At 43.8% G+C, this 135,862-nt stretch overlaps 2 protein-coding genes and 1 long non-coding RNA gene across 5 annotated transcripts; 1 reads left to right on the top strand and 2 right to left on the bottom strand.

Annotated features, from left to right (window-relative positions):
* Positions 1-16,918: 16,918 nt before the first annotated feature.
* LOC109895236 (furin-1-like) lies at positions 16,919-108,019 on the bottom strand. The gene is made up of 16 exons (XM_031831016.1): positions 107,184-108,019; positions 101,877-102,171; positions 57,225-57,323; positions 50,192-50,287; positions 47,280-47,408; positions 47,005-47,081; positions 36,683-36,771; positions 32,497-32,669; positions 30,585-30,797; positions 29,194-29,294; positions 28,250-28,353; positions 27,824-27,941; positions 26,240-26,419; positions 26,041-26,163; positions 24,928-25,079; positions 16,919-20,797 (listed from the first exon to the last, which is right to left on the bottom strand). Exons 2-16 carry the CDS (start codon positions 102,078-102,080, stop codon positions 20,184-20,186), a joined length of 2,472 nt encoding a protein of 823 aa, XP_031686876.1. The 5' UTR covers positions 102,081-102,171; positions 107,184-108,019; the 3' UTR covers positions 16,919-20,183.
* Positions 108,020-116,529: 8,510 nt separating this feature from the next.
* Positions 116,530-120,946, top strand: LOC109882453 (uncharacterized). 3 transcript variants are annotated; one of them, XR_004210888.1, is made up of 7 exons: positions 116,530-117,642; positions 118,479-118,964; positions 119,355-119,442; positions 119,512-120,115; positions 120,236-120,357; positions 120,517-120,627; positions 120,756-120,946. It is a non-coding gene; the product is annotated as an uncharacterized LOC109882453 (long non-coding RNA). The 3 variants fall into 3 exon arrangements; XR_004210889.1 differs by having other exon boundaries at positions 118,479-119,442; positions 119,512-119,694; positions 119,992-120,115; XR_004210887.1 differs by having other exon boundaries at positions 118,479-119,442.
* A 1,956-nt stretch (positions 120,947-122,902) lies between these two features.
* On the bottom strand, positions 122,903-129,234 carry LOC109882459 (stereocilin). Its single transcript, XM_031829448.1, has 17 exons — positions 129,229-129,234; positions 129,007-129,173; positions 128,740-128,926; positions 127,894-128,055; positions 127,478-127,654; positions 126,009-126,091; positions 125,776-125,911; positions 125,366-125,574; positions 125,126-125,303; positions 124,815-124,986; positions 124,526-124,695; positions 124,282-124,437; positions 124,032-124,174; positions 123,697-123,845; positions 123,432-123,529; positions 123,163-123,310; positions 122,903-123,086 (listed from the first exon to the last, which is right to left on the bottom strand). Exons 1-17 carry the CDS (start codon positions 129,232-129,234, stop codon positions 122,998-123,000), a joined length of 2,430 nt encoding a protein of 809 aa, XP_031685308.1. The 3' UTR covers positions 122,903-122,997.
* Between the last annotated feature and the right edge of the window lie 6,628 nt (positions 129,235-135,862).

Genomic DNA, 135,862 nt, shown 5'->3' with positions numbered 1-135,862 from the left:
ACTTTACACGGTTATTGCTCTATTTAGTTATTAATACTTATTTCCAAAAAAGGTCTTAGGAACGTTTATATGTAAAAAAAATAAGAAATTCAATTATTTTATGATCAGTTTTCATATGTACTTAAAATAGTAGGTACCATTTTATTAAAATGGTTCCTTATCATTTACGTTCACTGCTCCTACTACAGTTTATACTTTTATATAATCTTTGTTGTTTTGTCTTTGTCTATATTATCTCTTAATGCCAGGGGGTTACGATACAATGTGAAGCGCAAGGCCTTATTTTTATTTGCTAAACAATTTCAAACATATTTTAGCTTTTTTCAAGAGTCTCGCTCAATTTTGGCTGATGCCAATTTCTGGAGGTCACAGTGGGGTGACGACATTTGGCTTTCCCATGGATCTGAATGCTCGGTTGGTATCACTACAATGAAAAATACCGTTGGTGGTAATATTCTACACCCGGAATGTGACCCCTTTGGTCACTTTATTTGTCTTGTGATCAGTTACAATGTCTTTACGCTCATTACTGTAAACTTCTACGGGTACAACACCAAACATGAGAATGATGAGTTGCTTGAATCTATAGAGAAACATATACTTCATTGGTTATCTAAATTTCCCAAGGGGACTTTAACATTACAATAGATAATTCAACTGATAGATGGCCCCCAGGTAGGCCAACCAATCAGAATTTGGGTCTAATACTTTTTACGGAAAAGTTTGATCTTACTGATATATGGAGAGAGAGGTTTCCGGCCGAAAGATCATTCACTTGGAGTAACAAAACAGGTTCCAGACAATCCAGAATAGATTTGTGGCTTATATCCAAATGTATTGATAGTGAGTGTATTACTAGAAATATTTGTACTACTCCACTCACAGACCATAGGGCTATTTACATTGATATCAAAATATTTACCCCTGATACGAACCTTCGTAGAGCATCCTACTGGAAGCTAAATAGCTCATTATTAAATAATGATATAGTTCAATTTGAGGTTAAAGATCTGCTCTCACACTTTTGGGAAAGGGCTTGTGAAGAAAAATCTTAATGCAAGAACTGGGAGCTCTTTAAATTTGAGGTGTCCAAATACCTTAGAAAATATGGTAGTAATCTTGCTAAGACCAGAAGAGCTGAGGAGGAAAGGTGATCATTAAGATAACTTCCCTTTCTCAGAGGTCCCCAGCCGACCTCTTGGGGGAGGAGAAGATGGAACTAATTGAGTTACAAAATAAACTGGATAATATATATAAATTAAAAGCAGAAGGAGCCTTTATTAGATCTAGGAAAGAATGGATTGAGGGAGAACAGAATTCATCCTATTTCTTTAGACTTGAGAAATTTCACTCTAAAAATAACACTATCCATAAGTTAAACATTGATGGTGTTATTACAGATCACCAAAAATTAATCGCTAAATACTGTAGCAATTTTTACAGAAAATTATATAGCTCTACGTACTGTCAGTAATCCACAGATATGTTTTTTAACTCACTAAATAATGTTCACTCTATCAGTGATATAGAATCTAAACAGTGTGATGAACCCATCAAAGTTGAAGAGATTATAGAGTCTATCAAACATCTAAAGAACAATAAATCACCAGGTGTTGATGGAATTACATCATAATTTTACAAATTATTTTCTGAACAAGTAGCTCCCTTCCTTTTTAGAGAGTATTAAAAACAATGTTCTCCCTCCTACAATGAGTCAGGGGTTAATAACACTGATACTTAAGCCTAAAAAAAGAAGTGCTGCTCATCGATAACTGGCGTCCAATTTGTCTTCTTAATAATGACTATAAGATATTAACCTTACTACTTGCAAAAATAATTAAAGAAGTCCTGGATGCAATCATTGATGAAACACAGTCTGGCTTCATGAGGAACAGACATATTTCTAACAATGTCAGACTAGTATTAGACATACTTGACTACTCAGACCTAATAACTGAGGATAGCTTCATATTATTTTTAGATTTTTATAAAGCATTTGACACAGTAGAGCATCAGTTTCTCTTCCACTCCCTTGAGAGACTTGGCTTTGGGGATTTTTTCTGTAAGGCTATTAAGACTCTCTATGCAAATGGTAACAGCTCTATCAAATTGAAATATGGCACCTCACCTAGATTTGAGTTAAAGAGAGGAATTAGGCAAGGTTGTCCTATCTCTCCATACCTGTTTTTATTAATCACCCAACTCCTTGCAAATTCTTTAAATAATAGTCCTGTACAAGGTATTTCCATAGCTGGTAAAGAAATTATTATAAGCCAGCTGGCTGACGATACTACACTTTTTCTGAAAGACTCTAACCAAATTCCCATATCGATACAATCCTTTTCCAAAGCGTCTGGTCTATATCTTAACATTAATAAGTGTGAACTCATAGCTGTCAAAGATTGTGTGACACCTTCATATTATGATATTCCAGTAAAAGAAGAACTTACATATTTAGGCATAACCATTACCAAGGATCAGAAGTCTAGAGGCTTACTAAATTTGAACCATCTTATTAAAAAAAACAGAAGAAACTAAATCAATGGCTACAGAGGGACTTATCTTTAAAAGGTAGAGTCCTAATAACCAAGGCTGAAGGTATCTCTAGACTAACATATGGTGCTCTATCTTTATATCTTGACAGTAAAATAAGCAAGGAGATAGACAAGATGCTTTTCAACTTTCTTTGGAGAAACTGTACCCATTATATTAGGAAAACTGTTGTAATGAACACTTATGAGAATGGTGGACTGAATTTTCTGGGTTTTACTACTTTAAATAATACTTTTAAGATCAATTGGATAAAACGATTCCTAAGAAGACCCACTTCTATCTTGAATTTTATTCCTCATCATGTCTTCTCTACTTTTGGTGGCCTTAACTTCATGTTGTTTTGCAATTATAATATTGACAAAGTTCCAGTGAAACTTTCTGCTTTTCATCGGCAGGTTTTCTTGTCATGGTCCTTAATTTATAAACACAATTTTTCTCCACACAGATATTATATATGGAATAATCGGGATATATTGTATAAAAATACCTCTTTGTTTTTAGAATATTGGTTCCGAAATAATATCCTATTGGTGAGACAACTGGTAAATGCAGAGGGTCTTTTACTCAGTTATAAAGAATTCTTATCACTTTACAAGGTCCCTGTAACACCTAAAGATTTTGCAATTGTTTTAGATGCCATTCCCTCAGATGTTGCAATGTTATTCAGGAACGTGTCAAGACCTGACCCTCAGAGCCTACCTTCTATTGACCCTGTTGACTCATCAGTAGGAAAGATTTGTTTCTCTTTTGGTCCATTCAACAACAGAGCGATACGATCCTTGTTTCAGCAGGATGTTGTGTCTATACCTTATGTCATGCCTTATTGGAATGGATTTATTGATAATATCTGTTGGAAAAAAGTTTGGATGTTGCCACACACATACCTACTTGTTAACAAAATTAAGGAAGTTTCCTTTAAAATGATTCATAAATATTATCCTGCCAACCACTATATGAAGAAGTTTAAGGAAAACATCAACTCAAATAGCTCCTTTTATAATGACCACCCAGAAACAGTGTTGCATCTTTTTTGGCATTGTTTGCATGTAAGAAAACTGTGGCAAGACATCAGTAGGTTTATAATTGAACACATTTATGAAGATTTTACACTATTGTTGTCACGACTTCCGCCGAAGTTGGCTCCCCTGCCTGTTCGGGTGGTGCTCGGCGGTCGTCGTCACCGTCCTACTAACCACTACCGATCCCTTTTTCGTTTGTCTGTTGGTTTTGTCTTATTAGTTTCACCTGTGTGTATTTTAGTTTAATTAGTGTCCTTATATATAGTAGGTTGTGCCGCCCTTGTTTTGTGCGGGATTGTTTTTGTTACTCTGTTGTATGGTGGTTTTCGTGTGGTTATTCTCCGGACTATTTTGGTCCTGTGTTTGGGCTGGTCTATTGTATGCGCCCTGTGTGTTGGCGTGACCATTTTTGTGCACCGGAGAATAAATTGACAATCTACTGAACCCTGCTCTCTGCACCTGATTCCACCCACCACTCCTAGTAAATCGTGACAATTGTGGAGAGATGTACTGTTTGGATTCTTTACATACAATAGAAATAAGCTGAAACATTTTTATGTAATTCATTTTATTATTATTTTGGCCAAATGTAATATACACAAATGTAAATTTACAAACAGAAAACCACATGTTCGTACCCTACAAAAACAATTTGAACTGTATTTTAAGACGGTTAAATGCTCTACTCAGTTTGTTATATCTGGAGTACTTCTCCTGTCCTATTCGGTGTCCTGTGTGAATCTAAGTGTGCGTTCTCTAATTCTCTCCTTCTCTCTTTCTTTCTCTCTCTCGGAGGACCTGAGCCCTAGGACCAAATCAAATCAAATCAAATTTATTTATATAGCCCTTCGTACATCAGCTGATATCTCAAAGTGCTGTACAGAAACCCAGCCTAAAACCCCAAACAGCAAGCAATGCAGGTGGAGAAGCACAGTGGCTAGGAAAAACTCCCTAGAAAGGCCAATACCTAGGAAGAAACCTAGAGAGGAACCAGGCTATGTGGGGTGGCCAGTCCTCTTCTGGCTGTGCCGGGTGGAGATTATAACAGAACATGGTCAAGATGTTCAATGCCCCAGGACTACCTGACATGATGACTCCTTGCTGTCCCCAGTCCATCTGACCGTGCTGCTGCTCCAGTTTCAACTGTTCTGCCTTATTATTATACGACCATGCTGGTCATTTATGAACATTTGAACATCTTGGCCATGTTCTGTTATAATCTCCACCCGGCACAGCCAGAAGAGGACTGGCCACCCCACATAGCCTGGTTCCTCTCTAGGTTTCTTCCTAGGTTTTGGCCTTTCTAGGGAGTTTTTCCTAGCCAACGTGCTTCTACACCTGCATTGCTTGCTGTTTGGGGTTTTAGGCTGGGTTTCTGTACAGCACTTTGAGATATCAGCTGATGTACAAAGGGCTATATAAATACATTTGATTTGATTTGCTGTGACATGGACCTGGATGGTGACATCTTCAAGCTGCCTGGCTGAAAACTGTGACCTTCAATGGTACCAAAAGCAGGGGCCTTATGTGGGAGTACAGCAACAGTCTCTCTCTCTCTCTCCATGCTGTTAACATGTATTGTATTTAAATTCATACAACAGTTACGGACGCAATCACTGACTTGCAGTTGAAGTCGAAAGTTTACATACACTTAGGTTGGAGTCATTAACTCGTTTTGCATGACAAATAATTTTCCCAACAATTGTTTACAGACAGAGTTTTAATGACTCCAACCTAAGTGTATGTAAACTTCCGACTTCAACTGTATATATTGCACACTGTTGTTTGTGTACTGTAAAATCACATGGAGTAACGTACATTTTTCATAGTTTGAAATTTCAGTAGCTCCTTGGTCACGTCAATTACACACTTAAGAAGCGTGCAATGGATATACACCCATATTGCATAACCTCTAGTTAATATTACATTAATATTAGTTTGACAATTAGGAGGTTCAGTCCCTTTTCTTTAATATTTATCTATAATAATTGGTAGTTCTAAGTACTTATTTTCCCAGCCCCCCCCCCCACAGTATTTAACAGCGGTACACAAAAAGAGACAAATAATATCTATTTTCATCATTAATATCAACCATAAAGGAAAAGGCCAAAGTACGAGAGTCATGCTATTAAATGTCCAAAGCAGGGATGGAGAGTGAGGTAGGCTGCATTGGGTTTGCTGGTCAAGACATATACTGATCATTTAACCACAGTAATGGTGGCCAGTAAATCAATGAATAAAAATGTAATAACAAATTGTAGACCTTTAATACTTTCCAACATGCCAACAGAAACTTTACTTAAGTACAAAACATTTCAGTGTTAACTTTCTCTTTATCCCTAGTTGATGTACATTTCAGAGCCTCTTCTGTGTGGATGGGGTATAGCATACATTTTCAACAACAGACTGCACTTCCAGAATGTGTTCCTTACTCTGTTGAACTCTTGTCTTCATTCCTCCGCACAGCACATGAAACCACCGTTGACATGCAAAACATTCAATCTAAAACAAAACAAAGCGGAACACGTTATAAATAATATCAAATATCAAAGCAGTATGACGAATTAGCCATCCATTGTGTTATATCATAAATTGTCTTACAGCCTAAATTACAGGCACTGAACCATTTACAGGAGAATAATAAAAGTAGCATATAGGATCCAACCCTATCACAGAGTGAATAAATGTAGAGCATTTGTAGACTTTAAGATTTTAAAAAATTAAGTGACAGTTTCATCAGTACGTGCTTAAAGAAAGAAATATCACAAAGATCACAGATGACAGTGCCCACCAAGTCCATGACAATAGAGAATGAATTGTAAGCACCAAAGTGTCTTGGAACTCCCTCTCCCGGATCCGGGAGAATTGTCATCAACTGACACTAATTAGCATAATGCAACGGACAAAAAATATCACTAGAAAATATTAATATTCATGAAATCACAAGTGAAATATATTGAAACACTGCTTAGCCTTTTGTTAATCACCCTGTCATCTCAAATTTTGAAATTATGCTTTACAGCCAAAGCAAGACAAGCATTTGTGTAAGTTTATCGATAGCATAGCATTATGCCTAGCTAGCAGCAGGCAGCTTGGTCACGAAAATCAGAAAAGCAATCAAATTAAATCGTTTACCTTTGATGAGCTTTGGATGTCTTCACTCACGAGACTCCCAGTTAGACAGCAAATGTTCATTTTGTCCCATAAAGATTATTTTTATAGCCGAAACACCTCCGTTTGTACTTCACGTTTGGTTGAGAAATCCACCAGAAACTGCGGTCACGACAACGCCGGAAAATATTCCAAATTAGATCCATAATATCGACAGAAACATTGCAAAGGTTTTTATAATCAATCCTCAAGGTGTTTTTCAAATATCTATTCGATAATATATCAACCGGGACAGGTGGCTTCTTAGTAGGAAAGAGAGAAACAATGGCCGCATTTGTCTTTTACACACAAACACTCTTGAGAGCCTCCAGCTGACCACTGACGTAATGTTGTCGTTCAGGCTCATTTTTCAAAATAAAAGCCTGAAACTATGTATTGTGACAGACACATTAGGGAAGCCATAGAAAAAGGAATCTGGTTTATCTCATTCACTGCTCAATAAGGGATGCATAGGAACGAAAAACTTTCTAAATAAGAGTCCCTTCCTGATTGGATTTTTCTCAGGCTTTCACCTGCAATATCAGTTCTGTTATACTCACAGACAATATTTTTACAGTTTTGGAAACTTTAGAGTGTTTTCTATCCTAAGCTGTCAATTATATGCATATTCTAGCACCTTGTCCTGACAAAATAGCCTGTTTACTTTGGGAACGTTATTTTTCCAAAAATGGAAATAGTGCCCCCTAGTTTCAACAGTGTGTTTGTCAAAATAATATCTGAAAATGTCAGTTGTTGAACATAATAAGTATATTTGCAATAGCAATTTATGATATATGCAGTTGAGGAATATTCCATGTACCAACACTACATGTAGGACAAACATAAGACATTCCCACATACAGTATACACATAGAGGCATTTTTCAGCTCTGATTTTACCACTCAGAATCCAGAATGGATATGACAATGGGGCCAGCACAGGATGTAATACACCCTTACAACAATCTACTTCTTGATCTTCTTATCTGGTAAACTGCTACTATGTGTCAAGAAAAGAGCCCTAATTAGGGGTTTGTGTACTCCAGTAAAAAAGGGCTGGTTTAGATTAAAAACTATTGCTCTGTGTCCCTGTTCATAGGGGCATGAGAGACTCGTCAGTGGTAGAATTGAGTTGGCACTTTATTGGCCCAAACACCCACAAGCTTGAGGTTACTCATGGACAGTAATTAGTATTTGTATTTTGTTGCATTGACGCATTGCGTCCAAGAATAGAATCCAAACTGTTAGGAAATAATTGTTCCCATAAATACAAAGGAGGATGTCTCTCCTCATACCTCTGGCACTTTAGTCAGACTGCCAGACTGTGTAAAAACTTAATGATGGGGCCGGCCAAGGAGTTCCCATTGACTAAACCCCACAGAGCCAATCAGGAGAGAATACATACAGGTCAACGGTGCCAATTGAAAGTCAAGGGGTGTGTCTGTGCCTTTTGGATTACTCTCTCTTTACAGAGAACCCCTGTGGTTCAAGTCTGCTCTGCGCTTGTCTGAAAGTGACAGCCAGCAGCCAAGAGAGTTTTTCACAGTATGTCATAACAAAGTATTACACTTATGAATGTATGTAAAATGCTAATATGTATTACATCCAGTACAATGGAATAACTACGACCTGAATTTGAATGCAGCGTGTTTCAGATTCCTCCTTCTCTTTCTGTCCAACAGGGTCAAGCAAAAACACTTGGCCTGATGGTTCATGCAGATACTGGGGAAGCAATATAGAAATGTATTGATCCCTTAAATGATTTTACTATTAAATCACCCATATCACAACCCTCATACCTCTTCACAAAAATGTACCTAAATCAATTTTGGAAAAAGGATTTGACTCACAATGAACTTCCAGTAGTTCTGGTTCACATTCAAGAAACTCATGACAGCATTGTAGTTACCGAAGTTCACCTGAAATAAATAATTTCACATGCTTGCCACTAAGCCCCCCAAAAATGTATCAATAGTTAATCCTTTAAAATTCCACAAATAATTAAGAATAAACTAAAAATACATAGACATTTCAGAGAATATTGGTTGGTTAGAAGGATTGTTAATCAAGATTTAAAACAAACATCATTAATTTGCCTTTGTTTTTATTTGTCTAATATATTCTGGCTACATGCAATTTAATGGGTCAAAAAAGTGTGTTATTGCTGACAATACTGTATTTAGGTGATGACACATCTTCACTATTTACTTTAAAGTGACAGAATAAGGGCCATAAATATTCAAGTGTACGTCATCAGAAACATTCAACTCCAATTCCAGTTTCCTGCCTTGTTCAGGGGCAGAACGACTGATTTTTACCTTGTCAGCTTGGGGATTCGATCTTGCAACCTTTCGGTTACTAATCCAACGCTCTAACCACTAGGCTACCTGCCGCCCCTAATCTAATGTACTTCTATGTTCATCCTTCATACTGTATGATTTTTTTCCCCAAGATATGTTTAGAATTGTGATTGAAAAAATGCTTATTGTCATGTTATGACTAGTATTTATTACCTCACCCACAATCCATTTATGGGGCTGCAGAGTTTTAAACTGAGAATGATGAAGAAGGAAAGAGGACTTTGTAGACCTCACAACAGCAACCACCACCTCGCAATTGTTTCTTCGCCACAGAGCTGTGACCTGCAATATGCAAATTAAACACATTTAGAAGAGTTAGAGTCCGCTTAAACAAGAACTGAAAACAAACTATCACAATCCTTTAACATTTGGGGGAAAAAAACATACCTGACCTGCAGCCTCGTTGTCTTGGAGTGATGTTGCCTCATCCCTGCTTTCATATTTCTTGTGGTGTGCCTTCCCTGCTGGTTTCTTTTTACCCTTCTTCTTTGGCTCAGGTAATTGTCTGGGAGGCTGGAAATACTTTGACCTGGACTTGTGAGGTGAGTATTTTCTTTGTCTCTTGGCCCACTGCTCTTCTTCCTGGTCCAACAACTTGTTGCGGTAGGGGGATTTAGTGAACAGTGATTCTGGCAGGTCAGGTTTTATTATGTGCTCCCTATACCTTCCTTAGAGGGTGGCATGCATTTTCAAAATGAATTCAGCTGGACGGAGGAATTTCTTATTTTGCTAAATGGAATGCTTCAGGATCCAAAACCACTGTTCCACATAGCAGTTGGTGTCCCGTGACTTCACTGATTGCAATGTTGTGTTGGTCACATTACAATATCTTGTAAGGTCACCCAGCAGTATCCCACTCCATATGGGGGAAAATGGCCATGTAAGTGTCCATTAGAACATTTATTATCCCAGGGCAGAAAAAAAATATTTTCAGGCCCTGTCTGTGTCTCCTGCAGAAGACTCTGCGAATGTTTAAGAACTGACATAAGTTCACGTGTGAAGGGAGATTGTCCACATAGTTTTATTTTTTGCTGACATGACAGTTAATGAAAAAGTGCAATCTCTCATCACGTCCTCCACTTTCACCTTCTCTGATACTCTCATCTAAATGCTTTTGTGATTCATCCACAAGATTACTTTTATGTTGTGGTTTGAAAAGCACATACTTGTCTAAAGGCATTGAGTGCCTTGAAGAAAGAGGTGCTGTTGAGCAACAAGGCAAACCAAAAAGTTTCATACTCGTTGAGCCCATTGTCATTTGTTTTCTTCCCAAATCCCTGGGCGACAGCCTTAAGGATCTGGGCAGAGCACAGATGGAGCACTGTGAAGTCTTCGCAATCTTCTTTTTCCTCCAAGGAGACTCTGCTGTGGGCTCTGTTTAGATAACAAGTGATGCTCTCTTTGTTAAATGAGAGCAATACACTTCCAATCAGCGCCCAGCTGAAATCAGCCTCCACCTGTCTCATCTTGCAGCTTGTCATTTGTGAGACCTTGCATACTGTTTCCATTAACCAAAAGGTTATTGTTGGGATGGAGTGCTGAACACTAATCATCTCAGATACGGGGAGGGGGGGTTTATCCTTGCCCATTCCGGGCAGAACCAGAGCATAGTACAGAACTCTTTTACTTTGATTGCTAATCTTAGACACAATCTCACCAGTGGCATCAAGATGAAGAGACACTGGACTGCGCTTTCTCAGATGTTCAACTAGGATCTTCAAACCCTCTTCTGTGAACAAGTGAATGCCAAAACGGCTCAACTTGGAGGTGCTGCATGTATCCAGATGTAGTAGCTGAAGTTGTGGCACACTCCTTCAAAACCTTTTGTGCTCTTTTTGATTTCAGCCCCAATCACTTTGAGAATATCTTTTGAAGGGCTTCTTGTAATGTTGCCTGCCAAAATCTCTTCTGTATGTGTGTTTTTTAACTGTCTGTAGTGCTAGCTGCAGACACCTTTTTGTGCTGCCTTTGCTACTGCACTTCTGATATATCTTACAGGCCTACATCTTCTCTCACTTCGTTAGTGTGTCACCTCACCAAATCTGAATACCATGAGGTTGACATATTTTCTATATTTTCTAGGCCTTTTTTGTCGTTTAAACATGTATTATGCTTTACACGACTGAAAGGTGCAGGTGGCCGAGGTACATAAGTAAGGTGAGGCTTTTTTCCGGATGTGACTAGCTTTGATTTGCTGGTATTTGAATGCCAAGGTGCAGCATGGATTGACCTTATTAAATTCAGAATAAAGCACATCTGTCCATGGCTGAAGCCTGGTAAAGGCTTTATTTTCTTCCACCTGTCCATCTTAATAGAAATATAAAATGACTTTGCCCCCTGGTCTGGTCATTCTTTTAGCATCACTCACTTATTCTGTCCCCGTCTCTGGAGTACTCTTCGTCACGTTGTGCTTGTATGTCATCTTCCCTGTCCTCCAGAGCCTCTGCCTCACCTTCTGTCTCTGGAGTAATGATCTAGTTGCTGTTGACTGAATTTCTGGCCATCATCAATATTTCCCTTTCCATTGTCATCTTTATTTGCCAATTTCATGACATGCTCTGTTTCTAATGTGTTGTTAACTCCATCATTTTCTTTTTGTGGTATGTTTTCTGTAAAGACATTAACTGAATTCATCACTATGTCGATAGCTTTTTGTATTTCTGAGTGACGTAATGGTATCAAAATATAAGTTGATCACTGCACAGGAAAAAAACTAGTTACAACGTGTAATTGTGGTGTGAATGTTATACATTTTGGTGTTACACAAAAGATGTGGGAATTTATTTTTCCAGCTAGAAATAGTAGGCCATGCATCAAATAACTATTTTCATCAGAGAAAGGAACCCTCAAATGTACTATTGCATTTTGTAAGTTGTCTGCAGGTGGCTTGTTGTGAATGCACTCAAATATCAAGTCATTATCAGGTTATGTAAACTGCATTCTAATACTCAACATAGAAGGATTTGTTTTAATGTACAGTATATGAAAGTGATGCTATGAAAATGATTCTTTCACGTTATCAAGCTCAATGTGACTGACAAATCACTGCCTATTACTGTGAAAGAGCATATGAAACGTTGTTTTTCATGAGGCCTACCTGTGCGACTTCCTTTAAGTACCTCTGTTCGAACACCAAATGAATTACAATGTCGTCTTTTCAATAAGGGCTGTGAAAGGCAGACTGGACTTGAGGCAAAGAGCTGGGTGACAAATGAAAATCTTAAACAAACTTTAAAGTATGCTTTAGACTAACAACAACCAGCTTAGTGACAACTAATATCACAGTACCATGCAGCTGTATGCGCCAACGACAAAGGACAGTTACACGTATTTCCAAACAAATGTGGACAAAAACATGACAATAACTATTACAAACAACAGCAAGTATTGCATGCAGTGCCTAAGGTTGACCAGTGTACAAGCAAACATAACTGTATTCACTATTTTAGAGGCCACCCTCAGGCAAATGAGTCCGGTACATCTGGATCAGAACCAGGTTATTCTCCAGTGCTGTGACCCTCATAAAAAATAAAGTCCTGAAAATAGTGATGACTCTACTGTCACTACAACAGCATCCTCCTCTACTGTCCATATCCCACAGCTGACTTAACATTTACCATTGCACTGAGCTGTAGGATTTCTTCATTAACATACATCTGTGAAAGTGTTTTTACAGCTCCCAACAAGATTTTTATGTTGCAAAGTCCAAATAAACAGAACTAGTTAGTAGTATACGTTTATGTACCAGGGAAAACAAGGCTTTGACTTGAAATGACTTTCCAGAGTCACACAAAAAGCTTAGTCTTTGATATTTCAACATAGTATGGACAAAAACGCTTTTAGACCTACAAGCTAAGAAGTCTATGGATATGGGAATCTCAGTTGTCATGGATCTGGGGGCGTCTACAGCTAGAGGGCTCTCATGGTTCTTGAAGTGTAGACAAATGGTAGAAGGTGAGGGGGGTGTTATGAAACGGGAGTGGTGCTTATAACATAATGACACCTAACTGGAGCTAGACTGAAAAGGCATCAATACCGTCCACTCAGCAGGACCTGAGAAAGCAAGAAACTGGAGACAACATTTTATGCTAAAATGATAACATTGACTCTGAATTTCAAGTTACACAGTCATTGACTATCCTATTGAAGCTTGAGGACTGTTAGAAAGGAATGTAGGGACCATTGAATATCCTGCATTGTGAGATTGTAATATCCTGGGAGGGTTTGAGGATACAAGGGGGTCAGACAGATAATAGTAATCACTGTTAACTACTCTATCAGTCAGATACGTGTGATATGAAGGCAGAGTCTGTAGACATTCTTAACCTTGTTTGAGGTCAGTAGGTCACATGACCAAGGAGCTATTGACATTTTAGAATTCATGTAAAATCGAGTGAGATGAAAATGGACAAACTCAAGGGTGTGCAATATATAAGGGTAGTCAGCGTACATTCTGAACCTTGTTTAAAGTCAGGTCACATGACCAAGGAGCTATTGAAATGTTAAAGTTTGATAAATTCATGTAAAATCAAGTGAAATGAAAATGAACAAACCAAAGGGTGTGCAAGGTGTAGGCCCACTGAGTGGACATTCTGAACCTTGTTTAAAGTCAGGTCACATGACCAAGGCACTATTGATATTTTAAAGTTTGAAAAATTAATGTAAAAACATGTGAGATGAAAATGAACAAACCAAAGTGTGTGCAATATAGAAGGGTAGACAGTGGACATTCTGAACCTTGAGTCAAGTAGGTCACAACCAGGAAGCTATTGAATTTCGAATGTATAAATAGTTTGTACTTTGTTTTACGCTCCCTAACTAATTCAACTAGGAATACAAAATGCTGCTCACATTTCCACATGTTAATTCGCATTCCAAAGCGAATAAATGTCCAAATCGTGAAAATAAGACCTGTGCAAAGTTGTAGTTTGAAAGCTCAAGTGGTTTGAAAGCGTTGAATATCCAATTTGAAACTCTTTACCTCGGTTCCAGTTTTCACATGCAAAAAAGCGCTTTTCGGGAGTGTTCAAAGCATGCCATTCCCGAGAGCAGCATTTACTTTTTCAACTCAAAGCAATGAGCCTAATCAATCCTCCATAACATCAAAATAAATCATAAACAGAGTAGGCTAATTAGTCCTTAGTTTTGGGGTTATGCTGAGGTAAAACAATTCGGCTAATCTATATATCCAAATCCTATTCTTGAAGATCTAGGGGTATTAAATTAATTGGAATGACCGGAAATCTGACAGACTGGTGTATTTTTTTTTTTTTTTTTTTTTTTTTTTTAATTTTATGTAAAGACATAGCGTAATAGTATTATCTGTAGTAGAAAGCAATTGGTTAGAAGAAGCCTACGTAACCAACCCATCAAGTAAAATGCAACATCCATTTATGGCCAACTCTGTAATTTATCCTGTAATGGTTGTTGTTCAATTGGTAATATTCATTTTAGTTTTTTTTTCTAATGCATCTTAACAGGTTGACGTTTAATGAGATAAGGCTTGTCCTCGACGCCGAGCTGAGCGATTTCCGCTGGGTCAGCTGCAGTCAATATACTTGTTAACAAAATTAAGGAAATTTCCTTTAAAATTATTCATAAATATTATCCTGCCAACCACTATATGAAGAAGTTTAAGGAAAACATCAACTCAAATTGCTCCTTTTGTAATGACCACCCAGAAACAGTTGTGCATCTTTTTTGGCATTGTATGCATGTAAGAAAACTGTGGCAAGACATCAGTAGGTTTATAATTGAACACATTTATGAAGATTTTACACTATTGTGGAGAGATGTACTGTTTGGATTCTTTACATACAATAGAAATAAGCGGAATCATTTTTATGTAATTAATTTCATTATTCTTTTGGCCAAATTTCATATACACAAATGTAAATTTACAAACAGAAAACCACATTTTCGTACCCTACAAAAAGAAATTGAACTGTATTTTAAGACGGTTAAATGCTCTACTAACAAAAAAGCTGTTAGAATTGTAAGTATATGCATGTCCCTTAAGGTCCTTGTGTAATTGTAATGTGATATTGTACCCCCTAGCTCGATTGTCTATTATTTGTAATCTATGTATGCTTGTGTTCCCTCATGTGCTTTATGTATTGATTTGTTGTTAATTAAAAAAAATAAAAAAATAAAAATAAAAAAATAAAAAATAAAAAAAAGCTGCAGTCAATATTGTACAAATTAACAGTGTGGTTAATGTTAGGTTTAAAATCATATTTTATGACTGTGGCAATTAGTGACCACTCTGCATAGCTGCCCCCAGAACAAGATTCATGACGAAAAACGTTAACCTGTGCCTCTTAAGGGGAAAGTATTCCAGAAGTAACTGAATGTACGTTACTGAGTTTGGGTAACTTTGGCCAAAAGTTACGTTACTGATTACAATTTGTACAACCAAAAAAAGAAACGTCCTCTCACTGTCAACTGCGTTTATTTTCAGCAAACTTAACATGTGTAAATATTTGTATGAACATAAGATTCAACAACAGACAAACTGAACAAAGTTCCACAGACGTGACTAACAGAAATGGAATTATGTGTCCCTGAACAAAGGGGTGGTCAAAATCAAAAGTAACAGTATCTGGCATTGTCATGCTGGAGGACCATGTCAGAATGAGCCTGCAGGAAGGGTACCACATGAGGGATGAGGATGTTTTCCCTGTAACGCACAGCGTTGAGATTGACACACCGCCCCAGACCATGACGGATCCTCCACCTCCAAATCGATCCCGTTCCAGAGTACAGGCTTCAGTGTAACACTCATTCCTTCGACGATAAACGCAAATCCGACCATCACTCCTGGTGAGACAAAACCGCAACTCGTCAATGAACAGCAATTTTTGACAGTCCTGTCTGGTCCAGCGACGGTGGGTTTGTGCCCATAGGCGACATTGTTGCCGGTGATGTCTGGTGAGGACCTGCCTTACAACAGGCCTACAAGCCCTCAGTCAAGCCTCTCTCAGCCTATTGCGCACAGTCTGAGCACTGATGGGAATGATTGTGCGTTCCTGGTGTAACTCGGGCAGTTGTTGTCATCCTGTACCCGTCCTACAGGTGTGATGTTCAGATATACCGATCCTGTGCAGGTGTTGTTACACGTGGTCTGCCACTGCGAGGACGATCAGCTGTCCGTCCTGTCTCCCTGTAGCACTGTCTTAGGCGTCTCACAGTACCGACATTGCAATTTATTGCCCTAGCCACACCTGCAGTCCTCATGCCTCCTTGCAGCATGCCTAATGCACGTTCACGCAGATGAGTAGGGACCCTGGGCATCTTTCTTTTGGTGTTTTTCCCCCCAGAGTCAGTAGAAAGGCCTCTTCAGTGTCCTAAGTTCACAACTGTGACCTTAATGGCCTACCGTCTGTAAACTGTTAGTGTCTTAACGTTCCACAGGTGCATGTTCATTACTTGTTTATGGTTCATTGAAGCATGGGAAACCGTGTTTAAACCCTTTACAATGAAGATCTATGAAGTTATTTGGATTTTTACAAATTATAGACAGCAAAAATAGAAACGTCTCTTCAGGACCCTGAGTTTAGTAATTAACGGATTATGTTAAGAAAGTAACCTACCCAACCCTGGTGTGATACACAGTACTGCGGATGTAAGAAACAGTTATACTTTTACTTTCATTTACCACAATTGTCCAACTCCTGTAGAGCTATCCTTTGACTCTATATATGAACTGTCATTGTACTGGAGCACAGCACTCAGGTGAAATAAAGTACTCTACTCAATTAAATCTAGCTGGACAGAAGATATTGATTCTTGAAATACAGCCAACCATTAATCACATAGAAAAGCACATGACAAATCCTCAAGTTTGCATAGATCTTTATTTTTTTATAGAATCTATCAATTAAATAAAAAGGACAAATTTAACAAGAGCAAAAAAAAAATCTTTAAATTACATGAAAATTACACTGCACCATATATAGTACAAAAATAGGCCTTATTTTAGAGTTCTGTCCCATCTAAGGTAGTCATTCTTTTACATTATTCATAGGTCACTGTTTCTGTAAGGTATAATATGTAGCCCCAGGCCAAAGACTTGATAAGGAGAGGTGGACAGAGCTGGATGGTCCGTATGTCCAGAGCTCTGTTTAACTCTCATGAGTGTGTTTCTTCTGTAGTTATTACACACACACACACACACACACACCACACACAGCCTCATTCAGCCCTTTAGTGTATGGGGATGGGATACATTCTTAATCTGCCCTCTCCACATCCAACCCTGCATCTCAGCATACAGAATGTCTCTGCTCCACCACCGTCACCAAGCAGGGGGTGGAGAGGGAAAGGTCTCTGCATTAAAAAGCAGGAATAACAGAAAGAGTTTAAAAAAAAAAGATTTAAAAGAAAAGACAGTCATCTGAATTGAATCAATGCATATAGAAAACCTCAGATTGCGTCATCTCCCTAACTCAGGCTCAGCAATCTGAAGCAGAACTGTACACAACTCTAAATTGCCCTGTCTTTGGTAATGCCAGAAACTCTGCTGCAGTCAGATGTAGTATTGAGGCTGCAATGCAAAGGGCGCAACCTCCTCCCCAGCAGCTGTCCGTTTCCTTAGACATACTGTTATAATGCAATAGAGATTTCCACATTCAGGAGTGACCAACTTAGATGAAACGAATGTAAGTGGGGGGGAAGTACGTTGGGACATACAAATGATTGCCTCAGCCAACTATAATTCTGGTAGGAAGAAAAATCTCTTAGGATTTATCCGTTACTTCTTAATTTTAAGGGAAAAAACTATCATTAATGACAGCATTACTGCACCTTACATCAGCCAGGGCTAAATGGCATACTATTCCACACTATTGTAATAATTACATATTTTGCTCAAAGTTGGCCGTCATTACTTTGCATTCAGAGGATAGCAACTCCCCAATCTGTGTATTGAAGATTAAGTCTTCCTCAGCAATGTTTATAATTACATAAGATTTAAAGCACAGGGATCCCCCCCTACCACCTTAAAAATAATCCTGAAAACAATATATTCAGAGGGCATAAATCAGGATATATTAATTTACATTTAAATTGTGCCAAGACAGAGTAGGGGAGGAGAGAGAGAAATAACAGAGTGAGAATGCAGCCCTACAGCCCTGGTACTGTAGATAAAGATATTTCAGTCTTATTATTACTGTAGAAGTGTAAATCAGTGAAAGCAAAACTCCTACGGTTCAAAAGAAATATCCTTCTCTGAAAAGCTTTCACCTTTGACCTATATAATCCTTCATCATTGCTATGGAACACATATACTCTGCTGCCGTTGCTGTGTGATCCGAGTGAGGACGGGATGAGCAGCTGCATCAATCTTTTATGCATGTTGTCACTATGACAACTCCTCTCAGCGAAGCCCCCTATTATCTGCTGGAAATGAAAAATAACTTCAACATAAAAGAAGAAAAAAAGATGGATGGATCCAATATTTGTCCAATGGATGAATTAATGAGGTACAGAAGATTGTAGAAGGAAGATATGCAGCCAAAAATTCACTTAAGTTTTTCAATAAATACACAGTTTGAATAGAAAAAAAATACTTCCTTGGAACACATCTGAGCTGTAGTGTCATTCAGGATATAATTCATTGGCAAGTATATGAAACAGATTATCTGTAGTTTGCATCGACACCCCTGATGACGACTGGAGGGCGAGTGGAGAGAAGCAGTGATAAGTCTTATAGAGAGATAAGATGTTAAAAGAAGTTTGCTTATTATAGCCAACCTCAGTTCTTTGAAATAGGCAGTTCTTTAAAGAACAGCAGACAGGGAAACTACATAGGCCAACCAGTATCATAACTCAGCTGACAAACACAACCACATCCTTAGTATTCCTAATGTGGTCATTCCTTCCTTTTGCTCAACTGGACAGCTGCTCACACACTTGGCCGGCACACACTCAGACACACAAAAACACATAAGACCAACATAGTGCAAAGTGTGTGTGATGAACAGCATTAAAAGAGCAGCAGAGTAGAGAGAGTAGAGTGCCCTGTCTGGTAATCATGGCCAGACTGTGTTATTCTCTCTCTCTCTCCTCTGCAGTGAGTAAAACCCTTCTCTCTACCACACACTCCTCTCACTACCTGTATAGCTGCTCAGAGAAACCCTTGTGTTAAAAGTCACTTCTACTGTACTGAGCCCCATCCACAATACATCTCACTAACACGCTCACACTCAGAAGCTGAGCAATTAAAAGAGTTAAGTGGAAAGCCAATTTTATTAGTCCTAGGTACTTCTTTCCTTGGGAATGGGGTTTTAATCATAGAGGCAATATTATTTTGGTCAAAATTCTGAGGCCCAGTAAAGTGTGGCGGCCTAGCTAGGTGAACTGCTGACCTATCTTTGGAGATCTGGCAGCGAGCGAGCAAGCGAGCACTCGCGCGCCCCCCCATATGCTGGGGGTAGAGTGAGCGTTGCTAGTCTCATGGACTCAAAGCCTTGTATCCAGCCAGAGCTGAGAGAGAGAGAGAGTCATACTGCAGCATGGACACTCCGCAGCTCTGGGAGGGCCTGGGGCTGATTCACCAAAACCGTGGGACTTTGACGACTCCACTGTGGCTTCTCAGAACCTGACCCTACCCCGATCTTACTGTCCACTCAACACACACAGTGTACCCCCAATTTACAATCTCATCTGGCTACTGCACTGGAACCGAAGAAGGAAAAAAAGGGAGAGAGCAAACAATAATGGTTTGTTTCTTGTGACAGGGAAACCCTGGAGCCGTCCGGGAAATGGGCTGTGTTCAGAAAACACTCTGTCTGATGGTGATTGAGGGCGAAAGGGCACAGAGAGACAGTTTAATAGAAAAGCACCCGAGTGTGAAGCGAGCGCCGAGCGCGCCCAGGCCATCCCTGTTCCACGTGACTCCAGTCTCCCATCACGTCACCCACTACAGAGTGGAACACTAAACCTGGGGAATGAAACCCGATGAGAGGAAGAACGAGGGAGTGAAACAGGGAAAGAGAAACCAGAGGAGGGGAACATGAGGAGGACAGGGAGCCCGGAATTAGACGACTCAGAGTGATTGGGGGAGAGGCTGTAGAAAGAAGGAATTTGAAGACAGGAGGGGGTTAAAGAGCACTTTGTGTTTTGATAAAGGCAGTCTTCTCATTGTGGACGTCAAACTCATCATTGTCGGAGTCAGTGTTCACCCCCTCGTCGCCCCACACTGTAGGGATACCGCGGTACGACACCATTCTGCTGCTGCCCCCCAGGCCGAAGCCCCCCCTCAGGCCTGAGCCGGCCTCCTCCAGTGAGGGCAGTTTGGCCAGGACTCCAGATCTCAACTGCAGCAGAACGAACACCCCAGCGAAGGTGGCCATGATGATCATGCAGCTGAGCACGGCGATGGTGACGGGCAGGCGGGAGCTGAGCTCTGGGCGGGGACCGGTGTTGCCCTGGCCCACCATGAAGTTCCCGGGGGACTCCCTCTGGATCTGGTTGAGGTGCAGGCAGGTGCTGGACACAGGGTCCAGGTGGCTGTGAGGGGGGCAGGAGAGGCAGGCGCTGGGGCTGAGGCCGCTGCAGGTCAGGCAGGGGGGTTGGCAGGGCAGGCAGGAGGGGACTGAGGCTGGATCCACAGAGTTCCCCATGGTGTAACTGAGGAGCTGGGAGCCTGCGGTGTAGCCGGCTGGACAGCCCCTCACACAGCCCTGCTGGAAGAGGTAGTAGCCACCATTGCACTCTACATACAAGGAGACAAGAGGAGAAAGACATATTTTAGTACTGCTGGTGTTCAAATTCTTCATTTAACGCGGTTAGTGCACAACCACCGGTAATAAATGGATATAGTTCACACAAAGCTTCAAATATGTGAACTGTATTTGAATAGTCTGCCACGACAATCATGCAGCACATTACGCATCGCCTCATTCTGGGGCATTAAAATCATGAGCCTGTGAATGTGCCCTCAACTTAAGCTGCATAATGTTGATGTAGCTTCTGCTAGAATGAACAGTTTCCTGCCGCAAACTGTTTGGAGTGTGAATGTGTTGATGAGCTGTGCAGATTGTGTGCCGAGACAAATGCAACGCGTGTAAATCCCTCATCTATCTGAGGAGAAATGCACTGTAGCATATCTATGCCCTGAGCCGTGCTTTGCCAACCCAGTTGGAAATAATATCGCAGATATATGGACTTTCTAATAAGCTCTGAAGCATCTATCTGTACTAAGTCTGCACATCCATGTGAACAGTTTGGCAGTGGCATTAGTGTGTTATCACTGCAGCACCCTGTAACTCCTTATCTCCCCCAATGATTTGGAAAGCTAATCTCACACACACAGCTACTGAGGCTCCACACCTCCCCTCCGCATCCACCCAAGGCGCATTCCCTCCAGCCTACACGGTCAGACAGGCCATTACCCCAATCTAATTACTAGGTTCATAATCAGTTGTCATTCCCTCCCTGTTGAAAGAGTTGAAGTGGGTGGGAGAGAAAGGAAGGATCAAATGAAAGGGGACAGCAGGAAGGAAGAGAGAGGAAGAGGGTGGGAGTAGTGACAGAGTTTTGAGGGAGAAGGGGTTGATGACAGAGGAAGGAAGAGAGAGGAAGGGGGTGGGAGTAGTGACAGAGTGTTGAGGGAGAAGGGGTTGATGACAGAGGAAGGAAGAGAGGAAGGGGGTGGGAGTAGTGACAGAGTGTTGAGGGAGAAGAGGTTGATGACAGAGGCAAGAGGAAGGAAGAGTGTTGAGGGAGAAGGGGTTGATGACAGAGGCAAGAGGAAGGAAGGGGGTGGGAGTAGTGACAGAGTGTTGAGGGAGAAGGGGTTGATGACAGAGGCAAGAGGAAGGAAGAGAGAGGAAGGGGGTGGGAGTAGTGACAGAGTGTTGAGGGAGGAGGGGTTGATGACAGAGGAAGGAGAGGAAGGAAGAGAGGAAGAGGGTGGGAGTAGTGACAGAGTGTTGAGGGAGAAGGGGTTGATGACAGAGGCAAGAGGGAGGAAGAGGGTGGGAGTAGTGACAGAGTGTTGAGGGAGGAGGGGTTGATGACAGAGGACAGAGGGAGAAGGGGTTGATGACAGAGGCAAGAGGGAGGAAGAGAGAGGAAGAGGGTGGGAGTAGTGACAGAGTGTTGAGGGAGAAGGGGTTGATGACAGAGGAAGGAGAGGGAGGAAGAGGAAGGGAGTAGTGACAGAGTGTTATGGGAGAAGGGGTTGATGACAGAGGCAAGAGGGAACAGTAGGGACTAAATTCCAACAAATGATACAGTATGTCTACAGGGCTGGTCTGGCTGCACTAATAAGAGTTGTCATCTACTAACTGGCTGAATGTGTTGATCACAGCCAGGCCCGGTCCTGGCCGTTCTGCTTTCCCACCCTCCTCCTATACCCCCACAAAACTAGAATAGTCTTATTAATTAAGTATTTTCCAGACGTTGAAGTGAGGCTCATTTTAGGTTCTGAATGAAAGGTGAAAATACATATTTTCCAGACGTTTAAAATACAAATTTTCCAGATGTTGAAATCAGGTATAATTTCAGTTCTTAATGAAAGGTAAAAAATACTTAATTTATAGCCAGCCGTCTATGTTTGGACCAAATTTTTACATTTGTTAGGACCCCCCCCCCCGTTTTTCTCCCCAATTTCGTGGTATCCAATTGGTAGTTAGTCTTGTCTCATCGCTGAAAATCCCGTACGGACTCGGGAGAGGCGAATTTCGAGAGCCGTGCGCCCTGCGAAACACAACCCAACCAAGCCACACTGCTTCTTGACACAATGCCCATTTAACCCGGAAGCCAGACGCACCAATGTGTCAGAGGAAACACTGTGCACCATGTCAACGTGCACTACGCCCGGCCCGCCACAGGTGTCGCTAGTACGCGTTGAGACAAGGACATCCATGCCGGCCAAACCCTCCCTAACCCGGACGACGCTGGGGCAATTATGGGTCTCCCAGTCACGGCCGGCTGCGACAGAGCCTGGATTCAAACCCCGAATCTTTAGTGGCACAACTAGCACTGCGATGCCGTGCCATAGACCACTGCACCACTCGGGAGGCCCAAACCAAATATAGACGTCTATAATTGGTTCAGATTTGGTCCGGACCAAAAATCTACATCCGTGGGCGTGGAAATCAACAAAAAAAAAGACTGGTCCGGACAGGACCAAAAAAAGACACCCAATTGATGTCGGTGTCAGTCGGTGGGGTGTAGCCTACAGTGTCGGCCTGTGGTAGCACTACTGTTCCTAAAACAGGCCGTTGCATTTGCTTTATTAGTCCTGATTCCCATGACTAAGTTACCCAACTTTATCAGGAGTTATCCTGGGCCTATTTCCAATGAGAGTCAATGTGTTAACACAACGGCAAATGCAGAAGTATTTTATTTTTCACTATGATCAGCTCGTCAAATGTACGGATACAAACTTGAAACCAATGTAACCCACTGGTTGTCCATTCCATAATGTCATTTTTATTGTTTTACCTGTCCTGTTTTTAGGATTGTTTTCGGGCAGAAGTGTGTGTTGGAGGTGTGTCTTAGTTTAGCTCGGAAAATGCAGTCCTCGCTAATCTGCCCCCATGTTTACTTTATCGCAGTAGATGTCTCTGAGGACGAGCTGATCAACAAACTCAACCATCCAGAGTTCTTGCTTCACAAACTACACCTATGCCATTACGCCACTCACTATCTGATACAGTATACCAACAAGTGTTAAATTGTGATACCCAGGGGATCCTGCAGGGGTCAGACTGTTCCTGTCTCTCCCAGTCTTATTCTAGGGCAGTGGTCTCCAAACTCTAGCATGAATGCTACTTTAAAAAAATGTAAACATGTCACAACCTACTCTTTTTTTTATAGCTTTCAAATAGGCACATTATTTTATTCTCCTCTACCATGGAACTCTTCCCCGGATCCTTAGTGAACAAGATTTGTGCTTTCTGTCAATATACCCAGGTAATATAATGGTTAATGAGCAGTATTTGTCATGACAGGCCCATCAAATTTCATTTTGTATTTTCTGAATTCACTTCTCGCAGTTTAAATTGTATTTTTTACTCTCAATATAACAATTATTCATAATGAAAACAACTAAAATGGTGTCCATGTCAATGCTTAAACCACATCAGAAGACAAGTATTGATGTCTATAGAACATGGCAGAGTTTGCAAAGCAATGGCCACCCAATTGATACAAATAATCATGATATAGCCTAGTTCTGTGAGGTTAAATGTTTGTTCACATTTAATTGAGAAGGTTTATGGGGAAAGTCCTGTCTACCCACAAGATGCCGGCTATCATCAGACAAACACGCGCAAAAAAAACATTGCCGGAATTTAATTGCCAGATATTGTGTTACAGTCGGATTTTTAAGTCAGTGGCTAACCAGGGGTGGGATAATGTCAATGTGCCTTTGATTAGATAGTAGCCGGGAGGGAGCCTTATGTTTACAACAGTTTGTGATGGAACACATGAAAAAATGCATGTACTTTCAGAATTCATTGGCAAGCTTATCATAGGTGGGCTGTGAGCTGCTGGTAGCTCACGATCTACCTGTTGGAGACTCCTGCTCTAGGGTTTAACCTATACAAGCCATACACTTTTGATATGAGAGCCAGTGTTTAATCTCTCCGGTCTTACCTGTACAGTGTGCAGTGTAAATGTACCTGTTCATTAAATTTAGGCTTAGGGTAGGGGTAGGCAACTGAAGCCTGCAGAGCCACAGTGGGGCAGACTTTTGATCCATTAGAAATGAGGTGCATTTGTGGTGTGCCGGAACAAAAGCCTGGGCACACCACAGCTCTTCGAGACCCTAGTTGCCTAACCCTAGGTACAGAATGTACATTCTCTTACAGTAACCAACAGTAACATTCTTACCAATGCAGATCTGCTGTAGGTCAAAAGTCTTACAGCTGCCGTTACTGGACTGAGAGAGGTCCTTGGCTGTGGAGCTGGGAGAGTCTGAGCCTGTACCATACAGCACCAGGGTGAACTGAGTCAGAGTGCCTAGAGAGAGGGAGGGAGAGAGAGTGTTACACATAAGCAACAACAGCACAGATCTCCAAGCCACCGTCTAGGCCAGCAAGGCTTTGGCACTCTTCAGGGTGGGTTCTGTAATTGCAGCTCTTCTATCCTGCTCTTTTTATATTCTTGGATTTCCTGGATGGAATGACAGGAAAATATTCCTAGAAGTAAAGCATTAAATGTATAAGTATACATAAGTATACATTCTGGTGTTTCTCTATAGACCTGTTAGTTCAGAACAACACTTCCCGGGAGAGCCATTTATATGACGAGCCCTTTGAGAGGGTCTACAGCCAGAGGGAGGGAGGGAGGGAAAGCGACAAAAAGAAAACAAAATGAAAGAGCAAGAGAGGACTACAAATAAACCCCAAAAAGATTGTCTGAGAGGGCCTGGATGGGCCTTAGGTCATAGTTATTCTGGATCAGCCTGGGCCAGACAGCAGGGCCCTCCACTCCCCTGCTTGATTTACTCTCCCTGGTTTAATGAAGCTGATTTAGAGGTGGGTGTGTGGAGCGAGAGAGAGACTGCCTGACAGTTTGTATAAAGGGGATCAAAAGGAAAGCTCTCCAGGCACAGACACTGCTGCCCTGCGTATAAAACACTCCCTGTTAACAGTCTGGAAGCATCTCACACACACACACAATCATCAACACATGAATGACGTAGATGCACACATGCACTGACGCACACTATGAAATTAACAAATTCATTAACACATAAATCAAGCACTTACTGCACATACACGCACTCTCTCACACGCAGTACATCAATGAATCAAACACATATGATGCACAGATAAATGCAAATACAAGCATACATCCCGTCACACACACATTCTTTCAGTGACACTGCTAGTCAGATATGGCTGCACTAACAGAAACCCTGTCACACTCTTTCTCTGAGCTCCCAGACAATGTTCCAGACATCACAATAGCTAATAAGGTAGTAAATGAGAGGTGTCTTATTAGTCACTGGCCCCTGCCACGTTTACCATCTCCAGGGTCCACTCCCCCCGTGGGTCCTCGTCCCAGGAGTGTGTGGTCATGAAAGCCCAGTCATTAAAGCCCTCTGATGAGTAGTCATGAGGCCTGCAGAGGAGAGACAGTAAGTATGTAATACACTGTGTGTGTGTGTGTGTATGTGTGTGTGTGTGTGTGTGTGTACCTGGGAGCGAGCAGTGTGGAGCGGGTGCCCTGTGGGCTGGTCAGGTAGATGCCCAGGTTGCCCCTGCGGTTGTAGGAGAGGGTGAGCTGGGCCTGGGCATGTTCTAGGGAGCTCACATGGTTGGCTGTCCCAACACAGCCGTCCACTGTCTTTGTGATCAGCAGGTGGCTCCCAATGTTCCTGACACACAGATAAACAGCACATCAGCATATATGACCAAATACATACATTACACAAAGACAGCATAGTGATTGAAGAGGCTCGTGTTCTCATGTTGCTGGCTTTTGGTGTCTGAGGAAGATGTCACAGCTGGGAGTGAGCATGTGACAGCATCTGTGTACGTGGATATAATTGTTCTGAGTGTGTGAGTGATGCTGCATGAGTGTGTGACTGTCGCTCTGGACTAGTGTGTGAGAGAAGTATGTGTGTGAGTGAGAGTCTGCTGAAGGCACAGGGTTTGCGGCCTTGAAACAGGATTAGCAGCTCAGGTCCTGCAGCAGCCCTGTCCTCTACAGGAGAAAAGTACCAGGCTCCCCCGACTCCCCCCAATCCGCTTAGCAGCTTACACACATCCACTACAACTGAACCCAGAGGAGGAGAGAGAGGAGGGCATGAGGCTTTAGAAAAGCCGTGGCGTCCAGCTAATAGAAAATACGGGCCGTAATCGATGAACTGGGTGTAAAAACATACCGCTTCCTCCTAATTAAATCCCTTAAAATGTTAGGATCTAATCCGCAGAAGTCAGAGAGAGTGAAGGAGAAGCAACACCTCTTGCACTGTACAATGCACACTGCACAAACACCATGCCACAGGCTCCAGTGGTAGGCTGTGATCTGGGGACCAGTACAGAGACGATACAACAGGGCTGGGAACCTGTCAGCTACAGTATGTAGCAGAGGCAGGGTTAAATTGGGAGAGAGAAAGTGTGAAGGGAATAGATAGAGAGAGGAAGAGATAGAAGGAGCACAAGACAGAGGGAAAGAGAATGAGAGAGGAAAAGAGAGCAAGAGCAAAGGAGTGAGAGAGTGAAAGAGTAAAATATCGACAGAGGTTTAGAGACAGCCAGGACAGCGTGGAGAACATGGAAGCAGAGAGAGACTCATCTGTAAGTGATTATTTCCCTTATTAAACATGCTCCCTCAGGTTCAAAATATCATCACCCTAGCACACACACACAAGAACCCAGCAGAGCCTATCAATGGGCCCCCGGTGCCATGCTCAGAATCTAAACATGACGTGCAGTCACACTGAGGTATGACAGTTTGGTCCCACATGTGCACCTCTCACACCTACAGGCCATCACACAGCAGCGCTCATCACCTCCACAGCCGACCCACCCCAAGATGTGAGACACTCTCACACACACAATCTGAAGCATCCTATTCTAATAAGGATCACATAGGTTTATTATATGTTAATCACCAGGTAGGTTAACTGTACTATACCCAAAACCAATGTAATCCCTATGAAGCTAGTACTGATGCTCCTGCCAGCCAAACAGTGGTATTACAGGTAGAGTTGGTAGAGCTGTGTGTGTGTGTGTGTGTGTGTGTGTGTGTGTGTGTGTGTGTGTGTGTAGCTCACCTGGGCTCTGCCACCATGGACAGCACACATTTTTTCTGGGGCCCAACGTTGGTCCAGTTCTCAGCCAGAGCCACGATCGCACTGGCATCAAGCAGACCATACCCATATGAGTGGCTCACTGAGAGAGATCGACAGAGAGAGAGAAGGAAAGAGAGAAATCGATAGACTGCTGAAAGGCTACTTCATCACGATTCCAGTTCCAACTCAATAAGGGCCTCTTCACTATTAGATTATTGCATGTACCCTGCTGTGTGCCCAGTAAAACCTCTCCCTGAACTTTGGAGCCATGGCCTTCTGTAATTTCTTAATGTAGGCAACTTTAAATCAATTGATGTAAATACAATATAGATCAGTCTCCATTGTGTAACTGGCAGGGCACGGGAGTGATGGTCAACCGAGCTCAGCTAATGGGACGCCTCGCTGTACCTTTTCGGCCGACCCCATTGGTATTCCAGTCGTTGGTGAGGAGGTGAGCGGGATGAGAGGTCCTCACAACCAAGTGCTGCATGTCCCGCCATGTCAGGTTTTTACTGCACACACACACAACAACCATACCTTTCATCAATATAGAAGATTCCAGATCTGAAATACACTTAACATGATTATGAAGACAGTAAAACATGCAACAACATATCCTACTGTACCACAATGCATAGCAACAAATTGCAAAGGAAATGGCATTAGGTGCCCAAGTGCACTAGAAGAGTTGAACATCAGGCTTAATGTTACTGCATTGAAAAGATAAAAAGAGACCAGAGATCCCTCTGTCCCACTCTCCTCTGTTCTCCGTATAAAACCCTGTGTTACTGCAGTACCACCCAACAGAGCAACAGTAAAAGCCTACAGTAAAACAGAGTTCGATAGTGTATAGTACCCCAGCGAAACATTGAGTTTAAACCTCATCAGTTCTCTTTTACTGAAAGGTCAGCTTTGACTGAAGGGAAAGTCAAAGTCCTGCAGTACAGTCAGACACTTTTAATGGACAGGGAACTACAGAGGTTTTGGTCACAAGTGCCCTGTTCCCAAATCAGACTACAGTACTGAGCTGATGACACGTTCATAGCAGAATGATAGGAGATAAGACTCATCTATTCTGATCCACAATACATTATTACAAGACAGTTGCCTTCCCCCAAGAGTTTGTTGTTCTTCTGAGACATCTGTGTGTGTGTGTGTGTGTGTGTGTGTGTGTGTGTGTGTGTGCGTGCGTGCGTGTGTGCTCAGACAGCAAATATTTGTGAACAGGCAATAAAAAACACAAAGGCGGGAGAGAAGCAGACAGAGAGAAAAATAGGAACAAGCAAGGGGACATTGAGACAAACAGTCAGAGACACAGATCGAGAGACAGACAGGTGATAAGAGTTGCTCACTTGGCTTCCAGTGCAAGGGCGATGATCCCAGCAGCCAGTGGAGCCGAGGCGGAGGTTCCCGTGTGGGTGTCAGTACACTTCTGTCTGAGGTCCGTTGTCACCTGACAGGAAGAGAGTTTGTAGTTAGATATGGTGCTGCACATACCGGGCCGAAATGTTAACAACTATTATATGGGCAAATAAAGAACTTTCTATTGAAACAATCAGTAGGAGTGTAAGTTATACACTAAAAAAATCATATTCTACTCAGCCCCATCTACTTATGTATCAACACATGGTTAACATGATTAATCATGAATGTGGAAACACACCAATTCATTAATCATGTGTGTACAGCATGCCTCATAGCAAGAGGTTGGGATGAACATCCATTATACAGTATTGTACTGTAATCTCTCCTAGTGAAAGGCTCTCCATCCTCCACCTCGTGTGTGTGTGTGTGTGTGTGTGTGTGTGTGTGTGTGTGTGTGTGTGTGTGTGTGTGTGTGTGTGTAAGGGTGAGACATGGAGATGGGATTTTAACGTTTTACAGTTCTTCATTCAAATGGGCCTCAGAGGGCGGGTGGGAAAGAGTGCAAAGAGCAAGAGTTTATGAAGAGAGAGAAAAGAAGGAAAGCGGGAAAGAGAGTGTCACTGCAGGCCATGGCTGTCTGAGGCAGGCCAGTGAGAACTGACTCAGTTATTCCTCCAGACTGAACACACACAACCTGCTTTGAAGAACCAAACAGTCCAATAAGCATTTGGCTTAGATTCTATATGACTGGAAGAAGGAGCACTAAAACCAATAGGAACACCGACGAATAAGTGCAACAGCATACAGGCTAACTAGGACATCCAGAAACGCTCAAACCTCTAGAGTACAGCTAGATAGTATGTACTAGTGCTTTGGCTCCGGATTCAACCATCTGAGATACTCTAAGGATCCCAGGAGCCAAGTCAACCTGGTTCTATACATCAACACCCTGGCTATACATCAAAAGTTTCCATCCATTCTTACATCTCACTGAAGCACACACATACACATCATTCCCCTGACTAATATGCTGTAAAATAGACTTCCTCCTCTTCAAAGCTCAGTGGAAGCTGTGTGATCTCCCATTGCAGTTAGCAACATAATACCACTGAGGCCCTGGAACCACAGAGCACAAGACTCTCACAGGACAGGAGCCCCGACTCACACACTCCTCCACACACACCACCACTCAGTTTAATGTTTTCTGACATGCCCATATTCAGACTGTACAGACAAACGTTTCCCTCACTCCTCATGATGCTCACACTGGGAGTGAATGAGTGTGTTCAGTATGTTAATTAATCAAAATCAGTGTTCCCCGCTCCGTTTGCCACTGTAAGTGTATGTGTGTACGTGAGCACGTGTCTACTGAACTCACTATCTGTTTCTCGTTGAGGTTGCCAGAGCTGTAGGTTGTGGCAAGGGTGGAGGAGCAGGCCTCGCTGTACCAGGGCACGTTGCCGTTCTGGGTGGAGCTGCTGATGGACAGGGTGTAGATGCTGTTGGTGTAGCCGTCACAGTTACAGCTGTCCTTCTCACGCCCGCCGTTCCCTGATGCCCACACAAAGATGGAGCCCAGGCCCCCACGACCCTAGAGGGAGAGGGACAGACAGAACAGACCAATAACAAACTTAGACAACCACTTCTAGACAGGCCTTTCTGACGTACATGACCACATGCATATGTATCTTGGTGTGGCGCAGCTAATGAAAGAGGGGAACACAGTGTCATTCAATCTAAATTAGATTCCCATTGATCCTACAGCACAACTATTTCCAGGGTCCATCTTTGAAAGGCCTGCCACAGCTCATCCATACATCACAGGACCGTGTGATCACTCAGACGCTTTGAATCCAAAGACCTTTAATGTACCACGGCCGCAATACAAGACAACAGGGACCGGACCGTATGTCAACAAACCCTGAGCAATAAATCATCTGTGCTATTCAGCATTCAAAGTGAATAAATATCAAAGTCCCACAGAATGCTCCATTGTGCTGGGTGGTGCAGCCTCCACTGACCATCACACGCAACCATCATGAACAGTGTAAACAACAGACTGGAGCTACTGATGATGCCATGGCTCCCTATAGAATAGTGTGTTTACATGCCATTTGCTTTTTATTTGACAGGCCTGTAATAAATGGAGGCAGGGCACCAGTAATGGCCCTCAGATGGGGTTTGCCCCATAAGGTCTGATGGTTCATTGTCTGAATGGCCGGTTGGCCCTGGCTCGGCTCTATGCTTTATGACTGGCTCTCTCACACCCTCTTACACTTAGAACTGGGATCAGATGGATGCAGGCTCCCATGTGTACACTAAAGAGAGCCTGGCATATGGCCCCTATACGTCTGCAGTCGGGATGCTTACTGTTCCCTCCACTCACACATCCAAATACTAAACACACCCCCTTGTGCCTTATTGCTTAACTATAGTATAAGCGTTTGTAATCACATTTTTTTTGGTGGAGGCTGTATACAGTAAGAAGCCCATTAAAGACAGAGCCTTCAGCAAACCAGCTACTGTTTCCTATGGACACTAAAGACCAGGACCAGTAATCATCCTGCTCTTTAAGTAGTTATCAAAATGCCTAAAAGCAATAGTCTCTCTCTCACACACACAGATAACGTCTCAGGGTTGGCAGTATGTCACTGTCTCGGGGTTGGCAGTATGCCAATGCTTTGCCCGGATGCCCATGTGAGACGGAGGAGCTGGAGCTAAGACTTGGGTCTCTCTGAATCCTGCCACACTAACGTTAAAGCCGCATGAACTATTTACATCTGTTAGCATTTCACATGCAAAAGAAAATGTGCACGTGACCTGAGCTCAATGGCATTTTATTGAGATAAATCTCATAACACAAATATCCTCCCACTCAGATTCTGAAATCACTTCCACAATTGTGGTACGGTAGTGATGTGAAGAGAGTTGATTGTGTAAAGTGCACTTCAGGTGGTTATGAATGTACAATATTTTCAGTGCTTTGTATTGAGGATTCTTTTTCCTACAGTATTTGTTCAGGCCATTTATTATTTTATCCTTAGTGGAGTTTAGAAAGCCTGATACTTCCACTGTGACCAAATCAAATTTCCCCATTCATAATCGTCTGGGTCGTGAAGTGCGCTTGCGTTGTTCAAGCTGCCTTTGTCCTTCAAAATGGTTGAATAGTTTACTACATAATTACTGGCGGTGTGTAGAGGAAGTCATACAAACTATTGATGGTAAGGCAGGCATTGGGAACGCGGCACACAACTGAGGCCCAGAACACACAGATATTTACAAACACACACCTCGGTCACTCCACGCAGGAAGGCCTCCTTGGCGAGCTTGGCGGGCCCATCCACCGTCTTCCCATCATCCTCGGGGCCCCAGCTGGCACTGTAGATGTGGATGTGCTGTGGGTTCAAACTGAGAGACTGGGCCTCCACCACGTCGGTCACCTCGCCGTCCAGCATACGCACTCCTACACACACACACACACACAATCTAATAACCATCTACTCCTTGAAGAGAAATGCAGGTGAGGTTAAACTCAAATACCAAAGCCACTGGTAGGAAGTGTTCCACAGAAAAACAAAGTCAGCAGCAGAGTTGGTGATAAATAAGTCTTAGATCTGAAGAAGCGCTGATACTGAAGGTTCGTTTACAGGTCATAAATGAGAACATTCTGTTTCCCTCCAAAGAAAACGGATGAAAAGTTTGAATCCGGGTGGACTTTGCTTTGCACAAAACCCCTCTGCAGAAGAGGGACACTTGAAATGGGATATGCCATCACTTTTTGTATATTAAAGCCATCGATTCAGAATTTAATTTAGAACGTTTTCTAGCGCCAGCCTCTAGGGCGGTTTTCGGAGCCTCCTCATCCTCTTCGCACCCCCATCCCAGCCCAGCAGATAGAAATCGGAGAAATCGAAGGCAGACATCTTCAAAACAAACGCGTTGGCTGCTTTGATGCATGGAGGGTCAAGCTATCCATACTGCCCTCATACCGGTTAAAGTAAACAAACAGAGTTCGTCCCTTTGAAGTTCTCCAAAGGCATCCAGCGGCGAGGGCACTGACTCAGGGTCCCCGTAGAGCTCAGAACGAAACGAGCAAATAGTTTTATAGGAGGAGATAGCCCATTATCTGGGGAGCGCTGCGCCCATCTCTGCGCCCATCTCTGCTACCCCTTACCTCCACCAACACACAGGGATTCTTCTGTAGGTGGGTTGAAGCCAATACAGCTTTCTAAATCTTAAGGTCAAAGCTTGAGCTTACAGTTTGTGCTCTGGAATAGTGATGGATTTCTGGTAGGATGTCAAATACCTGCCTTTCATTGGTAGTCACTGCCATAGAGTGATAGGATATTAGATTGATCTTTCTCTGTGTGTGTGTGTGTGTGTGTGTGTGTGTGTGTGTGTGTGTGTGTGTGTGTGTGTGTGTGTGTGTGTGTGTGTGTGTGTGTGTGTGTACACGTTTTACAATACTTGTGAGTACCAGAATGACACACAAGAATAATAAACCAATACAATTCAAAGAAGTGAGGAAATTTCTCTGTTCCTCACTTGTGAAAAAAGGTATTTTAGGGGTTAGGTTTAGAATTAGGGTAAGGTGTAAAATAGGATTTTGAATGGGAATCAATTGTTGGGCCGCAAAAAGTCCTCACGTGTATAGTAAGACATAGTTGTGTTTGTTGAGGTGTGTATGGTATGAGAGCTGGTGGAGGGGCAGTGCAATAGGCCCTCCACAGTATGGCCTTTCTAGAAATCTCCTTCACCCAAATCCAGATAGCTGATATTCTGAAAGAGCTGCAAAATCTGGACCCCAACAAATCAGCCGGGCTAGACCATCTGGACCCTCTCTTTCTAAAAATTATCCGCCAAAATTGTTGAAACCCCTATCACTAGCCTTTTCAACCTCTTTCGTATCGTCTGAGATCCCCAAAGATTGGAAAGCTGCCACGGTCATCCCCCTCTTCAAAGGGGGAGGCACTCTAGACCCAAACTGCTACAGACCTATATCTATCCTACCCTGCCTTTCCAAGGTCTTCGAAAGCCAAGTTAACAAATAGATGACCGACCATTTCAAATCCCACCGTACCTTCTCCGCTATGCAATCTGGTTTCCGGGCTGGTCATGGGTGCACCTCAGCCACGCTCAAGGTCCTAAACGATATCATAACCGCCATCAATAAGAGACAATACTGTGCAGCCGTATTCATCGACCTGGCCAAGGCTTTCGACACCGCCAATCACCACATTCTTATCGGCAGACTCAACAGCCTTGGTTTCTCAAATGACTGCCTCGCCTGGTTCACCAACTACTTCTCAAACAAACAGAGTTTAGTGTGTCAAAACGGAGGGCCTATTGTCCGGACCTCTGCCAGTCTCTATGGGGGTGCCACAGGGTTCAATCCTCGGGCCGACTCCTTTCTCAGTATACATCAATGATGTCGCTCTTGCTGCTGGTGATTCTCTGATCCACCTCTACGCAGACGATACCATTCTGTATACTTCTGGCCCTTCTTTGAATACTGTATTAACTAATCTCCAGACAAGCTTCAATGCCATACAACTCCCCTTCAGTGGCCCTTCAGTAAAACTAAATGCATGCTCTTCAAACGATCACTGCCCAGCATCACTACTCTGGACGGTTCTGACTTAGAATATGTGGACAACTACAAATACCTAGGTGTCTGGCTATACTGTAAACTCTACTTCCAGACTCACATTAAGCATCTCCAATCCAAAATAAAATCTAGAATCAGCGTCCTATTTCGCAACAAAGCATCCTTCACTCATGCTGTCCAACATACCCTCGTAAAACTGACTATCCTATTGATCCTTGACTTCGGCGATGTCATTTACAAAATAGCCTCCAACACTCTACTCAGCAAATTGGATGCAGTCTATCACAGCGCCATCCGTTTTGTCACCAAAGCCCCATATACTACCCACCACTGCGACCTGTATGCTCTCGTTGGCTGGCCCTCGCTTCATATTCGTCGCCAAACCCACTGGCTCCAGGTCATCTATACGTCTTTGCTAGGTAAAGCCCCGCCTTATCTCAGCACGTAGCACGTGCTCCAGCAAGTATATTTCATTGGTCACACCCAAAGCCAATTCCTCCTTCGGCCGCCTTTCCTTCCAGTTCTCTGCTGCCAATGACTGGAACGAACTGCAAAAATCACTTAAGCTGGAGACTCATATCTCCCTCACTAGCTTTAAGCACCAGCTGTCAGAGCAGCTCACAGATCACTGCACATAGCCTAACTACCTCACCCCATATTATTTATTTTAATGCTCCTTTGCACCCCAGTATCTCTACTTGTACACATCAATCACGCCAGTGTTTAATTGCTATATTGTAATTATTTCACCACTATGGCCTATTTATTGCCTTACCTCCGTTATCCTACCTCATTTGCGCACACTGTATATAGACTTTCTCTACTGTACTATATGTTTGTTTATTCCATGTGTAACTCTGTTGTTGTTTGTGTTGCACTGCTTTGCTTTATCTTGGCCAGGTCGCAGTTGTAAATGAGAACTTGTTCTCAACTGGCTTACCTGGTGAAATAAAAAATATTTATTTCTAGAAGTGGGTATTTCTACTCACTTATTAACAGGCAGCTGCCGGACTGGGCCAAGCCTGCAGGTAGGTCACACACACACACACACACACACACAACTGCTGTTCCTCTGCTTCACTCTCCTTTACGCCTGACAGGGCACCCTTGCTGCAGTCTTGGAAGTACTGTGGTTGGTCAGAAAGTTTCTGTCCTCTGAGTGGGGAAGGTGAGCAGAAGCTGCTGCTCATTAACCATCTCATTAACACGCAGGTTCCAAGGCAGACACGGTTAATCACTGCCCAGTGTGGAGTCTACCTTTATAAAGGAAGTAGTCGTGCTGAAGAGGCTGAATGCAGGAGGCATACAATGTGAAACTTCTACAGAATTAATTTTTCGACTAACTGAATAAGACTTGTGTGTATGTTCATCGTTTAAATGAGACCGTACTACTCCAGACAGTAGAGAAGCGGCAGCAGGCAGATATTGGATGTGACCAATAAGGACTAAAACTATGCGTTGGATTTAGCCGGGCTGTGACAGCTGGAAACATGCAGCGGCATGGAGAGATAAAACATGCAGAGGGGTAATGAGATGAGAGCATGAACTGACTGGATAAAAGAGATGGCTCTAATTAAAGGGATTACACACGCTTACACTGAGGCATGGGCTCAGAGGAGCCCCGCTGCACGCAGATTATCACACACACCTAATGTTCATAGAGCCTCACTGTCATCTCGGGCGACAAGTGGAGGAGGAAGAGGTACCCTTGAGCAACTCCTGCTCAAACTGAGCTCAGAATAGTACGGATGCAGCACACATGTTTTAGCAGATGTCTTAGCAGTCAGAAATGTGAAGAATTTAAAGATAAAATGGAGGAGAAACAGAGAGAGATGACATGAATCGCCCTCTGTTCTACGGTACTGTACCTCCAATCTTGGCGTTGTAGGCCACTCCGACTCCACAGATCCCATTGTTGGCCATCGCTGCCACCTCGCCTGCACAACGAGTCCCATGCCTGGAGGGAGAAAGAGGCAGAGAGAAAGAGGCAGAGAGAGAGAGAGAGAAAGAGAGAGAAAGAGAAAGAGAGAGAGAGAGAGAGAGAAGAGAGAGAGAGAGAGAGAAGAGAGAGAAGAGAGAGAAGAGAGAGAGAAAACGAGCAAGAGTGAGCAAATGAACGAGAGAGAGAACGGAGGGAGGGGGGGGGGAGAGAATATATGTCCTCATCTTGATGTGATTTCCCCGTATAAACACAGTGTACATTAGCTACAAACGACATAATTGTCTCCAGGCAGTGTGCATTATCTATGAATGGAGCTCTTGGAGAGAGTAAATTAACAGATACAGGAGGTTGTGTAGGAATGCACTCCCTGCGATACTGTGGCCATCGACAAAAAACAAACTCATGTAGACAAGTCCTTGGCTCTGGCTGCCTCTCAGCTGTTCCGACTCAGCTGTAGCCCAGAGAAAAACAGTCAGTCAGTCAGTGAGCGAGGGTCATGAAACACTAGACTGTTCCCTTCCAGCAGGCCTGACCATGAGTCTGGGGCCGCGGGGCCTACCGGCAGCAAGGAAAGGCAAAGTGAGCTGACATGCTACCATCTTACGGTGGGGGAAACAAATTGGATTTGCCATTTCCACAAAAGTGCTTTTCATTGGGTCTGTGCCTCTCCGGTTTGATCTCTCCCTCTCAGCGCTGTAGGGGATCGGTGGGAGAATGTGGACCACCACATTCCAGTCAGGTTCATTCCTCCGCTCGCTTTGCACCACCGGATGGACACGGACACTAAACGTCCTCCAAACCACCAGCTCCCCAGGACAATCAGTGGGAGCGGATAGTGCCAGGGGTAGGATACACCAGATCAGCTCCACTGCCAAGGAAAGCAGCCCAGCCAGCAGGCTCCCATTCAGGGTGAGTAAATAAACCAGTACTATGGTGTTCTATCATAGCTGAGAGAGACTGACACCCTTCATTGATAACTTGCATGTGGTCTCAGCATGTGGCTCTATGGAGCACTGTGACTGAGCCACCAAGCTGTTAGCCATGGCCCTCGATGAGCAATTAAAGAATATGAAAGGGACTTAATGCCTCCAGTACCTCTCTTATAGTGGGACATCTAACTGCCATTTAATTCTGGGGGGGGTCAGCTGTACTCAAACAACCTCCGCAACACTTTAACCTCATTTATCCAGGCCTGACTGATGGGCGTTAGGCTAGGCTAATGTACTCCATTAAACCCACAGGACGAAGACCAGGCCCCGTTAAACAAGAGGATCAGAGAGCGCTGCACTGTGGATCAACCAATCCATCTGAGATCTCTTTAGACGCGGCTATGAGCTGTGAGTCAAAGATTAATGTCAGAGTTACCCGAGTGCTCAATGTCCCACTAACAAGTGTCATGGAACCTCGATTAACTGCAGGACCAGAGGGCCTTTTAACGACATGCTTGAATGGTGAAGGGTAGAAGGTGTAGAAGTAATTCAAAGAACACATCTAAAGAATGACACATTTTTCAGAGTCATATCTGCCTCTGACAAATACATATCCACGTAGGTCTATCTGACACGTTCTTCTGGCATGTGATGTTGCTAGGGTAAAATCAAAGGATGCGGAAAATATCCCAATCTGAACATCTTCCAGAATCCAAGACGTGCGATCCTTTTGATGCAAAATGTTCTTTCCACGAGACAAGGGCATTTTGATCCATTTGCACCACTAAAGGCATTTGAACATATCTAAAAAGGTTGAAAATGATCCAGGAGAGGACTTGGAGTTACTAGTCTCTCGTGGTGCAAGACATCCCAGGGTCAGGAATCCCACAATAGTGGGAAGTCGACTGGCCAGCAACGCAGCACAGCAGCAGTCCATCTCAGAGCCACACAATGTGCTTATCTTTTTTTTTCTTCTTTTTTTTCTTCTTTTTTTAACCTTTATTTAACTAGGCAAGTCAGTTAAGAACAAATTCTTATTTTCAATGACGGCCTAGGAACAGTGGGTTAACTGCCTGTTCAGGGGCAGAACAACAGATTTTGTACCTTGTCAGCTCGGGTTTGCAACCTTCCGGTTACTAGTCCAACGCTCTAACCACTAGGCTACGCTGCCGCCCGCTGCTGACCTCCTCATTCAGAGAATGTGGAGGACATAACTGGTTGGGTCAGCAGCCCAGACAATCACATCCTCCGAGTGAGTGGGCCTTTACAGACTGTGGGTTGCTGCTCCAATGGAGAGGGAAAAAAGCAAACATGCCACGGTCATCCAGTCTGGTCTAGGGTGAAAGTGGGCTTTTGGAGGTGCTGGAACTGCTGTAGAAATGGTTTGTGAAGTCTTCTTTAATGAGGAATGTACACTGACAGACTGGCCAGGTGAATTCAGCTGAAAGCTATGATGCTTTATTAATGAAATGTGTTAAATCCACTTCAACCAGTGTAGATGAAGTGGAGACAGGTTAATTCAGGCTAAGGTCTATTTTTCTCCATTTCCGCCTGACTGACGTGCCCAAAGTAAACTGCCTGTTACTCAGGCCCTGAAGCCAGGATTTGCATATAATTGGTACCATTGGAAAGAAAACTCTGAAGTTTGTAGAAATCTTAAAATAATGTAGGAGACTAACACAATAGATATGGTAGGAGAGAATACAAATCAAAACCAACCAGATTTTGTTTTGGAGAGCCCATGCTCTTCCAATCGAACATATAGGGAAGAAATGTAATCTAGCTACCAGTATGCAATTCCTATGGTTTCCACTGGATGTCAGTAGTCTTTGACAAGGTTTCAGGCTTGTTTCTTCGCAAATAAGGAAGAATTATGAGTTTTAGTACTGGGATACAGACTTTGAAATTAGTCTATGCGCGGGACAAAGAGGATGCATGACGAAGAGGATGCGCACCTGCTAATATCGTTTTCCTATTGAACATACTTCTTTCCTTGTGAAATATTATAGTTTAATTACATTTTAGGGTATATGAGGATTAGATAGAAACGTATTTTGACTCATTTTAACCAAGTTTAGCGGTAGCTTTTTGGATCCCTTTCTCTGCATGTTGAACGAGTGGATTACTCAAATCGATGGCGCCAACTAAACAGACTTTTTGGGATATAAAGAAGGATTTGATCTAACAAAACACTACATGTAGCTGGGACCCGTTGGATGACAAATCAGAGCAAGATTTTTTTAAAGTAGGCAAATATTTAATCGCTATTTGTGAATTTATGAAACCTGTGCTGGTGTAAAAATATTTTAATGTGGGGCGTCGTCCTCAAACAATCGCATGGCATGCTTTCGCTGTAATTATTGTATATCGGACAGTGCAGTTAGATTAACAAGAATTGAAGCTTTTAACCGATATAAGACACTTATGTTTCTTAATGTTTAATATCCATCATTTTTATGATTATTTATTTGAATTGCGCATTTCCCTCCAGTTTCACCGAAAGTTGTCCCGCTAGCGGAACGCTTATCCCTGAGAGCTAAAGATTTTTAAGCCATGAGACAATTGAGACATGGATTGTGCATGTGTGCCATTCAGAGGGTGAATGGGCAAGACAAAATATTTAAGTGGCTTTGAATGGGTTATGGCAGTAGGTGCCAGGCATACCGGTTTGTGTCAAGAACTGCAAAACTGCTGGGTTTTTCACACAGTTTCCTGTGTGTATCAAGAATGGTCCACCACCCAAAGGACATCCAGCCAAAAACTGAACTTTTGCTATCTAACAGAGTCTCCTCATTGAAAACATCCGAAGTTCTTCAAAGGTAAATGATTTTATTTGAATGCTTTTCTTGTTTTTGTGAAAATGTTGCCTGCTGAATGCCAGGGTTAATGCTATGCTAGGCTATCAATACTCTTACACAAATGCTTGTTCTGCTATGGTTGAAAAGCATATTTTGAAAATCTGAGATGACAGTGTTATTAACAAAAGGCTAAGCTAAGCATTTGCGATTTTCATGAACAGTTAACGTTGCGTTATGGTAATGAGCTTGAGGCTATAATTACGATCCCGGATACGGGATTGCTCGTCGCAACAGGTTAACACAATTGTGGGAAGCAGTGTCAACATGGGCCAGCATTGCTGTGGAAAGCTTTCGGTACCTTGTAGAGTCCCTGCTCCGATGTAACTGCCCCCTTACACTCGAACTGGTTGTTCCACCACTGAACACAAATGCTTCCTGTAGTTGTTGATCAGTCTCTCACATCGCTGTAGAGGAATTTAGGCACACTTTTGCATGCAGAACTACTTTAACTCAGCGACATCTATGGGTTTTCAAGCATGACCTGCTTGTTTCAAGTCCTGTCATATTGGGATTAGGTCTGCACTTTGACTAGGCCAATACAAAACTTCAAATTTGATTGTGTGTTTTAGATGATTGCCTTAGGTTAATATTATGTTCCAGGCTTCTAGCCAAATAACCACTGGGGGTTCAAGCAGCTGGCCAGAGTCACGGTCACTTCCAACAAATTTCCTGATGCAATGGAAGCACACAAACAAAAATAACATTCCCAAGATTTTCTATGATAATGATTGGTTTACAGTCATTTAGCAGATGCTCTTATTCAGAGCGATTTACAGGAGCAAGTAGGGTTAAGGGCCTTGCTCAAGGACACATTGACAGATGTTTCACCTAGCCAGCTCGGGATTCAAACCAGTGACCTCTCGGTTACTAGGCCAATGCTCATAACCACTAGGCTACCTGCCACCAAATTGAATTTCAATTGATTCGATTTCCTGCATTGCCTCAACCTGGCATTGACATGGGATTGAACCCAACCTTGTGGTGTGGTTAGAGGTTGTAACTGAGCAGAGCTCTGGTGTAGTCTATACGAGGGGGCTCAGATGAATTGGCCTATCAAAACACACTTTGCTCCACTCTGGCAGAACAAAGTGACGTCTCTCACTCTCACAGGGGAGGAGGAGGGCATCTTTCATCAAGTCACAGTGAGATAAATTAACATCACAGAGCCTTAATATCCCCCTGACACACAGTCTGGACTGATCTGACACACTGGCAGCCTCACTTACCATCAGTCACAGACCAGAGGACAGGAACTCTACTTCATATTACTGCTGTAAAGTGTGCAGTTAAAAGGCCTTCCATAAAACTATCAATGCTATATAATATAGATTAAATAAATGTACTTGCCTGGGATCAGACACTGACTCATGTGAGTGGGTCGGCCTCCATCTTATATTTCATGAAAGAATACACTGACACTCAACACAAAGACACAAAGAATACACTCAACACAAAGACTCTGAGTCGCACCGCACTGGTATGATATACTACAGTATGTAGAGAGGAGGTGCATCATCAGTAACAGATTATAGTTATCCCTTCAATTTTATTCAACGGTTACTGTTTGTAATGAGATCAGCTCTGATCCAATCCCTGGACCATCTGTTACAGGCAGGTTGAATAACAATTTTTATTGTCCGTCTGTCACACACACGATGGTCTCATATTTGAGGTTAAAAATAGTGGCTACATTTCCAGATTTTCTGTGGCTAAAGATCTCTGCTTATGTGCTGGATTTTGTTATAAGGTAGCTGCTGCCCACTCTGCTGCATTCGTAGCTGCTGCCCTAATTGTGTAACAATCCTCTGTAGTCTCCACACAACAGTGATATTTATCTAGAGGGATAAGAGCAACAAAAAGCCATGTCAATGAGTTGAACACAACAGGCATTATCTGATTACAGACACACATGTCTGGAGAGAAGACAGACTTACACACAGCTACAGCTGGCTGCCAGCCCAAAGCTAACCATAAGATTAGCATTCATTCAAAGAACAGACAGCCCTACTTGCATCACATCACTGTGTGGAGGAAACACCTTCTTAAACAATGACTCAACTAAAAGCAGACAGGCAGTGTCCAGGCACTCCGATACACCCATAGGGTAATACCTCACCAAAGTCACGTTGAAACAGACTAATTCTGAGTAATTGCTCTACTGTAGTCTGGAAGACGGGCACAAATCTTGGATCAGCTCCCCCAATCCTAGGCTAGAACTCAAAACTGACATTGAATTAGACCAAGTGCTAATTTTACTTTTATGTAATGACGATGGGTCAATTGTCTTCGTCCTTGCTTTAATTGACAACTGCAGTAGGTCAAACAATCCATCTCCGTCAGACCGCTAGCTGGCCGTTCCTCCTGGCAGAATTTACCATTAGGTATGGATCTAGGATGAGCTTACCGTGCCCAAAACATCACCCCCGCAGGGGGAAAATGAAAGAAAAAAAGAAAAAAAATTAGGCTCAGTGTGAAGGGGCAACTCCATCCTTCCTTCCTTCATCTGGGCTGCAGTTGAGCAGGAAATGAGGCTGGTCCCCGAGGAGCTGCAAGTCAGCCTGACCAGAACTACTGGAGCAGAGACAAGGCCATCTCCAGTCTTTACACCACTGACAAAGCCAGTTTTCAACTGAGCTGGCCAGAAAGTAATACATAAAGGTAAACTGAGGATAGGATACTGTAGACGGTGTTGGAATGATAAACTATGAGAGGAACGAGACAAACCTCCCAGAAGTTTGGACTAACTTAACCGAAGGGCATATTAAAATAAAACAAGAAAGCTGATTTCCATGGTAAGCTAAAACAACATTATCATTGTGCTGTGAGAATGCTGATTTGGCTTTCTCCTAAGCTGGAACTCATATTTCATAGTTATCAGTTTTGATAGAACATGGCTCCCATACTGGTGTGGAACTGGAGTGCTGAAACCATAAGGCTACAGTTTGATGAACTTTCAGGATGATGCAGCCAATTTGGTGCTCACATCCCCATGGCAACCAGCTGCCTCCTTAAAGGTTAGCATAATAAATGTTAATACAAGGGGAAACCACAGGTGGAACTTCCATAAAGACACAATATTTCAAACGGAGCCAACTGTTAAAAGAACAGAGATTAACAAGACAAATATTTTTATGTGGGAAAAACTACAGGTGGAACTTTAGAGGTTTCCTACAGAGCAGAAACACAGTGCTAACAGCCATTACGTCCTTTCAGGTCATACATAAAGTTACACCTATTATCGTTGCGTAACGTGATGAAACTTCCTACGGCAGGTCCAAGCTGTAAAATACCATTTAGTCCACTGAAGTCCTGCTTCAAAATCCAAAATGACACCCTACTACCCATAGCGCACTACTTTTTAAATGATGCCAAAAGCAGTGCACTACATAGGGAATAGGGTTTCATTTGAGTAGCCTGTCTGTGTGAGAGCTCTTCTCGCTCAGATGCCATATTGGGCTATTGATAGCTTGACAGGGCGCTCCTTCAACTCGCTGTTTTTCCCTAACCTGAATTAATTACTGAGAAGAAAATAATTTGTGCTCTCTGAGGGCCCCAGCTGATCATTAGCCTGCCTGCCCCGAGGTAAATCTGGACAACTGCTCTGGCCCCACTCCTACTTAATCAGCTGACTAATGAGTTGACCTACAGAACAAAAGGTCTCTCAGTGTTTATGGAACAGAGGCAGAGGGGGAATACAAAGCAAACATCTTGTGTAACTAATCTGAGACGCTGTAAAATGAATCAACCTGCGTTGTTCTGTGGAGTGCTCCTGATAAAGAGCCTTCCTCCCAACACTGACGACCGGTCACATTAGGAAGAGGGATTTAATGTTCCAAAGAAATGGGCTGTAATGAAGAACAAGCGTTCTCCTCCTCTAACTGATAGCAATATTTGATAAGTCAGAATGCAAACTTATAACATCAACTGAACTATTTTCCTTGGCCCCTGCAGCCTTGTTACAGACACAAACGTGTGGTGTGTAATAGACATTTCATGCTGTGTGTACACAACCTGACATGTGACAGTGATACAGCAGAAAGCAAATACTACACACACGCCTCCTGTTACAAAGCAAGAGCTCTTTCTGTCTTGCACTAACAGACACAGAGCGCTGGCACCCTGGATGCCTGAGAAAAGGTGGTCAGATGATCACCAACACTTACTGCTACCAGCAATATCCCCAATGTTCACCCAATATACAGCTACATTGCTGTGTGTGTACAACTACAGTACAGTTAATCTAAGTTTCTTGTCCTTGATGGTATCTTGCAGCAAGCCAACTTAATGTAAAGCACGATTCAAACTCCCTGGCTCTTTTTAATTAAAATATGAATAACATGATATCAGCCATAGTACAGTAGTTACAGCACCGTGTGATAAAATCAACTTCCTCCAGGACATAAAAAAAATACATCTCAAGTCCACTTCCCACTGCTTTACCAAAATACCTCCAATAACAGGAAAGCCTCCGTTGGATAAATCAATTACAAGAGAACCTCAGTTCAAATCTTATGGAGATTATCCTGCGCTAGACTTAGCTTAAAAGCCTGCCACTCCCAGCTGAGGATGGGCATTTTGGGAAACATTTGATGCATAAAAAGAACCCCCCCCAATTCCAATTTTAGCTCACAGCAGAGGCACCTAGAGAGACTGATCCTCCTGTTCTAAGACAGTATGGCTGCAGAGCCACAGGGCCAGATCACATGTTGACTTGAGAATCACAGGGCTGAATGGCCACATTGCTGCAGAGGAGCGTTCCTCACGCAGTGGAAGAAAGGGAGCTTTATGGAGGTGAACAGAGCTGGGCTTTCTGCAGGGAACAGACCTTTACACAGCCTTACAGAGCTCCAGCCTGCCCACAGGGTGTTTACACACACGCCTACACCAAAATCACGCAGTTACACACACCTCAGTCCTGCCACGGGGAAGCGAGGCAGAGCTGGGCGGCCGGAGATAAGGGCTGGGGTGAGCTAGGCAGGGAGGAGAGGACAAGCCAGGAGGATTCTCAGTTCAAAGGCATTTACTGCACTGTGTGTGGGGGATAGGGGAATAAACTCTCTGTTGGCTGTGTGTATGCTGGGGGAATAATAATGTATGGCTCTGTGTGTATGCTGGGGGAATCATAATGGATGACTGTGTGTGTATGCTGGGGGAATCATAATGGATGACTGTGTGTGTATGCTGGGGGAATCATAATGGATGACTGTGTGTGTGTACGCGTGTGTGTGGTAAGTGGCAGAGCTCCATTGGCGTTTACCATCCACTTACTCCACCGTTTCACTTTCTCGCCTTGACTGCAGGAGGCTCAAGACCTATGGCTATATACACTAGCGTAGGAAGTAATGTACACTGTCATTTTACTTGAGGTCATCTCCATCTCTCCTTACACCAGTCTGGCCTCCATGTGGACAGTGCCTGCTCCAGACCCATGCAGTCTCAGTTGGAGACCTTTGATTTCCACCAGCATCTAACTATAACCCTCTTCGCCTGTCATCACCAAGCATGGTTAGCCTCAAGACTTAAAAAAGGGTATTTGGATAGCAGCCCGAAAACAGCAGATTACGGAAAATCACACATTTAAGTCAGAAAGGGGAAGCACGCAGGGGAGCAGAATGAGAGGAGCAGGCCTTTTCAGAGCCAGGAGATTTGTTGTATTCGTTAACGCTGATGAAATTAATTCGATCAATTCAGGGCAGCAGAGAAGACATCGGGGTGGTAGTAAACAAGTCTTAATGCCATCTGCTCAGGCCACTGCAGTAAAGCTGCTTTCTTCACAAATTCACTTAATCCCAGGAGATTTACTCCATTTAACTAGGCCACAGAAATGCCCTGGTAGCAGCTGGGTGATTTAAGACTCTAAAGCACATGTTTTTGCTCTCGATTGGGGGGGGGGGGGGGGGCAAAACCCATTGACATGTTCTCCAACCCTCTAAGAGTCTACTACTTCAATCTGTCTCCCAGCTTATTAAAATAACTCAACTGCCACATTCATTGAGTGCATGTCCCTTTCTCTTTTCACTCAGAGAAGCTCTGCTCTAACAGCTGACAGACCTGGACCCAAGCCAGAGTGACGGTGCCCATAACTCACTCCATTACCCCCCCTCCAGCTATTCCAGATCCCTTCCTCTGTCTCTCTTCAATAGAACCACACACCCAGCTGACTGCATGAGAAATTACAGTATTTCTTATGAGGACACCACAATGAAACAGCCTATTCATATGTAGAGGCGTGACGATTCCCGTGTGATGCGTTAAGTATTGCCTAATATAAGAACCATCCTACACGTCTCTTCTCTCAGAACTGAATCATAATGTGCATTGGGCACACGACGTGACTCGTATTTCCATGTTAATCATGCATTGACGTCAATGGTAGATTTGTATAAAGAAACAAGTTAGGCACGGGGAGAACAAATTCTGCTGTCACTGAAACAGTGTCTTTTTTTAAATCAGGGTCTTACCGGTTATCGTTGAGTTGTGTGTATCGTGGCTGAGGGTCTGGATCTCCGTCGTTCACATCATAGCTGGCGTCTGGGTCCTACAGGCAGACAGAGACCATCAGAATCACTCATCTATGATAAGAGGAGTAAGAGTAAAAGTCTAGGGGTGAATACCAATAGTCCAAAATGGCCTCCTCTCCTCATCAACATGGATCATGGAAAGGAAGCCACCTTAAACTATTGAGATGCAGCAGCCCCAGCCTTGAAGCCAGGGGTAAGATGACAGTGATACTCACATAGTTTGATATAAGGTCTGGGTGGTTCTTCTCTATACCATCGTCCAGGATGGACACCACCACTCCCTTCCCAGTGTAGCCCAGCTCCCATGCACCTTTAGCATTCAGGTCACGATGATTAGCATTGTACTGTGGAGTAGAAAACACCAAGAACAGTCAATGGAGTCTAAAGATCCATTACAAGACACGTTAAATGTCGAAAATTATCAAACATATCTTTGCATCATCAACTTAAGCAATATATCACAAACCCCGGAGGTACCTTACTGCTATTATAAACGTATTACCAACGTAATTAGAGCAGTAAAAATACATGTTTTGATACACGGTCTGATATACCATGGCTGTTAGCCAATCAGCATTCAGGGCTCGAACCACCCAGTTTATAATTGTTTTTATGAAATGAAAAAAATATACCGCGATCATCTCCAACCAGAAATATATAGATGAGTGTTTGGGTGGTGTGTCAGACTGTATTAGACATCAATCATAACAGAAAATGACTAAATCCCAACAGGAGGCAGACGGCATCCTGTGGCACCAGACAGGCTTACAACATCCTGTGGTGCTAAGCAGACAAAGACAGACAGGCTCGTCACTCAGCATGTAGCATCAGTCCCAGACCAGAACCAGCATACATCTCTCATCAGAGCCACCCAGAGGGTCTCTGTTAGTGGGCAACCAGCCACCAGGGTAATGGTACAGAGACTACACAGGCCTTTTGGTATTCTCTCCAATTCATACTTGACCATTGGTCAAATACCATGACTGAGGCCTTGCAGTTCACAGCCATTTCTCTAAAATGCTGCCGCAATTTAATGTAATTTGTCTGAAAAGCGATCTACCATTTTCCTCTCATCCAAGGCCTTCGGTGTCAGATTCCACACCACACCCCTTCGGTGTCAGATTCCACACCCCTTCGGTGTCAGATTCCACACCCCTTCGGTGTCAGATTCCACACCCCTTCGGTGTCAGATTCCACACCCCTTCGGTGTCAGATTCCACACCCCTTCGGTGTCAGATTCCACACCCCTTCGGTGTCAGATAGATCAAAGCTTTGGCCATGGTTGTGTGGATCAATCTCACTCAGAAAATCCTGATTAAATCTGGAAATTACCCTGAAAATTCTCCAGGCTCTTGTAATGGTCTTGGACATTGGTATTTCTGTATTTTTCCTATACCTAAATTGACCGGCTTACTGCATTAAATATTGGCACATGAACAAACTGTCCTGCCTTCGAAATCTCACACTGTGCTTTGAGCTTTTTTATTTATTTATTTTTTATCCATGAGGGACAGACCAGTGATATGAGCTGCGGTCATACATAAGAATAAGCAGAGGAAGTAGCAGCAGAGTCTATCCATGTCCTTATCATAGAGACACAGTGTAAACTGACGACAGATACTTTCTGCCACCAAGAATCACCTGGGCTCAGGCTCTCAGACTAGGCTCATACAGCAGCACCCCATCTAGAACACTGCTTTGCCTGACTGCACCCTTGTTACATGCACACTACACCTACACCCTTATACACACCACACTACAACATTATACCTTTGCTACAGCTACATGCTCCCACTAAAACTAAATACCCTTTTTACACTCCTTACACCCTCACAACCTTCTCCTTGCATACGCTCTACTCCTCGTACCTCACTGCACAGTAACCTTACTAAACCCACTAACCGCAAGCAGCACCAGCTGTACCTCTCCATACTTCTCCATCGCAGGCCCCCAGGTTCCCTGCCTCCCTCTGTGGCATGATAGTAAACTGCTTAAGTCAAATCAGTGTACCTGGAGAGTTAGCGAGCGAGCTGTGTGCGACAGAGCTGTGAACTCCGGAGGGGAATTAAATGTAGCTAGTCACACTGGTGAAGTCAGCAGCACCCCCCCCCCCCCCCCCCCCCCCAACAACAGCTCGGGGACATGGGGCGAAAATGGATTTGCTTTAGCATGAGCATGTTGGAGAATAAGCGAGGAATGTTTGTTTGTTGAGAATTACAATCAACTCGTTTATATTGCCTTGAACCTTCTTTGAGACTAATTAAAAGGTGGAGCAAAGTGAAGAGAAATCACAACTTGTTTCTCTCACTGTTTCTTTCATGGACCACTGGATCAGACTGTGTAACCTTGTCAAAGTGTTTCATTTTGCATTTAAGATGATACATACAGTCAATAACTGAGGTTTAATTTCAGTCCTTTATTTGTATTCATGGCAACGTTCGGGGACTGTGCCATTGTCTGGGGAATAGAATAAATAGATGAATTCAATTTAAGACTGGAAACCCAAATGTGTATGCCGTTCTGATAATGGACTCCTAAAAGACCATGGTCATTAAGCAGTCCATTCTGCATCGACCAAGACGCTTAAATCACACCCACTCCTTCAGACAAAGGGCCGCCATGTATTAATACAGTATATTGAATAGAGTAAAGTTGATTTTTTTACTCAGCCAAGAGGGAAATAACCACTGAGTTATTGGAGAATGGGCAGACCGATCAAACAGAGCGCTGGGCTCTGCTGTGCCACTGTATTGGGCTCTTATGTCATTTCCCTTTTAATAAAGATACAGGCTCTATAGAGCCCTGTGCATCCAGACATAACATTGCACACAGCCGAGCACAGGGAGGAATTACTGATCAACTGAGAAGAGGTTTGAACTGTCTGTCTCCTGACAACACAGTGGCTTCAGTGATGTGTAGTAGTCTGAAGTTGTCTGAGAGGTTGTTTCTGAAATTTCAGTCCATACACTGAGGAAGCCATTGTGGCTTATTTATGACAGCAATGAAGCGCTGAGAGTGGGTATTGATTTCTCTCCCTCGCATGAGACACATTCTTCCTCATATTTTTCCTATTGAGAGATAATAAAGCGATAGATTGTTCAACATCAGCCAGACTTGGTCTACTCACCAGGTACCACTGCTGAGTAAACTTGGGGTCTGAGGGCTCCGTGTAGATGTCCCTCTTCTTCCTACTCTTCACCACCTGTTGTTCTGCCCACGTCACCTGAGGAACACACACACACACACACACACACACACAGGCATCAGTCATGGCATTAAACAGAGAGACGTGATTACATTCAGCTTGGGCACTCCACATTAAAGCTGGAATCTTTAATGGTGAAACTACCACATCCTTTCCCGAAACTACAACAAACAAGTTACTGCAAACTGTTATTTTTCTTCTTCATTAGACATTGTACTAGTGAGAAGCAGCAATATGTACTGCAATTTTTGACCACATTGGGCGACACTCCTCACATCCACTTCGTCAACAAAACAAAAACAATAACAAAAGCCGTGGGGCAAACAGTGGCGCCGTTTCCCCTGCTGCGGATTCCATCTTCAAGTAGACTCGTTCACCATCTTAATATCCTGATGGGAACGCCACTACTCCTCTAGTAACAGGGATTTCAACCAGAGGAGGGCCATTACTGAAGTAGCCGTGCTAATGCAGCACTCAATATACCAGAGGAAGACCATTAGTACAGGGTATAAGGAATAACGATGAGCAGGAGGGAACATGAGGGTCACCGTTTCCCTCGAATGAAAGAGAAATGTAGTTTCAGCACGCAGAGCGGGATGACAGCAGAGAGAGATAAAGGGAACAGCAGTTCTAACATACGTTTCAGGAGCTCCTCATTAGAGACCGAGCCTAACGACGGCCTGCGCTGAGACTAATTACAACTGCTTGATGAGGTCAGATAGGGGGCCACACAGACACACACAAAATCACATTAACGCAGACAGAGACAGACACACAAACAAAAAACAACATAGAAAGGAGGATATATACACACACCCAGTATTTATCCTCAGTCTCCCTCCTCGCTGTGCTCTGCCTCCCCACACAAAGCCCTGGTAATAACAGTAAGCAGGGAGGGATTTTTCTGGATTATGTGTGCATTGTGTTTTATTTATTATTTTTGCCAGGTATTACTGCGCTGTTGGAGCTAGAAACTGTGTAAGCGACCAATAAAGTGTGATTTGATTTGAGATATTCTTCTCTGGGAGGTCCAGCCGGTGTGCGGCAGAAAGTGTGGACAGAGGCAGATTGCACACAACGACAACCCTGCGTCACACCCCCTCTACGGGCTGCTGTCTCTCCGTACAGTGGAGTGGCTGAAAGGGACGCAGGCAGAGGGGGAAGTGGAGAGAGGGGTGTGGACGAGAAGCTGCAGCAGGGAGGCAAGAGACTGCTGCAAGGACAGAGAGGCAGGCATGAAGGACAACCAGGAACCACAGCAGCCCCCTCTCTGCTAACAGCTCAAACCACAAGAGCGTCAATAACACCAAGGTTACTACCGACACAACACACACCTTTATGCGCTGCCCTCCAACCAATAATTGGTGTACAGAAGTGTTTTTTTTTTTTTTTACGGACGTGTTTACATGAATCAGTGTTGAAAGGCCCTCGCTGGTTGGCAGTTGTACAGAATCACACTGGAGCAGATGCTTCCACAGTGGGTGGCCCCTTCACAAGGTCAACACATTAAGAAGAATGGGGGACTGGGGGTGGGGCGCTACTGTACTGACAGCAGCAATATGAAAACAGAGATAACATGGGGGGTTTGTCTGTGTCCTACAGCAGGGGATATCAGATGAAATAGTGGGGCATGGCTACGTTAGACTATTAGGATGTACCATCCGACTTCACTCCATTACCCATGAGTCCACGTGACTTCCTGTCAGGAAGCAACAGTTTCCATTGATCTCTAATCCAGGCTGCAGTCATGGAACAGAGTAGATAGTGTTGCTTTCCTCTCTTTACCCAGTCATCAGCTTTACACTCACCAGCTCCCCACAGACCAGTCATCAGCTTTACACTCACCAGCTCCCCAAAGACCAGTCATCAGCTTTACACTCACCAGCTCCCCACAGAATAATGATGACTGAGGCGACCGGGGTCATCAAAAACAAAGTTTAAAAAAGGAAACAGTGATATTGCATGGCCAGAAGCAACATGGTTTTTCCCTTACTGTTAAGTCTCTTACTCTGCGATTTACTGGCGGCCACAGAATGAGGCTAGGTCAGCCATGCGGAGAGTGAGAGGGCCAAAAGAGGGAGGGAGAGGACCCCTGTAATTGTACCATGCCACAGTCTGGGCTCGTCCTCCTGCAAACAAGGCATTAACAAGGCCTGCTACAAGACCCCTTAATCACAGCTCAAGCACACTCAGTCAAGCATGCAGATTAGCTGCTGGTACTGGGCTCACTATGTGGTGTGTGTACTGAGAACACACATTAGGGAGAAACACACTTTCCATGAAAACAACAGTCTCTATGGTAACTCAGGGCAACACTGTTTACAGTCTGCATTTGACCAATGGAGCCTGTCATTGCTTTCATGAACTCTGCCAACCACAATACAACCAGAAAGAACACTGTTGATAGTTTGTTACCTTGATGTTCCAGATGGAAAACCGGAGGTTCAGATGGAAAATGGAGGTTCTGGACTGTTAATGAACAGTCTGCTAAGCTCAGACAGCGTCAGTCTGGGGGATGGGGTCAGTATCTCTGAGGTTATTGATGATCTGAGGTTATTGATTAAAAACAGGTCAGTCATGAAAGATAGCATCCCAGAGTAGCTAAATCCCTCTTTTAAGATGCACAGGGTTATCAAGTAGCACCTGACTGCATAGAGGATGAACAAGCATTTCACTACACTCGCATTAACATCTGCTAAACATGTGTACGTGACCAATAACATTTGATTTGAGGATGGGAAGGCTAAAAAAAATAATTTAAAAAACTCACATGGCGCAACCAATCCTTTCCATAGGACTGATCTTTTCAAATTAGCCTAACGGATCGCCCCCAGAAAACAGCATTAACTTTTTGGTGACCGGGGGGCAGTATTGAGTAACTTCGATGAATAAAGTGCCCAGAGTGAACTGCCTGCTACTCTGTCCCAGGTGCTAATATATGCATATTATTAGTAGTATTGGATAGAAACTCTGAAGTTTCTAAAACTGTTTGAATGATGTCTGTGAGTATAACAGAAACCTGAGAAAAATCCAACCAGGAAGTGGGAAATCTGAGGCTGGTAGTTTAACTCAGCCCCTATTGTAGATACAGTGGGATATTGGTTATGTTGTACTTCCTTAGGCTTCCACTAGATGTCAGTCTTTAGAACTTTGTTTGAGGCTTCTACTGTGAAGTGGGACCAAATGAGAGAAGAATGAGCCAGGTGTCTGGCAGAGTGCCACAGGCTCTAAGGCGCGGTCACGAGAGAGTTAGCTCTCGTTCCATTGCTTTTCTACAGACAGGAATTCTCCGGTTGGAACATTATTGAAGATTTATGATAAAAACATCCTAAAGATTGATTCTATACATTGTTTGACAAGTTTCTACGGGCTGTAACGGAACTTTTTGAACTTTTCGTCCGACGTTCGGCTGGACCTGAACGCACTTTTGGATTTGTTTACCAAACGCCCTAACAAAATAAGCTATTTATAATGCTTTTTCTGACTAATGTTGGCCACCCAATATGGCAGATATCTTTTTGGCTGCTTTGTTGTCTGAACGCTGTACTCAGATTATTGCATGGTTTGCTTTTTCCGTAAATATTTATTTTTTATATATTTTTTAAAATCTGACACAGCAGTTGCATTAAGGAGAAGTATATCTCTAATTCCATGTATAACACTTGTATTTTCATCAACATTTATAATGAGTATTTCTGTAAATAGATGTGGCTCTCTGCACAATCACAGCATGTTTTAGAACTACTGAACGTAACGCGATTTTTAAAATATAAATATGCACTTTATCGAACAAAACATACATGTTTTGTGTAACATGAAGTCCTATGAGTGTAAACTGATGAGGATCAAAGGTTAGTGATTCATTTTTATTTCTATTTGTTCTTTTTGTGACTCCTCTTTGGCTGAAAAAATGGCTGTGTTTTTCTGTGAGTTGGTGGTGACCTAACATAATAATTTGTGGTGCTTTCGCTGTAAAGCATTTTTGAAATCAGACACCGTGGCTGGATTAACGAGAATCTATTCTTTAAAATGGTGTGAAATACTTGTATGCTTAAGGAATTTTAATTATGAGATTTTTATTGTTTCGAATTTGGCGATTTGCACTTTCACTGGCTGTTGGCGAGGTGGGATGCTACCATCCCACATATCCCAGAGAGGTTAATGAGAGGCTTGTGATTTCATATGACAGGGAGTGAATAAACATTTTGAATGGATGGATTTAAAATCAACACATTAAGACAAGAGAAGTTAACTTTGTCTCAGAGTTAAGTTTACCACAAATTACCATCCGATCCTCTGTCAAGAAAGACAGACACTTCTAATGTTAATTACACTTAAAGGCCTTTGCCAAAGTTTCCCTATCGCAAAGAGAGATAATTAAGCAAATGTTTGAAAAGGGAAAAATTGGAGCGAGCCAGAGAGGGAGTCTCCGGGAATTCTTAAACAGACCGAGTGAGGTGGAACAGAACAGAGGGAACCAGCTAGCAGTTAACAGATAAGATCTCCATTATAAATGGGTCCGGATGCCAGCTATCTGAGATGGCTTTTCTCTTTGCTCCAGACCATTCACATACAAGACCCCGGCTGCTTGGTTAAACGCTGCTGTCCAGCAGATACTGAGCAGACAGGTCTCTGTGCCTTCCTTCCTGCTCTCTTCCCCTTCATATACAAACAAACACAACCAAACATGAACACAACCAAACATGAACACAACCAAACATGAACACAACCAAACATGAACACTATTACCATGGCAGAGCATGGCTGTAGTATTACATTGCTGTAGTAACGGTAGCTGTATGGATTGTAAAATGATTAGATCCAGGGGTTTTCCCTGACAACATGGCCTGCCCAGGAATAACTTGTGGTAATACTGGATTGATGGCATTTCTATGGGTATATCATTTAGGCCAAACACAATTTCACTACAGCAATGGTCTTACAACAGCAACACAATATTAGAGCAATGCATCACCATTAGATGTGAATGAGCTGGGCCAAGCCCAGACATTAGCTCCCCGATCAGCGGGGTCTGTCAGCTAGACTGAGTTTTGGCAGAGTCCCTGGCCATTTGGTCCACAGTAATGTGGGTCTTTGACCAGGGTTTATTGCTGCTTTTGTTTGAGATCCATCTCCCCCAGTGTGACTGCGGTGGGCCACAGGACTGACCTGAGCAGTGCAGGGAGGGAGGTGCAAGGAGGTTCCCCTTTGTTTGAGGTGCTCAGGGAGAAAAGGAATTCAATAACAGGAAATGGAGCAGCTGCGAGAGAGGAAATCCCATCCGTTGAGTGGTGAGGGGAGGAGTGGGGTTGGGGCGGGAGCAGTGTTGTTTTGGTGCTGTGCTGCTAAGGGTAAGAGGATAGGCCACACAACGCTTTTCCCACCGTGCGCCTGCTCAAGACAAAACAGCAGCGAGACTTGGCCACACAGTTCGCTGGCTGAATGACCTCCCATAACGCAGGGAAACCAAAACATGGGTTCTCTACAGTTGACAGGAACAGGACTGGGTAGGAGAGATGACCACTGGCAGACTGCAGTAGCACTTAGTCCTTCATGGGAAGACAATGGACTTCCCATGACACTCCATAGTGACAGGGGATTTTCAATTGTGGGTTCCCAGGGGATGTCAGTTAGTACCACAGGTCTTGCTCATTCACACCTAGTCACCCCCAGAAGAACACACACTCAATCACACACATCTGTTCTTTGGATATGGGAGGGGAAGAGTACCTCTGAATCAGCAGGTCCTGCATACCTTTAAAGCTGTGTTTTGTACAGCATGTGAACTGCCAGCCACCCCCATTAGCAGAACCAGCCCACAACAGCACCAACATTAGTTAGTCAGGGGAGGAACTAGTGCTGAGTGTACATATCTGCACGTGCACGTTAGCTTTTCCTGGACATGAATCTGAGTTTGCGTTACTAGTTACTAGCCCTCTCTCTGATCTTCCCATCTGGACCTGAGCTGCGCTGAGTGACAAACAGCGGAGCGGTTCTGAGCGGCTGTTGCAGATGGCAGGACATTCATTGTGCCGCAGTTCAAACGCTCGACTTTCACAGCCATGGAAACACTGCCAGAGCCCAGAGAGCTCCAGAGGGAAACGCAAGACCAGGAGACCACAGAGTGAACTACACACAGCCCCAGCGACACTTAATCACAGACCTTTTAAACAGGGACCCATCACTCAAACACCCACAGTACAGACTACATACACACAATAGGAGTGGAAGAGAAATCAGACATGACAAGCATTAGAAATCAAACTGGAAACCTAATCTATTCAGAGGTGGTTTGAGAATGAGATCATTAGACACCACAGTATAGCCAAGCACTGTATACGTGTGTGTATGTGAGTAGCATGTTTAGCATGCTCTCACCTCCCAGCCCTAACATAAAGCAGGGAAAGGAACCTGACCAGGCAGATGCTGTAGGGTGTCCGAGACATCCATTAAAAGCGGGTGATAAATGAGAGCTCAGGTCTCTGGCACTCTGCCCTGTGGTTGTTAGCTCACCGTGGTCCCCTCTGCGTCGACCCTACCCCCACTGCCTGCCTAATGGCCGCTCCACAGGTGGTGATGTAGTACCAAGGGCTCCGTCAGTCATGTTATGGAATATAAATTAACAAATCCAACCAAGCTACAGTACAGTGACTCTCAACCTCTTTCACATACTGCCCTCCATCACCTCTCACCTCTCTCACACTGGCTGTGTTGTTAATTGGGAGGTGCATTACAGTATGACTCTAGATTAATGAATCATCTTTCAACAAGCCCAATCCAACCCCCACCCTCTGTTGCGGCTGGTGAAGTCATGTTATTGATATAACCCATCCTCCCCTACACTCACATCCCTCCATCCTCTCTAGCTGCACACTCACTCTCAACCTCCTCATCCACTTTGATACACTCACCCACCCAACATCATCTACACACACCTCCTCCCAAGGCGTCTTACCAGAGGCTCTTTTTGTAGACGGACGTGCGTCCCTCGGTGACCCGACAGAGACCTCTTCTCCACAGAACGGTGCCGGAAGTGATAGATGTCACCAAATACCTGCAGACAGACACATACACATTATTGTTAATATTGTCACCCAATACTTGCAGACACACACAAACACAGTCATTAATCCCAACATGTTACGGAGATAAGGCATTCCATTTGCAAGTGGCCTCTTTACACTACTTCTACGACAAACTAGGTCCAGGAGAGATACTTGTCGTTAAAAATTGAATCTCTTTAAGAGATGTCTCACACTACCTCCGGGACAAGTTGTCCATTACCCGGTAATAGCTGGCTTTTGTCCTATCAAAGAAAAGCCAATAAATAAGATTGGCGCAGGTAGAAGAAAATCCCTGTGTAAAATAATGCTTTTCAGCCTATTCATTGAAGGAAATACCAGTCCATGTAAATACATTAGACTGGTCATGCTAAAAATTGGTCTATAAGTTAGTTTGCATAATTGAGTGGAATTAAATTGGTGCGTGTACATTTTATTCGTTATGTTTCTTATTTATCACATCCGTATAGCATACAGATACAGAGCCTTTGAGTGGAAAATCTGTCATACAGAGCAAGCACTGCTGCTGAGGTCTTGTTGTGCTTTCAAGACAACTGGGAAGGAGGTCAAATCATGATTTCAGGGATCTTTGAATTCCGAGTTTGATGACCGTTAGAATTTTTTTTCTTCCCCCAGTCGGAGCTTGTTTTTTTCCAAAGTTGTCTTAACGTGGCATCAAACTAGAGGTCGAATGATTAATTGGAATGGCCGATTAATTAGGGACGACTTCAAGTTATGACAATCAGAAATCGGTATTTTTGGAAACCGATTTGGCCGTTTAAATTAGTTAAGTCAGTTAAGAACACATTCTTATTTTCAATGACGGCCTAGGAACGGTGGGTTAACTGCCTTGTTCAGGGGCAGAACGACAGATTTTTACCTTGTCAGCTCGGGGATCCAATCTTGCAACCTTACAGTTAACTAGTCCAACGCTCTAACCACCTGATTACATTGCACTCCACGAGGAGCCTGCCTGAATGCAGTAAGTCAAGGTAAGTTGCTAGCTAGCATTAAACTTATCTTATAAAAAACAATCAATCATAATCACTAGTTAACTACACATGGTTGATGATATTACTAGTTTATCTAGCATGTCCTGCGTTGCATATAATCGATGCGGTGCATTTCATTGCTCCAATGTGTACCAAATCATAAACATCAATGCCTTTCTTAAAAATCAATACACAGAAGTATATATTTTTAAACCTGCATATTTAGCTAAAAGAAATCCAGGTTAACAGGCAATATTCACCAGGTCAAATTGTGTCACTTCTCTTGCGTTCATTGCACGCAGTCAGTGTATATGCAACATTTTGGGCCAGAATTTTACGTAATTATGACATAACATTGAAGGTTGTGCAATGTAACAGGAATATTTCGACTTATGGGTGCCACCCGTTAGATAAAATACGGAACGGTTCCATATTTCACTGAAAGAATAAAACGTCTTATTTTCGAGGTGATAGTTTGCGGATTCGACCATATTAATGATCTAAGGCTCATATTTCTGTGTATTATGTTATAACTAAGTCTATGATTTGATAGAGCAGTCTGACTGAGCGGTGGTAGGCAGCAGCAAGCTCGTAAGCATTCATTCAAACAGCACTTTCGTGCGTTTTGCCAGCAGCTTTTTATGATTTCAACCCTATCAACTCCTGAGATTAGGCTAGTGTAACCGATGTGAAATGGCTAGCTAGTTAGCGGGGTGCGCGCTAATAGCATTTCAAACATCACTCGCTCTGAGACTAGGAGTGGTTGTTTCCCATGCTCTGCATGGGTAACGATGCTTCGAGGGTGGCTGTTGTCGATGTGTTCCTGGTTCGAGCCCAGGTAGGGGTGAGGAGAGGGACGGAAGCTATACTGTTACACTGGCAATACTAAAGTGCCTATAGGGACATCCAATAGTCAAAGGTTAATGAAATACAAATGGTATAGAGAGAAATAGGTTGTAGGAATTATAGGACTAAAACTTCTTACCTGGGAATATTGAAGATTCACGTTAAAAGGAACCACCAGCTTTCATATGTTCTCATGTTCTGAGCAAGGAACTTAAACGCTAGCTTTCTTACATGGCACATATTGCACTATTACTTTCTTCAACACTGTGTTTTTGCATTATTTAAACCAAATGTTTCATTATTTATTTGAGGCATTATATTAAGTTAAAATAAGTGTTCATTCAGTATTGTTGGTGTTGAAAAATCATAATCGGTTGACGTCTACATCAAACTGCAACGGAAGGCAGGCTTCATCGGCGTGCCACACACCACTTTGCAATAAGCTGGAGGCAGTTTGCATTTCGAAAAACATACACTTAATCGTTTGAAACCTGAAATGTTTTAATTCATATGAGGCATGTCTTACCTTGCTTCAAAGTAGCCTCGCTTGTAACGCCAAGATAATGACATTTATTGCCCTTGACAATCAACCGTTCTCTGTCATGGGTGATGTTGGCTTTCATGACATCAATGAACATCAATGTATTGCTCCCAGACAAATTAAAACTTCTTTGCGCGCTTTGAGGACAATACAGTGCCAACGACACGGCCAGCTACCAAAGACTGTGGGGCTCTCCTTCTCAGTGCCCGACATGAGTAAAACATTTAAAACATGTTAACCCTCAAGGCTGCCGGCCCAGACGACATCCCTAGCCGCATCCTCAGAGCATGCACAGACCAGCTGGCTGGCTGGTGTTTACGGACATATTCAATCAATCCCTATCTCAGTCTGCTGTCCCCACATGCTTCAAGATGGCCGCCATTGTTCCTGTTCCCAAGAAAGCTAAGGTAACTGACGACTATCTGTCATCATGAAGTTCTTTGAGAGACTAGTCACCTCCACCCTACCAGTTGTCCTAGACCTACACCAATTTGCTTACTGCCCCAATAGGTGCATAGACAATGCAATCGCCATCACACTGCACAATCCCATCTGGACAAGAGGAAAACCTATGTAAGAATGATGTTCATTGACCACAGTTCAGCATTCAACACCATAGTACCCTCCAAACCCTGGGTCTCGACCCCACCCTGTGCAACTGAGTCCTGGACTTCCTGACGGGCCACCCCCAGGTGGTGAAGATAGTGTCATGATGTTGGCTTTTTGGGGAGGTTTATGACCCCCATAAATACCTTTCCCCTTTTCTCTCTCTACTTTATAGAGTTGACTCTTGTAAAGCCTTCGTAACAGAGAGTCTGGTAACATCAAAAGGTGGGAAACGGAACCGATATTTCAGTAATCCAACCAGTTGAAAATATGCTTTGGTAATTAATGAATATGATCTCAGATCAGTTGTTGTCTGAGACATTACTACTAATGACAGGATGACAAACTATCTTGGAAAGTCGACACATTCTAGTTATCAGATTCACATGGAATTGCTGTGCAATTTAAATGTTTAAATATGAAACTAATTGAAAAGATTAAATGCAATTGTAGCTTTTTAAATGAGAGAACGGTTTGTCAGAGAAACTCTACTCACTCAGAGGCCCCGCCCAAGTGAACAGACATTGATTGTAAACTATGAAACACACCCTTCTTTCATTACTATATAAACCCGTTGATGAAAATTCAACTTCCTGTTCCAAGGACGTGAGGACTTGCGGTCCCTGCGTTAAAAGGACAAGATCACCAACAAAAACTAAGCCAACCTCAGCGTGAGCTCTGGTTGAACGACAAGAACCTAACAAAATTAGAATCGAATTTCAACGTGAAGATGACGACCAACACACCAAAAAGGATGAATTGACTATACCAGCCAGAATATAGCATGAGCTTAAAGTATGGCAACTTGGTATGAACTTTGAAATCTTATTCACTAAAGAAGTGATACCTCCTAGCCGTTGCGTTAGCAACAGCAGCTGTAAATGTGGACTAGGAGAGGACGGACAGAGTATCCATTCTACCATGCTCCAATTCACTACTAGACATTCTTCAGCAGACAAGAGATCCATGCTGGACAATCCGGCCTTCTATCTATGACCAATCTACCAAAGCGCAGCTCAGAGTAAATATTTATTGCATTTTCCTTTTCAAATGGACGGTTATTTAGAATGCATAAGATACTATATTTTACGATAGCATCATTTACGCATTTACTATAGCAATGCTGCCTATGGCCCGATTGAGACAAAATATTTTTGTTCCTCACACTTCCTGCTTTTTCATTCAAAACCTAACCCGCTTTCTTTGTGTAACCAGCCGTCATATCGATTCCGTCCGCTAGGGACGTTTTCCTTTATGACATAATTTGTAATCAATGTGTGATCCATTCTGTGTAGATGTAATTCTGTGTGATTATTTTAGGTATTTAGTAAATAAATAAACCAACATTTTGTATTGCTGATTCAACTTGTTAGCCAGCGTTCGTGAAGAGCCTATGGAGAGGTGGTGAGGGCCCTCGGAATGTGGTGTCCGGAAAATAACCTCACTCAATGTCAACAAACGAGATGATCGTGGACTTCAGGAAACAGCAAAGGGAGCACCCCCGATTCAAATCGACGGGACAGCAGTGGAGAAGGTGGAAAGTTAAGTTCCTCGGTGTACATGAATACTGTACATTTCATAAGTGTTGAACAAATAGTTCTATTGACTACGTCCATCTGCTGTTGGGACAGTTTTATGTAGGCCCTAACAGTTTGTGGGCACCGTTTGTCACCGTTATAGTGCAATGAATGTATTGTTTAGTGTTGTGTAGTGGCTTTGCTGGCATGCATCCCTTATGTTTTTTTGCCCCACCAAGATCTACATTCTAAAAATCGTCACTGAGCCTAGGCATACTGGTCGTATGAATTTGGGATCTATCGTCCCATAACTGTCCCAGAGTTCGTTTGAAATAGGCTATTTCTTTCTCAACAAGCTGACCAATAGAATAGGCAGCCTAAACTTCTTTACTATAGTAGATTGACAAATGCCAGTGATTTTGCGGTTCGTTACTCGTCTTGTTGGCTGAGGAAGAGTAAATGTGGACATGTTCAAAGTGAACATCAGAATTCGGTAAGGACAGCACATCGTTGAATCCTCAACTTACATGTTCCGTTAATTAATGAATTACCATATTCTAAATGTGATTGTCATTCTGCGCACCGTGGGTGGACGCCTTAATCAGGTTACGCACCCAATGCATATGGGTCCGGAGAATTCCTCAAATGTCTGGTATATTCAAATGTTGCCGGTCAAATGTTCGGCACCACATTTTCCTAAAGGGGAACCCTGAGGGGAATCCTGCTCCAACGGTAGTGTTGGAGACATAGCCCCCTCAGTGGTCCAACGGTAGTGTTGGAGACATAGCCCCCTCAGTGGTCCAACGGTAGTGTTGGAGACATAGCCCCCTCAGTGGTCCAACGGTAGTGTTGGAGACATAGCCCCCTCAGTGGTCCAACGGTAGTGTTGGAGACATAGCCCCCTCAGTGGTCCAACGGTAGTGTTGGAGACATAGCCCCCTCAGTGGTCCAACGGTAGTGTTGGAGACATAGCCCCCTCAGTGGTCCAACGGTAGTGTTGGAGACATAGCCCCCTCAGTGGTCCAACGGTAGTGTTGGAGACATAGCCCCCTCAGTGGTACAGTGCAAAAACAACGGCTCTCCCACACCACATGAACCTGCAAGAATTACCTTTATACCAGTAGACAGCATTTTCTGCTTTTAAAAGTCTCCACAAATTTGTGAATCATTGCATTAAATCAAGTGTGCAACATTATTTAGTTGAGAAGCTCCTGTATAGTTTGAATTGCAATTTGTTTATATACTATGATTTTAACAGTATGCTAATAGCTGCACTCACAAGATGCAGGAATGTGTTTTTTGGCCACACCACATCCCAGGCTAGTGTAAACAGAAAAGTTGCAAATCTGGTGTTGAAGATAAATCACTAGATACTTTACAAATATAAATCCACGCGTATTATACATGAGGGGGTGTGAAGACAGAAGCCAGACAATGTCCTGTTAAAGTACATTCATTCCACAGAGGTCCTAGTGTCTTCAGGTTTTTCCCTTTCAATTTAGACTTAGACAACCAGGTGAGTTCTTTACTAATTAGTGACCTTAATTCATCAATCAAGTACAATGGAGGAGCGAAAACCCACAGACACTCGGCACTCCGTGGAATGAGTTTGACGCATGTTAAAGTTGAGGATGAAACAGCCAATTCATTCTGACTTATGGATTCATGAAAATATACATTGGAATCCATTCATCTCATAGCAAGACCATTAAGTCAAGGAATTTGATCACCAGTATTCATCAAACAGTATATGTAATCCCTCTAGCATTGTTAATACAGCTATTTTCATGAGTTCCTGGAGAGTCTGAGGGGGTGACAGCGCTGCAGTAAACATATCCTGTCTGAGTTACTGTACCACAAAACACCCACACTTCAGCTGCTCTCAGAGCTCAGGAGGAAACTACCTGCCCTGCTTTGACACCTTCTCTAGAAAGCTCAGACAAAGTTGAAAACACGAAGTGCCGCAATGTAGAGAAGTGTCTTGCCACAAGTGGATGGACTAGCTCAAAAGTCAGTTGGAAAATAGCATAGAGAAATTATATCAGGCTGATCCTGTACAGTACTCTACCAAGTGATGGAGGGATGCAGATGTGGAATAGTCTCTAACCTGGTGTACTCCAGCAGGGCCTAACAGCTCAGCACTACAGCGACACTAATTGAGAACGAGCTGCACTAACGACCTGAAGGAGGGTAGTGGAGCGCTATGGGCCCTGGTTAAAACAAGGTCAACGGCAGGATCACAGCTGCTGCCCTGGCCGTGACCTCACTGAGTAAGATGGTTTGGGACACACTGTGTGTACAGTGCACATATATTTAAGATAAATTGTCTGAGTCAACCTTCCATATGCCCTCTGCACCTTTCCTAATGACAGAGCCAGCGACAGGAAGTGTGAAGTTGGAGCACTGTCAGACCAGAAAGACCAAATGAGGCCCTCAGCAATCAAAAATGAAAAAGGCTTAATGTTCAGAGAGAAAGAGAGAGAGAGAGTGCTGAACCGCCCACCCAGACCTTGTGAATGAGCAGAGCTCAACCTAATGTCAGCCTGATGGGTTCTGAATGGCCAATTAATGATTTCATTAGAAAGAATGGAAGTGTATAGATCACAAGTGTCATGTCTACAGCATTAACAGAGTACTGTAGGTGGATCATAACATGTCTACAGCATTAACACAGTACTGTAGGTGGATCATAACAGGTCTACAGCATTAACACAGTACTGTAGGTGGATCATAACATGTCTACAGCATTAACAGAGTACTGTAGGTGGATCATAACATGTCTACAGCATTAACACAGTACTGTAGGTGGATCATAACAGGTCTACAGCATTAACACAGTACTGTAGGTGGATCATAACATGTCTACAGCATTAACACAGTACTGTAGGTGGATCATAAAATTTCTACAGCATTAACACAGTACTGTAGGTGGATCATAACATGTCTACACCAAATGAGGGCACTGCTTTAGAAATCCAGAGAATGACTTCAGACTGAATTGTGGTAGACTATGTAATAATAAATAGTACAATATGTCCATCCTGGCTGTGACAAAGCCTAGGGCTGGGACATGGCTAGGAAGGACTATTCTGAATAAATAGGCCTAGCATGACCCAGCTACAGTATGGCCCTTATATAACCAAGTTGACCATTTAGGCTGGGGTATTTCAGGCCACATAGTAACTGTGCCGTTTTGTCTTGGCTGGCAGTACAGTACCGTTTAGACGCTGCAGTGGAGGGGAAATATAACACCATTCCTCCACTCTGGGGGGGTTTCAGCCTCTCTTGCTCCCATTTAAATCCCAGAAAACAGGCCGGCTCCAAGCAGGTCAAAACAAATATCCCCCCTCTCAGAACACAGCCAGCGGAAAATAGAGAGGCAATAACCCAGAAAGAGCATATGACATGATTCAATGAAATGCCTCCCAGAGCCCGACCCACCATCACAAACACCAACAAAGAGATGGGGAGTTTGTGTGTGTAAGAACAGAATGTTAACCCATGAGAGAGCGGGATGAAAATTGAATAAAATGCTGACATCACATGAGCGGCTCCGCAGAGCCCATTGTCCCGTCCAGAGATAGAAGAGATAGGATGCTAAAGAAAGGAGGGAAGAAGACCTGGAGCGCTGAGGGCCCCATTGTGTGTGTGAGCCTAGATAACAGCCTGAGAGGTTGGGCTTCGATCAAAGACTTGAGGGAGGTGGAGGGAGATGTAGATATGGCTTCAACAGAGAGCCGCGGGGTCCATTAAGGCAGCTCTTAAATCACAACAACGCCAAGTAAAAAGGGACGCGTGAAACAAAGCAGCCAGGATTGATTCAGCTAAAGTGATCGCTACTTAAGATCGCCCATCCGCTTTACAGTGCTTCATTAGCCTTGAAATTACAGTTAAGAATTAGCCAACGCTGCGGCCTTAGAATTCAATAGAGGTCTGACAAATGGTTTAAGCCTGAGAGTTTGACACTGATAAAAATCAGATAATGGGTTGTGGTTGAAGTCATGACGGTTCGTGAGAAACCTCACTGCTGCTAGGCGACAGTTGAAAGAGTGTGGAATGTTTTGGAAGACAAGCGCACAGCAGCACGTCATAAAGTAAACTCAAAACACGACTATGGAATCAATTAGGGATTTTAGGCTTCTGCCATGCGTAGTTTCTGACTGCTGCCGTACGCTATGGCCAGTCTGTGATTACCTTCAAACACTCTTTATCAAGCCACACGGTCCTAGAGTACTACATCACAGAATGTTAATGCCCTTTCCAGATCATCCACCATTCAGAAAGACCTCAGCCCTCTCCTTCACTACATCAGAAGTGACCTGTACAATACAACTTCTTAACTGCAGAGCTTAAACTGCAATAACAATGTCCTAACTCTATAACACTCACCGCTGACTTTAGTTGGGATGTGAGAAATGTACAGTCATTGTATACAAAAGGTGAATTCATGAATGGTTCTCAAAAGATGTTTGGGTGGACGGTCCTTGGCAAGGTTTACGGCAGAGATGGTTGAATGGGAAGAGAGGCTGTGGCATTGATGCTCTGTTGTTCTCAGGACTGGCTGGCATGGAACACGGCTAGAGGCTGACATTTGAAAGCAGTGTGACCCCAGAATGTCATGACCAGAGCGAGGCGAACCCAATTAGCTCAAAGACGACCCCTGACCCTTCAGTAGAAGTCAGAGAGGACACCGCTCTCGGTGCGGGACCAAGCAGAGCGCACACACACAGACATCAAGAATACACCGCACTCTTGGAAAGACGCGTAAACTTACGAACGGATGGACTCACAAACATAAACCCATTCCACCACGACTAAAAGCCCCTTGGGTTATTTTAGCCCTGTGTCTGCATTTGTGAACCAAACATAAAAGACTTATTGTCATCCATCTAATCTGGCATCCACGTTCGGGCAGTAAACTTTAACTAGTCGGTTGTGGGGGAAACAGGCCATTTACTGCAATTACACACCAAAGAAGTTTAGATAAGAGATGAAAATGTGGAAAACAGCCGGCTCAGACACCATTACAAATGTGAGAAGCAGTGAGCCACTGTTAAAAGCAGAATGGGACTTCTGGCACTCCTCCTCTCAGCCCATTACTGGAGCGGAGCGCTAATCCATCAGACTCATTGGGATGCAGAGCAACAGGATCTGGAATAACTGCATGTTTGTTGGGTTGTTTGTTCGTTCTACTCGAGCCCTGCCAAGTTTCCCTTGTGGGAATGCACTTATCATAAGGTGTGGCGTCTTCAGACTATAGACACAATTAGGTGTTACAAAAAGCCCAATGTCTGGAGACAAATTGGAGGGGCAGGCATAATGGGAACAAAGTGAAGTTAAAGTTTCTCTATTCCAGAAGGAGTTATGAGCTCAGGAAGGGAATACCTCTGGTGATTAGTCCGGCTCCAATGGCTATAGAGCTGCACATGTGGAAAGAGTAAAGACAGGTATGGATCTGGAACAATGCGGCGTTTGACTCAACACGTCTAAAATGATTCACAGCCTCCATTTTTTACATTAATTTCCCAAGTGACGCACAATAGAGTCACTTGATTAGTACAGAGGTCAGCCAATGGCCAATATTTCTAGAAACAACCAAGATTTAACCTCTTAAGATTAAGTTTATTATAAAATCAACAAACTTTGAAATACATACTTGCCAGTAGAGGAACAAGTTAAAAACACAACATCTCCCAGAAATGATTTCCCACCTTATTTACATTCTGCGCTGGAACATAAACACCACCTCCAGGTTTAGAGAATGTCTTGGGAGCCACACCCTGTCTCAGCTGCTGCTCTTGGGGCTGGGGCTAAGGGAGGTGGCAGAGAGAGAGCGCCAGGTAACGCTGCAGTTGGAGCGAACAGGCAGTTTCCCTTAATAATGGTAAGGCGAGCTGGGCCAAGCCGGGCCCATATGCCCACACACGGCAGATGGGTCTGTTCTGCCATTCAGTCTGCCAGAATAATACGCATTTTCCTCATCCTTGTTGGTACCAATTTTCCATCATCTCCTTCCGGAGTCATTTCTCTCTCATCCACCATCCTCTCGTCTTTCCTTCTTAAGCTCTCCTTCCAGTCTGCTCAAGTGGGTTGTTAATGTGGGTCAGTCTTTAGTTCCAGATTAGAGCACCCCAAACTCCAGATTATACGCCTCTCAGATTAGCACAACAACCAAATCTAACCAGATTATACAAATAAATACCCACCTCCCTCCATTCACCATGGCCCAGACAGGCAAACCATGGCCCATGTCTCCATTCACCATGGCCCAGACAGGCAAACCATGGCCCATGTCTCCATTCACCATGACCCAGACAGGCAAACCATGGCCCATGGCTCCATTCACCAAGGCCCAGACAGGCAAACCATGGCCCATGGCTCCATTCACCAAGGCCCAGACAGGCAAACCATGGCCCATGGCTCCATTCACCAAGGCCCAGACAGGCAAACCATGGCCCATGGCTCCATTCACCAAGGCCCAGACAGGCAAACCATGGCCCATGGCTCCATTCACCAAGGCCCAGACAGGCAAACCATGGCCCATGGCTCCATTCACCAAGGCCCAGACAGGCAAACCATGGCCCATGGCTCCATTCACCAAGGCCCAGACAGGCAAACCATGGCCCATGGCTCCATTCACCAAGGCCCAGACAGGCAAACCATGGCCCATGGCTCCATTCACCAAGGCCCAGACAGGCAAACCATGGCCCATGGCTCCATTCACCAAGGCCCAGACAGGCAAACCTTAATGTAGATGAGCATGCCAGTCAAAACATGAATGTATTATCTGAGTGCAGACATGCATTCTGTTCTTCTTATAGCTAATCAAAAGGTACACAGACCCGTCTTTTACACTGCTGCTACTCTCTGGTCATAATCTATGCATAGTCAGTAACTCTACCTACATGTTCATATTACCAGGACTAACCGGTGCCCCCACACATCGACTCTGTACCAATACCCCCTGTATATAGCCGCTGCTGCTGTATAATTATTTGTTACTTTTTTTTATTTTTTACGCTTAAAGCATTGTTGGTTAAGGGCTTGTAAGTAAGCGTTTCACTGTAAGGTGGAATACAAATACCTGTTGTTTTCGGAGCATGTGACAGATTAAACTTGATTTGATTTTCTTACAACTTTGACAGAACTTCTCCTTCACTCCGGCAGCACCATACCACCGCATCCATCCGCCTGCCAGATAAACGGTGTTTATGAAACCTTATATGGCCCTCTACAGCACACTCATGTATCCACATACCAGCCCATTCTCTCTGCACTGTCTGACAGGGCGTATCACTCTCAGAACAGTAAACTGCCTGCCTGTGTTGTTCTGAAAACAGCTTACAGTAATGGATTTAATAGCGCTGACAAGAACTGACTTAGATAAGAATTGGGTGATAAAATGTTGGCATTTTAATGACAATAACTACAGAAACCAAATAACAACTAAACTCTGGCCAAAGTATTTAGAAACTGTTGTGCGTATAGTTGCGGGTAAAACATAAGTGTTCCAGTTCGTGGTGGTCAATGGTTTGGGGGTGAGCGCCCACTGTCATCTACACCACAACACAGGAAAGGCACACACACAATCTGTTAGAATGTCGTGTGGCCAAACCCACTGGGTTTATTTAAGTTCAAGCGAAGGACAGGACATCCCTTTACCCCCAGCAGCAGGAGCACCAGTGTAGTTTATGGAGTGGATTGGTGTGTAAAACTGTTGTAGCACAACTGCTGCAGAGGCTGTCAGTCTCTGGTGTTGACGAGGAGTGTCCTTGGAGGCATAACTCGCCGTGCTGCCGAGGTCTTTAAGCTGACAGCGCTGTATGGTGCTGGGAGAAAGCAGGGAGATAAGCACAGGGACAGCGTGCATATGCAATTACAGGGCCCTGCAAAAGCCCAGCCACGGTTTAACAGAAGCCTTTATCTTCAGACTCTATCATAATCAATTACAGCCAGATCAATACGGCTGAGCACCTGACAACTCAGCAGATGGGACTCTTCTACAGTGTTGTGCTTTGGAACACTGTGGCCAGTCAAGTGATAAGGGGAAACTATGCATAAAGGCAACTTGACTCAACACACGTTTTAAATAACGCACACTGACCCAATACAACATCGTCCCCCAATGTTGATGTGCATAGTGCTTTCAGGGGCATTACAGTTAGGGGGTGAGTAAAGGTCAAAGGTTAAAGTTGACTGGTCCTTTGAGGGCACAAACAGCTGGCCTCACAGAAACACTGAACAGTTCATTAAGACCTGTGTGAGATTACGCTAAATTGTACAGAGGTGACAGTTGTAATGTAAGGGAAATTCACAAAGAGGCCCAGAGTGTTAAATACTTTAATGAGCATACTGACTGTGACAACTCCAACCTTATTTAGCCATTTTGGATTGTAAATTCAAGTTTATACAAGACCATGTTTACAATATTCCATGACCAAGCAACGCATCACAGATGAATGTGGCCATCTGTACTTTAGGAGAGATGGGCCAGTCTATTTCAGAGCTGAGTACTCCAACTAGCAACACAACCTTTCAGCAGGCCTCATGGTGAATAGAGCTGTAACAAAACATGATTGGTTTCAATTTGTTTATGTAGTACATCAATATATTGATATACCGCCTGCATACACTAATTGAGAATTGGTAGAAGACGCACTAAATATTTCAGTTTAATGTTAGGCCAGCATAGTGAGTTAACTTTTGGGGGATGCACAGGTGTGCGTTTCGACCAGATTTGACCAGTTGACTGCTGTGTCGAGCGTTAACATTCCATACAAGTCTAAAATTGAACAGTATTGAGAATAATAGCTGGTCTATTGAGATGTTTTGGCACAATGAAGAACTGTCCTTGGAGGTTCAAGCTACAGTCACTGGATTAAATATCCTCATGGGGTGAAAGTTTGCTTTTATAAGGTGAATCAGACAGGATGTAAGACAGTTTTATAAAGCCACACATCAATGGCCTCAATCAAAAAAGTAATTAAATCTAAAAAGCCTTTTAAAAAGGAGCATGTACTCTTTCTTTTTGACAGTTGAAATGGTTAGACGGAGGTCACAATTCAATGGAGCTTGCACAAAACGTGTTGAAGTCTCTGTTCAACACTTCAAATCACCAAAGAGAAAACAGACTTTATATGAACAGAGGAGAGAGAAGAGCTGGTGGAGTGTAACTTAGTAGCCACAGGAAAAACGAATCCTAGTGCTCACTAGGAGGGAATATCATTTAAGCTTTTAATTAAGTCACACTCCCCAGGACCCATTTAAGCAAGACAAACGTTATAGAGATGCTGGACCGTCGTTCGCTTGGGAACAGAGGCAGCATGCAGCACAGATATGAGATTGGAAAGTTATTGCTGTTCAAAATTAACATGCAATTTCAGCCATTGAGACCTGAGGTGCAATGTTTAAATAATAGACCGCAAATGTACGTATGTGTGTGAGCATGTGTGAAGGGGTTGAGAGTGGAAATAATTGTAAAATGTAAAAAATGAAATGGTATCCGTTCCACCACACTTTTCAGCGTAAGAGCCAGACGGACAGAAAAGGCAGACATGTGGCTTCATGCTGCTATTATGAATTAAATTTTTCCTCCAAGTAAATAACCAAGAAACATGGCTTGGTTTCCCTTCCTTTGTTTTTAATCTGCTTGTTGATAAAATTAAATCACTATTTCTAGAGCTCCAAAAATCAAATCATGACTTTCATGTCACAGCTTGACGGCGAACCATCTTACCAATATCTGAAAAATAAGCATTCAGTGCCCTGGCTTTTCAAGCATGAAAACAAATGATACTCCTCTTGCAACTGGAGCCTGCATTGGAGGTTCTGTTATCTAGGTTGAACTTTGTCCATGTCCATGCAGTAGTGAGTAGCTCTAAGAACACACACTAAAAATACCTTCTCCAAATAGGGGACATAAATGTGTTTCTCAATATGGGAGTGTATGTGTGTGGTGCATTATAATAACAACAATCTAACAGGACAGATGTCTACTTTTTTCTCTCAGCTTGTGAACCCAGTGAGGATGAAGGGCTTCAGACAGGAGAAGAGACATGAGGATGGAGCATGTGGCCAGAGGAAAGCTAATATTTACTCTAGGCAGTAGGAAAAGATACAGGGCTACTTCTGCCGAGATGCCCCATTAACTGGGCCTGTGCATCAGCGAGTTAACAAGCTGCAGTAAAGGGGGGGGCACACACACACACACCAAAATACTACCACCCAACTGAAACGCCAACGAACATATACACCTACACACAGGTCCAAAGGAGACATGACGCCAACTAAACCAGTTCCATTGAGAAGTGCCAGGCCACTATACACACACAACCACCTCGCCACACCAAAAGCAATCTTGGTTACCCAGAAGAAAAAATATATTGCGAAAGTTTGTCATTTGTTTTACTTCTGGGGGGGGGGGGGCATTAACAATTGTGATTAGGTAGCGAAGTCTCCTCCCTCGCAAACGGAAACTCTCGTCCAAACCCCTCTCTTCCACTAATTTCATGTTGATAACTAGTCAAAAATTCATCAACAAAAATGTTATTTTTGGCCTTGTGTCTATGGAATCTAGTGGAAACCGTTTACCATCCGAGCACAGGCTTGAAAATCAATGCATCAGTTTAAGCACCGCCTTCACCCAATCCTGATTCATCCAAATAATCAATGATGAAAACCCTCTGTACGCGAGAATCTGTCCACGAGAGACGACAGCCCCTTCAATGGGGATCAACTCTACCCAGCCCAGTGGTGGTGACTGCTATTAAATGGGCAGGTAATATAATAAGAGCCTGTCTGGAATGTTCATGTGGACTAGACAACCCCTTCTGAGATTCGGGGGGAGGGGGTGAATTTCATGTAGCCTCACAGGCTCAGAATAGAGCTGTTTAGCAGACCCACTTTGCCCAGTGCAACCTGAGTGACTACAGTTTACAAAATTATCTAAATAGAATCTAAAATCCTACACAGACTAGCTATCCCCCCCTGGCCTACAGTACAAATATACCATAATCTTACCCTACAAAGACTACCACTCCCCCACTACACAAACACTCCCCACCACGCCATTGGCCTACTTTACGAGAGACTGGAGCTTCAAAACAGCAGTATCAGAAGAGGAACATGCTTTTTCTTCTCTTGCTGTGCACTTCTGTCTGAGATTTGCACATGTTTTATATTCAAATCAAAAATGAGGGAAAGAATGCCTGAAGTAGTGACTCAAAGAACCTTTGATATAACAAACATGGTGCATGAAATCCAAAGGAGTCGGTCCAAAGAGTCCTTTATATAATCACAGCCACACATCTAAGGCAAAAACACTCCCTCGCTCGCAGTCACAACCATATCAAGTCAAGTCACCCACCAATAGTAATAGGGGGAAAAATCCATAGTTACGTATTGCAATATTATATTGATACTTTAACTCTGTAGGTAGGTAGCATTAGCTAGCGCTGGTCAGCTGTACCTGCGTCAGAACTACAGTATTTTTCATCCTATAGCTTGCTCTCCATCTTTTTAAATAGTGAGCCAACTGTTAATAGCACTTTTAATTGCAACAGAAATGAACCGCAATACAGTGCATTTGGAAAGTTCAGACCCCTTGACTTTTTCCACATTTTGTTACGTTACAGTCTTATTCTGGGGCGGTAAGTAGCCTAGTGGTTAAAGCGTTAGAATCCCCGAGCTGACAAGGTAAAAATCTGTCGTTCTGCCCCTGAACAGGCAGTTAACCCACTGTTCCTAGGCCGTCATTGAAAATAAGAATTTGTTCTTAACTGACTTGCCTGGTTAAATAAATAAAAAGGTAGGGGGCAACATTGGGAATTTTGGATAAAAAGCATGCCCAAATTAAAACTGCCTGCTACTCAGCCATAAAAGCTAGAATATGCATATAATTAGTAGATTTGGGTAGAAAACACACTGAAGTTTCTAAAAACTGTTTGAATAATGTCTGTGAGTATAACATAACTCATATGGCAGGCAAAAACCTGAGAAAAGATCCAACCAGGATGTGGGAAATCTGAGGTTTGTAGTTTTTCAACTCTATGCCTATCGAATACAGTGTCTATGGGGTCACATTGCACTTCCAAAGGCTTCCACTAGATGTCAACAGAATCTTGTTTGATGTTTCTACTGTGAAGTGGGGGCGAATGAGAGGGGAATGAGTCAGGGGTCTGCCAGAGAGGCGCACGTGTTCACGTGAGAGTTAGCTTCCATTGCATTTCTTAAGACAAACTAATTCTCCGGTTGGAACATTATTGAAGATTTATGTTAAAAACATCCTAAAGATTGATTCTATACATCGTTTGACATGTTTCTATGGACTGTAACGGGACTTAGTCTGCACCTAGTGATCGCGCGTCATGAATTTGAATTACTGGGCTAAATGCGAACAAAAAGGAGGTATTTAGACAAATTATGGACATTATCAAACAAAACAAACATTTATTGTGGAACATGGATTCCTGGGAGTGCATTCTGATGAAGATCAAAGGTAAGTGAATATTTATAATGCCATTTCTGACTTCTGTTGACTACACAACATGGCAGATATCTGTTTGGCTGTTTTTGGTCTTTGAGCGCTGTACTCAGATTATTGCATGGTTTGCTTTTTCCGTAAAGTTAAAAAAAAAATCTGGCACAGTGGTTGCATTAAGGAGAAGTGGATCTAAAATTCCACGCACAACAGTTGTATCTTTTAGCAATGTTTATTATGAGTATTTCTGTAAATTGATGTGGCGCTCTGCAAAATCACTGGATGTTTTGGAACTACTGAACATAACGCGCCAATGTAAACAGATTTTTGGATATAAATATGAACTTTATCGAACAAAACATACATGTATTGTGTAACATGAAGTCCTATGGGTGTCATCTGATGAAGAGCAAAGGTTAGTGATTCATTTTTACCTCCATTTGTGCTTTTTGTGACTCCTCTCTTTGGCTGGAAAAACAGCTGTGTTTTTCTGACCTAACATAATCGTTTGGTGTGCTTTCATTGTAAAGCCTTTTTTTTTTAATCAGACACTGACTGGATTTAAAAAGTGTATCTTTAAAATGGTGTAAAATACTTGTATGTTTGAGGCATTTTAATTCTGGGATTTCTGTTGTTTTGAATTTGGCGCCCTACAGTTTCACTGGCAGTTGACGAGGTGGGACGCTAGCGTACCGTAGAGAGGTTAACTGACTTGCATAGTCAAATAAAAAGGTCAAATAAACGTTTAAATGATAAAATGGATTAAATTAATATTTCTCCTCGTCAAGCTCCATAATGGACAAACAGGTTTCTTAAATTAAAAACAAAAATACCATATTTACATAATTATTCAGACCCTTTGCTATGAGACTCCAAATTGAGCTCAGGTGCATCCTGTTTCCATTGATCATCCTTTAAATGTTTCTACAATTTTGAGTCCACCTGCGGTAAATTCAATTGACTGGACATGATTTGGAAAGGCACACACCTGCCTATATAAAAAGGTCCCACAGTTGACTGTACATGTCTGGGCAAAAACCAAACCATGAAGTCGAAGGAATTGTCCGTAGAGCTCCGAGACAGGATTGTGTTGAGGCACAGATCTGGGAAAGGGTACCAAAACATTTCTGCTGCATTGAATATCCCCAAGAACACAGTCGCCTCTATCGTTCTTAAATGGAAGAAGTTTGGAACCACCAAGACTTATATTCCATTGTGCTGAACAATCTGGGGAGAAGGGCCTTGGTCACGGAGGTGACAAAGACCCAATGGTCACTGACAAACCTCCAGACAGTGGTGGAAACTACTTAAGTAAAAAAACTTGAAAAGTACACCCCAAAAAACATTTACTTTACTATTTATATTTTACAACTTTTACTTCACTACATTCCAAAAAAAAAAAAAACTTTTTACAAATTTCAATGACACCCAAAAGCACTTGTTACATTTTGAATGCTTAGGAGGACAGAAAAATTAACAGAACATTCCTGGTCATCCCTACTGCCTCTGATCTGGCACACTCACTAAACACAAATGCTTCATCAGTAAATGATGTCTGAGTGTTGCAGTGTGCCCCTGGCAATTTGTAAATAAATACAAATAAAATAGTGCCGTCTGGTTTGCTTAATATAAGGAATTTCAAATTATTTATACTTTTACTTTTGATACTTAATGACATTTAAAACCAAATACTTTTACTCAAGTAATATTTTACTGGGTGACTTTCATTTTCACAGAGCAAAGTACAGCAAGATCCTTGATGAAAACCTGCTCCAGAGCGCTCAGAACCTCAGACTGGGAAAAAGGTTTCACTTCCAACAGGACAACACCCCTCAGCACACATCCAAGACAACACAGGAATGGCTTCGGAACAAGTCTTTGAATGTCCTTGAGTGGTCCAGCAGAGCCCGGACTTGCACCCGATAGAACATCTCTGGAGAAACCTGAAAGTAGCTGTGCAGCAACACTCCCCATCCTACCTGACAAAGCTTGAGATGATCTGCAGAAAATAAATGAGAGAAAGTCCCCAAATACAGGTGTGCTGACTTGTAGCATCATACCCAAGAAGACTTGAGGGAGTAATCACTGCCAAAGGTACTTCAACAAAGTACTGAGTAAACGGTCTGAATACTTGTGTAAATATGATATTTCAGTGTTTACATTTTAATACATTTGCAAATATTTCTAAAACCCTCTTTTTGCTTTGGCATTATTGGTTATTGTGTTAGGGTTGATGAGGAAAAAATACAATTTAATCCATTTTAGAATAAGTGAAAAAGGTCAAGGGGTCTGAATACATTCTGAATGCACTGCACATTTTAATAATGAAAATCCCAATACATAGACACCTACAGTAAGTATTGTGATAATATATCGTAAGGCAATTCCCAGACTGCCTTACAAATCTGTATTTTGCAAGTCAGTCTAGCTGCTCTGCATCACTTGTTTATTATTGTGGACATGAAAGGTCACCCTCATTGCAATCATATCCACCCTGTGCAGAAATAATCTATTCAAATGTGTATGTTTTCATGCAGCCTGGTGGGCAAGCTCAAACTTTGACAGGTCTGGAATTCTATTTCATTAAACCTGAGCCAGTAACACGTTACCCTGCTCAGAGAGAGAGAGGACATCAGGCTCTGACACCAGGGAGCTGGCCCTATCAGTGGCAGGGCAGGCTGGATGATTGCACAGGTCTCTGTGAGGGAGCACTAAATCTAATCTAATCTGAGACGAGGCCGAGGCTCCTCTCTGCATTACCATGGAGCAGCCCGCCATGTCCCACAGCAACAGGGAAATTATAGCGCTGGCACAAATGGCATTGTGTGTGTAGACATGCATGGAGAGAGTACCACTCGGGACTGCGCACACACACATCGTAACGCTATACATGCTTCTGGGTTCAACAGAATGAATGCGTGTTGATGAATAAACATGAGGGATAACATGAATGCAGGAGTGAGTCACAGCAATGCCAGTGGAACCAGAGTGTTTTAAAATACACTAACAGTGTCACAGTTTGATCACTTGTCATTGTGGCCTGGAGTATTCAACATTCCAAAAACATTTTAAAAGGTTAACATTATTGCACACAAGAGGGCAACAATGCTGACAGAGGTACCAGCAAGTAAGGGCACTACAGTGAGTTCTGCACTGTGTGTGGATAGAAGGGGTAGAAGGGTTCTGGTCACTATATCCATGGCAACTGTACTGTACCTCTTAGACCAGAAGCCATTAAAGCCATCCTGATGAACTCATTCATTATTCATGGATCCCATTCCTTCTCCAGGGTTGCACTTCATTTCCCCTCCTATCACACGACACAGAGCCGAGCGGGCCAACTCTCAGGTGGGTTCAGTCATCATGATAGGCCGAGGAGACCAGAGGCTAATGAGATCAACTCCTGGATCTATTTATAGCTCTCCGCTCTCCCTTCTCTCACCTCTCCACTCCTAGACACTTTGTAAGAGTAGAGCAGGAGGATATACAGAACAGGATTAGAACAGAAACATGGAAGCAGCACTGGGCCCTCTGAGGAGGGAAGAGACTTAACAGCCTCTAACAGTTCTCTAAAGTAGTAGTCCTGTCCCCATCCCCTCAGAGGGGTAGGTTACCTCTGTTACTGTGATTACTCTGGGGAGCTAAAACTGGTCCCCCTTCCTGGACCAGCTATAATAGACTTTCCAGAGGGCTCTCCAGAAGTGTCACAGTCACCCTGGGAATTAAAAGCAGCTCTGTCCTGAGTGAGAAACAGTTAGACTGGGCCTAGTCTCACAGGCTCTCCACCGCTCTCCTCCAGAGAGTCGCTAATGAGCTCAAACTAAGTGATGGATGTCAATGCAGACCCAGACTAAATGTGACTGAACTAAAATCAGCAAAAAAAAGGAAACGTCCTCTCACTGTCAACTGCATTTATTTTCAGCAAACTTAACACGTGTAAATATTTGTATGAACAAAACAAGATTCAACAACTGAGACAAACTGAACAAGTTCCACAGACATGTGACTAACAGAAATGGAACAATGTGGCCCTGAACAAAGGGGGGGGGTCAAAATCAAAAGCAACAGTCAGTATCTGGTGTGGCCACCAGCTGCATTAAGTACTGCAGTGCATCTCCTCCTGGCAAATCTGGTGCTGCGAGATGTTACCCCACTCTTCCACCAAGGCACCTGCAAGTTCCAGGATATCTCTGGGGGGAATGGCCCTAGCCCCTCACTCTCCGATCCAACAACAATTGCATCTACAGGTATGCAGTGTCTTAAAAGTCTGTCCTTTCCCCAGTCTCTCTCATCAGCTCCCTTCCTTTCCTCCATCTCCTCACATGACCCATCCTCATTAGTCTTTCCAACATCTCAATCCCAGGTGGCCCTCTGACTGGAGGTGAACAGAGTCAACATGAAATGGAGCAACAATGCCACACTGTATGTGATCTCGTGTTTGTGTCTGGTCTTCAAAACAAGTTGTCAAAACTAATCTAACTCACAATCCTACTCAGCATTAAAACCACTCGTACGTAATCTCTGAGTGAGCCAAAACACACTCTAACAAACGAGACTGACAGAGACCCATCTCTCTATTTGGGGGATTCAGTGTATTACCCCTCCATCTACAGAGAGCCGGGGACAGACAACATTACAGTGAGAGCGGATGGGCCTTAGGGTAATTTGATGGCACCCCTAGCGGAGACAGAAGCAGAAGATGATGATCGACTGGAGGTGTAAGTGACAGGGTATTATGTTTAGGCTGTTCTCTCACACCGGATGGCATTGTTGGCTCAGCATTCGCCAGTCCCTCCCCAAAGTCAAAACTGTAATAGATATCAAGTAGGGTGGCATTAAATCACATGTTGGCAAAAAGAAATCTCCAGGAAATAGTGTTTCTGTAGATGAGAGGGTCATTTTCAAGAAGCACTTTCTGGAGATTTATATGTAGGAGGAAATAAAAGCACATATTTTAAGTACAGGATCATTTCCCTGGGTACCAGAGGGTGTGGTGGGAACTCCAGCTCTTAGCCAGGGCACAATGAGGGCTGGATCTGAAGGACACTGCATGGGGAAGCTCTTTGTAGGATTAACACAATCAATCCCACAATTTAAGATAACTGATTGAGAGAGCTGGGCGCACGCATACACACGCACAAAATGCACAAGGCACACACACACACACACAGCCTGCAGGTAAAACATATGCTCTGGTTGTCTCACGTTCATGAAACATTTGGAGGCCAACTGTCAAAGAGGTCTGATTGGTTAATACAATTAGGCTCTTAACCCTTGACAGAGACCAGAGAGGGCAGGAGGGTCAGGTGATGGGGAGGTGTTGGTTGGGAGTGTAGGCCTATAGATTGAGCTGCAGGGGAAACTAGGCAAAACTGACAGACTGCCCTGCTCCTCTTGTGCACTAGGCAACCACGATGCATAGCACAGTGTCCATATCAGTTGATCATTAGTCAAACAATTCTGTACTGGGTAAACATCAGGGATGTTTTAGTGCCGTGCGATGGTTAGGAAGAGCCTATAATAGGTTGCTTGCTGGTTCACAAGCCAGGTAGGAGGAGTGCAATGACTGTTCATCAAACTCAAATGAAAGCGGCTTCATCCAACCGGTAGAGTGATGGGCGATAATGGTACAGGACTTGACCTCGCTATTACTATTTCCGAGAGAATCAACACATTTCTCATCTCGGTGTGAAAAAAAATATGCATTTCCAGCATATTTGGGTCAATTTTGTTTTGATTTCCACAGAGTTTCTCTCTCAGCAGCCGGAATGAATAAATAAATTCATCCAACCAAATAATTCAGGCAACGGGAGCTGTGGGGAGGAGAGGAGAGGGACACAAAATTATTCATACAGAGAATGGTGGCACAGCAGAGGACAACCCCAGTCTCATCTACACTGAGTGTCTATGAGGAGCCCACTGAACACTAATAACATGGGTGTATTTCAGATCGATGTCACAGACTTCGGAATTGGGCCCAACGTCAAATAAACCAATCAGACACACTGTTTCCAGGATGCAAGGCAGACACAGGCGCGAACCAGGACATGAGCACACATAAATGAGATGCACAGCCCAGCTAAAGCGAGCAGGCACTGAATCACTAAAACAATAGAGAGGGGGAGTTGCGCTCATGTTGCTTTTGTCCCTGTAAAATCACAGAGGTGTGGAGATTGGATAGGGCTGTGTGTGCATACTGTTAACTCAGTCAAGCCAAACGCTCTACTGTCTCTCAGTAGTACTGGAATCAGGTGTCTTCCCAGCAGTAGTCTAAATTTAAAGCCTGCCATTCTGCCAAACACCATGGCAGCGGGGTATAGAGCCAGGGGCAGGGTGGCAGGGCCTTCCCTAGCGGTGACAGGATGTGTTCAATGCCCTCTTCAGCACACAGAGCCACCTGGCAGCCTCTCCTCTTCTCCTCCAGACAGCAGCCAAACCCTGAGCCTCCTCACCTGACACCCCTCGTCAGCAGACAACGTCCAAGAACAGAAAACAAGACACACAGTCAAAGCAGCAGACCATCGACAAACTCCAGTTAAAAAATAATAATAAAAAAAAAGGAGGTCAATATCGATGTGGATTTCCTGGTTAAATAAAGGTTTATTTATTTACTGATTTAAAACCAAAACGGTGACATGTTCTTGTCCAGGGTACTAGACCATTGTGAACAATGTTCTTGGCAGTGATTGTAGTGTATGTTTTGTGAGGTTGTGGTGTTCAGACCTGGAGTGTGCTATACAGGCACGCCAGGTCAGTCACCCCACGGGGGGGGACATTCCATTCTGTCCCCAAGGGTCCAACCCCTACTCTGAGCCCTGCGGCCAGCCAGCCGGTCACCATGACAACTGCTTCGGGGTCACAGGTCACTGTTGGCCCCCAGCCACCCTCCTGCTCAGCAGTGAGATATGTTAGGAGGGCCAACCAAAACTTAAGGGTTTAACACCCCTCAGAGACTATTATAATTAAGTGATGGTGTTAGAGCATTTGAATGTGCAGGCCCAGCACCTCCATTAAAAAGACAGCATTGATTGCACATTTACACCATTTTCTCAGTCAGAGGAGTTCTCACTCATCCTCCAACATCAAACCTTCATGAAATACACTTCACCATCCTCCGCCGAGGCTGAGCTTGAAGATGCAAACAGAAAAATGCTGGTTATGTAACTGGCGTGAATAATAATAATCATTTGGTGGGTGCTTATATTTGTCCTATTTCACACATGTACACGTGTGCATTAATAAGCATGTGTGATGGCTAGCTAGTTAGCAGTGCACACTAGTAGCGTTTCAAATCGGTGTCGTCACAAACCTTTAAGAAGTCGTTTCCTTTGCTCTGCAAGGGCAGCGGCATTTGTGGAGTGATAGGTGGGTGACTGTTGTCAGTATGTTCAGAGGGTTTCTGGTTAGGCCCAGGTTGGGGCAAGGAGAGGGACGGAAGCAGCAGACTTAACAGCCTGTGTTTACTGTAAGCGAACTTACTGCTCAACCTACAGACCACGTTTGACTTCCAAAGAAGCAGTGGTTATAAAATAACAAACAAGCCAAACTGATAGAGATAATGAGAGGTTTCTCTGGCCTCAGCTGAGTCGCTCACAGTCTCAGTGGGTTTGTCGAGGGCAGGTTCTGCGTCCGAGGGGACAATGTTAAGGGCCTGCAGAGTGAGGACTAAACCCACCGGTTGGGAAAGCTCCCTCGCAGGCGGCCTCATTTCTCAGCTATTTCACATGCACCGTAATTGCAGGCCTTGTGGTCTACTTCGTGTACAAGCAAGTCGAGGAATGGAAAGGAGCTGGACTTCCAGAGAAAGGCTGCAGTCTGAGACAGAGACACAGAGAGAGAGAGAGAGACAGAGACAGACACAGAGCGAGAGAGAGAGAGAGACACAGAGAGAGAGAACTGAGGCCTACCAATTATAACCTCTCTAGCTTTCTGTCCTAGTCTGTGGTGTTGCTCAGCCAAACCAGCTTCAGACCCAGATAGGGCTGGCACAATTACCGTAGAACTGTGTAACCAGTGGTTATGGATGAAAACCGTCATGAAAATAATATCACTGTCATAACCACTAAAAAATGTGACTTCACGATACAAGAATTTTGACTTCAATACTGATACCAGGTTTGTATTCCAATACTTGATCCCGAAACGATACCGAAGACATACCACGGCAAAACAAAGCATATTAGCTAAAGTCACAGAATAACCATAGGGCTTTGTTTTTTTTAACATTGAACAACAATATGTTGATAGCAGGTAGAAAAACTAAAATATATCTTCTATTATAACTTCTTAAAAAATAAAACACCATATTAAAACAGAGGAATGTTACATTTTCTTTATGAAAAATCATATCTGAGACTCATACAATTACATCCGTATTAAATTATATTTTTGAATTTGATAGATATCAGGTTTAATTTTCTCATGGCCATAATATTTGGTCAAATGACTTAAGACCTAAGATTCATTATTCATTACAGCGAAGTCATGAATTGTATTAAAGTAATAGTTTAGTTCCGAAACAAAAACTCTGAAGCTCATTTCTGAAGCTTCTTTATTGCAATAGCCATAGAAATTCAATTGATTTTACACAGCATACTACGATTCCCAGAGTGCATTTTAACTCCCAGGGTGCAATTCGCCACCCAGGGCTGCTGGCTGGCTATTGGCTACTGCTAGCAAGCCCAGACAACCGCAAAGTCATCTAAATATATTGCTGTCATAGCCAAGTTGTTTATTTCACAAATTCAATCAAAACAGGGAATATGAGAACAGTCTTCAAAGCAATTTGCTCATGTGGAGTGGAGAGTCAACTTTCATTAACAACTGATAAAACAAAAGGGGGTGGGGGGGGGGTTGCTTGGCTGTGGTCCCTTCATGGAAAACCTGCATCTCTGATAATAAAATATTCACAAGCAGTCAAATGCATCACTGCAACAGATACTGTAAAAAGACCAAGACAGACACAAAACACCAACCCTCCCACATACGCTACCCCACAGCAACAGGAACACAGCCTCCTAGATCATACAAGCTGTTTTTACTGGTATGTTTAGTGACTGGGTTCCTGTCTTTCTTCTGAGTCACTGTGCTGTCAAGATCAAAAACAATTCAAATCTTTCTAGTGAAATGTACTGAGAATTCAGAGGAACAGAACCAAGTCGCATCCTGACTAAGCTGCCAGCTTTAATACGGCAGTCTGATGACTGCACAACAAGGCACTAAGACTCAAACACTTTCAAAAGAAACATTGAATAAAATAAACTACTGTACAGATGGTGTACTCAGGAGCGAATGTCCTCTAAAATAATGAAGTGGAGTTGGCACGATACCAAGACATTACTGGAACCATAGAAAAACAAATCAAAGTCTGAGTGTACAGTGGCGTGTGGAGGTAATGGCGTGATGTGTGTGATGTGAATAGGAGTCGGAGGGAGGTGAAATGATCAACAGAGAGGGAAGGTGATAGTGGACAAGAGGGGGAAGAGCAAAGTTGAGAATAGACATGAGTAGGGTTAGAGTTAGAGTCTTGTAGGTGTCAGGGAGAGAACAGTACAGTAGAGAGGGTAGAGAGGCAGAGAGCGGGAGAGAGAGAGCGTGCGGAGAGCGGGAGGGAGAGAGAGGTGGAGAGCGGGAGGGAGAGAGAGGTGGAGAGCGGGAGGGAGAGAGAGGTGGAGAGCGGGAGGGAGAGAGAGGTGGAGAGCGGGAGGGAGAGAGAGGTGGAGAGCGGGAGGGAGAGAGAGGTGGAGAGCGGGAGAGAGAGAGAGGTGGAGAGCGGGAGAGAGAGAGAGAGGTGGAGAGCGGGAGAGAGAGAGCGAGGTGGAGAGCGGGAGAGAGAGAGCGGTGGAGAGCGGGAGAGAGAGAGGTGGAGAGCGGGAGAGAGAGAGAGGTGGAGAGCGGAAGAGAGAGAGAGGTGGAGAGCGGGAGAGAGAGAGAGGTGGAGAGCGGGAGAGAGAGAGAGGTGGAGAGCGGGAGAGAGAGAGAGGTGGAGAGCGGGAGAGAGAGAGAGGTGGAGAGCGGGAGAGAGAGAGAGGTGGAGAGCGGGAGAGAGAGAGAGGTGGAGAGAGAGAGGCGGAGAGCGGGAGAGAGGTAAGAGAGGTATCAGTGTGGCTACAGCAGCCTTCTCTGGGGTGTTGGCAGTGCGCAGGATGCGACCAGAGACCCACAGCATGGCATGACTAATGCAGCAGCCCTCCTTACAACACAGGCCTGTGTGTGCATGTGTGGTGTAAGAGCATGTAATGCAATGTATGACCTGTTGATTCATTCATGATGTTACAATAAAGCAGCAGCACGTCCATAACACAATAAGCCCAGCAGAAAATGATACCCAGGTTACATTTCTCTGTGGTAATGATGACCGGAGAGCTGAAATGTGAGCCCAGCTACTCTGCTACAACGTTACAGAGAGGTGATGAGCAGACAGCTCAAATCTACACTAAGATCTGACAAACACACACGCACCACCATGACTCCTATTACAAAGAGACACCATAAAAACTCCACCCAAACCCTGCATTCATCCTACCACCACCACAACCATTACACTGGTTAAAAGGCTTTTAAGGCAGACTTCATTGTTTTCATTGTAAAAGTCTTCTGATCTAAGCGTTAACCTTTTGAAAACACACCAAGCGGTCACTCCATCTCCGACAGTCAGAGTGTGCGCGTGTGTGCTTGGCTGTGAGCGACTAGGTCATCCAGGGGATGGCTGGCAGGCAGGGTTTCAAGCGGACCTAGTTGAGGGCAGTGGTTCCGGTCCCGGGTGGACGGTCCGTGATATTAGATCCAGCCACATGCACCAGCGACCTACAGGAGTTATTCAATCTGCTGAACGCCAGCCAACACCATTTCCCTGAGCGCTTGCACAACAGTGAACAATGAACCCAGCTCCAGCTGCCAGAAACAAAAGACACTAACTTTCCCTTCCCACACGCTGTATCCTTTACAACCAAATATTTGAGGAATATCCTTTTAAGTGTATCAGCGTGATTGATAGTTTTTCATTTCAACAGCTCAGTATTAAAAACAAGCTTCAGCAGAAGTCTCAAGTCTCCTTGGCCCTCTAGCATGGGAACTTTCTGAAAGTCTGGACACCCCTTCAAATTAGTGGATTCGGCTATTTCAGCCACAACCCGTTGCTGACAGGTGTATAAAAATCGAGCACACAGCCATGCAATCTCCATAGTCAAGTATTGGAGGTAAAATGGCCGTACTGAATAGCTCAGAGACGTTCAAAGTTCTTCCCTGCTAGAATTACCCATGATGTTATTGTGAAGGGGAAATGTTTAGGAGCAATAATAATAGCCGTGAAGTGGTAGGCCACACAAGCTCACAGAAGGGGACCGCCGAATGCTGAAGTGCGCAGCACGTAAAAATAATTTGTCCTTGGTTGCAACACTGACTACAGAGTTCCAAACTGCCTCTAAAACAACGTCTGCACAATAACTGTTCGTCGGGAGCGTCATGAAATTAGTTTCCATGGCCGTGCAGCCGCACACAAGGATGAGATTGCCATGCGCAATGCCAAACTTCGGCTGGAGTGGAGTAAAGCTAGCCGCCATTGGACTCTAGAGCAGTGGAAACGCGTTCTCTGGCAGTCCAATGGACAAATCTGGATTTGGTGGATGCCAGGAGAACTCTACCTGCCCGAATACAGTGCCAACCTTAAAGTTTGGTGGGGGAAGAATAATGGTCTGGGGCTGTTTCTCTTGGTCCAGGCTAGGCCCCTTCGTTCCAGTGAAGGGAGATCTTACCGCTACATCATACATTCTAGACACGTATGTGCTTCCAATTTTGTGGCTACAGTTTGGGGAAGCCCCTTCCTGTTTCCGCATCCACCCCTTCCTGTCACCTGTGCGCAAAGTGAGGTCCATACAGAAATTATTTGTTGAGATCGGTGTGGCAGAACTTGATTTTACCTAAACGCCCAACATCAGTGCCGACCTCACTAATGGTCTTGTGGCTGAATGGAAGCAAGACCCGCAACAATGTTCCAAAATCTAGTGGAAAGCCTTCCCAGAAGAGCAGAAGCTGTTTTAGCAGCAAAGGGGGGACCAACTCCATATTAATGCCTTTTATGAGATGTTAGACGAGCAGGTGTCCACATACACAAGTACCTACTAAGAGGTTTGGGTGATTCATCTCAGCTTCTTTGTAACCTTGACTCCATCTAATATCTTTAGACGGTAGTAGTAGACCGGTGTGTGTAGTACACACCCATAGGGCTGAGGTCCGATGGGTTTTCCTCTTTTCCCAAAATATTTGCGTCACAAACCCTGCTGCTGCGGTCATTTGATTACAGTGGCATATGTTCTTCAAAGAGAGGACGCCGAAATGACTGAAATAATGTAGCCTAAGCTATTGAAAATGGGCTTTTTACAAGATTAAATCATGACAGGGGCATTCTTATTAAAGAAGAGTCCCAAATAGGCTATTTCAGGAAACTTTCTGAATGGGCATACAGAGTATACCAAACATTAGGAACACCTTCCTAATATTGAGTTGCACCCCCACCCCACCCTCGTAACAGCCTCAATTCATTGGGGTATGGACTCGTCAAGGTGTCAAAAGCATTCCACAGGGATGCTGGACCATGTTGACTACAATGCTTCCCACAGTTATGTAAAGTTGGTTGGATGTCCTTGGGTGGTGGACCATTCTTGATACACAGGAAACTATTCAGCAGCATAAGCAGGGTGAAGCTAAGCAGGGTGGGTCCTGGTCGTAAGAGCAGATGCTGCTGAAAGTGGTGTTGGAGGGCCAGTAGGGGGCAGTCTTTCCTCTGGCCTAAAACAATTGTCCCAATGCCCCAGGGCAGTGAATGGAAATATTGCCCTGTGTAGGGTGCCATCTTTCAGACACCCATTCAAATCTTGCCCATTCACTCTTTGAACACAAATGACATTAATAAGGGATCATAGGTGCCTTCCCGCCTTTGGGACAACGACTCCCATTGTTAGAGCGGAGACATGAGCATCTCATTATTATATATAGATCTCTGGTTTCAGCCTCTTGCGAATATGGAAATGAAAGTAAGAGGGTGCACAGCGCATTGTTAGGGTGCTGGCTTCCCCTAGAGGAAATGTATGTTTTGCCCAAATTAAAATATAATTGTGTCTTCTTCAGTATAATTTAAGATGTTGCAAAAAGAATGGGGGGTGGCAAAGAATGGCGTCCCTCTCCAGAATGCATGCGCTCAGCTGTCTCCTGACAATTCTTGCGTATTCATTGTGTGAATTGTTTGCCCTTTGATTTAGTTTTTTTATCAATTCCTCATTACATATGACACCGTAGGCCTAGTAAATGTACCGTTAAACCCTCTTCATTTGGTTACATTAATTACTGTTAATGCATGTATTAATTAGTCATTTACCATTATCATTCTCGTAGAGGAGACGTTGTTTGCTACAATTGTGAGAAACACATTTTGGTTTATTTCATACCATTATACACATGTGAGCAATGAGCATGTGCCTGGTTTCTCCGTCTCGTTAATGTCGGCGATGCGTACGCGCCTGAGCATGCATAGAAGTACCTGGCCTGCTTCTCGCAAATGTCAAATGTAGGAAAGTGCCCATTTGGGGGATGCCTGATTGTCTAAACTCGCCACCACTAATAAGCTGGCCTTCTCAGTCATTTTGTCTTCACCTCACACAGTAAGTCAACATCCAGATTATTATATTTCCTTACAGTGTTTAAAAAATATTTCCAACACACTCCACCTCAATAATCCGCGTCACTGATATATAGGCTATGGACATGTTGAGTGTATTTGTTTCTATTTTAATTGTCAACAACGTCATACTACAGCATAGTTGTCGCCTTCATACTTTCCTTGTCAATTCATTATCTTATAGCCTATCCGGAAAGCCTAAGGTAGGCCTAAGTTTTTCATACATTTTAAGGAAAGGATAAATATTTGCTTGTGTCTGACATATGCTGGTGGCTTTGATTGATGCGGGTTCTTTTCAGGGGAAGCTTACAATTTATCCTACCAATCTGCATGACAATTATTTATTATGTGCATTATTGTGAAAGTTTCATTTCAATAACATTTTAATTTCTAAAATCATTGTCATGTGGTTAACCTTTTTGGGATAGGGGGCAGCATTTTCACTTTTGGATAAATAGCATGCCCAGAGTGAACTGCCTCCTACTCTGTCCCAGATGCTAGTATATGCATATTATTATTAGTATTGGATAGAAACTCTGAAGTTTCTAAAACTGTTTGAATGATTTCTGAGTATAACAGAACTCATATGGCAGGCAAAAACCTGAGAAAAATACAACCAGGAAGTGGGAAATCTGAGATTTATAGTTTTTCAACTCAGCCCCCATTGAAGATACAGGGTGATATTAGTTATGTTTCAGTTCCCAAGGCTTCCACTAGTTGTCAACAGTATTTATAATCTGTTTCGAGGATTCTACTCTAAAGGAGGGGCTCATAAGGGCTCTTTGAGTGAGTGGTCTGGCAGAGTGCCACAGCCTCGGTCTGGCGCGCTCACGTGAAAAGGTAGCTACGTTCTGATTCATTTGTACAGACAAAAATTGTCTGGTTGGAACATTAATGAAGTTTTATGTTAAAAACATCCTCAAGACTGGTTCCATACGTAAGTTGGCATGTTTCTACCGGCTGTAACGGAACTTTTTGTCCGATGTTCAGTGCGACCTGAACCCGCTTTTGGATTTGTTTACCAAATGTCCTAACAAAAGAAGATATTTGGACATAACTGATGGACATTATCGAACAAATCAAAACATTTATGGTGGAACTGGGATTCCTGGGAGTGCATTCTGATGAAGATCAAAGGTAAGTGAATATCTTTTGGGCTGCTTTGTTGTCTAAAGGCTGTACTCAGATTATTGCATGGTTTGCTTTCTCTGTAAAGTTTTTTTAAAATCTGACACAGCGGTTGCATTAAGGAGAAGTTTATCTAATGTTCCATGTATAATAGTCGAATCTTTATCAATGTTTATTATGAGTATTTCTGTAAATTGATGTGGCTCTCTGCAATATCACCGCATGTTTTAGAACTGCTGAACGTAACGCGCCAATATAAACTCCGATTTTTGTATATAAATATGAACTTTATCAAACAAAAACACACATGTATTGTGTAAGATGGAGTCCTATGAGTGTCATCTGATGACGATCATCAAAGGTTAGTGATTCATTTTCTCTCCATTTCTGCTTTTTGTGACTCTTTGGCTAGACAAAATGGCTGTGTTTTTCTGTGGCTTGGTGGTGACCTAACATAATCGTTTGTGGTGCTTTCGCTGTAAATCCTTTTTGAAATCAGACACTGTGGCTGGATTAATGAGAATTTTATCATTAAAATGGTGTAAAATACTTGTGTGCTTGAGGAATTTGAATTTGGCGCCCTGCACTTTCACTGGCTGTTGCGGAACCCCAGTCCCAGATAGGTTAATCATAAAATGAAGAATATTCTAAATCTAAAAGTTCAAATTCAACTAAAGCGAGAGCACCAGCCTCTGCCATGTGGACACATTGAGGTCCACTGGCGACTAAATAAATGAACGCATAGAACTCAGAGATGGCCTATTAGACCAGTGCAGCAGTAGGCCTATAACTTCCATTGTCAACTAAGTAAAATACATAGGCCTAAAGCAGAAAAATAAAAACAGAAAATATCCTGTTGAAAATTCTGGTTATCACATTCATCTCTCTACTCCACCTCCCTGCCTCACTTTGACTTGAGCTATTGCTAGTGAAGTGCAACATTGTATCAAATCATCAACTGGGTTCGGCCAGAAGCTGGTGCTAGCGAATTTGAAACATTGTATCAACTAGCTTATTCTGGGCCGTCAGAGTTTTCCGCACCAGTGAGCTCGGGACAGATTACTTTTTTAAATGATGTTTCCACTGGATATATGGAATTTTCAGATCATGATATTTTACTCTTTCACACTGAGGCTTGGTGATTAGAGGCCCGGGAGTGTTGGAAAGGTTTTTCAAATACTAAAAGGAACTATCTTTTGCAATAGATGTGAGAAAAACAGACTTCGTTAACATTGTGTAAGGTGAAGAAAAAATATTACTGGGAAGCTCAGCTTATTAGTGGTAGAGGTGGTGAGTCATGAAAGAAATCAGACATTGCCAAATGGGCACTTTCCTACATTTTGCACGTAGCAGGCGTGAGAACGGTAAATAATACATGTATTCACAGAAATGAATATAACCAAATGACAGGGATTAACATTAAATCGCCTGTTTTTCAAACGCGAGGCTACCACATGGGCATTCGTAAAAATGCATTGCAGGCCGACACTGTATAGCCTAGGCTACTATTCTACTTGGCAGGGATAGGAGGGCGGCAATTTTTCTTTCTCGCCTAGGGCAGCATATCAGCCAGAGCTGGACCTGATCAGCATGGATTAGTATACAAATTAAGAAACTATTCAGTATCAAATTATATCATGCCAGGTTGGAGAGGATTGGCACATTGTCCATAACACATTAGTTCATTATAGGCCTCAGAGCCAGAACAACCTTGTCGACTGCTGTTGAATAATAACATAAAGTATAAAAGAATGCCTACATAAAATATTTTTACTGAAGTGCCATAGGAGAGGAGATGTAGAAAGTTGAATAAACAGACTGAGTTAGCAAAACAATTGCTTAAATCATTAGCACACTCCTGCTATTAGGACAACTTTATCTACATGAAAATAAAGTGAATAAAAATAAAATAAATCCTAAAATGGATGTAAGCCTATTTAAACCGTTTTGAGGGTTATTTTATGGTCATCAAGGTCTTTATACATAACCTTTAGTTACACGGTTATTCAATTACTGTCACAGCCTTCTACACACATCCCTTTCAGATGTGAAGAGAGGTGACCCAGCGTGTTTCGTGTGTTTGTGAGTGTGTGCGGTCATTTGTGTCCCCTCAGCACATCTGGCTCTAGTTACAGCACTTGTGACCTGTGAGTGGTTCACCTCAGTCCTTCAGCCCTGACCTGAGAGGGAACAGGGGAATAACAGACACTGAAGTTCCCCTGGCTCGTCTCTGGTCCCTGGCCCCTCTGGTCCCTGGCGATCTGGGTGTCCACTCCTCTGATCTCGGCTCCAGATGGCCGCCTGCTGACCAGCTGGCTTTTCTTGTTTGGGAGTCGGGGTGCGGCCATCCCAGCCCAGCTCTGTCCAGAGGTTTACGTCATACTCAGGTCATGTCTCTTAACTACGCAGCACCAAACAAGAGCAGCTTTTGCAATGCAATGCATTACCCTCGACTACTGACTGTTCTCACAGGCCAAGTTGAGGATGGTTTCGCAGATGTAGAAAGGTCATTTACCTTTTAAATAATGCTCTGCCTTCAGGCTCATCACCAAAAAGGTTACAAAAAGTTATACGTGTTACAAAACCATCAAAATGTCCCATGCCTCAACTCCAACTCTGGAGCAAAACAAAGTTGATTCCACCATTCGCAAGATGCCAGACACACTTTGAGGAATATCTTTACAGCGTAATGAATGTCAGGGGACGCAACAGAGAGGGGGATGGGCACTCGTCTATAGGGAGCAACAAAGGCCAAAGACAATGCAGAGGTAAACTGTTAACCACCAAAACAGGTGGGAGGAGAAAGTCACATTTCTCTACACTACGAGAGCGGTCAACTCCCATGGTTAGGTCTAAGGGCCACCTGGTTAGGTCTAAGGGCCACCTCCCATGGTTAGGTCTAAGGGCCACCTCCCATGGTTAGGTCTAAGGGCCACCTCCCATGGTTAGGTCTAAGGGCCACCTCCCATGGTTAGGTCTAAGGGCCACCTCCCATGGTTAGGTCTAAGGGCCACCTCCCATGGTTAGGTCTAAGGGCACCTCCCATGGTTAGGTCTAAGGGCCACCTCCCATGGTTAGGTCTAAGGGCCACCTCCCATGGTTAGGTCTAAGGGCCACCTCCCATGGTTAGGTCTAAGGGCCACCTCCCATGGTTAGGTCTAAGGGCCACCTCCCATGGTTAGGTCTAAGGGCCACCTCCCATGGTTAGGTCTAAGGGCCACCTCCCATGGTTAGGTCTAAGGGCCACCTCCCATGGTTAGGTCTAAGGGCCACCTCCCATGGTTAGGTCTAAGGGCCACCTCCCATGGTTAGGTCTAAGGGCCACAGTCGCGGTGATATTACGGCAATTCAAAGCTGCAGTCTCTAAGAGGCATCCTGCTCTGGCTGTATAGAAGCTGCACGCTCCCTTAGACCCGTCAGCTCTCATTGGCTAAAGTAGGCCACAGCCGAGTTCACAGCACAGTCACAGGCCTGTTAAAGATTGACACAGCGATTGCACAAGTGTGCCATGTCACAAAACACTGCAAAGCCATAATGCAATACTTACCACAGCAGATCTATAGCCAAAGTGTTTCCAATACAGTCTCTCCAACCAAGGGAGTGGTAACTCGTAAGCCAACAAAGTCACCTTACCACACCACAATGGGCGCTAACAGTTTCTCCAAGAAACCATATCATGAGAGAGTCCTTGTGTTCAGGCTGTGAGCGGAAAGGGGGAGTAGGGGTTGAAGAGGAGTTTGTGTTTGAGAGAGGTTGTATGAAGAGGGGTGAGGGAGCATGATATGGGTGAGTTCAGTTATGTTTAGGACCTGAACTGGTGCTGTGCACAGGAGAAAGCACCTTTGTGGAGTCGAGCTGAATTCTGCCTAGTGGGGCCTCAAAGCCCATCAGCGCGCCATTTTCTCTGTGTCGCCCTCTCCCAATAACCTCCTCATTCCTTGCTCTCCAGCAAATCACTTCAAACCCCTTTTGCCTCCCAGTCAATAGCCTGGACTCCCCAGGGACCAATTATGGGCTGTGTGAGTCCAGCCTCTTGTATTTGAGCCCGAGGTTCTGTTCCACATTAGCCATTGCTACATTTTAGAGGGCTAGAGAAAGCATCAAGAGTAAAACAAAAAGGGTCAGATGATTTATGGCTGGTGGAGTGGCCCAGGTCCAGCAGCTAGTAGAGAGACTTGAAGAGTTGGAAACACACACAGTTCCCATGAACACTGGATTATATTTATATCGTTCAAGATTGCCCTCTGTCCGATTTGAGACATGGTAAAGCTATTTATCAAAACCAACTTCGGTCAAAATAGCAAAGAGTGTGTGTGTGTATCTGCTACAGTGTTTTTCTGCAGCGGCAAGCTTTCATCTGTCCTCACTGTCACCAGGCCTGGTGATTTACAGTAGGTGCAGGGAGTTCTGGCACTGCACTACAATATGCCCATGGACATTTGGAACCAAAAGTAATTTGGCACCGCTGCAATGCGCACTTCCAATCGTCTAGTCCTCATTGTCCAGCTCTATGCCAGAGATCAACTGCTAAAGAGATGAGCATGCGGATGTGTTGTGCATTACCTTGCATGAAAATGATCTTGTCGTTTCGCACAATCACAAGATCAAAACAAATGTAAATGCACTGGGAAGGAGACAGAGCAGAGACACTTCTGACAACAGAACAGAGAAGTCTAGAGCGAAAACAAGAACTATACAGATGGGGAATCTAACAGATAAACACTCCGGATGCCTGTGTTGCACAGATAGGCCTCCAGTCTTGCTACATGTAGTGTATAGGCCTTAGCTTGCCATGCCTTTAGGAGATCGACATCAATCTTTCCCAGGGCAATTAAACAATAACAGAATTACACTTTGAATCCCATTTTTCACTTTAAAATGTATGCCACAGAAAAAACATCCATTTCAATGTTTAACAAACCATAACTCTAAAAACACAAGGACCACTTTGAACAATTTACACAGAAAATTTCACAAAAACACAATTACTGGAAGAACTGTGCAGATGCAAAGTTTGGTAACAGGATTAGATTTTTTTTTTCTCTACAAAAACTAAAATATATCTGCTACAAATTAATATTAAGTCTGCAGAAAGAATGGGTTGTCAGCTATGACATGATACCTTGGTTACTGAACTATAGTAGGCGAAGTGTATTTACATCTGGTAACAGAATTATAACATTGGTCCCTGAGCTGTACTATACAGATATTCATAATTATGGATATCATTCTCTTCATGGTGATGTAGCCTGAATTGGTACACAAAGGTAGAAATTTGGGGGAAATATTTCGATTATTGGGGTATTAATCTACACACTGGCTATTATTATAATGAGCTCCGCCCCCAAACAAGACCACATTTGGTTGGCCCGGACCAGACCAAATCTGAACCAATCATATACATCTGTTTTTCACAAGCTTGAACATCACAGTAGAGCAGAGTACAGTAGATATGTTCAGTATAGTACATTATACTGTACTGTACTCCACTCCAGTGTGCACTGCTGTGCTGTGCAAACTTGTGAAACAGACGTCTATGATTGGTTCAGATTTGGTCCGGCCAGGGTGGATTGACCAAATTTCAATGAACTACTTTTCAACGTCCATGGACATCCAGTGTCTGTCGGTGAAGATGCTTGTCACAGTAAATAAAGAGGGTAGGTAAGTAGGTGCATGCAGCTCAGACGCCGATTGCATGGCACGTCATTTACTGTCACCAACTGACAGATTGTTGTAACATATGTGGCTAGCTGATAAAATACCCATCTAGGCGTTGTAAGATCTGGCAGGCATCAGCAATGTGGAGGCAGAGGAACGTGCCCATTAACTGGAGAGAGAAGAGGTAGAGCAGCAGAAAGAGTACAAGTGAGAGGGAGGGGTTGTCCAGATTCTCAGTCTTGCTTTGACCACCATACAAAAGGGAAAAAAAATATAGAAAATATAAAAGTTATGAGCTGAACATAACAGTATGTCAGTGGAAGGAAGGACAGTAAGCAGGTGACCCAACTGTGGTTTGTGACTACCATCATCTCCCATTGTAGCCAATTCAATTGCAGTAATTCCGTTATTGCGTTACTGATAAGCCTTTGCTTATTCCTAATTTGTAGGATGGAAAATGGTTGAAAAATGTATATGCTTTATTTCTCAAAAAGGATACTCTTCACCTTCATTTGACATGAGCCTATGAACTTCACATGTTTGATGCTCATGGGGCATTTTATATGGAATTGCCCTCTAACACTAATCACGCCCAGTCATGGTGCTGGTCTGTACCAGCACTGATTAGAATCAGCCCATCTCACGATGGCAGAGATGGACCATCCTTCCCCATTAGATCATGTATGGGTTTAATGCTAGGCCGTGTGCGTTGTGGTTCCACGTAGTACAGAAGGGATAGAGTACTCAACACAACACAGGCACAGAGTTGGAGGTTCAACCAGTGAAATGAACTGGAGGCTCCTGTTCTTATTATCATAAAGATGAAGAGATTTGACCTTCTCTAATAAGAGTACCCAACCTTGCACTTCCTCATCCTAGCTTACACCCTGAACACAGGAAGCGTTCACATCAGCCATTAGTGACAGAAACCACAGCGCTCGTTGAGAAAAAAGGAAACGGCAGGGTTCTGAGAAACGCTGGATTCTACTTTGATGTGCGTGTGCAGGAAACGATGAGGCATTTATTTATTAATTAGGTTCCTTCCCACATCTGTCTATAAATAATCAAAAGAAGTTGTTAAAGAAAATAGGACAGAAAAGGCAGATTTTGTTAAAGATCTGTACACCAGTAGCAAGGCATTTGCATCTCTTCTCGAAAAGGAAAACAGCACAAACCTGTTCTAAATTCCTGGGAACTATGAAAGTGTGTGGAGAAAAGACATCCATCCATCATGCAAACACTGCTTTTCAAACACCTCAACGTCATATACAAGTGTGTGTAACTTCTGCTAGTCGACTTATCCCAACCCAATGACGGTGCCAGAAGGTCGCCCATGTTATAAAAGCCAGGGTGAAATCACTCTATAATGACAGTAATTGACTGTGGATAGATGTGTTTAATCAGGATTAGATAGAAAGAGAACCAGAGAGATGAGACCATTAAGCCAGGCAGGGGCAGTAAACCACACGAGATGAGGTGAGCCACAGAAATAGCAGACTATTCCAGCAGAGGGACAGGTTTAACACCAGGACTCAAGCCTCAACAACATCACAGGCTTTGAGCTTCAGCCATGATGGAGTAGAGACGTCTCAGGCATGATGGAGTAGAGACGTCTCAGGCATGATGGAGTAGAGACGTCTCAGGCATGATGGAGTAGAGACGTCTCAGGCATGATGGAGTAGAGACGTCTCAGGCATGATGGAGTAGAGACGTCTCAGGCATGATGGAGTAGAGACGTCTCAGGCATGATGGAGTAGAGACGTCTCAGGCATGATGGAGTAGAGACGTCTCAGGCATGATGGAGTAGAGACGTCTCAGGCATGATGGAGTAGAGACGTCTCAGGCATGATGGAGTAGAGACGTCTCAGGCATGATGGAGTAGAGACGTCTCAGGCATGATGGAGTAGAGACGTCTCAGGCATGGAGTAGAGACGTCTCAGGCATGGAGTAGAGACGTCTCAGGCATGGAGTAGAGACGTCTCAGGCATGGAGTAGAGACGTCTCAGGCATGGAGTAGAGACGTCTCAGGCATGGAGTAGAGACGTCTCAGGCATGGAGTAGAGACGTCTCAGGCATGGAGTAGAGACGTCTCAGGCATGGAGTAGAGACGTCTCAGGCAGGCCAGACACAGAGCTTAGGCAAAACACCCAAAGTTGAGAAACGCCAACTACCGCAGTACACCTGCATTGTCGGAGAGCTCTAGCACGCAACGAGAAAAGTATATATTCTCGGGCCATTTGGCCACCTATCAAATCCACTTTTAACAGTGAAATTAGAAAAAGGTGCTTGTGTTTTTAACAGAGACATCAGTGGCTCATTGCTGTAAAAAAAAAAAAAAAAAACAGCCAGGGGCCAGAGCTGCTGAGTCCCAGGGGTGGAGGGGAACTCTACAGGGACAATCAGGGGGGGGGGGGGGGGGGGGGGGGGGTCATAAAACCCCCTCAGCTGCAGCCTGTGACCCCCCTGCCCTCTCTCCACTTCAATACAACACCTGCACACACCAGCCCCACATCACAGCTGGGGCATGCCATTCCTCACCAGATCTTGCTCACGCAACCCTCTTTTCCTTCACCATCAGTCCAGGGAAGGCAGAATCACTGCTTTGATTAGAGATCTACTACAATTGCTTTTGCACAATGACTGGCGATGGATGCCTCACTGCATCAGGAAGATCATTAAGTACAACTATTTCAATAGAGAATCTCTCTGCATGATGGTATGATTGCATTTCTGCATGATCGTTTTATCTCCTTCCAGATACGGCACATGAATGATGTACTGTTGGCTGAACATATGTGACTGTTCCATGTAGTAAGGTGTAGTCATGGTTCTGTATGGCCACAGTCCATGCAGCTGTGGGCTCACGCCATGGCCTTCTATACAGCTAGATAAAGCAGATGAACACATACTCACACTGATACACATGGTAATGAGATGAGTCCGGAAGGCCTTCAAAATACAGACGGAACACCCCCAGCATGACCTTACCACACACACACATGGCGAGTTCAGCACCCGCCGTCCGACTCACTGCTCTACACCCCAGCACCCCCTCGTAAATGTAAAACGCTGCTCCCTTCATTACCATACTCCAATCATCTCACACTTCATTCAGCCAAGCAGGCCGTACAGAGCTGCTCGCTCCCTCTCACTCTTAGTGCCCAGTTGGCCCCCTCTCCTTTGCCTAATGGTCTATTTTAATGAGTGGGGGGGCTGCACACATTGCATCAACAGCCCATCAAGTGATCAACCTTGCCTGATGCCGTTTGTGGCCTTGCCTTGTCCACAAAACAAACACCGCTGTAGTCAGTGCTGCTCTAGGTGCGATGTTCAATCTTCGAGGGATACATTGGCTGGGAATTTCTACGTTTGCAGGTTTCATGCCACGTCACCCTGTGAAAGGCCTTTTCCTCCCGGCAGGTTTATGATTTGGGTCTGAGAGAGTTAAGGTCACACAGTGCGTCACCAAGCTGATAAGAGACAGAGGATGAGGCATGTAGAAACTACTAGTGAGGTGGCTGATCTGGGTGTCAAGATAATGTGTTTACAACAGCCTATGCAGATGTCAAAACACTGTGGTTTTCCTGTAGCCACATTGGAGGTGGTAGCGTTATAATATCACACACACAGTGACTGGGTACTCACTAGCAGTGTGAAAGCTAACAGCATGACAGGGTCAACTTTGTCCTCTAACTGGAGCCCACTGCAATTGAGTAAACATGAAGGCCAAATATATACCATTAGACGGGGTGCAAACACCACAGAAGTGCCACGCTTGTATTGAGGAAGTTGGCTGCCTTATTACTCAAGAAGAGTCCCGAGGGCAATGGAAGAGCAATCTGTGTGGTATTGGAGTCTGAGAAGACTCCAAGACCACACTGCTGCGGAGAGAAACATTTAACTACATTTCAGACTCCATTTCCAGACAACTCTAAAGTGGAGGACAAGAGCTTATAAAAGCTGAAGTGTTGTGATTACAGCATGTCCCTCCCCGCTGTAGGTCTGGGGCTGGGCCAGGCATAACCATGTAGAGAAAAGTGTTGTTTTTTGCCAGAGCAAAAGGTCAGAGTAAAGCACATTAGCTAAGTAGAGTTACTGATCTGACCAATGAGGCTTGGCTAAACTTGGCTTTGGTCAGCCGAACGGAGGCCCAAAACGTTTCACCATTTTGGCTCAAAACAGCTTTTTAAGTCTCCAACATGTTCAGATCCCTTTATGGTGATGGGACAAATCTACTCAGCAGTCATACAGACAGAGAGGCCCACACACAGCTCGCAGTTTCCTGGACACAGTCTGAGTAAGTGTCTCTAATGGTCATGTCTGGATTCCTTACTCCCTTATGGCCAACACATAATTAATGGCTTACCAGTAATCACAGTAAAAACAAGGCCATTGGACATTTCACAGTGAGATTACTGATTAGTTTGCAACATTCCTGTTGATCGGTAAGAAATGCTGTCGGAATACAGTGAGGTGGCTGATCTGGGTGCCCTAATAAAAAATTGATGCCCTGTGAAGAGTGGTGGGGTATAGTCTTTAAAATGGAGAAGCCTAACATCTGTCAACAGAGAGACCCCCAGGGCAGGAAGCCTGGCTTCGTAAACGACCAAGCTCTTCAATTACTGTCATATCACACAGGGGAAAGAGGGGTCAGTTGATGTGGAAGAAGAGTAACAATCCCTTACCTCGCCCCCCAAATATCCACTACTGTCCCTGGCTGACCGACTGCTACAGAGGTAAACTAAGCTAAGCTCAGGTACTGCGGTTGAAAATGAGCCGGCTGGCTAAAACTGGCACTTTTACTGAAACGTTGATTAATGTGCACTGTCCCTGTAAAAATAAAATAAACTCAAACTACCACGTTAGGTCCGGTCACACTGGCAGGGCAGGCTGATTAAACTCTCCTTCAATTCCCTCAGAAGGAAGAATTACTGGGTCCCCCTTTCCATTAGAACCAATCAGTAACCCACACGTCAGCCAACAAGCCCACACCACTACCAATTACTGACATTATACACCCACTAAATACAAACTAGGAGTCAGTGTGAGGGAAGGGTTTATCGTCTGACCTTCCCATAGCCCAAAATATAATCTGTTCATGGATGCAATGTAAACATATTATAAAGAACACTAAAAAAATATATTTTCTTGCAACCATTTTGTGTTTGCTCACTAGCTAGTGATTTCACAATCCTCCCCAGTTATTTTCCCAACATATTTTCCCCAAAGGGATTAAGCAATCTTATTTCATCTCTCTCTGGTGAGTTTTCAGAAACCATTGATAGATTTCCCCCCCCATTTGCAACCTTTATTGAGTCAGTCTGAGCTCTAAAAAGGCCTAAGCTGATGTTTACTATGTGGTTCAGATCATTATTTGATAAATCAACATTATTGCCCATGGCATTAGTATGAAACAGACCTTTAGGCAAAAGGGCATTTTAAAAGGAAATTGACTGACAGCCACTACATTTCCAAAGTAGGCAGCATACAAAAAAATCTGTATGGAAACTATAACATAGACATGTCAGAATGATAAAAAACCTAACGGTATCACCTTATGTCACCGGAATAATTATTATCTTACACTGTGATATTTTCCATGACCAGATGAATCATCGAATGATCTCTAACTGGAAGACGTGAGATTTAGTTGTCTAGCAGGATACAGGCTAACCAGGAAGGAAGCTATAAAAGTTACATGTGAAATGGATGCAAAAAGACAAAAAAACAAAGTAATTATATTCATCATGCCCACATTGAAGTCTTCTGATGGAGCAACCAGAGAATATAATTGGCCCACTTACAACCAGAGAATATAATTGGCCCACTTACAACCAGAGAATATAATTGGCCCACTTACAACCAGAGAATATAATTGGCCCACTTACAAACAGGAAATGTTTCATTTCTTGCACCCCCACCCCCACCCCCCACTGGGGCACCAACAACAAACTAACCCAAAGAGAGCTTAATTATTCATAGATTGTCCTCAAAACGGAAGGAGGGAGAGGAAAAGTGAAAACCTAAACCCTGGTGGTGTTGCTCATTGGATCGGAGTCCCATTCCTGTCACTGCCTGTTAGTCTTCCCTCAGCCGCACCGTGCAATTCATAGTTCAAAGTCCCATCTCACCCACGCTCTGATTGGGCGTTCCAGTCAGGAAGCTCCTATAGGATCATCTGTTCCTGTCAAACACACAGCTCAGCTATGCAAACAATGCCACAACACAACGCATTGAGGAGAAGACAGGGAGTAAGTTCTGTTAATGCCACATGAAATGTACCATGACTTGCCTCTCATCTGCGACAAAGGAAGACCACCACAGAAAAAAGTTTGTGGGATTTTTCTGATAAACTCATTTACCACAAACAAAACAGCAGGCTGAGCATATGGGGGGTGCTTTGAAGGCCTCCTCCCCTTAAGCAATGAGATCAAAGCTGTGTGAAAAGCAGTGATGCTTTCAGGACAATGCAGAAATTTCACAGACACACAGGTGTATGATTCAAGCATTTCACTACACCCACAATAACATCTGCTAAACACGTGTATGTGAACAATAGAATGTGATTTGATTCATATGGAGGTTGTGGTCAGCCACTCTCAGTAAGAGAGTAACAGAAGAGGCATCTTACCCAGAAAGGCAATGCTGCAGTCGTTCAGGTAACTGTGTTTAGTCTGTTTGGGTGAGTCATTTCTCTGGAATGGATGAACTGAAACTCAACAGTCATCAAGGGGTATCTATAAGGACCACTGCCTATGGTAAACTAATATTTATCCTATAAATCTCCAGAAGAAGCACTGCTATTTACAAGTTATATGGGAAATAAATATCTAACACCGTCAATATTACTCCGATATATAATATTTTTTTAAAGTATTTTTTCTGCTATAGTAAAGTGATATAATTAAATTGGTTCCGAGTGTCTGAGGCTGGCATCTTCCAAGTCTAATAAATATTTAAGCCAATTTAAGGTCAGGTATTTTGGCACTAAAAGGCAATGTGGGAAAAGCGGTCTAGAGCAGCACTTTCTGCAGTAGATGTTCCCTAATTATTCACTTAGACAAAACACACAGACAAACAAGAGGGTGAAGAATCCCCAACAACTCACATTGCCATGGTTGACGAAGCCGTGTTTACTGGCAATGAGGTCAGCCTCGTGTGGTCCTCCAGCGATGTGGACGGCCCATGTGTTGGTGTAAACCCTCTGACCAAGGGCCATGCCCAGCCCAGACACCAGCAGGAGCCCCAACAGCAGCCGCTCAGCAAGCCGGGACCAGGGGCCCATGGAGGAGGATGGAAGGCCCAGAGCCATGGGGTCCTACAGCAGCGCAGTCCCTGAGCTCAGCGTCTTTATGATAGGCCGGGGGTGGAGAGGGGTGGAGAGAGACCGCACAGGACAGTCACTGCACCGGGATTACCGAAGAAGAGAGAGAGAGTTAGAAACATGTAGCAGAGCTCAGCACAATGAGAACAACAACTCTTACAACTTCTATTCAGAGAGCTGTAATAGTGAGCTGAAGCAGTATGTATTGTCAGAGAGACGTCAATCCTGCCAAGGTTTGCTCACTTGTTACATTGCAACAGCATTACAAAAGGAGAGCGGAGTGATGTGAAGATATCAACATTTACAGGGGAACAATACCAGATTAACAACAGACTGTAATTACTTTTGAGGTAAAGGAGTCCAAGGTCCTTACTTCTCCCTTTCAGTGAAGCTATGACAATTAAATACGTATTGTATTTGGAATTACAAAAGGCACTTTGAAAGAAAACAAGAATCATTAGTTGAAGGAAACAGAGTCCATAACAATTTCTATAGCATGAAAATGTTGATTGCAAATGCAGACGGTTTGTGTGTGGCAGACTTTTCAACAGGCTGTTCACCTGACAAACTAGTAACAAATACAGAATTATTTCTCTCCTAACTTTGCTTCTTGGCTTTTCTCAGCACTGGAGGTGGTGGAGAAGTGGATGTCTCTTACCATGTATAATGCAAAGCTTATGATCATACATGTACAACTCTACTTCCCCTCTTTTCTGCAAGCCAAGATAAAGACTTTCGCCCAGCAATGACTAGTCTAGGTTAGACTAGTCTAGGTTCTCAGTCATGAGATGTCAGAAACTTTTCCAAGTAAAGAGCATTGTGAACAGGAATCATGGGAAGAAAAGAAGAAAAAAAACTGTCCAACCCCATAGAGATCCCTAACCACTAGTATGAGAGGTGTTCAGAGTGAAACCAATTAAGAAATGTAGCCTGCTGACTTCAGAGAATGTGGTTGAGGCTGCTTTGAGACTTCCGTCCTTCCATTAACTCCCCAAAAAGCTACAAAGAACACTGGCCCTACCTGTTCCTCAACCTTCCAAGAAGACTTTTCATCGAACATAACATTTCATTTCCAGCTCGATCTTTCAAAAGGAAATTGGATGATGATGAGTCACAGAGCGAGTCCAAGAGAGAGAGTGATGGGACGACCAGCTGAAATCTCCCCTATGAGGATGAGTGTTAGCCATTGGCAGTCAGTCAGTTATGAGACCTCAGCTGGGATAGGACTCTGGCTGAGGAACCTTGGAGGCTCAAGTTCCACACAGGAAATTTGAAAGAAGAAAATATGAAAAAACATGCAAGGCTCAGCTCCCCTTTGAAGCACTTTTGGCACTTGAATCCCAATAAATGCAAATTACAGATCGGCTGGAAAAAAGAATGTCTTGAAATGCAGAAACAAAGCAGAGAGATAGTGTTGCATGGCATGAATATGCTAAATGAGAAGCTGGGTGAAAAATCCTGGAGGATTCAATCCATTAAAGATAAAAATAGCAGGCAGAGGTACAAAGTAGCATGGCACAGTTAAAATCGCTTCAATACTGATCTAGCTATAAAACTACTTCTGACTGCGCCTTTCAGAAAATGTATAGGGATGACAAAAAATCCCTCCTGACTCATAACTAAATGTTTAAATTTGTACTATAGTATCCTAATTCCATCACAAATAACATTACATAAAATAAACATTTATTCGGGCACACCAAAACTTCGTGCCCAAAGATTTATGATTCACTTACAGAATTATATGCAATGCTAAAGACACAATGCAGAGGAGAGGTCGAACGATTAAATCGGCATGGACGATTAATTAGGGCCATTTTCAAGTTCATAACAAATCGGTATTACGCCGATTACATTGCAATCCACGAGGAGACTGCGTGGCAGGCTGACCACCTGTTACGCGAGTGCAGCAAGGAGCCAAAGTAAGTTGCTAGCTAGCATTAAACTTATCTTATAAAAAACCATCAATATTAACATAATCACTAGTTAACTACACATGGTTGTCCTGTGTTGCATATAATCAATGCGGTGCCTGTTAATTTATCATCGAATCACAGCCTACTTCGCCAAACGGGTGATGATTTAACAAAAGTGCATTCGCGTCAGGGTGTATGCAGTAGTTTGGGCCCCTTAGCTCGTTACGAACTGTGTGAAGACCATTTCTTCCTAACAAAGACCGTAATTCATTTCCCAGAATTATACATAAATGTGACATAACATTGAAGGTTGTGCAATGTAACAGGAATATTTAGACTTGGGGTTGCCACCCGTTCGACAAAATACGGAACGGTTACGTATTTCACTGAAAGAATAAATGTTTTGATTTCGAAATGATAAGTCATCAATATGGTCAAATCCGGAAACCAAGGCTTGTATTTCTGTGTGTTTATTATATTATAATTAAGTCTATGATCTGATATTTGATAGAGCAGTCTGACTGAGCGGTGGTAGACAGCAGCAGGCTCGTAAGCATTCATTCAAATAGCACTTTCCTGTGTTTGCCAGCAGCTCTTCCCGATGCATGAAGCACAGCACTGTTTATGACTTCAAGCCTATCAACTCCTGAGATTGGGCTGGCAATACTTTAGTGCCTATAAGAATATCTAACAGTCAAAGGTATATGAAATACAAACGATAGAGAGAAATAGTCCTATAATTCCTCTAATAACTACAACCTAAAACTTCTTACCTGTGAATATTGAAGACTCATGTTAAAAGGAACCACCAGCTTTCATATGTTCTCATGTTCTGAGCAAGGAACTTAAATGTTAGCTTTCTTACATATTGCACTTTTACTTTCTTCTCCAACACTTTGTTTTTGCATTATTTAAACCAAATTGAACATGTTTCATTATTTATTTGACTAAATTGATTTTATTTATGTATTATATTAAGTTAAAATAAGTGTTCATTCAGTATTGTTGTAATTGTCATTATTACAAATACATATAAAATATATATATTTTAAAAACCACGGTTTTTTATTTTTACATCAGCTGATTAATCGGTATTGGCTTTTTTTGGTCCTCCAATAATTGGTATCAGTGTTGAAAAATCATAAATCGGTCGACCTCTAATGCAGAGGTCCAGATTAAGCATGGTCTTAAAACCTGTTCAACCACATGGTCAGAGTTTCTGGCAAAACAACTTGTTAATTGAGCTCAAAAGCAACCAAAACATTACAGTTTAAAAGAGGCTACAAACAAGAAAATAATTATCTGAATTAACCTGGAATGCATCAAATGTTTTCATTCAATGAGAACTTTTCAAAGACCTAGTTGAAATACTAGAGTGTGTGAAATCCATTGGCAGAGTGGCTGTCAAATCCCTGTCCAGTGCTCCAGGCAGTGTGTTCTGTTACAGCTGTTACAATAGACCCGACAAAACATACCCACCTAACAAGCAGAAACATTTCCACTTTATGCAATGCTGTCGAACTGGCCGGCAACATCATTAAATTTTAGAGGGGGTGATGAATCTTTTCATCACTAAACTATTTAAAACTCTACAAAATGTACCCGTATGAAAATGTGGAACAACTTCAGCTTTCAGAACGGATGTATTATTCTGACAGAACACTTGGCCAAAGCCACCAAATATAAGGCAATTTTAACTTTAACTATAAATGGCAGAAAGAACCGCACTGTTACAATAGTAGGAATATGCACTGATTGACAGCTCAAGAAACAAGAACCTGACATTCCAAAATGACATTACTAACACTTTCAAGGGGGAAAAAGCTGTAAAATATGCAGCTCACCTTTGAGCTTCAGACTAATGTTGTTGTTGTGATTCTGATGCAGTCCGATCTGATGCGGAGGCAGCACACACAGACAGAGGTGTGCACCTTCCCCAAGCCTCCCTTTAACGTTCACAGACATGCATGGCTCAAAGTACACCCGCCCCTAGTGACCTCATCTGGGCACTGAACCGTTCAGCCGGAGTTTAATGTCAGTATAAAAACCATACACCGTGGAATAACAAAAGCTCAACTACTTCACTGCTCGCAGGAGAAAGTGGGAAACCAGCCATTTTGCTGCCAGTGCTCATAAGTGTTAGCAGAGTAAATGATACCATACGTCAAGGTTTGGCAGCAAATATTATAAAACTGCACAAGTGTTAACAGATAAATGTGAATCAAAATCAGCAAGTTGTCATACATTTCATAACTCTGCTTGAAATTATCTAAAAAGGGTCACCAAAGGCCAAATGGAAAACATATTACATTCTACAAAGTGTAAGTCAAACTGCAGATGGTGATGCTGCTATTGCCCTTGACAGGAGATAACATTGGCAAACCACAGACCAGTTCCCAAGGTTAGAATACTTCAGCATTTTCCCCTGCCAGAGGTGTCAGGTCTCCCTACTAGCAATCAAAACATGGCCACTGGCTCAGGAGTTGAAAAATGGCTAGAAAGTCAAGAAATCTCAAACAGGAACTTTCACAGAGCCCAGTGGTTATTTGCAGAATTTGCATTTTCCCCATAGGCTAATTGTAACTCCGGGAGAGGACTGCTGTGCTTTGACACACACTCTAACACAGAGACATGACAGGGGCACTTAAAGGTGATAATCACATGAATACAATACATTTGTATCACAATCCACAAAAAAATATCCAGGTCCTAAGGTTAACATTTAGAGCATACTACAATATACTGTCTTCTTGTCTTGAGCTTCCTCTAACACTCCATTGTATGTTGCTTGCAGATAATGAATATTCCCTGCCACAAGTATTAAATTACCATGAAAAATGATTAATCATATACAGTAGCAAAGCTACAGTAATAGCGTTTACTCCGCCGAATAGATCCTTCTTCAAATCATAAGGAGCCAAGCTACAATTCAAATAAAAAAGTATTTCAAGACGTCTTTCTTAATGTTGGTCGCAAAACAGTGAATATCTCCTCTTTTGGCAGTTATACCAGTGAGTCAACATGCCCAGTTCGGCTATAAAATAAAACTTCTGCTCGTGTCTCAAAAAGTTATCCCACGTGTCATTAAACCATTCAAGTTTCATTATATTTTATGACAACAATTGTGGTTCATAGCAGAAATGGCTTATTATTGCTATAAAAAAAGACAACTTACCACAAATGTCCTTGATAACTGCATACAGCTGGGCGATAAACTTCGAATACAAGACGTTCCTGAATCGTCTCCCGCTGGTATTTCAGTAAAGCAACACTGTATCGCGTTATCAGCTACAACTACTTGATACAATGTAGCCTACTGCGATTCTGCGGCGCTCAGAGCACGCGCTCTTTCACACAATTTTTCCCGTGTTTAATCCCAGCCTTCTGTTTCTCGGATCTTTCCGATTTGGACGGTGATCGGAATATAATTTCACACAAACCCACTCTCACAGAACAACAACAACCGGGATCAACGTCGACGGCGTCATGTTTCAGCTATCGTTACAACCAGGCTCGTAATGCCCTTTTGGCGGACACAGACAGTTACAGCCCGAGTGTCTCCGTTGATAGGGACAAGGCAATGCCGATGACAGGCAAAGCACACTCCTCGCACTAAGCAACTAGTCTGGCCTCTTCCAGGAACGAAGGTACACCAGTACAAAACACCCCATGAGCGCCTCAATTATCAGGAAACTTTCCAATGCCTTAGGAGGGTTTATTCTGTAGGCTTACCAATTCACGTTTACATTACGCATGACCCCCTGTCTTCTTCGATATACTAATTCATCGAATATAGTCTTACAACTATCATAATACATTGTTAATGGTTACAAAATAAAATAAAATAAACACAATTGTATGAACCCTCTCAAAACAGCTGAGGGGTCCACATCACATAGCCCCTCAGGAAATACGTCATGGCGAACGAGGGCAAGGAGAAAATGCACAGGATTTGGACACACCTACTGCTCAAGAGTAATATACACAGTAGTGTAGCGCCATCTGCTGGAATAATCTATAACAAATATTGTCTGCACAGTGTTAACAATTGTTTTTTTAGGGGAGGGTAGTGCAAAGACCAGATGTTTTCATTTTGATGAGCATCAGATATGCATTTTAATATAGCCTATATGCATAACATTATGGTTTAGGTTTTAAATAATAGGGCCCTCACACACAACCCTAAAACAACCACTACAAATTCGTTTTCAAAAGCTCTGAGCTGAAGAGCCTTTCAAGAAGAACTCAAACGAAGCAAACCCTTCCACCCCAGTCTTTTAAATTGCCTTTGCCCAGACAAAAACCCACCTGGCTCTGTTGAAGTATACAGCTGCTCACTGCTATTTAATGGCTGCAAAAGGATGGAGCGTGTAATCATGCACACGCTGTTGAAATGCCTACCGCGTGACATGCAGGTCGCACCATTGGTGCAAACTGAAGCTTAATTACGCCAGTCTACTCAGCCAATCAACGACATTATTATACTTTTCAATCTGGTCACTTTCATTGGCTTGTCTGTTCCAAGGCTAAATACAATTGCAACCCTGTTAGTAGATAGATGGAAAATGAATTTTGAAAAATGTTTTAATCTTCCACGAACATTGGTCAGTGGTCGACTCAAATAAAAGTTTAGCTAAAACCTTTAGGAATAATACCTCCATCTTGCGGCTGGTTGGACTACTGGCAGTAATTACGTTCAGCGCGCCCCCTGATCAGTTGTGTTCTAGAATGTTAAATGAAATATCCCATTTTAGTGTTAAACATATCAAACCAACTTGAACGTCTCATTTCCGGTCACAACTTGCAGACTTGTTTACGTGCTGCTGTGCGTTTTGTTGCTTACCTTATTAACTTTACTTTTTAATTACAGTTTTATATTTTTAGTTTTGCCCCCACAACTTTTTTTCATTCAACTGTTTCACTCCGGACGCTTTATCTGGACATGGTTCGTTAGGACCTCCAACAGCCGAAGCTAAGTAGTAAATTTAACATGATGCCTTCTAATTGCAGTCGCTGTGCTCATAATATACAGGAGAACGAGGATAGCTGTGCTGCAAGCCCAGCTTCAGACGCAATCTGTTAGGCAAAGGTAATTTCAGTGTAGGAAAGGATGAAACCGCGTCTGTACAGATGGTAGTATAAATCCCCTCGCATGGTCACCGCAGCCAGACAACTTTCTCATGGCTTCTGGATGGAAATGCTGTAGGAATGCTCAACCGGTGTCGCTCATTCAGCCGACAAACTTTCAACCGGTTCTCCCCATTAAACAGCGAGTCAGAGGTCGAGCCTTCTCTGGTCTCTACTCCTCCCGTTACGGGGTCTGAGACGCCGAAGCCTCCCACCATTAGTTCTGTCAAATTGAAAACCCCAGTCATTGGCGACTCCATTACCCGCAGTATTAGACTTAAAAACGAATCATCCAGCGATCATACACTGTTTACCAGGGGGCAAGGCTACCGACGTTAAGGCTAATCTGAAGATGGAGCTGGCTAAAACTGGCGAGTATAGGGATATTGTTATCCACGTCGGCACCAACGATGTTAGGATGAAACCGTCAGAAGTCACCAAGCGTAACATAGCTTCAGCGTGTAAATCTGCTAGAAAGATGTGTCGGCATCGAGTAATTGTCTCTGGCTCGCTCCCAGTTAGTGGGAGTGATGAACTCTACAGCAGTCTCACAACTCAATCGCTGGTTAAACTGTTTTCTGCCCCTCCCAAAAGATAGCATTTGTAGATAATTGGCCCTCTTTCTGGGACTCACCCACAAACAGGACCAAGCCTGGCCTGTTGAGGAGTGACGGACTCCATCCTAGCTGGAGGGGTGCTTTCATCTTATCTACCAACATAGACAGGGCTCTAACTCTTCTAGCTCCACAAGGAAATAAGAATGCAGGCCAGGCAGCAGGCTGTTAGCCAGCCTGCCAGTTTAGTGGAGTCTGCCACTACCATGGTCAGTGTAGTCAGCTCAGCTATCCCCATTGAGACTGTTAGTGTTGCGTCAATCGAATCTGGTATCAGGATAAATATGACAATGAGTCACCGCATTGTATGCTATGTATTTTTTTATTAGCTAAGCAATAAGTGGTAAATGCAATTTTTGTATATATGGGCTCTCTGTCACACCTTGCAGGGCAAACAGAGAACTGACTTGTTCCTGACAAAGATATTATAATATACTCTGACAGAAGTAGTTCCTGCTCCCGAGCCAGAATGTCAGAGTAGAGACTGGGCGTGGTTTAAACTCACTCAGCCTATTGTTGATTGTTGGCGCCCGAGCTGGTCCCAGCCCCCTAGGCGCTTCAGCGGTCAGTAGTTATGTAGAATATCTATGCGCCCATGCTCAATACAGTTATCACGCACCTGGCTCCTGTTATCTAACAAAAGCCCGTTTGTTCCCGGCACTACGTTCTTTATGTGTCCGTTTTTATGTTATTCTGTATTTTTCCATCACGAGAAAGGCCCATGGCCCTGAAACTGTTAACAATGTTTCAAGTCAGCTATGTTGCATAACACATACATCCACACAAGCCAACAGCAGATAATATTCAATCACATATATGGTAACGGGCTATAGTGCATAACACAGAATCCTCACAAGACCGTGTTTGTGCCTCGACCTAGGGCGGGCAAAACTAACATGGAGGTGTTCATGGAGCAATCTCACTAGAATAAAGACCTCCTCCATTCCTGTCATTATTGAAAGAGATCGTGATACCTCACATCTCAAAATAGGGCTACTTAACGTTAGATCCCTCACTTCCAAGGCAGTTATAGTCAATGAACTAATCACTGATCAAAATCTTGATGTGATTGGCCTGACTGAAACATGGCTTAAGCCTGATGAATGTACTGTGTTAAATGAGGCCTCACCTCCTGGTTACACTAGTGACCATATCTCCCGCAAAGGCAGAGGTGTTGCTAACACTGAACCCAAACCGGCTGCGAGTGTGCGCCATTGTGCATACATTTATTTTGTCCCCCTACACCAAACTCTATCACGACACGCAGGTTAAAATATCAAAACAAACTCTGAACCAATGACATTAATTTGGGGACAGGTCGAAAAGCATTAAACATGTATGGCAATTTAGCTAGTTATCTTGCACTTGCTAGCTAATTTGTCCTATTTAGCTAGCTTGCTGTTGCTAGCTAATTTGTCCTGGCATATAAACGTTGAGTTATTTTACCTGATATGCACAAGGTCCTCTACTCCGACAATTAATCCACACATAAAACGGCCAACCGAATCGTTTCTAGTCATCTCTCCTCCTCCCAGGCTTTTTCATATGGTGATTGCATCTAAACTTTCATAATATTACCACGACTATTGGCAAAACAGTTCGTCTTTCAATCACTCACGTGGGTATAACCAGTGAGGAGATGGCACGTGGGTACCTGCTTCTATAAACCAATGAGGAGATGGAAGAGGCAGGACTTGCAGCGCGATCTGCATCAGAAATAGAAAGGACTTATATTTTAGCCCTGGGCATCGTGGTGCGAGCAGTGTGGGTGCAATAATTAACATGGATTTCTACATTTATTTTGCGACACTCGCGCACGCGACGTGTCCAGTCTGGTCAGCATGTAACATTTACGATAGCAAATTTCAATTTACAAAAAAAAAAAATGTTTTTGTCTTTTGAGCTTCTAGTCATGAAATCTATGCAGCCTACTCAATCATTTTTTATAGCTACTGTTTACAGGCCTAGGCCATATACAGCGTTCCTCACTGAGTTCTCTGAATTCCTATCGGACCTTGTAGTCATAGCAGATAATATTCACATTTTTGGTGACTTCACATGGAAAGGTCCACAGAAGACCCTCCAAAAGGCTTTCGGAGCCATCATCGACTCAGTGGGTTTTGTCCAACATGTCTCCGGACCTACTCACTGCCACAGTCATACTCTGGACCTAGTTTTGTCCCATGGAATAAATGTTGTGGATCTTAATGTTTTTCCTGGTAATCCTGGACTATCGGACCACCATTTTATTATGTTTGCAATCGCAACAAATAATCTGCTCAGACCCCAACCAAGGAGCATCAAAAGTCGTGCTATAAATTCTCAGACAACCCAAAGATTCCTTGATGCCCTTCGACTCCCTCTGCCTACCCAAGAATGTCAGAGGACAAAAATCAGTTAACCACCTAACTGAGGAACTCAATTTAACCTTGCGCAATACCCTAGATGCAGTTGCACCCCTAAAAACTAAAAACATTTGTCACTAGCTCCCTGGTATACAGATAATTCCCGAGCTCTGAACCAATTTTCTGAAAGCTTGCAACGGAAATGGTCCCACACCAAACTGGAAGTCTTCCAACTAGCTTGGAAAGACAGTACCGTGCAGTATCGAAGAGCCCTCCCTGCTGCTCGATCATCCTATTTTTCCAACTTAATTGAGGAAAATAAGAACAATCCTAAATTTATTTTTGATACTGTCGCAAAGTTAACTAAAAAGCAGCATTCCCCAAGAGAGGATGGCTTTCACTTCAGCAGTAATACATTTATGAACTTCTTTGAGGAAAAGATTATGATCATTAGAAAGCAAATTATGGACTCCTCTTTAAACCTGGGTATTCCTCCAAAGCTCAGTTGTCCTGAGGCTGCACAAATCTGCCAGGACCCAGGATCAAGGGAGACACTTAAGTGTTTTAGAACTATATCTCTTGACACAATGATGAAAATAATCATGGCCTCTAAACCTTCAAGCTGCACACTGGACCCTATTCCAACTAAACTACTGAAAGAGCTGCTTCCTGTGCTTGGCCCTCCTATGTTACAACAATACTGAATTAACACTTATTTTAATAATAATAACTTTTTATAATACATCAATAAATTTAATTTAGCCTCAAATAAATAATGAAAAATGTTCAATTTGGTTTAAATAATGCAAAAACAAAGTGTTGGAGAAGTAAAAGTGCAATATGTGCCATGTAAGAAAGCTAACGTTTAAGTTCCTTGCTCAGAACATATGAAAGCTGGTGGTTCCTTTTAACATGAGTCTTCAATATTCTCAGGTAAGAAGTTTTAGGTTGTAGTTATTATAGGAATTATAGGACTATTTCTCTCTATATCATTAGAATTTCATTAACCTTTGACTATTGGATGTTCTTATAGGCACTTTAGCATTGCCAGTGTAACAGTATAGCTTCCGTCCCTCTCCTCGCTCCTACCTGGGCTCGAACCAGGAACACAACGACAACAGCCACCCTCAAAGCAGCGTTAACCATGCAGAGCAAGGGGAACAACCACTCCAAGTCTCAGAGCGAGTGACGTTTGAAACGCTATTAGCGCGCACCCCACTAACTAGCTAGCCATTTCACATCGGTTACACCAGCCTAATCTCAGGAGTTGATAGGCTTGAAGTCATAAACAGAGCAATGCTTGAAGTATTGCGAAGAGCTGCTGGCAAAATGCACGAAAGTGCTGTTTGAATGAATGATTACGAGCCTGCTGGTGCCTACCACCGCTCAGTCAGACTGCTCTCTCAAATCATAGACTTAGTTATAACATAACACACAGAAATACGAGCCTTAGGTCATTCATATGGTCGAATCCGGAAACTATCACCTCGAAAACAAGATGTTTATTTTTTCATTGAAATACGGAACCGTTCCGTATTTTATCTAACGGGTGGCATCCATAAGTCTAAATATTCCTGTTACATTGCACAACCTTCAATTTTATGTCATAATTATGTAAAATTCTGGCAAATTAGGTGGCCCAAACTGTTGCATATTCACTGACTCTGCGTGCAATGAACGCAAGAGAAGTGACACAATTTCACCTGGTTAATATTGCCTGCTAACCTGGATTTCTTTTAGCAAAATATGCAGGTTTAAAAATATATACTTCTGTGTATTGATTTTAAGAAATGCATTGATGTTTATGGTTAGGTACACATTGGAGCAACGACAGTCCTTTTTCACAAATACGCACCGCATCGATTATATGCAACGCAGGACATGCTAGATAAACTAGTAATATCATCAACCATGTGTAGTTAACTGGTGATTTATGATTGATTTATTGTTTTTTATAAGATAAGTTTAATGCTAGCTAGCAACTTACCTTGGCTTACTGCATTCGCATAACAGGCAGGCTCCTCGTGGAGTGCAATGTAATCTGGTGGTTAGAGCATTGGACTAGTTAACGGTAAGGTTGTAATCTGTCGTTCTGCCCCTGAACAAGGCAGTTAACCCATCGTTCCTAGGCCGTCATTGAATGTAAGAATGTGTTCTTAACTGACTTGCCTAGTTAAATAAAGATTAAATAAAGGTGTAAACTATTTTTTTTAAATCGGTGTCCAAAAATACAGATTTCTGCTTGTTATGAAAATTTGAAATTGGCCCTAATTAATCGGCCATTCCGATTAATCGGTCAACCTCTATTTTAGACCCCATCATAGCACTGAGGCGGCACTTGTGAAGGTGGCAAATTACCTTTTAATGGTGTCAGACCGAGGCTCTGCATCTGTCCTTGTGCTCCTAGACCTTAGTGCTGCTTTTGATACCATCGATCACCACATTCTTTTGGAGAGATTGGAAACCCAAATTGGTCTACACGGACACGTTCTGGCCTGGTTTAGATCTTATCTGTCGGAAAGATATTAGTTTGTCTCTGTGAATGGTTTGTCCTCTGACAAATAAACTGTAAATTGCGGTGCTCCTCAAGGTTCCGTTTTAGGACCACTATTGTTTTCACTATATATTCTACCTGGGGAAGTCATTCGAAAACATAATGTTAACTTTCACTGCTATACGGATGACACACAGCTGTACATTTCAATGAAACATGGTGAAGCCCCAAAATTGCCCTCACTGGAAGCCTATGTTTCAGACATAAGGAAGTGGATGGCTGCAAACTTTCTACTTTTAAACTCAGACAAAACAGAGATGCTTGTTCTAGGTCCCAAGAAACAAAGAGATCTTCTGTTGAATTTGACAATTAATCTTGATGGTTGTACAGTCGTCTCAAATAAAACTGTGAAGGACCTCGCCGTTACTCTGGGCACTGATCTCTCTTTTGACGAACACATCAAGACTGTTTCAAGGACAGCTTTTTTCCATTTACGTAACATTGAAAAAATCTGAAATGTTCTTTACAAAAATGATGCAGAAAAATGTATCCATGCTTTTATTACTTCTAGGTTAGACTACTGCAATGCTCTACTTTCCGGCTACCTGGATAAAGCACTAAATAAACTTCCGTTAGTGCTAAATACGGCTGCTAGAATCCTGACTAGAACCAAAACGTGATCATATTACTCCAGCGCTAGCCTCCCTACACTGGCTTCCTGTTAAGGCAAGGGCTGATTTCAAGGTTTTACTGCTAACCTACAAAGCATTAAATGGGCTTGCTCCTACCTATCTTTCCGATTTGGTCCTGCCGTACATACCTACACGTACGCTACGGTCACAGGACGCAGGCCTCCTAATTGTCCCTAGAATTTCTAAGCAAACAGCTGGAGGCAGGGCTTTCTCCTATAGAGCTCCGTTTTTATGGAATGGTCTGCCTACCCATGTGAGAGACGCAGACTCGGTCTCAACCTTTAAGTCTTTATTGAAGACTCATCTCTTCAGTAGGTCCAGTCTGGCCCAGGAGTGTGAAGGTGAATGGAAAGGCTCTGGAGCAACGAACCGCCCTTGCTGTCTCTGCCTGGCCGGTTCCCCTCTCTCCACTGGGATTCTATGCCTCTAACCCTATTACAGGGGCTGAGTCACTGGCTTACTGGTGCTCTTCCATGCTGTCCCTAGGAGGGGTGCGTCCCTTGAGTGGGTTGAGTCACTGTGGTCTTCTTTTCTGGGTTGGCGCCCCCTTTGGGTTGTGCCGTGGCGGATATCTTTGTTGGCTATACTCGGCCTTGTCTCAGGATGGTAAGTTGGTGGTTGAAGATATCCCTCTAGTGGTGTGGGGGTTGTGCTTTGGCAAAGTGGGTGGGGTTATATCCTGCCTGTTTGGCCCTGTCCGGGGGTATCATCGGATGGGGCCACAGTGTCTCCTGACCCCTCCTGTCTCAGCCTCCAGTATTTATGCTGCAGTAGTTTATGTCGGGGGGCTAGGGTCAGTCTGTTATATCTGGAGTATTTCTCCTGTCTTATCCGGTGTCCGGTGAATTTAAGTATGCTCTCTCAAATTCTCTCTTTCTCTCTCTCGGAGGACCTGAGCCCTAGGACCATGCCTCAGGACTACCAGGCATGAAGACTCCTTGTTGTCCCCAGTCCACCTGGCCTTGCTGCTGCTCCAGTTTCAACTGTTCTGCCTGCGGCAGAACTATGGAACCCTGACCCGTTCACTGCTATGGAACCCTGACCGTTCACCGTGATTACTATTATTTGACCATGCTGGTCATTTATGAACAATTGAACATCTTGGCCATGTTCTGTTATAATCTCCACCCGGCACAGCCAGAAGAGGACTGGCCACTCATAGCCTGGTTCCTCTCTAGGTTTCTTCCTTGGTTTTGGCCTTTCTAGGGAGTTTTTCCTTCTACACCTGCATTGCTTGCTGTTTGGGGTTTTAGGCTGGGTTTATGTACAGCACTTTGATATATCAGCTGATGGAAGAAGGGCTATATAAATCAATTTGATCCAACATTCGCTATTTGATGCGAACCAGTCTTGCTAGCTATCTAGGTTAGCAAACCAGCCTGTGTTATTGGATTAATACGTATAGCCATATTCCTCCAGTCAAGAGGCTAATTAGGTAGGACAACATACCTTAAATTACCCATCATATGAATCTACTGATGGAGGGACAATAGGCCTAATATATGACCTAAACACTCATCATAGTGTGAAAAGGAAGCTAGCTAACATTACTGTAGACTTTCTGATATGTTATGGTGTTTGATACAGTTGAATCCCTCATGAAAAAGTACTATGGAATTACTATTTAAAAAACTATGCTTGTTGTAGAAGTGACTATGTAGGGATTGGGTAGTGAATGTGTAGTTCATGCACTGCTCCAGATACACAAGTAGAGTTCAGTAGGAAAGCCAGTGTTTCAAGTAGTAATCATGTAGAGTTTTACTACTTGATGTTGTTAGTAAATAAGTAGTGAAAACACTACAGATTTACTACACAGCTTTTCATTAGTAATCAGGTAGAGCGTTTACAACTTGATGTTGGTATTAAATAAGTGTCACAACAGTACAGCCAGATTACACTGGCTTTTCGCGATCGCAGAAAAATACCTAACAGGAAGTATTTGGTTGTTGTTGTTCGATAGCTAACGTTACTGTTTTTGACAATCCCGAATGTAATCATCTTCCATCCTTCCTCATCCTGGCTTTTATAACCCTTATGCTGGTACCATCTGTAAATTATCTTTCCATCGTGATTTATGAATACTTTCACGTCGTTGATTTAACTTTTCACCACATCAAAAAGATTGCTAGCCAAAACGGTTTTAGGCGTTCGCCGTTGTCATAGAGATGTAATTGAGTTTATCCTAGCTCTTTGCTAGCACCATTGAAATGTAGCCACAGTATGCAGCGTCATGATACCTAATAAGTGTGTTTGTATGCAAATGTACAGTATTTTCATATTGGTGTACTTATCCATTCTTCTTACCTCTTTTGGCATGTTCCCAAGGAGGCCCTCGACATAGAAATACTGGAGGCCATTGTTGGTAAGATTTAACATTGTTTATAAAATGTTTTTCTTTGTTGTCTTATGTGACCTATGTTAGCAGATGACAAACAATGGCTTATAATTGTATTACTACACAATGCCTACATATTACTGCTGCATATCTTTATTTTCAAAAAGTTACGTGGTGGAGAAATGTGACTGCAACAAAAAAGAGGATCTGAAGTTAGTTAAGTCAAAGACCTCAAAGGGTTTAACAAAAATGTGTAAATATGCAATTTAATAGGTAATTAATGTAATAATAATAAAAAGTGCAATAACGTGCACTAGTCTAGTAGTGACACAGTAGTGAAACAAGAAGATGTCAGTAGTGATTTTGAATAGATAAACGGTAGTAAATGTTTTCAATCGTAATTCTAAAGGGTTTATGTAGGAAATTAAAAAGGATCAGAAGCAATTCAGTAGTGACACTACACACACAGATGGCACTGGCAGTAGTAATTAAATAGGAATTGAGTAGGCATACATCAGTAATGTGTAGGCGTTGTGTGGTAATCCAATAGTGAACATGTAGGAATTATGTGGGTATGTGTAGATTTTAAGTAGTAGATACCGAAAAGCTCAGTAGCTGCACAGTAGTCATTAAGGGAGATTTATGTAGTGATTTGAGTAGGAAATATGTAGTGAAACATCCCAATGTATCACTCATTATTACCTGTACTTAAATTACTACATAAATCACGACTGGTTTACTACACATCTCAATAGCAATCACGTAGTTTAGTGTAGATCTTGAGTAGTAGGGATGAGTAGTAATTCAGTAGTACTTTAAGGGGACAGCAGCTAGTATCAGTAACGCAATCTCATGTTTCACAGGGAAAATGGCAAGCGGTATCTTCAAGCTGTTGTCCTCTCGGAAGTGCAACATAGGAGTCCTGTCTCTTAGTGGAGTATGGGCATTTGCTACAGCAGGATTTTTTTCTGAACAGAGAGCATGTCACCGCAGGAGCTCAAATCAGGAGGCTGTACCATGCTGGGTTATCCCAGACAGACAGGGACAGATCCCAGTGTCCACAGCCTCCATCACCTATTCATTCATTAGGGGTGTGATATCACTGTACCCCCTTTTTGTCTGTACTTATTTCAATAGTGTGACCAACCTTCAATTTCTCTCACAGTTCAGAGTTCCCTGATTTACTCAAACACAACAACTGCAAGGCCAGTCACATCATACCTTCCCTTGCCTATGGACAATGTTATCCAGACAGGATTGGACAACCCTGGGCACCCCTTCATAAAGACTGTTGGCATGGTAGCCGGAGGCGAGGAGTCCTATCGGGATGGATCACAACGGCCTGTGTGGTCCGTGTCTTTTCACAGTGAATTGTTATGCCTACTACCTATCTTGCTGGAACTTCAGTGCATTTAAAAAAAAATCTAAAACCGGTCACTGTGAAAAATATATTCTAAAGCTACTACACATATTGGAGCATCACCCATTCCTTATAAATGTGTTATACAGATAAAACCTAGATGAGGGGATCAACTGCAGTTTTTAATTCTGCCTTGAAGTGAAGGCAAGTGCTCTGCAGACTCTTAATAGCAGAGTCTCCCAATATTCTACCTTTTTGTGTGTAGAGAGAAGTATTGAAAGGAAAGAATAACACAGAAGCCCTTGCTTTGTGATCGCTGTTGGTTACGAAAGTTTCATTTATTTAAGGCCATACATTTATACACAATCTCTCCCCACAGACCTGGATGCCAGCAAGGTACAGAATGATCGGAATGTCCATGGATATAAGTATAGAAATGTCATTGCATCAACCACCCAGTTGACTAGGTACCAGACCTACATATCTACATTCTAAACTGTTCAAGTGAGCCAGTACTTACCATAGTCTCTTATCAGAACCGGGCAGGTCAGTTTGATGAGTGCTACGTGTCGTCATCGCGTGGAAGGACCTGAGCATCTGAGCCTGCCCTCTGCCTGTTTCTGGGCGGCGTGCCGGGAGGTGGACACCCTCAACAGCCTGCAGGGGGAACTCAAGGAACAGTACAGATGACTGACTAGGAGCAGCAGCTGCTCATTGATGTGAGGAAAATACACTCTGCACCACACATTGCGTTGGAAAATTGTTTTTATTTGTTTCATTTCCTTATTCTATCACTGAGATGCCTAGCACTTGTTTTTGGAGTTCACGGGATCACTTCCTGTTTGATATACCAGTGTCCCCGATCTTGACCTGTGCAGGAATGGCCAGAGATTGGCCAGATGCACAGGGCATTTGTTAAGTATAATGGTTTGATAAAAGCAGAACTCTAAAACCAAACAATAGAAAGCATTTTATAAGCGCTGAAACATATGGAGATAACCCGTTGGTGTGGAAAGGCACAACAACCAGGAGAACTTCCTGTTGTGGATCAATGAGGAGGACCACACCCGGGTCATCTAGATGGAGAAGGCCAGCGACATGAAGAGGGTGTTTGAGAGGTTCTACAGGGGACTCAAGGAGGTGAGCCCAGCAGAATCAGTGATTGGATTCATTGCCTACACCCACACGTTAACTGTCTTAAGTGACGAACCTTTCATACTTTGTTGTCTTTTAATGAGCTGTTGTTGTCATCACCACCAGGTGGAGAGGTTGATCATGGAGAAGGGCTGGGAGTTCATGTGGAGCAAGAGGCTGGGTTACATCCTCACCTGCCCCTCCAACCTGGGCACTGGACTCAGGTCAACCTGCCTCGTCTCAGCAAGGTCTGGCCCTTAGTACCTCACTCACCTATGGGTTGACACATGAACAGTCATCTGAAGAAACTGCTCAGGGGATTTCTGTGCTTAGCTGTCCTTCTCAAATTCCAGGATCCTAAATGCTCTGTTTTTCTGTTTGTTTTTTACTGGGATGCTTGTTTTCAGAAGATACTGGACAACCTGCTTCTGCAGAAGCGAGGTATGGGTGGCGTGGACGCCGCAGCTGTGGGCACAACCTTTGACATCTCTAATCTGACCAGACTGGGTGAGTCAGAGGTAAGACACTGCATCACTTGATCACAGAATAGAATGCACAAGTGACAATCATAATATTCAGCTTTAATAGGCCGTTGTAGAGAGTGTTGAGAGAGAATGCTATCTGGGTTTGTGTGTTGTGTATATAGGTCCAGCTGGTTCAGAATGTGATTGATGGGGTTAAATACCTGATTGTGTGTGAGAAGAGACTGGAGCGAGATCAGGATATCCAAATCCCTGCACCCATCTCAGTTCAGGTTGAGAGAGACTGGCCTTGCAGATGCCCCGCCCCGACTTGCGATTTTACATTCACAAACAATATACTTCAATAAAGCTATATAAATCCAAATCATTAACTGTGGTCCTCCAAATACTTTACCTGAATAGCAGCTATAAACTCTTCAGCTACAGTGGGGAGAACAAGTATTTGATACACTGCTGATTTTGCAGGTTTTCCTACTTCCAAAGCATTTTATCATAGATACACTTCAACTGTGAGAGACGGAATCTAAAACAAAAATCCAGAAAATCGCATTGTATGATTTTTAAGTAATTCATTTGCATTTTATTGCATGACATAAGTATTTGATCACCTACCAACCAGTAAGAATTCCGGCTCTCACGGACCTGTTAGTTTTTCTTTAAGAAGCCCTCCTGTTCTCCACTCATTACCTGTATTAACTGCACCTGTTTGAACTCGTTACCTGTATAAAAGACACCTGTCCACATACTCAATCAAACAGACTCCAACCTCTCCACAATGGCCAAGACTAGAGAGCTGTGTAAGGACATCAAGGATAAAATTGTAGACCTGCACAAGGCTGGGATGGGCTACAGAACAATAGGCAAGCAGCTTGGTGAGAAGGCAACAACTGTTGGTGCAATTATTAGAAAATGGAAGAAGTTCAAGATGATGGTCAATCACCCTCGGTCTGGGGCTCCATGCAAGATCTCACCTCGTGGGGCATCAATGATCATGAGGAAGGTGAGGGATCAGCCCAGAACTACACGGCAGGACCTGGTCAATGACCTGAAGAGAGCTGGGACCACAGTCTCAAAGAAAACCATTAGTAACACACTACGCCGTCATGGATTAAAATCCTGCAGCGCACGCAAGGTCCCCCTGCTCAAGCCAGTGCATGTCCAGGCCCGTCTGAAGTTTGCCAATGACCATCTGGATGATCCAGAGGAGGAATGGGAGAAGGTCATGTGGTCTGATGAGACAAAAATAGAGCTTTTTGGTCTAAACTCCACTCGCCGTGTTTGTAGGAAGAAGAAGGATGAGTACAACCCCAAGAACACCATCCCAACCGTGAAGCATGGAGATGGAAACATAATTATTTGGGGATGCTTTTCTGCAAAGGGGACAGGACGACTGCACCGTATTGAGGGGAGGATGGATGGGGCCATGTATCACGAGATCTTGGCCAACAACCTCCTTCCCTCAGTAAGAGCATTGAAGATGGGTCGTGGCTGGGTCTTCCAGCATGACAACGACCTGAAACACACAGCCAGGGCAACTAAGGAGTGGCTCTGTAAGAAGCATCTCAAGGTCCTGGAGTGGCCTAGCCAGTCTCCAGACCTGAACCCAATAAAAAACATTTGGAGGGAGCTGAAAGTCTGTATTGCCCAGCGACAGCCCCGAAACCTGAAGGATCTAGAGAAGGTCTGTATGGAGGAGTGGGACAAAATCCCTGCTGCAGTGTGTGCAAACCTGGTCAAGAACTACAGGAAACGTATGATCTCTGTAATTGCAAACAAAGGTTTCTGTACCAAATATTAAGTTCTTATTTTCTGATGTATCAAATACTTATAGTATGTCATGCAATAAAATGCAAATTAATTACTTAAAAATCATACAATGTGATTTTCTGGATTTTTGTTTTAGATTCCGTCTCTCACAGTTGAAGTGTACCTATGATAAAAATTACAGACCTCTACATGCTTTGTAAGAAGGAAATACCGCTGATTTAGCATGTTATCAAATACTTGTTCTCCCCACTGCATATATCAATACATTCAAATTAAACTTGGGGATCGACTAGTAATTGTTGTGTACTATACAAAATGAGGTGCTTGCCGTCACCATATTGCATCTAATTCTCTGAATTGTGTCCTACTGCCCTATTTTCCGAAAGGTGCTTTTATATTGAATTTAATGAATGCCCTCCACACTGTAACCACATTAAGAGTAGCATACTCCCAAACACACAGACGCATCAGAATGATGCATGCAGAGTATGTCGGGCATTAGAATAGCATGAGGTGAAGGGTTCATTCCAGGATACAAATGGAACACAGTTCAAAATGTTCGGTTTATTTTTAAGTACAAATGTTACATTTCGATAAAAGGTCAAAGAACAAATAAATACAAATGGGTTACTGTGTGTTTTACGATAGTTGCCATAACATACAGCATAGAGACAATAAGCACACAGTGAGGCTGTCAGCTGACCGTGTTGCCGGGGCCACATTCCTCCCTGTGGACACAAACAAAACACATACCATATAGTTACTGTTAAACATGACATTATGATGATATTGGTATGCTATTACCTCTGTGCTCTAACAGGACATCCCCCTCATACTGCACCAGGCCCAAGGCATGTCTCTGCCCACTGTTCAGCTCCGCCCACTGCTTCTCTGTGACCACCCACGCCTGCTCCACATTCAGCCATGACAACTGGACAGCACTGAATACCACCTGACAAACACACACACACGCATCAACTAACAAAATGGGATGTGGTTTGGAGAGCATTATGTAAACAGCATTATCCAAATCAGCTCTTAAGTATCCTGAGATGAACCATAGAGAGACTCACAGCCATCTTTGTGGGGGGAATCAGGGCGATAGCGTCGGGTATGAGCCCCTCCACCTGCTCCTGTACCAGAGCAGATAGAACCATGTCCTCCAGACCCGCTGGAGAGAGGGAGGGAGAGAGGACCCATGAAATGAGTGTGCGTGCGAGAGGGGTGGATTCACCGGTCACTACTAACTAACTATTCCTTAGATTTAAGGATCAAATATACTGAATTTACAACAAAGATTTCTGAGTTTAAACCCCTGCCCCATTTGAACAGCTGTACCTGCTAGTGTGCCGATCTCAGTGAAGACCTCTGGGCCCCAGGTACTGACGGGGCCAAAGGCCTGAGGACTGGAGAGACGAGCGGTCAGAGCCTCCATTTGCTGCTCTGAACACGGCAGGGCCAGCTCCCTCAGGAACAGAGCAGCCATGCTGTCAGTCAAACAGCAGGAGGACTCATTAGGACTGGGTTGATGGAAGCATTATCACCAAGTGGAATCAAACAGCAAAAAATGACATTTTTGCCTTTTGCACTATAGGCTGAGCTTTATTCACAAGGTATGCAATCTAATATTTCTGTGGTTAAAATAAAGTGTCTATTTCTAATACATGACTGACCTGAGGTTGTAGGGGTCCAGTCTGTTGATCTCTGACAGTGTGAAACCACAGAGCAGATGTCCTAGAGAAGCCACTTCTACAGCTCCGAGCTGCTCCACCTTCAACTTCCGCTTCCGCATCACACCAACAACTGCTGCTCTCATCTGAAACGAGACACAGGGTTGGAGAGTCAAACAACCTACACCAGAAGTGGGCAACCCTCCACACTACAAATATCACACGTGAGATTGGAATATGGGAGCCTCGTCACCTTTTTTGGGCTCCAGTCGGTCAGAGCCCCCAGGTAGGCCAGGACACCCAGGTCAGTCAGGTTAGTGTCCTGGAGCTCCCTCTCCCCCAGCTCAGTGACCAGACAGCCCAGCCCCAGGACCTGCTCTGGCCTCAGGCCTCTGACTGGACTGTAGGCCTGGAGGAGGGTGAAGGAAAGTGCACAAGATACACAACACATTTCCACATTTCCAATCTTTAGTAGGCAGTGATGTTCTAAAACTAACCTGCCTGAGCTTTACCCACAGTGCTCTGCGCCGGTCAGGGCTCAGTGAAGCGTCCTGACCTATGACCTCTGTGCACTGCCTCAACTCCTCCCCCGCCATCCGGCTCAGCTGATTGGCTGTCCATGCTGAGGGGAAGGTGCCTCTTATGTCACCACAGCTTGGGACTGGCACTGGATAGATGACATGAGACCGTAATGAGTTTATAACCACAATGCATTATCATCAAGCTTTCCCTTCAGAGCCAGTGGGTATGATACATTTGTGATATAGAGAGTGGATCAATGATGACCTTTTCTCCTCCTGCTCTGTGCTCTGACGACCCCTCGTATGAGGCTGTGGATCCTCTCTCTCTGGCCATGCTGGTCCACACACTGGGACGCACAGACCTGACCCACATCACTGTTCTCCCAGCGCCACTGACCTGCCAGAACCTCCTCCACCGTGTCTGCACTCAGCACCACCTGATATATGGTAGTAAAACACACTTAGCACATCCTGCTAAAAGTACACATATACAGTACTGTAGGGCTTTATTAGTCATCTCCCAATGATAAAGTGATAGTCATTATAATTTGATGTTTCGCCCATTGGAGCCCTCACCAGTGGGATGGAGTTGATCTGTTTTGGTGAGAGAGTAAATAACAGTCTGCCAACAAGCTCCACATCCCCAACCGTCCAGGCCGATGCCTCTCTACAATAAACACACACATACACGCACCAGATTTCTGTTATAAATGCATACATGACATACCCACAAGCCCAGTGCTGCCATAACCAGCTCACAACCACACCAGGTCTCCCACTCTACCATCTCCTAAAAGAGACCCAGCTGTCTCTCACCCCAGCAGGTCTCTCCCAGTAAGCAGAGCAGCCATGTCCTTCAGGGTGTCCCAGGGCAGGCAGTACCCCCTCAGCTCATCCAGCCGCAGCCCCAGGGCCCCTCTGTCCACCAGCCCCAGGGTGTCCCTGTCCAGGAAGGGCAGCAGGGGCCCCAGGAGGTCCACAGAGGCCCCCCTGAGCTCCCCCTCGGCCAGGCCCTGAGAGTTGCCCTGGGTGGACACACCATAACCGTTACTAAGGTATAATTACTGCAGGTAATGACTACAGATGACAACAAAGCACAATCCGTTTAGCTGATTATTAAGTATTGTAATGCCATGCAACCCTGTATCATTATGTTTGGATGAATTGTGTGTATGTTTTATTAATCAGGAGGATTTCGTGCTAATAATATTATAGTCTCTCCTCACCAGCACAGTGATGGTCTTTTCTGCTAAGGCCATCTGCTTATGACGGGGCAGCTTGATGAAGTCCACAAAGTGCTGCTGAATGTGAGCCAGGACAGCTGTCAGTGAAGTATTAGACAGGCTCTCAATCAGGTTCACCCTGGGACAGCAGGAATCTGGTTAGATTCATCTTGTATAGAGAAAGATTAAATGTTGGACCATTTATACAATATATTTTGGAGTGAATGATATCGTACGGTAATTCTGCAGCAAACCAGGGGCTTATACCATCCAGGTCTTCCTCTGGTCTTTGCCGCAGTTCCTCTACAACGCATTTCCTCTGGTAACAAAACACAAAACATCTGAACAAACTAGTATGAAATAGGAAGCTCTGAAGAATTCCATGAATACTTTTTTTGATATTTTAAATGGTAGATAAAATGCTATAGACAAAGAAAGATGTATCTAAATATAGATGAAAGAGGAGGGGAGGGTGACACGAGGGATACCATGTGTGTTGCTTGTGGTTCCTCACCAAAGCTGGTCTCACCCCTCCTGGCAACTCACTGACAAACTGAAGCAACTCTGAAAAATCAGTTTCATTGGTCCAAAGCTTTAGCCAATCACAGCTCATTCCACCAGCAATATGACCCAAGTCCCTAAAGACCAAATAGATGATTGGATGAATAAATTGTATCTGGAAGACTGCATTGCATTTGTAATCCAGGTGTAAGAAACCTAATGAAACTGGGTACTGACTGAGTCTCCAATTTTGTCATGTCATGATTTGCATGAATATCACATGATATTCAATAACACAGCACATACTCATGACACCTAATAACATTTGACTTACTCTACAGTGTCTCTGGTAATGATTTCAGATTGATGGGTCCTCTTGAAAAGGAGCTGAGCCTATATATTTCAGAAAGACAGAGTGTGTGTGAGAGAGAAAACAGGTGGTGAAAGGAATCTAATCTATTTAGGGTAGGCATTACTCATTTATATTCCCCCTCCTGGCTATTGTACTACATCCAAACCAATTTGCTTGATGATGGCTGAGGCGTATGGAGCATTAATATCCTGAATGGCTCATCTGAAGCAATACCAATGATTTGCAGATTAATGGGAGCCCAGGCCCACACTGGCAGCATGGCTTTCAACAGTAATGATGCTATACCATAGCCAAAGGAGTGGGTGTTTAAGTAGTGTTGTATGTTCAGACGGAGCATAGTGGAGATGGATGTGCACCTGTTGGGGGGACCAGGGCAGGTCTCTGTACAGGCTCATATCTCTCAGGAATGTCTCTCCATCCAGAACCTCTATCAGCTCCCTCAGGGGCACAAACGGCAGGAGACATTGGAGCTGCGCTGTGAAGTTCCTTGAGTTGCTGGCTAAAGCCTTTTTTTTAAGCAATGGAATAAACAATTGAATATGTGCCTGAGTAATAGTAATTGATAATAGGTGTTAACCTATTATATACTGTACTTATGGAATTACTTCCAGGTAAATTCACAATGACTAGCCGTTTAGGCATATAAGGTAGTTGATGATTGACAGCATAATTGGTTTGTTAGCATTTAAATTCCACCATATCTTTACTGTGTCATCATTTGCTCTCAGTGTGGTAAGAAAGACAATGTAGAGCCACTGGAAATGATGAATAAAGAACCATTTGGCAGAGAGGAGAAAGTAATCTCCCCACAGAGAAACAAGAGCACCTTACCTCCTGCAGTGCCTTGTGGAGCATGGCTCTATGGGCAGGCTTCAGGGCAGGCAGTAGAGTGCTCCAGCATTGGCAGTGAGTGGTTCCACTGATCTCAGACCAGTGTATGCCTCTGAGCACAGCAGGGGACAGGCCAGGCAGTAAGGGCTTCAGCCTGCACAGTATATCCATGGTGAGCTGACAAGGAGAGGATCACCATGGAAATATGGCCTTGTAAGAATGCACAACAAGCTGTGTAGATTAAAACATAACTGAAGAGGTCACTAAATAAGCCTTTACTTACATTTGTGTCTTGTGAAATTTTGGATAATATCTGGAAAGCCTGGGGGAAGTTAAAAACAACATGTAATGTTCGCTCAGCAGAAAACAACATACCGGTAGATTCAGTGTGTAGGCATAGTCCATGCAGTGCTGACCTGTGCTGGGGAGAAGCTGGGCAGACCTGGTTGTGTTAGCAGGTCCAATAGCTGTAGTGAGGGCAGTGACTGCAGGAAGGAAGCCCCTAGCTGGGGCAGTAGGCCCCTGAGGGTGGCCAGTGCTGGAGGAGGTAGAGTGCTGGCGTTCAGAGGCCGCACCGCCTGGACCAGCCAGAGAGACAGCTGAACATGGCAAGAGCAGGATCGACAGGGTCAGAGCCCCTCACATATGATATGGACTGTATACATATACAAATGGCAATACTGATATTTTTACTGATATCCTAACAGGTGTGTTGGAGGAAAAAATTGTCAAAATGAACTTGGAACTTTTGGAGTACATCCCAATTTTTTACATGCAATTCTCTCTCACCCTGCCTGAAGCACTGATGAGTCCCTCAGACACACAGAGAGCTAGCTGCTGCCAAAGAGCAGAGGACACAGGGGAAGCCAGCAGAAACGGACGCAGCTCCTCTGGTTTCAGGTAACAAGCCAGAACTCCCAGCCTGTTGAAAAATAATGCCCTCGTCTCTCTGGTATAATACACTGGTAACTGCACAAAGGGACACTGTGGCTCTGGTCAGAACTAGAGCACTATATGCGGAATAGGTTACAACTTGAGACAAAAGACCCTACCTCGATATGTTATCACTGGTGAAGTTTCTTTTTTTAATGAATAGAGTCCGTAGAACATGACGACCCCTTGTTCCATCCAGACTAGTGTTTCCCAGAAACTCCACCAGGGGACTCAGCTTAAGGAGGGACATGATGACAGAGTAATGCCAATGCAGTACACAATACTTAATGGAAATATCTGTAGAGTAGATAAGGAATGAGATGTCTAACCTGGTCTGATGTCAGCTGCTGAAATTGGCTGACTGGGAGGTGTGGGAGCAGTGGGAGGATGGAGCTGAGGAAGTTTGGTGGCCAGGAAGGAACATCTCCCACCACACTGGACTGCAGGAGCCTCTTCACAAACGCCTGTTTCTGTGGAGACTTCATCTCTGTGCTGTGGTCACGGATCGCCATCAACCTATGATTCAACACAGAACCAGTCAACACGATTACCTTTGACCTTTGACTTAAAATGGCAGCTCAGGCCTAGTAACTCACACGCTGGTGTTGACCATCAGGGAGGTGGGGAAGCTCATGATGTCAGAGACGGACATGAAAGGTATAAACTGTGATAGGTCGACGAAGAGGTCAGGGGTCACACGAGGGAACTTGTGGATGAAGGCGGACGTCATGGTCTCCATGGCCTGCAGTTCTCTCTGAGAGGACTGGGGGAGACATTAGTCTTTATTGACAGTAGCAGTAACATCCCTACTTTCCAGCATCCATTGCTAAACTGAGAGTGTTGAGGACAAACCTGAGTGGTCTCTACGTGCAGCTGGTCCCAGCTCTGGTGCATGTGAGACAGAAACCTCTTCACCGCATCTTTCTCTGCTGACATCACCAGTGTGCGGATACTCTCCCTGGGCATTTGGAGGTACTCCTGGAGAGAAAACAATGTTCACCTTAATACAGGTAACCAGTCAATCTGCATCTAAGATCCCAACTAACCGTTTTATAAAGGTGTACAGTACCTGCATTAGGACTCTGAGGGCAGAGGAGTTGTCCTCTCTCTCAATGAGGTCCCATAATACAGGCTGTCAGGACAGAGGAGGCATTCACATTACCTTCATGTGTCTATGTTTATGTGTATGTGTTCTGTGTATAAGGTATGTGGCTTACACTGAAGCAGCTGAGCAGGTCCTCTTTGAGAGCTGCGCTCTGCTCCCTGCGCAGGAACAAGCCCACGGTTTGGAGCACGCTCAGTGAGGCGTCGGGACGCAGAGTCGCCCAGAATGAGGCGTTGTCAAGGAGACTGGAGAGGAGGATGGCCTGACCCAGGCCCTGCCTCACCTCCCCCTCCCCCTCATCCAGCCCTGCCGAGAGCCCCACCACAAAGTCCAGTACCCTCAGCACGTACCCAACAGCCCCCACCCAGCTTCCTCGCTCACCCCCATCCACCTCACACACACTCAGCCTGTGCAGTGCCTCCACCAGCAGTGGAGCAGGACTCACACACAGCTGTGATGTGTCAAAGTCGTACGGCGCCGGGAGCATGTCAAAGAACCACTGGAGGAAGCACTTCCTGTCCTCTTGTTCTACATCCAAGTCAACGCAAAGGTCAGAGAGCTGAGGATAGGCTGAGAGTAGACGGCGGTAGAGGGTGGCATTGCTACAAACATACTCCCTCAGCCCCTCTGTACTGCCACAGAGCTCCAGTAGGGTGGCGTTGGTGAAATGCTGCAGGCTCCACTTCCTGTAGTTACATGTGTCTTCTATGGATTCAGGGTGGGAGGAGTTGTGGAGCCTGGAGCAGTACTCTGCAGCCCAGCTGCCCTCCGGAAGGGATGTGTAGGAGGGATGGGCTTCAGGGGACTCGCTGCCACACAGGGCTGAGACCAGAGCAGAAATGTTGGGCAGGAAGCAGCGTCTGAAGTCCTGGGCGCTGAGGGACCTGGTGCCCAGCTGGGCCAGGCAGGCTTCGTCAGGCCCTGGGCTGCCTCCGCCCTCCACCACCTCCCCTGACAGCTGCACACACAGGTCACCTATACTGGACTGGTTGAAGTAGTGGTAGTCCTTCATGTCTGTAGCCTGCAAACATCACAGGCAGAATGTAGTTAGACATTGTGGAGAAGTTAAAAAAGTGAGTTGAGAACCCAACTCTTTTGCATTCAGAAGTGGGGTTTAATCATGGACTTTACCTGGTGTGCTCTCTGCAGCCAAAAGGAGGAGTTGGCGCACACAGTGTTGTTGAACTGGTGGGTGAAGAACTCGCTGCAGACGTGGACCCACAAGAAGTCATCCTCGGCTGCAGACAGGTACCAGGCAGCGTCAGAACATGTGGCGTGTAGGTCGGGTCCCACCTGACCAACCTCCGGGTCCACAGACCCATCGTCCCCGTCAAACAGGTTACAGTAGAGGAACACAGTGAAGTTGGACACACCTGTTAGGCCTGGGATAGAGGCGTTACACGCTGCTTCCAGGATCTCTGCTGAGGCAAAGTACCCCATCTCTCTCAGGTGGCTGTGGCCAACTTCTACTGCCTCAGACTGGGGCTTGAGGAGACGGGAACGGCGGGGTACTGGGGTTGAGCTGGGTGGTTGTTTCTGTTTGGGCACCCTGCGGGGTGACAGGGCTGGTCTAGGGCGAGAGGGGCGTGGTGGGGGTCTGGGGTCCCCTCTCTCACCCTCTATGGAGGGGCAGGAGAGGAAGGATGGGGTGCTGGGAGGGCCCTGCGAGTTGAAGCCCAGAGCCTGAGCATTCCACGTGATATTATGTCTGATCCCCCTACAAGTCACAGACAAGGGGAGAGAGAATGGTGAACTATGATATGACAAAAAAACATATTTTCTATTAACCTCATATTCTTTGTGAGGGAAAATTATCAAATGAAACCATCATGATGTATGATATATTTGTCCATACTGTAGTTTATATTATAAGCTTCGTTTTTTTCTCGATTACTTACCATAAGATTAGCTGTCTCAGGTCACCTTTGCAAAGATGGATAAAAGGGACTTTAATGGAAAATCACAGACAGTGTAAGAGAGCTAGTGAATATTATGGTAGATCAATGGTGGAAAAAGCGATTTGCACTATACAATCAGGCTTGATGTAACAGCATAGCTGGGCTCACAATGCCCAGGAGATAGTGTTACTGGCATCAATGAGAGGACAAAGAGATTAGCTAGGGCATGGGATGCAGGGTAACACCGATCCTCTCAATGACTAACATGGCCATTATGATTTTAAAGCAGTGTCAGTCCAAACACTCTCATGTGTCATATGTTTCACTCTAAATCATTCATGACTAATGAGTAAGAGCTGTTTGAGACATATTATCAGCTTAGTATGAATGGAAATTAAATTCAAGAGACTTTGATCAACATGTATGACCCGTCTCTGACGTGTTTTATAAGAACAGTAAAAGTAAGAGCAGGTATACTGGACAAAGATATAAACGCAACATGTTAAGTGTTGGTCCCATTTTTCATGAGCTGAAATAAAAGATCCCAGAAATGATCCATATGCACAAAAAAATTATCTCAAATGTTGTGCATAAATTTCTTTACATCGCTGTTAGTGAGCATTTCTCCTTAGCCAAAATAATCTATCCACCTGGATAGATGTGTCATATCAAGAAGCTTATTAAACAGCATGATCATTAATTACACAGGTGCACCTTGTGCTGGTAACAATAAAATGTGCAGTTTTGTCACACAGCACAATACCACAGATGTCTCTTTTGAGAGAGTGTGCAATTGGCATGCTGACTGCAGGAATATCAACAGAGCTGTTGCCAGATAATTGAATGTTAATTTATCTACCATAAGCTGCCTCCAACATAGTTTTAGAGAATTTAGCAGACCATCCTGAGTGGCGCAGCAGTCTAAAGCACTGCATCTCAGTGCAAGAGTCGTCAGTACAGTCCCTGGTTTGAATCCAGGCTGTATCACATCCGGCCATGATTGGGAGTCCCATAGGGTGGTTGCACAATTGGCCCAGCGTTGTCTGGGGTAGGCCGTCATTGTAAATAAGTATTTGTTCTTAACTGACTTGCCTAGTTAAATAAAGGTTCAATTAAATCCAACCGGCCTCACAACCACAGCCCACGTGTGACCACGCTAGCCCAGGACCGCCACATCTGAGATTATTTCTGTCTGTAAAAAGCCCTTTTGTGGGGAAGAACTAATTCTGATTGGCTGGGCCTGGCTCCCATGTGGGTAGGCCTATGCCCTCCCAGGGCTGCGTCCCATCCCAGTTATGTGAAATCCATAGATTATGGCCTAATGAATTTATTTCAATTGACTGATTTCATTCAATGAAGTGTAACTCAGTAAAATATTTTAAATTGTTGCATGTTGAGGTTATATTTTTGTTTAGTATAGCTAGCCACCAGGGTCGAGGCACAATTCCAGTTGAATTCATTGAAATCTCAAAATCCTCAAGGAAAGAAATAGGAACATTGAATTGAATTGAATTTAAAGCTCATCCACTGAATTGACTAAATTGAAATGGAACTGACCCCAACCCTTTGGTGATGGTGAGCATCATGGACTCACCTACGGCGCATCTGCCCTTATGTTTGGGCTGTGGCACGTCCACCACGCTGCTGACATCATCAAGCAGCGCCATGGTAACACGGGACACCTTTCTCCTCAGGTTGCCGTACACTGAGCTGCCCACCCTGTGCAAGAATCCCCTTCTGAGGCCGTCCAAACCCTGCAGCAGGGCAGGGTTTTGCTCTGCCAGCTGCCCCGCCCTCTGCCCCCCATCGGAGCGTGATAAAGCCTGCAGGAGCAGTGTATGAAGGGAGTCCAGGTCTCCCCCCACGTCCCTTCTGTCCCCAACGTTGCCTTGAGTGGCATTCCCAGACAACCCCTCCTCTCTCAGGACCTTGGGGGGCATGCTGAAAGGTTTCAGGCGCTCAAAAGCAGCCGAGCCCCCTCTCTGATCGGCCCCCATCCCCGCAGGGTGCAGGTTCACCATGGGCTTCCAGTTGCGTGTCTCCATGAAGCGGAGGAACTGTGTTAGCCAGCTGACACTGAAGGCACATTCACTGTGGCCCCTCAGGGCACAGATGAAGCCCTGCAGCCCGGCGCTGGCCTGGCCATAGGTCCCGCTGACCAGCGCCTGCAGGGCCACCTCCAGCAGAGCACTCACTGTCCTCCAGTTCTGGGACAGGAAGTCAAGCAGGGGCCTGTGGGATTGCCGCTCAGACAGGGACATAAGGCTCTGCAGAAGCCCCAGTAGCCCGTCCAAGTGAGGGCTGCCTCTCAGGGACAGGAACCAGTCCTGGAGTCTGACGCTGGGCCTGGGGGGCTCCCGGCTGTCCCACTGGCTCAGCGCAGCGCCCCCCTCTGACTGGATAAAGGACTGCAATACCTTCTCCCACAGTTGTTCCTCGTCAGAGACGAGCTGTCGCTCCTCCATCTCAGCACCCATCTCCTGGAGGTACATGGAGATATTGTAGAGGAAACCTGACAGACGGTGCCTGTCCACAGGCTTCTGGAGGGAGGGGAGGCCCATGCTCTTACTGGGCAGGAGGCCCAGGGTCTTCAGACTTCCCATGATGCTCCTCAACACGCTGTGGACCTGCTGGTCTTGGGTTCTCTCTGGGGAGGCAGACTCTTTGCTAGGATACCCCCCTCCTTTATGCCATATTGATACTAACTCCTTGAAAATGTGCTCTCTTTGGTCCTCTTTTGTACTTGCTGGAAGTGATGTTGAAAAGCCATATTTTGAGCATGATACAGCAAACATGATTAATATCAAGGCATCATCACACCATTAGACTACATAATAACAAGAAATTGTAAGATAGTCTCCTCACCTGAACTCTTGGTTGATGTATTTCCCAGTAAAACAACCAACAATGCGATGCGCATGACCCTAAACACTGCCATCTTCTCTATCACCTCCAAGCCAGTGCTGATAGTGATGTCACGTCTGTGGCCTAAGCCTGAGTGATGTAATATCCCTGAGTTTGGACTGCATCCCCTGTTACAGCCTTCCTCTGGCAATGGGTTGGGGTCAGTGGGGTGGACACAGGGAGTAGAGTGTTTCATTGTAGAGTGGACATTAAACCTTAATGACAGGTCACCGTCACCTGAGCACCTTCCCTCTCACAATAGAGTTGAATTTCCATGGATTTCAATCAACTGAGGTATATTCTTTATCCTTTCTTATGAACTTGAAGCCGTTTTGAGTGAGACTTTGAAATATGCACAGAAGGATTTCAAATACTGCTACTAAATAAGTTGTTTATCTATCCAGAAATATTCTCTTTTCAAACAGGTCTTAGACATTATAAGAATATGAAGATAGGTTAACATTTGCCACCTATGCATCTCTATCCATATACTTGGGATTGGTTTGATGTCCCAAAAATACTAAACAGCAGACATCTGCAATAGGAGTTAAAAAGGAGTATAAAGAGAATTATAATTGTTTGTACTCACCAATGACGCTCCATTCAGTTCTTCAAATCTTTGAAAATGTGTTTATTAGGCTTTGTGAATATAATATAAGTTCCAGGTATAAATGTGCACTAAAACAACGTTATATTACCTCTTTTCTCTCTCTCTCACTTTCAACTTCTCTCCCTCTCTGTGTTTCCCTGTCAGCCCCTCCCACCCCTACTCTCCCTCTCTCTGTTTCCCTGTCAGCCCCTCCCACTCCTACTCTCCCTCTGTGTGTTTCCCTGTCAGCCCCTCCCACTCCTACTCTCCCTCTCTCTGTTTCCCTGTCAGCCCCTCCCACTCCTACTCTCCCTCTCTCTGTTTCCCTGTCAGCCCCTCCCACTCCTACTCTCCCTCTCTGTGTTTCCCTGTCAGCCCCTCCCACTCCTACTCTCCCTCTGTGTTTCTCTGTCAGCCCCTCCCACTCCTACTCTCCCTCTCTTTGTTTCCCTGTCAGCCCCTCCCACTCCTACTCTCCCTCTCTGTGTTTCCCTGTCAGCCCATCCCATTCCTACTCTCCCTCTCTCTGTTTCCCTGTCAGCCCCTCCCACTCCTACTCTCCCTCTCTGTGTTTCCCTGTCAGCCCCTCCCACTCCTTCTCTCCCTCTCTGTGTTTCCCTGTCAGCCCCTCCCACTCCTTCTCTCCCTCTCTGTGTTTCCCTGTCAGCCCCTCCCACTCCTACTCTCCCTCTCTGTGTTTCCCTGTCCGCCCCTCCCACTGCTACTCTCCCTCTCTCTGTTTCCCTGTCAGCCCCTCCCACTCCCACTCCTACTCTCCCTCTCTGTGTTTCCCTGTCAGCCCCTCCCACTCCTTCTCTCCCTCTCTGTGTTTCCCTGTCAGCCCCTCCCACTCCTTCTCTCCCTCTCTGTGTTTCCCTGTCAGCCCCTCCAACTCCTACTCTCCCTCTCTGTGTTTCCCTGTCAGCCCCTCCCACTCCTACTCTCCCTCTGTGTTT

Source organism: Oncorhynchus kisutch, linkage group LG8, assembly GCF_002021735.2.
Source record: "Oncorhynchus kisutch isolate 150728-3 linkage group LG8, Okis_V2, whole genome shotgun sequence".
In the NCBI taxonomy this organism is placed as follows: Eukaryota; Metazoa; Chordata; class Actinopteri; order Salmoniformes; family Salmonidae; genus Oncorhynchus; species Oncorhynchus kisutch.
This window is presented reverse-complemented; position numbering and strand designations above follow the sequence as displayed.

Coding starts and splice junctions, on each gene's coding strand:
- LOC109895236 (XM_031831016.1), bottom strand. CDS start 102,080: ATGGCTCTGGGCCTTCCATCCTCCTCCATGGGCCCCTGGTCCCGGCTT. Junction 32,670..36,682: donor CTACAACGCCAAGATTGGAG/GTACAGTACCGT, acceptor GTGTGTGTGTAG/GAGTGCGTATGCTGGACGGC. Junction 29,295..30,584: donor ACCTCAACGAGAAACAGATA/GTGAGTTCAGTA, acceptor TCTTCCTGTCAG/GTGACAACGGACCTCAGACA.
- LOC109882459 (XM_031829448.1), bottom strand. Junction 125,575..125,775: donor AAAAGACCATCACTGTGCTG/GTGAGGAGAGAC, acceptor GTGTCCACCCAG/GGCAACTCTCAGGGCCTGGC. Junction 124,987..125,125: donor AGATCAACTCCATCCCACTG/GTGAGGGCTCCA, acceptor ACCATATATCAG/GTGGTGCTGAGTGCAGACAC.